Source organism: Cordyceps javanica, chromosome 3, assembly GCF_051103115.1.
Source record: "Cordyceps javanica chromosome 3, complete sequence".
NCBI classification, from domain to species: Eukaryota; Fungi; Ascomycota; class Sordariomycetes; order Hypocreales; family Cordycipitaceae; genus Cordyceps; species Cordyceps javanica.
In genome coordinates, this window is record NC_139297.1 from 1 (window position 1) to 115,151 (window position 115,151).

The 115,151-nt window shown below is 49.3% G+C and overlaps 28 protein-coding genes across 28 annotated transcripts; 13 read left to right on the plus strand and 15 right to left on the minus strand.

Annotated features, from left to right (window-relative positions):
- Nucleotides 1-10,204: 10,204 nt before the first annotated feature.
- On the plus strand, nucleotides 10,205-11,738 carry V2A60_004244 (2OG-Fe(II) oxygenase; the record flags this gene model as incomplete). Its single annotated transcript, XM_083255565.1, has 4 exons — nucleotides 10,205-10,750; nucleotides 10,802-11,192; nucleotides 11,244-11,608; nucleotides 11,664-11,738. The coding sequence occupies 4 exons, from the start codon at nucleotides 10,205-10,207 to the stop codon at nucleotides 11,736-11,738; spliced, it is 1,377 nt and encodes a 458-aa protein (XP_083111691.1).
- A 6,559-nt stretch (nucleotides 11,739-18,297) lies between these two features.
- On the plus strand, nucleotides 18,298-21,778 carry V2A60_004245 (uncharacterized protein; the record flags this gene model as incomplete). The annotated part of the gene is made up of 5 exons (XM_083255566.1): nucleotides 18,298-18,434; nucleotides 18,490-19,245; nucleotides 19,321-20,400; nucleotides 20,464-21,640; nucleotides 21,704-21,778. 5 exons carry the CDS (start codon nucleotides 18,298-18,300, stop codon nucleotides 21,776-21,778), a joined length of 3,225 nt encoding a protein of 1,074 aa, XP_083111692.1.
- Nucleotides 21,779-23,295: 1,517 nt separating this feature from the next.
- Nucleotides 23,296-26,507, minus strand: V2A60_004246 (uncharacterized protein; the record flags this gene model as incomplete). The annotated part of the gene is made up of 2 exons (XM_083255567.1): nucleotides 23,296-24,551; nucleotides 26,207-26,507. The coding sequence occupies 2 exons, from the start codon at nucleotides 26,505-26,507 to the stop codon at nucleotides 23,296-23,298; spliced, it is 1,557 nt and encodes a 518-aa protein (XP_083111693.1).
- A 4,052-nt stretch (nucleotides 26,508-30,559) lies between these two features.
- Nucleotides 30,560-38,616, minus strand: V2A60_004247 (type I polyketide synthase; the record flags this gene model as incomplete). Its single annotated transcript, XM_083255568.1, has 2 exons — nucleotides 30,560-38,523; nucleotides 38,577-38,616. The coding sequence occupies 2 exons, from the start codon at nucleotides 38,614-38,616 to the stop codon at nucleotides 30,560-30,562; spliced, it is 8,004 nt and encodes a 2,667-aa protein (XP_083111694.1).
- Nucleotides 38,617-39,393: 777 nt separating this feature from the next.
- V2A60_004248 (S-adenosyl-L-methionine-dependent methyltransferase) lies at nucleotides 39,394-40,856 on the plus strand (the record flags this gene model as incomplete). The annotated part of the gene is made up of 4 exons (XM_083255569.1): nucleotides 39,394-39,911; nucleotides 39,964-40,145; nucleotides 40,213-40,322; nucleotides 40,380-40,856. 4 exons carry the CDS (start codon nucleotides 39,394-39,396, stop codon nucleotides 40,854-40,856), a joined length of 1,287 nt encoding a protein of 428 aa, XP_083111695.1.
- Nucleotides 40,857-41,218: 362 nt separating this feature from the next.
- On the plus strand, nucleotides 41,219-43,004 carry V2A60_004249 (uncharacterized protein; the record flags this gene model as incomplete). Its single annotated transcript, XM_083255570.1, has 2 exons — nucleotides 41,219-41,482; nucleotides 42,366-43,004. 2 exons carry the CDS (start codon nucleotides 41,219-41,221, stop codon nucleotides 43,002-43,004), a joined length of 903 nt encoding a protein of 300 aa, XP_083111696.1.
- Nucleotides 43,005-43,361: 357 nt separating this feature from the next.
- On the minus strand, nucleotides 43,362-44,515 carry V2A60_004250 (uncharacterized protein; the record flags this gene model as incomplete). Its single annotated transcript, XM_083255571.1, has 3 exons — nucleotides 43,362-43,503; nucleotides 43,558-44,033; nucleotides 44,117-44,515. 3 exons carry the CDS (start codon nucleotides 44,513-44,515, stop codon nucleotides 43,362-43,364), a joined length of 1,017 nt encoding a protein of 338 aa, XP_083111697.1.
- A 2,001-nt stretch (nucleotides 44,516-46,516) lies between these two features.
- V2A60_004251 (fungal specific transcription factor domain-containing protein) lies at nucleotides 46,517-48,727 on the plus strand (the record flags this gene model as incomplete). Its single annotated transcript, XM_083255572.1, has 3 exons — nucleotides 46,517-46,801; nucleotides 46,867-47,504; nucleotides 47,566-48,727. 3 exons carry the CDS (start codon nucleotides 46,517-46,519, stop codon nucleotides 48,725-48,727), a joined length of 2,085 nt encoding a protein of 694 aa, XP_083111698.1.
- A 501-nt stretch (nucleotides 48,728-49,228) lies between these two features.
- On the minus strand, nucleotides 49,229-51,056 carry V2A60_004252 (FAD-binding oxidoreductase; the record flags this gene model as incomplete). Its single annotated transcript, XM_083255573.1, has 6 exons — nucleotides 49,229-49,497; nucleotides 49,572-49,780; nucleotides 49,839-50,163; nucleotides 50,215-50,367; nucleotides 50,426-50,757; nucleotides 50,803-51,056. The coding sequence occupies 6 exons, from the start codon at nucleotides 51,054-51,056 to the stop codon at nucleotides 49,229-49,231; spliced, it is 1,542 nt and encodes a 513-aa protein (XP_083111699.1).
- A 604-nt stretch (nucleotides 51,057-51,660) lies between these two features.
- Nucleotides 51,661-53,506, plus strand: V2A60_004253 (cytochrome P450; the record flags this gene model as incomplete). The annotated part of the gene is made up of 7 exons (XM_083255574.1): nucleotides 51,661-51,862; nucleotides 51,915-52,438; nucleotides 52,502-52,852; nucleotides 52,907-53,017; nucleotides 53,073-53,233; nucleotides 53,292-53,408; nucleotides 53,461-53,506. 7 exons carry the CDS (start codon nucleotides 51,661-51,663, stop codon nucleotides 53,504-53,506), a joined length of 1,512 nt encoding a protein of 503 aa, XP_083111700.1.
- A 306-nt stretch (nucleotides 53,507-53,812) lies between these two features.
- On the minus strand, nucleotides 53,813-55,600 carry V2A60_004254 (uncharacterized protein; the record flags this gene model as incomplete). The annotated part of the gene is made up of 2 exons (XM_083255575.1): nucleotides 53,813-54,505; nucleotides 54,566-55,600. The coding sequence occupies 2 exons, from the start codon at nucleotides 55,598-55,600 to the stop codon at nucleotides 53,813-53,815; spliced, it is 1,728 nt and encodes a 575-aa protein (XP_083111701.1).
- A 673-nt stretch (nucleotides 55,601-56,273) lies between these two features.
- V2A60_004255 (uncharacterized protein) lies at nucleotides 56,274-57,607 on the minus strand (the record flags this gene model as incomplete). The annotated part of the gene is made up of 3 exons (XM_083255576.1): nucleotides 56,274-56,974; nucleotides 57,034-57,374; nucleotides 57,429-57,607. 3 exons carry the CDS (start codon nucleotides 57,605-57,607, stop codon nucleotides 56,274-56,276), a joined length of 1,221 nt encoding a protein of 406 aa, XP_083111702.1.
- Nucleotides 57,608-59,999: 2,392 nt separating this feature from the next.
- V2A60_004256 (uncharacterized protein) lies at nucleotides 60,000-60,974 on the plus strand (the record flags this gene model as incomplete). The annotated part of the gene is made up of 2 exons (XM_083255577.1): nucleotides 60,000-60,326; nucleotides 60,375-60,974. 2 exons carry the CDS (start codon nucleotides 60,000-60,002, stop codon nucleotides 60,972-60,974), a joined length of 927 nt encoding a protein of 308 aa, XP_083111703.1.
- A 1,664-nt stretch (nucleotides 60,975-62,638) lies between these two features.
- V2A60_004257 (uncharacterized protein) lies at nucleotides 62,639-66,457 on the minus strand (the record flags this gene model as incomplete). Its single annotated transcript, XM_083255578.1, has 5 exons — nucleotides 62,639-63,199; nucleotides 63,250-63,550; nucleotides 65,128-65,437; nucleotides 65,498-66,111; nucleotides 66,159-66,457. 5 exons carry the CDS (start codon nucleotides 66,455-66,457, stop codon nucleotides 62,639-62,641), a joined length of 2,085 nt encoding a protein of 694 aa, XP_083111704.1.
- Nucleotides 66,458-67,367: 910 nt separating this feature from the next.
- V2A60_004258 (uncharacterized protein) lies at nucleotides 67,368-67,982 on the minus strand (the record flags this gene model as incomplete). The annotated part of the gene is made up of 3 exons (XM_083255579.1): nucleotides 67,368-67,601; nucleotides 67,649-67,762; nucleotides 67,824-67,982. 3 exons carry the CDS (start codon nucleotides 67,980-67,982, stop codon nucleotides 67,368-67,370), a joined length of 507 nt encoding a protein of 168 aa, XP_083111705.1.
- A 4,794-nt stretch (nucleotides 67,983-72,776) lies between these two features.
- Nucleotides 72,777-73,025, plus strand: V2A60_004259 (uncharacterized protein; the record flags this gene model as incomplete). Its single annotated transcript, XM_083255580.1, has 1 exon — nucleotides 72,777-73,025. The coding sequence occupies one exon, from the start codon at nucleotides 72,777-72,779 to the stop codon at nucleotides 73,023-73,025; it is 249 nt and encodes an 82-aa protein (XP_083111706.1).
- A 659-nt stretch (nucleotides 73,026-73,684) lies between these two features.
- V2A60_004260 (uncharacterized protein) lies at nucleotides 73,685-74,719 on the minus strand (the record flags this gene model as incomplete). The annotated part of the gene is made up of 4 exons (XM_083255581.1): nucleotides 73,685-73,748; nucleotides 73,853-74,549; nucleotides 74,605-74,629; nucleotides 74,690-74,719. 4 exons carry the CDS (start codon nucleotides 74,717-74,719, stop codon nucleotides 73,685-73,687), a joined length of 816 nt encoding a protein of 271 aa, XP_083111707.1.
- Nucleotides 74,720-75,589: 870 nt separating this feature from the next.
- Nucleotides 75,590-76,514, plus strand: V2A60_004261 (S-adenosyl-L-methionine-dependent methyltransferase; the record flags this gene model as incomplete). Its single annotated transcript, XM_083255582.1, has 2 exons — nucleotides 75,590-76,117; nucleotides 76,167-76,514. The coding sequence occupies 2 exons, from the start codon at nucleotides 75,590-75,592 to the stop codon at nucleotides 76,512-76,514; spliced, it is 876 nt and encodes a 291-aa protein (XP_083111708.1).
- Nucleotides 76,515-76,832: 318 nt separating this feature from the next.
- V2A60_004262 (deubiquitinase OTU2) lies at nucleotides 76,833-77,720 on the minus strand (the record flags this gene model as incomplete). Its single annotated transcript, XM_083255583.1, has 1 exon — nucleotides 76,833-77,720. One exon carries the CDS (start codon nucleotides 77,718-77,720, stop codon nucleotides 76,833-76,835), a length of 888 nt encoding a protein of 295 aa, XP_083111709.1.
- A 2,470-nt stretch (nucleotides 77,721-80,190) lies between these two features.
- On the plus strand, nucleotides 80,191-81,199 carry V2A60_004263 (uncharacterized protein; the record flags this gene model as incomplete). Its single annotated transcript, XM_083255584.1, has 3 exons — nucleotides 80,191-80,424; nucleotides 80,501-80,740; nucleotides 80,795-81,199. 3 exons carry the CDS (start codon nucleotides 80,191-80,193, stop codon nucleotides 81,197-81,199), a joined length of 879 nt encoding a protein of 292 aa, XP_083111710.1.
- Nucleotides 81,200-81,583: 384 nt separating this feature from the next.
- On the minus strand, nucleotides 81,584-83,836 carry V2A60_004264 (uncharacterized protein; the record flags this gene model as incomplete). The annotated part of the gene is made up of 6 exons (XM_083255585.1): nucleotides 81,584-81,735; nucleotides 81,784-82,257; nucleotides 82,303-82,549; nucleotides 82,596-82,723; nucleotides 82,781-83,004; nucleotides 83,055-83,836. 6 exons carry the CDS (start codon nucleotides 83,834-83,836, stop codon nucleotides 81,584-81,586), a joined length of 2,007 nt encoding a protein of 668 aa, XP_083111711.1.
- Nucleotides 83,837-85,832: 1,996 nt separating this feature from the next.
- V2A60_004265 (INO80 complex, subunit Ies4) lies at nucleotides 85,833-86,726 on the minus strand (the record flags this gene model as incomplete). The annotated part of the gene is made up of 2 exons (XM_083255586.1): nucleotides 85,833-86,274; nucleotides 86,335-86,726. The coding sequence occupies 2 exons, from the start codon at nucleotides 86,724-86,726 to the stop codon at nucleotides 85,833-85,835; spliced, it is 834 nt and encodes a 277-aa protein (XP_083111712.1).
- A 1,258-nt stretch (nucleotides 86,727-87,984) lies between these two features.
- V2A60_004266 (cation-translocating P-type ATPase) lies at nucleotides 87,985-91,580 on the minus strand (the record flags this gene model as incomplete). The annotated part of the gene is made up of 6 exons (XM_083255587.1): nucleotides 87,985-88,603; nucleotides 88,662-88,774; nucleotides 88,826-89,314; nucleotides 89,377-91,199; nucleotides 91,258-91,331; nucleotides 91,387-91,580. 6 exons carry the CDS (start codon nucleotides 91,578-91,580, stop codon nucleotides 87,985-87,987), a joined length of 3,312 nt encoding a protein of 1,103 aa, XP_083111713.1.
- A 1,924-nt stretch (nucleotides 91,581-93,504) lies between these two features.
- V2A60_004267 (fungal specific transcription factor domain-containing protein) lies at nucleotides 93,505-94,425 on the minus strand (the record flags this gene model as incomplete). Its single annotated transcript, XM_083255588.1, has 2 exons — nucleotides 93,505-94,162; nucleotides 94,223-94,425. The coding sequence occupies 2 exons, from the start codon at nucleotides 94,423-94,425 to the stop codon at nucleotides 93,505-93,507; spliced, it is 861 nt and encodes a 286-aa protein (XP_083111714.1).
- A 2,616-nt stretch (nucleotides 94,426-97,041) lies between these two features.
- Nucleotides 97,042-97,806, plus strand: V2A60_004268 (uncharacterized protein; the record flags this gene model as incomplete). Its single annotated transcript, XM_083255589.1, has 2 exons — nucleotides 97,042-97,255; nucleotides 97,340-97,806. 2 exons carry the CDS (start codon nucleotides 97,042-97,044, stop codon nucleotides 97,804-97,806), a joined length of 681 nt encoding a protein of 226 aa, XP_083111715.1.
- Nucleotides 97,807-99,168: 1,362 nt separating this feature from the next.
- On the plus strand, nucleotides 99,169-100,610 carry V2A60_004269 (uncharacterized protein; the record flags this gene model as incomplete). Its single annotated transcript, XM_083255590.1, has 3 exons — nucleotides 99,169-99,969; nucleotides 100,030-100,398; nucleotides 100,467-100,610. The coding sequence occupies 3 exons, from the start codon at nucleotides 99,169-99,171 to the stop codon at nucleotides 100,608-100,610; spliced, it is 1,314 nt and encodes a 437-aa protein (XP_083111716.1).
- Nucleotides 100,611-103,468: 2,858 nt separating this feature from the next.
- Nucleotides 103,469-104,993, plus strand: V2A60_004270 (glycoside hydrolase family 76 protein; the record flags this gene model as incomplete). Its single annotated transcript, XM_083255591.1, has 3 exons — nucleotides 103,469-103,544; nucleotides 103,601-103,702; nucleotides 103,777-104,993. 3 exons carry the CDS (start codon nucleotides 103,469-103,471, stop codon nucleotides 104,991-104,993), a joined length of 1,395 nt encoding a protein of 464 aa, XP_083111717.1.
- A 597-nt stretch (nucleotides 104,994-105,590) lies between these two features.
- On the minus strand, nucleotides 105,591-109,673 carry V2A60_004271 (PH domain-containing protein; the record flags this gene model as incomplete). Its single annotated transcript, XM_083255592.1, has 2 exons — nucleotides 105,591-106,618; nucleotides 106,709-109,673. 2 exons carry the CDS (start codon nucleotides 109,671-109,673, stop codon nucleotides 105,591-105,593), a joined length of 3,993 nt encoding a protein of 1,330 aa, XP_083111718.1.
- Between the last annotated feature and the right edge of the window lie 5,478 nt (nucleotides 109,674-115,151).

A 115,151-nucleotide genomic window follows, 5' to 3' on the forward strand; every position in this document is an offset into this window, starting at 1 on the left:
AACCCTAACCCTAACCCTAACCCTAACCCTAACCCTAACCCTAACCCTAACCCTAACCCTAACCCTAACCCTAACCCTAAGTAACCCTAACCCTAACCCTCAGGAACTACCCAGACCTATTACGGCAATTCCACCAGAAGGCAACAAAAATTCGGACGAAACCAGAAGACCTAAATCTATAAGGAACTCGGGTGACTAGTCGGCCATACAAGCTTCTAGCTCGGAACACTCCTACGCTTCCAGCTCGTCGAGGCTCTTAACACCACGAGCCACCATCTCCGCTGCCTTTTGACGAAGGAACTTCTCTTGACGACGAACCCTTTGGAGACGAGCCATCGCACGCTCTAGGTCCTCTTCGGCGGAAGCGCGCTCCTTGTCGAGACGGTCCTTCTCGCGAAGAACTCGAGCATAGGCATCAAAAGAAGTACCGCCCGGATTGCAGTTTGAATAACCCCGCAGTGCGTATTCGCTATAACGATCTTTTCCCTCAGCGACGATGCATTCGCGGTTATTTTAGCGATAAGAATTACAAGACGGCATAATAAAACCAAAAGCGGTAATAAATTCGGACAGACGTTTACGATTAACCTTTTAGTTCGGGCGAGACCGCTGTTTAGTAATGCGGTCAGAAGGCATGTTAAAAGGATAAGGATGCAAGAGGGAGGGGAACCTACGACGGAGCTACGAAGTCTTGAGGATAAGACCCAAGGAAGAGGGGAATAATGTAACAAACGAACAAAGGATAGTAAGGCGGCCTGTTATGCAGCCACGGGGGAGGACCAGTGGCGCAGGAAGAGGCTAAGAAAGCACCTAGGGTACGAAGGTATAAGCAGACATAGTCACGTGATGGATCAGGAAGGATCGAACTAATCCAAACAGACTCATCGGACGAGCTCAGTCTGATCTAGTGCGACAGGATCAGAAGGGATCAGTATAATCTAAGTCTATAATAGAGAGATAGACGAGTACTTAAGAAGGAAGTATTCCCATAGCCAAGTAGTCTAGATCTCTATTGATCAATCTAAGCAATAGTTCTACTATTGAGAGTTAATCTCTTAACGACCGTTTAACGATACTGCTCAACGTGCTACCCTGTAGCTTCAGCCTAACTCACTTCCTAAGAAACAGACTTACTATGACTTAGATTTAAGCCATCGTTACACTTATAACATAGTAGTAGTATAGTAAATAACTTTAATGAGGGATATTTAGGTATAATCATTAGTAAGATTATAGACTATACTTTACTTAGTGTTCCTAGTAAACTAAACATCGTCCTACTTATGGCCAACACTAACGACTATAATAAGCCCAAAGATCTAGCAGGTGCTCCTATAAGGCTCAGTAGTCTTATTAATAAGTATATAGCTTAGGGTTAGAAAGCTTACTCCGATTACTAGTATAACTTCGTAAGCCAATGTTAACAACTTTAATGCTGCTATTCCTAGTGTAGTTATGTCGCGGCTTAGCTAGGGAGCGCGTATCTTAACAGTTAATATAGGCGCTTTTATGACTATAGGCTAGCTTACTAATAGCTTATATCCTAATAATATAGGCTACGCTAAGATAGTAAGTACATAGTTTAGTAGATTAGAAAAGGCTGCTTTAAATAGGTAGATTAATACTCTAGAATTAACTAGGACTAGGAAGGGATAAGGTACTTACTTATCTAGCCTATACTAGGATCCTTCCTATAGATTAATTACTTCTAGTATTAGATCTAGTAATACTTCCTTTACTACTAACTAGACTAGATTATAAGTTATTAGTAGTATAGACCTTAATAGAACCTACTATAGATCTCTTTAAAGCTCTAGATTTAAACTAGCCTATATATTTCCTAATACTAGTAGCTCTATACTATAAGTAAATTCTACTAGGGCTATTAATTATATATCTTAGATAAGGTATACTTTTCCTCTTTCTCTTTATTAATGTCTCTAATAACATAGGTATCTATCACTAACAGGTAGAAGTACTAGGTTACTTCCTAGGGCTAAATTACGAGTAGAATAGGTGATAGCCCTGGTATGACTTTTGTAGATATTAATAAAGATAGTTTAGATAATTATATCTGGATTTCTAAGGATAGAATTATGATAGCTTATAGGAATAGTAGGTATAGTTCTAGTACCCTAGAATCTAGAACTTAGATATAGATTCTAATAGGAGTAATTACTAGTAATCTTAGTAAAGGTATTTAAGGCATTATTATCTTTAATAATATTAATAAAGATAGTTATGTAGACTATTATGTTATTAATAATATAACTAGCATATTAATATCTTTCCTTAATATAGGCCTTAGTATAAACCCTATATAATAACTAATAGGATAAATTACTAGTAGACTAGGTAGTAGTAGTTAAGTTATATTAGCTAACCTAAATAGAGATAGTTAAGTAGATTATATTTAGAGTACTCTATAGAGGGGAGGAATAGTGTTTATTTATATTAATACTTATAGCCTTACCTCTAGTCTAGCACTAGTTTAGATACCTATCTATATTAGTTAGAATCTTCTTACTACTAACTTTAACTAAATTACCTTTACTAATTTTAACAATAATAATACGGTAGACTACTTTACTAAGTAAGCTAATAGCTATAATATAAAAATATAACTAATAATTAATTAATATTTAGGGTTAGTATATATAACTAGTAATAGAATAAGATTTATAGATCTTAATAGGGATAGACTTAACGATTATATATAGATAAATATCTATAGTATAATATTACTCTACCTTAATAGTAGGTAGGATAGTAATAATAAGTAAATCTAGTATCCTTAGGGAGTTATTACTACTAGTATTAGCTCCCTAAGATTAGAGATTTATTTAGTAGATCTTAATAGTAATAGACTTATAGATTATTTAGTTATAGATCCTATATCTAGAGCTATGATATTCTAGAGGAATAGTAATAGTATAGTAAACTAAGTAAATAGGTAGCTATGGTTACCTTAGGGCTAGATTACTAGTAGGATTAGAGCTAGTATAGGTATCTAATTTACTAATATTAATAGGGATAGTAGAGATAACTATCTCTAGCTTAATAAGAATAGAGTAGTTATAGTATATATTAATAGAGGGCCTAATATTAGCATACTAGGAGGATAGGTATAGCTACCCTAGGGCGTTATTACCACTAATATAGGCACTACTTAGTAAGATATCTAATTCATAGATATTAATAGTAATAGGAAAGTAAACTATCTCTAGGTTAGTTAAATTAATAGAATTATAAACCTATAGTATAATAGCGGACTAGGTTCTAATAAATAGATATAATATCTAGCTAGTAAGGTAGCTATAGGTACTAGCTCTAATAATCAAAGTATTATATTTACTAACACTATTAGTAATAGCTACGATAATTATCTAGTTGTTATGCTAAGCTTAGGTATAGTTAGTCTCTAGCTTAACTATAAGAGGTTAACGAGCGATAGGCTTGGTAAATGGAAGTGGAAGGATCGGAAACACGGGTTATCGTTCGGTAAGAAGGATGGTCGAAGTAAAATCGATAAAATCGTTCTTCTATTCATGCGTGCGTCGTAAAGAAGCTTGCTTATTTCTATAGCAAAAGGTATAGGGAATTACTGGATCTATATAGACGAAAAATGTGGGTCTATTCCAGTCTATGACTCGAACGAATTCAAGTGGTTCGTCATGACCTTATATAAGGTTTAAAGTGGCTAGGGTGGCTGGTAAGGTACCTGGTATAGCTAGTGTAATTCTGTATAACTTTAATTCTGAACCTAGGTTAAAATAGGTAAGAGTATATGCGTTATAACGAGAAAAATTAGCTTATTTTTATTATAATTATTATATAATATAATATTCAGTTTATACCCCTATATTAACGGATATAGTGGGGGCTTTAGCGGAGGTAGTATACTATCTAACCTTGAATTAACTATATGGGATAACTTATACATATTATTATAAACGCAAAGTAGCCTAGCCTATAGAATAGTAACTAGTAGGGAATAACGTAACTTATAAGTAAACTAGATTAGGAAGGTAGAGTAGTATTATATAACTACTTACTTAGACTAATATACTTAGATAGCTCGCTAATAAGTATATAAAGTAAGGTAAGTAAGAGTAAGTAAGAGAGATTATATTAAGTATATTAAGATAAGAGAAAACTATAGCTAGTCTAGATAGTTTAGATCTCTATTAATTAATCTAAATAATAATTCTACTATTAAGAGTTCTACTCTTAATAACTATTTAAATAATATTACTTAAATATACTACCCTATAGCTTTAGCCTAACTTATTTCCTAAGAAATAGACTTACTATAACTTAGATTTAAGCTATTATTATACATATCTAGTGTTAGTAGTAGTGTATATATTAGCGGACACTAATATCTACGCTATAATAACACTTATCCTATATTTCTAAGAGATAACCTAAATCACCTTTGGTATAGATTAGGTGTTAAGACAAATAACGTCGCCTACTCTAGGGCGAAAGCTAATTAGGTAATAGACTGCTAGCTTCACTCGAGAGACTAACTATCTGGCTAACCTAACTGGTAATATTACCCGAGACTAAGTAGTGGTAAGCCTAATGTCGGAACACTGTTAGTTAGAGGAGATGATATCGATTTTCTAGGCATCCTGAATAATTATATCATGGAGGGATTTGTGTGAGTTAAATAGTCGATTTTCCTAATTATGTAAAACTAATGCGAGACTTAGATAGCCTCTGAGTAAAGGTTTCGTACCGTGTACTTGCGATGTGTAGAGGGCTTTAATATGGTCCCTAATATCTAAAAATGGAAACTATGATAAACTAAACCTTGAATTGGTTGCTAATATCGATTTGACGATTAAGAGTATTATTAACTATACTCGTTATAGGGGAAACTTCTACCGATACGTGACTAGTTATGGCCACTTTTTTAACGACTAAGATCCCGGGTATAATACAGTAACTTTTATAAGACTTTCGAATCCTAAGAATGATGGTAAGCTACACGTTCTAATGACCATAGAGCTGCGCTAAGACTTCAACTATATGACCTAGACACTGAACGCTGCTATCAAAAAGGCCGTCAGCCAGAATGATAGAAGCTATAACAATGTCGTTGTCAAATACATCGACATTGACGGCTTATTGGGAACAGTCTGCTCGTGCCACGCATGCCACCGTACACGCACCCACACCACCAGCCGGTGTGGGTTCGTGCGTACTCAGTAGCATGAGCAGCACTAGCGCACGCAGGCTGCTGCCAGCACTCTAAGGCCCTATGATGGAGGGCTCAAGTGCGGATGGCGACAGCGCTCCCATGTTTTGGCCAAGCTTCCAAAGAATAGCACATCCCGACCTCGCTTTTTCTTTTCTCGAGGGGTTGCCAACATGCACTAACATGATGCTGTACGCCCGCTTTGTGCAGTTGTCGCTCAACACATGCCAACTTTGCTCCTTCCTACTTTAGTTGCATGTAGCGCCGGATAAGTCACCAGCTCTGTAATGTGTTATATTAATTAGGTGTGGCTTTGGGTAACTGTGATATCTCTGATCAAGATTGGTCTGTTGCCACTCATACCCACTACATATATTCTTATTGGTGGCTGGATGAGTAAGGCTGGCGTGCCACGAAAGGGCCTTTATTAGTGGCTGCGGCGTTGATTGCAGTTAGGCGTGTCCAAAGACAGTCTCTACATGCGTGTCGAGGGAGGCGTGGCACACGCACATGCAGCAGGGGATTTGACAAGGTTTGAGACGGAGCGATTCTTGCAGCTGTCCCCGGGCACCAAGCTGCAGGGGCGGCTCACATCATGTATGCTGGAAAAGTAAACCCCTCATAGTAGCACCAACAGGTAAATTAGAGCGGGGGATCAAGGCGGCGGAATCCATCAGGCCAACAAGGGCAACAAGGGCACCGCTTGTCGTCCTTTACCAGTAGCACCTACTACCTAGGTTTAGTAGTTTAATTTTAAAAAGACTGGGCTGCCTGCATCTACAACGGCTTGCCCCGCTGTGGTGGCTGCGCATGGTGCCTATGTTCAGCCACTATCGATATTTGGCATCGGCGCTAGCTACATGTCAGGCTCCGGAGCGTTGCCTCGCACCCGACTGGGCGTGAAACGCGACCTCCAGTCATGAGCCCAGCATGCGTGGCGACGGCGGCTTACCCTACATTGATAGAAGCGCCGGCTGATGTCTGGAGCACAAGGTCCTTTCGAAGCACGCGGTTTCGGGCGGCTTATACGAGTCCCTCACGAACTACGTCGCTGTAACCTGGCTAGTGAAAAGGAAGCGGGGAGATAGAGTCATCGCTCTCTTTTAACCAACGGGTATAACCACGTGCCAACTAGATTCCGCCCCCTTATGCAGAGCAGCGTATTCGTTCATTGCAACATAGAAATGGCAAATGAATACAACTGTGCTCAAAACCATTGGGCTATTTTATTCCCTAACGTGGAAGATATATATGCCTAAATACACGGGTACATCGACCACCTCTAGTCGATGCTTGTTTCGCGGTCGGGCTCGTTTCCGCACCAAATCAAGACGGAGAATGAAAGGGTTTCAATAAGATTAAGGTATCTGGAGCAAGATACATCAACCGCACCTTCGCCAGTCGGCTTCCAAATACTAAGTACACGTAAGTTGGACAGCGACGATTTGTTTTTGCGCGTGCGCTATCGTTGACTAAGCCTAAGTAGAAAGCGTTGGTCGCCAGGATCCGTAGACTGCGGTAGTACGACTCTATCTCATAAACATGTGGTAGTTGGCTAACTGTTCTTTTCCGCTATTTTGACCTACACACCCATGCGCTCATATGCTAATTTAAGAATAGAGCTCGCCAATCGAATGTGAAACCGCGACAGAAAACAACAGTTTCGTTAGCACTGCTGGTAGAAAGTCGATACTCGTAGCCGGCCCTGGCCCTAGATCATGGCCCTGCCCCACAGATTCCGATAGTACTTCGAAGCCATCCCATAGCGGCTCTTCCATGCCAATGTTTTCAGACGACAAGACAGCTACGAGTAGTTCCAAAACGCAAGAGGCTCTATGCAAGATGACGACCGCACTAAAAAGACAAAAGTCCTCCATGCTTGCACAGAAAATAAGCCAAATTATAGACGAAGCATGTATCGTGTTCGCGATACACTATGCCAACGCAATCTACAACATGCACGACTCTACTCTCTCGGCAATAATTCCCGACTCTAAACTGTTTTCGTCTCTTCTAGGTGCCGACAGCGGTACATCGTTTCTGCAGTCTATCCCAAGACTATGTCAGGCGATAGAATACACTTCTCTCGGCGAGTAGCACTATCGCATCTAGAAGCGAATCGCCATAGCGCACTACTTCCACTCGTACAAGTATGCCCAGAAAAACTCGTATAGCTTTTTTGGCTAGTACAGAAATCACCAAAGCAACATGCTACCTCCTAAGGGAAGCGTATAGTCTATAATAGCCTAGTGTTTTGCGAATTTAATGCTACGTCCTGCCAACGCTGCGGCCATAGACAGTCAGAAATCCCGACTTAACAAGATTCAAACGTAGAGAAAATGTGGAAAGCCCTGGGCAAAACTAATTACCTCTTTTAGGTGCGGTATTTTGCTGTTAATCCCCATGTCATTAGCAGATGAAGAGTGAGTAGACTATGGCTTGGCGTCTCCCTATCCCCTCCCAAGCATGCTCACAGTATTATGTAGTCTCCGAGTTGTGCGAGAAGAAGAGATTAACATGGTTATAGACAGTCTAAACGGGCGTGGAAATGATTTCTTCAGATTATTATAAGCGCTCAATCAATCCTTCCAAGTCTGTTTTACGAGTAGGGGCCAAGAAATCACCTAAGAAGCTCCCCAAGTTAATCGAAAACCACAAAGTCTAAGCCTGGGTTAAAAAGCCTATACTTCATAAAATAGCTTCAAGCATACCAATTTTTAATATAGAATCAAGCGGTGGTGAAAATCTACATTGTTAATAGAGTCCCCAGGTGCTTTGTAGGCGGCTGATCCTCCAAGCTGTTGACACCTACCACGCGAGCAACTGTCGGCTTATTGACGCATTTCGTTAGTACAGGTAGTGGCATGCCAGCCTGCTGTACCCAAGTCCCCAGAGCTTTTGCGGTACAATGTGGCCAGAGAGGCTCAGAAGCTGGTCGCAATGTTGGTCGCAATGTTGGTCGCAATGTTGGTCGCAAGTTGACCGGACACACTGCCTCGCATGCGAGTAAACGGAATGACCCTGCATGTACAATCAGTAATTGTCTGCGCTTTTTCATGATCACATAAATCTTCTTCGAGCTGTTGTAGGCCTCTTCGAGTTGCTTTGTGACGTTCTTGACGCTCTCCAGTCCCTGCTGCATGGATTTCAATTCTTTCTTACGCGTCTCCGCCTCTTTTCGAAGATATTCTATCTCCTGGCCATGATTTTCATACCCGGCAGATGCGGAGGCACCGTCTTGACTCATGGAAGGCAGATAGGAGAGTGGCGGGCCTTCCCCCAGGCCTCTCTCTCGGATGCTCTCAATCATGCGTTTTAGTCTTGGAAGATCGCATTAGTATATGTTCTGGTGCATGCTCTGGTACGAGATCCCCGCCGTATCATATCGTGCTTACTGATTCATTGTATTCTACTCTTTAATAGAGAATAAGAGTTAGTCTAGCAAATCCTATAATAATAAACTATATCTAAACCTTCTAGTAACCTATGCTTAGTGAAAAGTATAGTATAATAAAAGTATATACCTATAGTAATAGCCTTTTTTAGTACTAGGCACTATATACGTTAGCTATAGGTTATGTTAATCCTAGGTCCAGAATTTACTATAAAAGACGCTTAGGTTAGCTTACCTTGAGACTATATATAATAGAGGTTACAAATGTTTTTATAGAATTTTAACTTCTGTACTTACTAATAAAAAATAGAAGCAAAATTTCTGCAAGTTATAGAGTGAAAACTAAGGTTTAAACGTGAGATCATATATCTATATTTGCAGTAACTAACTTATGACCTACAGTATGTAAGGGAAGTTTTACCTATTCCCCCCCCCCCCCCCCCCCTCTGTGTGCCTAGTAACATATTCCCGGACGGCCCCTATCTGTTCTCCACATATGAGTCATACTCTTGTTAGCCCTTGTGCAATTAGACGCAGCGCAATATTAGATTGTAGATCGTCTCTTCTCGGCAAGGTAAGGCATCTACTAGGTCAGGGCGAACAGACTAGTCTAATTGGGTCCGTTAATTTACAGCCATCTAGTATACTTCCATTCGCCGAAGTCGCGTGAATGCCAGCGCGGAGCTTTACCGCTCCATACTTTAAGGCATGTCGCATGTTTCAGGCATCCGTACGCCGACAAAGTAAAATTGCCAACGAGGATCCAATAAGCCATCCAAGAGCAGGGGCCCAAGCAGTAGAAAAAAAACATCGCCGCTAAAAACTTGCCTAAACTCTTCTTAGGATATATATAATCCTATAAAATAATATAAAATATAAAATAAAGTTTTCTAGATAGTTTAAACTCTTCTTAATTTAATAAAGATTTTATTTTATTTTTATTACTTTTATATAATTAACTAGAAATTATATATTAAAAAGATTATACTTTTATATATATATTTTTTAAAATCCTTAAAAATAGCTATAAACTTAAAAAAACGATAAAATAAAAGAAATAGTATATATAAAATAATAGCTTAACTTTTATAGTATTTAGATAGTTAAAATATAGATTATTAGAGGAATTAAAATTAATAATAATCTTAAGTGCTAAGTTCTTACCTAATTTTAGTATAAACGCTAGCAACTACCGGGCGGCGATGTTTTTTTTCCACCTGCGGGGGCCCTATAATGTTAACGCCCTGACCAGGCGGGTACGACAACGGATCGCCGCCTTTTCCAATATTGGAAAAGCGGCGATCCGTTGTCGTACCCGCCTGACGCCCACAAGGGCTCATGGTGCAAGGAGCCCCGCCACTGCCTAGCGCCTCCTACGACTGCCTGAAATTGATCCACTGGTAAAGCAGAGACTACCAGTATAGACTTTCTTGCCCATGCTTGTAAAAGCCAAGTATATAATAGCATTCATCCACTGGTAAAGCAGAGACTACTAGTATAGACTTTCTTGCCCATGCTTGTAAAAGCCAAGTATATAATAGCAACGATAGTGCGTCCTCTCATCGGGTTACCTGCGATTTCCCAGCCAACGTCTATTATCCATCATGTCATCCGATACAGGGCTAGCAATCACAGCTACCTCCAGTCCAAAAAGCGACGTAGGAGGCTCGGAAAATAACGATCTCCTCGACGGCCTCAGGCACATTTTAGCAGAACAGAGTCATCTCTTCGCATGCGGGGGCGATATCCCCATCCGTGAGCCCAAGGGACCGGTCAAAGCTAGTGATCAAACTGAGCTCCAGTCTCTACCCAGCGAGCTAAGAGAGTCTGATCCTATTACGATCCGTTGGGATTTGGATAAGACTTCGGGCGACGAAGCTTGTGCTAAACTCAGTCTCCCCACGGTCCAAGGAGAGGCCGGGCTGGATCGACTCCTCCAGCATGCTCGGCCAGCTACCTTCGGCCGTGGTGGCCAAGACGTCTACGACGAGAGCTATCGAAAGGCCCTCCAGATGGACCCTGCTACATTTTGCACTACATTCGAACCCTACTCAGTAGGGATTATTGATGCCGTTGCTCAGGTGCTGCTGCCGAGCGTGTCCGATTCCACCACCCATCGGGCTGTGCGGGCGGAGCTATACAAGCTCAATGTAAGTAAGAGCCTACATCCAATACTTCAGCGTTTAACAAATTACATAAAGATATATTCCGGGCCTTCTGGAAAGTTTAAGCCACACGTCGATACTCCGCGTTCCTCGTCGCAATTTGGGTCTCTCGTTATTTGCCTCCCCGTAAAGCATACGGGCGGTCACCTTAAAGTCCGCCACAAGGAGCAAGAGGTGGTATTCGACTGGAGTGCCGACCAAGACAAGCCTGACCACGATAGAATCCGCTGGGCGGCTTTCTATAGTGATTGCGAGCACGAGGTCCTCGAGGTTACCAGCGGCCATCGGCTTACCTTGACATATAACCTATATGCCGTCCGCGGGGCTGGGCGCCTCACTGGTGTGTCGCCAACGTTGAACCCAGTCCACCTACCCCTATTCCAGGCGCTGAAGGAGGTGCTATCTCAAGATCCTTTCGGTTGCCAAGGTGAGATGCAATTACTTACTTACCAAAGACGTTTTGCTTAAGCATCTACAGGTGGTACCCTTGGCTTCTGGTGTTCGCATAGTTACGCCTACAACCACACCGAGGAAACACCTCTACCAGCCACGCTGAAAGGGGTTGATGCGGTTCTTTGGGAAAGCTTTCAAGCTCTAAACCTCGACCCTAAAATCGCACCTGTCATTACGATGAGCGAGGACATCCGAGAGATGTTCCCGTCTACGATGCCATGTGAATGGATTATCGGACACAAGTTTGGCGTCCATGTCGATAGTCACCTCCAAGTAGAGTCGCTAGAAGAGTATCACGAAACCTATCAACGATGGGGCTCTTATAATCGCGAGTCAGTTCACTGGCTTACAACCCCGAAGGAGTCCGAACCACAATTGGTATTCACCGCGGTAAGCTATTTTCCCAAGGAACTCCGAGAGAATATTTAGCTGAGACATGTAACAGTACGGCAACGAAGCAACCACAGAAGCTATGTACTCAAATTGTGCCATTCTGGTGAAGATTCCTTCTCGCCAATAGGAGACAGGGCGACTTGCTATTGCCTGGAGCTTATCAACTCCATATTACAATGGACTAAGACGTGTGTGTGTGCGTAGCCAGCGTAGCAGCTAGCTACGTAAATCCTTGGCTTCACTTTGAGTTGCTCAGTGTCTTTCAAGACGTCGGGTTAGAAGCTATGGGCTTTCCGCTTAAATTTACGTCATTTCTGTCATCTTCAGCTTTTCACCATGCAAGTGCTTATATGTCCTCAGAGTAGGTGGAGTCAATATATATCGAATCAAAAGCTGGTGTGATAATAATTAGTAGATTTCTAAATACTTATAGTTTTGGATCCCACTAACTACAGAATATCAGCGATAACAGACACTGGTAACTTCAAATTATGCGAACGTGCCACATAATTTGCAAAATGTTTGATGTAATCGAGCATAGTTAAGCAGTCCTTGTAGGGTCAGCAAAACGGACAACACCTGATTCGAAGATACTGCGAGCGAAGATGTCTCGCTAGGCTATCAATACGCCATGACTTCTGCCGCTGACTCTGTCCTAGGTTCTCAACCGCCCACCTGCAGAAAGGACAGAATAGTTGTAATCGTCTGGATTGCGGTCCTGCTTTCACCCTCGAATTTGCTTGCTCCTCCCCCGCGGCGGGAACCGTCTGAGATGCTGAAGCCACTGCTTAACGGCTGCTTGTTCGGCGGCGGCAGGGACTCTCTCTACATTTGCAGAGCAGCGATATTGCTTTGACAAACTCCATACGCAATGGATGAAGTTCTTCTCTGTTATTAATTTCTGCAGCGTAGGAGAATAACTGCGCCACCCGCGCTCTTTCAGTAATGTCATATTGGATTGTGAGCGGGGCGATCACGTCGAGTGGCCTGATGCCGTTGAGCTGCTAAAGTTATATTCCCTATCTAGTGCTATGGGTCTCCTGCCCTTGTGTCTACTGCCGCTTGGGGCACGTGACAGTGGTTGTGGCAAACCCCTAGAACATGATCCTCAAGCATTGTTTGACAACTATTAAGACAGTCTGTAACTTCTGAGGTTAGAAAACATCAAGACGTTTGATTTGTCTATTGTACTTACTCCTACTCATCCCGAGCTGCATCCTTCGCCGGAGAATTTCGTCATTTGTCACCTCTCTTGTCATGGGCCGGGTGGTATGGCGGAGGGTCACCTCTCTTGTCATGGGCCGGATGGTACGGCGGAGGGTCACCTCGGATCAGGGGTGCGTGCATCTCGCCAGGCACGCGCGCAACATTTGCAGCTGATGCTACAGTGAGAAGCGTCTGCGCGACGAGAAGAATGGTAGTAGAAGCTTTCATCGTGTGATGGTGCTAATTCTGATGGTGAGCTTCCGGATTCTTTTGCAATTTGATCGGGGAACAATCACATTTATACTTCGAAAGGCTTGCCGGAACTTTCATCCGTCCAATTGCATCATATTGTCTGAAGGGACTTTTGCTACCGTGAAGCGGCAAGTCAGTCGCAGGGCAGCGCCCAGTCAATATTTGGTCGGGCTGCTGATTGATTCGCGTTCAAGTCGGCCGTCATTGCACCATAAACGATCAACCGTGGAGTCACAACAACCAGACGTATTGAGAAGTGCTAGTTGGCCGGGCGAACATGTTGCTACAATCGGCAACGCACTCTGGGGTCTCGAGTAAAGTCTCTTTGATAGTGTGACTCCACCTCCACGACCTCTACCTTCACGACCCCACCTGCAAGGCCTCCTCCTGCAAGACCACCTCCTGCAAGGCCTCCACCTTCAAGGTCGGTACCATATATCTGCGAACTAACTACAATTGCTGTCTATATGCCCTACTAACAGCATAGAGAAGATCAATCCTGCGAGAGAAGGCGGCGGAAGCCAAGCCTTAAATTTGATCTGTTACTGCTTTAATAGTATGGCCGTTCCTGTGTATTTTTTATCAGTCAGCCTTAGTGCATGCTCGCCCCCCAAGGTCTCCATGCGTTCACTTCTCTTCGCCATTCCCGTTTGGGCAAACTGCATTGATTCTTAAGTTCCTACCACGTTGCTGCAAAGCTGTATTAGCCGCTTCTCTCTGTCACAGATCATAACATTGACAAGGGCTGAAATACCCTTTTCCAACGACTTTCTCATTGCGTATGGCTTCTCACAAGAATGCGGATAGCCACCACTATTCTTCGCTCCCCTTGGGTCCTGAATGCTCAGAGGGTTGCGGGGAACATGTGGTACGGAGGGAAATATCGAAATGCAAGCACTGGTGCGGCTACTTAACCTTGCTTACGGTTGGGAATCTCGTCGTGTTTCTCATGACCTTGACATTATGCGTCTACATCTACGGTGCAAAAGAGACTCCCCATGATGGAGTTCTAAACCGCGAACTTCGAGCCACATCAAGTTATAGTAAGTAAATTTTAGCGGTATTGCATGCGCATAACATGGCATCTTATTCAGTTATTGATGATATTGGCAAAACCAAGCTCCAATTTTCGATTATCTTGATCTTGAACCATCTATTCGGCGCATAAATGGTACAGTGGTTGCCCCAGAATATCCGAGCATAGCTCGTCAATTTCCGAACGATGAAGCCGATGCGCAATGGGAAGACGACATCGACTTGATACGACCAATTGCCGTCACCCGTGAGCAAATAATCAGGATGGGCAAAAGTCCAGATACTGTCGCAAAGCTCGAAGATAAAGACTGGGGACTAGGCGACAACGCCTATGTTGCTGCTCTAGATTTGTTCCACAACCTGCACTGCTTGAATACGTGCGTACCTATCTTTCGCTTGCCACGTTAAAAGCAGTAGCTTATTCTGTAATTTAGGCTACGACGAGCTGCATACGGAAACTACTACAATATCTCAGGTATGGCCCTTCTTACGATTTCTTATCTTTTTCTGCTATTAACCTATGTATACTAGTTGATGCTAACAACCGGTCGGGCAGAGAGGAAGGTCATCTTAACCACTGTGTTGACATCCTCTTTCAGCATATATCCTGCGGGTACGTTGATTACAGCCCTCCTACGGCACCAAACCTCTGCTAACCAGTTTTAAGTAATAATTTGAATCTTGTGACGCGCCATTGGAGGCCAGAGCAGGATTATCCGTTTCCTGACTTGTGAGTAATCGACTCTACTCAGTGATTGTGATTGCCCTATATTGCGCTCAAAGCTAAAGGTGGTCGTGACGAAACAGTTCAATTAATAAGTACTGCATTAATTATGAGAAGTTAGTTAAGTGGCACAAAGACGCAGGACTTGACATGGACCATTACATTAAGACGATGAAAAGGCCGAAAGGCGCCAAGACAAGCACAGAGGCAACTTGATAATAGCACCATTAAACAGTATTAAGTTGGGCAGAATATAGTTGCTGGCGGCCATTTCTTAAATCGTGATGCGGGATTGCTGAGGGCACGTTTGCAGAGAGCACAGTTTTCCCATGCCAGTGAGTCATTCGTACGTATGAGCGCTGACGAGTTAATACTGTCAGCTGCGACTACTTATGGCTACATTGGAAGACACTACTGTGCGAAGCCCAAACTGGCTCAAGCCCTTCCGCTCGCTCTCTGGGCTCGGGTCTCCTGTCTGTCGTAGATTACTAAATTATAGCTTAAAACATTCTTGAGCAAGTACAACCTCTGTCGAGCTCGTCATGCTGTGACTGGAGCAGCTGATCAACGGCAGCTAGTTGCTAAATCCTTGGTGTCACCCACTCACTACTAGCGCAGGCGGCCTTGCATTAGGTAACGCTGGCGGACGTGCATTGATTACCGCTGGTGGCCATACATCAATTATCTCGTGTTGGTAGCACTGCATTAACTAATGGCGCCATCTCCGCGAAGAATACCGCATATGGGCGGCATTACGTCAGTGCATGTATTAATGCAGGTGTCGGGAAGGCCCATGCTAAAGGATTCGACTCCTTCTACTATTTTCTGATAGCATACTATGCCCAAATTTATGAAATGCAGCTTATGCAAGAAAATTCTCTCTTCTGATCTACTTTCAATCGGACTGCCTCATTCTTTGTCTTGAAGTTATAAAATGACGGTAGGAAGAGTCGACTCGTCTATAAATCAGGATGTTATAATGACTACTAATTGCTCTTAGCGTTTAAGATGGAAATACTGCACCGAAAACTACTCTCTTTCTCCCTTGGAGTGATTATTTTTGGCGTTTGGATCTTCCCCAATATTCACGCCATAGTTGGTCGCTTTCCTCAATGGCGATCGACCAACGCCGTAACGGCGGTTCTCGATTTATCTACGTACAATTGTCGACAAGATTATACTATCGAGATATTGTCCATTGACCCGCTCATCATTTATCTCGATAATTTTGTTAACGACATGGAGGTACGATACTTGTTAGAGCTAGGGTATGTTGCCAAACCCTTGATATAGACACTGGAACCTATATGTGTGTACTCATAAATGTGGGAGCAGAGAACCCCTCTTCCTCTCATCCAAAGTCGCTAGGGAAGGCAGTGACGTCGTTGATACTGCGACTCGGCGCTCTGAAACCTCGTTTCTCCCCGTTGGAGATCCTGTGTGCAACTGCCTTGCCTCACGCATGAGATCTTTGCTGGGAAATATTCAGCACGAGCACGTTGAGCCGCTTCAGTTAGTCAAGTATTCGAATCGCGGCGACCAGTATCAGCTGCACACCGACTGGAGTGAAACGCCGAGGAGCACCACCAGCAAGGATACTGGTAGTGTGAGACTAAGTCGCCGTTTGGGGAGTGTTTTCGTATACTTGGAAGACAACTGCCAAGGCGGCGAGACATACTTTCCGTACGTGACCGGCGTATCTACCACTGTTGATGATGGAAAATATGACGTAGCGGAAAACGGCAAAGGACTTTTGGTGAAGCCGAAGACAGGAAGTGGTATCTTCTGGAATAATTTACATGCTAATGGCTCTGGGGATATTCGAGTGACTCATGCTGGGCTGCCGGTTCTCTCTGGGAAGAAGGTTGGTCTGAATATCTGGAGCTCATATCTCTTCGATTTGCCGTTTGTAGGCGGCGCGTCCTCGGGTTAATGAGGGGCATGGGGTAACGGGGCAATAAATGCAGGTGCCATGCCCCAACCTTCTTTGGTAGGCGCTTAATAGCGCTAGAGGAATTATACATACATGCATAAAAACATTATAATTTTATCTAGAAAATTATTATAAACTACTTGCCAAAAATGATACAAGAACTTTTTAATATAACTATAATAATAAGTATTCTACTTTTTCTGAAATTTTGCAATGTGACGCAGGGTTAGAAGGATGGTATTAGTAATGATGGCTGTGTCAATCCCGGCCAATATCCACATGCAAGGCCACCCAATATGCACGTAGCTACCCAATGGAAATGTTTGTCAAACAATTCAGGCAGCCTGATTTATTTTAAACTGGCATGTCAGAGGTGAGCTGAAAACACGGGGTCACCTCTACTCGACACACTCTAACTAGTCAGGAAGGTACGCAGACCTTTCAACGCCCAAGCTGAATATTTTCGCATGTCAAGCCCTTCTACTACTTCCAAAAATTCAGTCAGTTTTGAACTGCCATGGTTAAAGCCAATGAATTGAGTGCTGGCTTAGACTGGCGACAATGGCGCTGGCGCTCGTGGCAGGCGCCGGGTGCATTTCCACCCTGGCCCAACCACGCAGAATCAGTTCTTCTTGCAACAATGGCGATTCATTGCGTCTTCGCCATGTTGATCCGACCGCTCTTGCGTCACCAACGGCCAAAGGATTTTCGAGATAGGCTGGCACTCACGGCCAGCGCTACCGTTGCGCTGTGGGCTGCTGTTCATGCTACCAGGAGCTCTGCGCTTTCACTCGGTCGGGGTGCGCCTTGGGTGAGAGAACTAATTTCCAAACATCATAAAACCCGGTAGCTGATATGAATTAGGCTATTGCGCTGGCGCATGCCTTACATGTATACCGTGAGGCTCAGGCTGCGAAACCCTCTCGATCGGTGCTTGACGCAGCTGCTTCGACTGCAATCCTCCTCGTCCTGGAATGTATACATCACGGCCAAGAAAAGGAACTTTCCAACAATACGCTCTTCTCTGTTTTCTCCGTCTGGCTATCCGCCCTGCTACTAGTCATATTCCTTTCGATCCCGAGAGGAAACAGCGAGTTCCATGATGGTTTACTCGTCGACCGCCAGCATACTGCATCTTACCTCGAAGTTCTCACGTTTCTATGGCCAAGAAAAGTATTCCGGCTCAATATTTTGAGTCAGGAAGATATTAATACCCTACCAACCCTCTCCGCCAACTGCCGAACAACAATATTGGTGGACCGTCATCGTCGGATCGCTCGCAAGTTGGCGTCGCATAAGCTCGTCTTCGTTCTGGCAAGGGAATACCTCAGACCGCTAATGTTTCAGTGCTGTCTGGCAATTATTCACGCATTATCTCTTCTTGGTCCAAACCTGGTCACGTATCAGTTGCTTCAGCATCTCAGCGGTGGATCGGTGGGTGGCAGCCGCGATAGTTTGTCCTTTGCATTTCTTCTCGGTTTCTCTAAAGCCTTACCAGCACTCCTTGGCGCTTGGATGGATTGGGTAGGCTCCAGTATGATCTATTTACCGATGCGAAGCACTCTATCAGCGTTGATATACCAAAAGATTCTGTCGCTGCCGATTGTTGCTGTCAGCGTGGATGGCAGGGGCCCGCAAAGCAACGAGACATGGCTGCAAGCAAGCGCTCTCAGGTAGGAAAACTTTATCCATGAAATCTTATGAGTAGCTGCTAACGTTGCTGCAAAGCATTCGCGCCTGCCATTGGATTTCCACTTGTGGGGTGGTCGTCGGCCTATTGGCGCAGTCCGGCTGCACTGCTGCTGTTCTCATCACCCTTGTTGGGTGGAAGTCGGTTGCGATTGCCATCGCAGCTGCACTTCTCACAGCTCCTCTTACCACAGCAATAATGAGCCGTTGGACTACCTTACTTATACGGAATTGGGGGCTCGGTCGCGACCGAAATGCGATTTTGCAGCGCGCCTTTCTCGCTGTTCGCCATATTAAGCTTTCCGCCACTGAGGACCTCTGGAAGCAGAAACTTTACCAAATTAGACAAAAAGAGCTTCAGGGATATACTAAAATTGCTTGGCTGCTGTTCTGGAAGGGCATTGTTGAAAATATCAGCCCGGCTATTCTCAGCGGTATCCCGATCTACATCTACGCTTGGCAGGGCCATAGTTTGACTCCATCCGTGGCATTTACGTTCGTCAACCTGTTCAAGGAACTCCAGTCCAAATTATGGGACATTCCTCAGAAATTCCCACCTCTAAAAGCTGGTTGGGCCAGTGCGAGAGAATTGGATATGTTTCTTAAGAAGGGTGAGATTTACGAACCACAATTTATCTCCTCTGACACACTGTCACTACATAACGCAACGATTACTCGGTACGGTACAGCAAGCGAAAACGAGAGATTCCAGCTGGAGAATGTCAACGCAGCGTTTCCTATTGGCGAGTTGAGCATCATATCTGGTAAAACGGGTTGCGGCAAGTCTCTACTTTTGTCTGCTCTAGCTGGTGAAGCGAAGATCTCGTCTGGGCACATAGGTCGACCTTTTCCATCTAACACTAAATGCAGCGAAAAGGAGCTTGACAAAAACTGGCTTCGGCCTGATACCTGCGCGATAGTATCTCAGAACCCTTGGATGGACAATTCAACAATACAAGACAATATTCTATTTGGCCTACCCCTAGACGAAGAGCGATATGCACGCGTCCTATACTGTTGTGCATTGGATGCGGATCTGCTAAGGTTCAAGAATGGGGACATGACTGTTGTATCTATTAAAGGAGCCTCTCTTAGTGGCGGACAGCGATCTCGTATTGCTCTCGCGCGCGCCCTTTATTCCCGAGCCAGCTTCCTGCTCATGGATGACGTGCTGAGCGCTGTGGATACTGAGGTCCGCGAATGGATTGTGCAAAAGGCACTGTGTGGGAATCTTGCGCGTGGCAGGACTCGTATTCTTGTGACTCACCACGAGAAGGAACTGGCTTCTAAGGTCTCATACCGCCTGCGTATTCACGATCAGACGGCGACTGGTGAGCGATTGTCCAGCAACGCTCCCTCCTCAACCAAAGAAGGTAGCGGAAAGTCTTCCTCTGCCGATGATGGTTTCGATTACGCACCCTATTGTCGAAAAAGCGACAACTCATCCGTTAAAAACACACCCCAAGCTGCCAAGCCGAGTACTACGGAGCTAAGCCTTCGCATGGCCCCTTACATCATGTACTTCAAGGCCAGTGGTGGGACGACAAGCTGGCTGTTCGCTTTTGTTTCTCTGATTCTGTGCGAATGGAACAGGCTATCGACGTCTTCGCGGTTCGAAAATTGGGTCTCTGGGAAAGAGGCTGGCGCTGCTAGTTCTTCCAGTCCGTCCCCTGCTCAAGCGTACATGGTCATGAGTGCTTTGACAACGCTGACCATAGCAATGAGGGGAGTCGTCATGTTCCGGATCTATAGAATCGCTTCACAGAAATTATTCTGTCAAATGACGGAAAGAATGTTCGGAGCACCCTTGCAGTGGCTTGAATCGACCAAACGAGGCGAAATTTTCCAGCGTTATGATCGGTCCATGAGAAATGTCGACGAGGATGTGACATATGCGATCAGTGGCTTTTTGGTCCTGGTCAGCCAACTCATCACCTTTCTTTGGAGAAGGTAAGCCGCTCTTGTTGCCAAGAGCCTCGCGCGATGTTTCAGAATATGCTAACATGACTGCAGTACCTCGTTTTCACTATACGAGACACCACTCGTGATCGTCTTGTTGTATATTATTTTTATTGTTGCAAGAGACCTCATTCCCGCGGCAGAACACTTGACCAATATTGACTCCGCGACTTGGTCAGTTATTTTGCAGCATCGCAGTTCGTTGTATTCTCCGGACGGCATCTCCACCGTACGCGCTTATGGAATGAAAGACCGCTTCTTCCAGCGCGCGAGTCTCATGTTTGATAAGAGCGCATCTGCCACGTGGCATAGCGTTCTGCACGGCGTCGCAACAAAGCTTCAGCTTGGGTTTCTCGGAGCAATTTATGTTTCGCTGTCTTGCTACACTATTGGTGTATCTGGTATGGGAGCTGGCGCTGCAGGCACAGCTTTGTCATTCGCAGTACAGCTTAGTGAAACGGTGACGAGGTGCGTCCAGCACATCTGCGCAATGGATTCAGGGCTCATGGCGGCCGGAAAAGTGAACGAATATGGCTCAATTCAACAGGAGCCAAGCGATGGTATAGACGTAAGGCATTCTTGGCCTGAAAAGGGACAGATCCAATTCTGTAACTACACGGCAGGCTATGGCCCTGGGTTGCCCGATACCCTGCGCAACCTCAACTTTATCATCAGGCCCGGTGAGCGGGTTGGAGTCGTTGGCAGAACAGGGGCTGGAAAGTCGACTCTGGCGCTGTCTCTGGCCCGGCTTGTTGAGAGGCGAGCCGGGGTCATCTACATCGACTCGTTCGATATTTCGCGCACCAAGCTCGAGGTACTTCGCAAACGAATACTGATCCTTCCGCAGGATCCGTATCTCTTCGGGGGCACTCTCCGATCGATTCTTGACCCAAGTGGCACACATTCTGACAGGGAATTACTAGCCTGTCTAACACAATTCCGGTTCTTGCCTGCGACAGCAGGCGCGGAAACGAAGAGTGTCGCGGGAGACTCTGATTTATTATTCATGGTCAGCGACGGCGGCGCAAATCTTTCTCAAGGCCAACGACAAATTGTGTGTCTCATAAAGGCGATACTTTCTCAGAAAAAGATTGTGGTCATGGACGAGGCGACAAGCGCTGTAGACTTGGAGACTGACTCCTCGATTCAGACTGCGATCCGCGAGGGGATGCAGGATACCACAGTGGTGGTAATTGCTCATAAACTGGCCAGTGTTATTAACCTGGACAAGGTGCTAGTTATGGATGATGGGTTAGTAGTAGAATTTGGCAAGCCAGCTGATCTATTTCAACAGAAGGGCTTGTTTTTCTCGCTTGTTAACCATAGTGTGGATAAAGAGGATCTGGTCAAAAGTCTAAATGCAGAGTAAAGCACTTGCTATTCATAGCATATTATAATAATCCTAAATATATTATTTTAAGGGGGTTTTCTTAGGATATACTTAATATTAGCTTATTATTAAAGTCTAAATAATATAAATAATTAAGAGAAAACTAAAAATAATTTACCTAATAAATTCTATAGAAATTTTACTTTTTCTTTTTTTAAGAATATTTTTTTATTTATGAGTAAGAAAAGTCTATTCTAAATATAAAAAGACTTTTTTCTAATTTTATAAATCTATATTCTTAATTATAAAACTCTAGAGGATATAGAATAATATTTATTAATTAGATAGAATTTCTTACTTATTAAAGGTTCTTTATTTTAAATTTTTTTAATATAAGTTATAAAGGATATAAGAAAAGACTTTAAACTTAAATTATAGAGATTTTAGTATATTAATAATTTACTATAAAAATTTAAAGTTATAAAAAAAACTACTTAAACCCTTATAATTATAAGGAAAATATTAAAGTTTGCTAGCATTTTATTAGTAAACCTTAATATTTTTAAAGTCTTTTACAAATATAATAAGAGTTTAGGGAAGTTTATAGAAATAAGAAGAATTATAATATAACTTCTTAACTATACTATAATAATTTAGTATATTATATTATATCTTAACTCTTACTAATACTCTATTATATACTATAAAAAATAGGTATTTTAGTATAAAAGAGTAGCCTAGATAGGAGGGTAGCCCGCAAGTAGGTAGCTGACGTTATGGAATGGAATCAAGCGCCAAGATATTGAGTTTATACTTAAACGATGTAAGAACTATGCTTTGAATCGGCCCGCTGCAACAAAAGCTCCTTTAATTGCTGTTATTACTGGGCGGGCCTGGGAGCGAGTTCGGAGTAATCCAATTAATATGCGACATGAGCCCTCTGGCCAATTAAATGGATTCTACACATCAAAGATCACTTTTCGAAATACACGCAACTATATTCATAAAGAGCAAGCATACACAGCCAATCGCAGATGTTTTCGCTCAATTCATTACAGCATTTTTACCGCCTAAGATTATGTAGGCAGATATATGAGCTCCTAAGTTAGGATAATAAGTTATAGATATAATTCTAATAATAAGAATATATGAATAAAGTATCAAGCTTTCTTTAAACTTTATTTTTAAAGAGTTTTTTTTTAGCTAAGCTAATCTTTATAAATAATTCTAGTAATTATTACTAGTAGCCTACCAAATAACCGTTAAGATATACTAGTTATTTCTTAATAGCATATCTCTATTACTATAGAAACTATTAGTACCTAGTACTAATAATTAAAATAAGTAATAGGATACTAAGTAAAACTTTTGTCTCCTTACTCTATATAATATAGTCTAGCTAGAATAATAGATAGTATTTATTTAAAGTACTATGGATATAGCTTACAACCCAGTAAACCATGTATAGCCTCGTGAGAGACTTATCGCCAGTGTGATAAGACGACTGGTTAGTAGAGAATAACTGCTAATAAATACTCGAGCCAGCCGTGAAACCATCACGCATTTCTCAGATTCCATATCCACTTAAAGTCAGCATCATCCCACCAACCCATATCCATCCGTCTTTTTGTCAATCTGAAAAAGTGTAGCAGGTTCTCATCTGGAAATCGCTTCTTCTTCTCGATTTTAAACGCCTTGACGACGTCATCCGCTTCGAAGTGCATAGAAAACACCCGCTCCCAACTAGTGTTTTGAAGCCAATCCCCACTTCTGTTATTTGTCCCGCCGACCAAGAGTGTAGACCTGTTCTCTTTTCCGTTGGTTTTAATGGTGCCTATGTTTCTAGCCATGGCATCGAGGTAGATGCGAATCGGCGCCAGGTTGAATCGGACTGAGTCCTCGCTGCAGCTAGCCCAAAGGTACTCGATCCAATTACTGGTGGCGCAGTATAACTGTGTATCAGACATTCTTCCTGTCTTAAGGAGTGTTTTCGCTTGATCAGTCGGTCTAAAGTCTGGCCCCCGTCCATGCTGCTCGTTGAAGATTTTACGCCCAAATGTGTAGTAGCCCTCTCTATAGTAGGAACTCGACTCTGGTTTGTCTTCCACAAAGCCACGTATGATCTTTCCATCAGCGAAGCGTTCAAAATGTTTGATGTCGACCAGCATCTCGTCAACAACATAGGGCGCCTTTGCAGACACGTACACATCAACCCCTTCAGGCTGGTCCTCTAGGTTCAGCTTATTCAAGCCAATTTCGGGTAACGAAGGTTTCCCGGCCTTGATCGTGTCTTTCGGTGAAGCTGTGAGTCTTCCCATGCTGTAGAATAATATTACCACCATTATGGTCCACTCGTCAATATTGATCCCTTGATTTCTCGGACAGTTTTCATACTGCGCGGCTGGAATCCAGTTCTCAGGGACAACGTCCTTGTCTGGCCTGAAGATGCGCAAGCTGATCTGGATCTTTCCGATACGCGCCGGTCCATTCGGGCAGCTAATCCATGTTGGCAGTACGCCGACGTCTTTGACCACCATGACGTCCAACACGAGCGGAATTTCCACCTTGCCCGCCTTGAGCGTGTCCTCGATCAAGTTCAGCGTATCCTGCCTTAGTAGTCGACTTGTCTGCATCAAAGCGTTCCCGTGGATGTAATCTTTGTGCTTGCGCACGTAAATATTGGTCTCTGTCGGATAATTGTCGTCGAAGCGATTCCGTACTCGCACACGGTCATCGACAACATCCTTGGACAGAATGGGTGCTTTGCGATGACCATGCTTCAGGACCTCTAGAATGATGTATCGACGCAGCTCTAGAGGCAACCCGATCAGATTAGCGGATTCCATAACCTCTTCCTGGCTGGAAAAGTCGATTTGTTGCTTGGGGAAGCACAACAGCTCAATTTTTTTAAAGTGATTTGTTCAGTGGGGTAGGCCGCTGCCTGGTGCTGAGTGCTAAGAAAACCAGCAGGATACAGGCACTTGCACTGTCACAGATGACAGCAGGATAGATGATCACAAGCCACGAAAGTAATGGCTTTCACCTTTATTTAAAAACTATTGCTCATCACGTGGTATGGTGCCACTATTTGATCGCTCAGCAATTACCAAATTACACTCGCTAACACACTGGTCATTCGTAATCTGTCTAGTGCGCCTGACCTTAGACTTTGCCATTGACAACGTCTTGTATAGCTGCCTTCATTATGGTTTCACGATCCCAGTTATCTACAAGAGCGAATTATTTACCACAGTCCCTGTGACGGCCTCGATCTGCTCGCCAATAATCGTAGACTGCAGTTCCTGCAGCCTGGGCATTGCTGCTGCAATAACATCCTTCGGGTTCGGAATGTGGAACTTCTTTTTACTCATTGGGAGATTGTGTCGGATGAAACCAGTCGGCCCACAGCGTTTCTGCAAATCTCTTTTGTTACCCCCAGTAGGTACAATAAATTTCTCGTGCAGGCCGCCTCCGATACCCCCTCCGGTGTTTGGACAGCAGGTATCCTTTTGTTTGTCCTCACCAAATTCTATCCAAGTGCTGTTGATGCCAAAATTTTCGGGCAAGTCCTTGTAAAATCCGTCTTCATCTTTAAGCGTATAGGTAATCTCATAATAGCCTTCACTTATGAGAGTCAGCCATGGTATTGGGCACTGAATGGTGGTGGGATTAGGATAATCGTTGAGGGACAATCGAATAATTTGTTACCGGGACCCCCGTTTCATTTTTGGGATCAGACATGATCATATGATCAGACATGGATCCCCCAGCCATGTCATGAAGATAGGGTTTTTAAAATCCCCAAAAATACCATCATAACCGTTATTCACTTCGTCATATGTGACCAGATTGGTGGTCAGAGATTTGGAGAGGATATCAAGCGTAAAGTAAGGCAGGTATGTTGATGAAACCGTACCCGCCCTTGACTGCAGCTCATCAAGGTCCGCGAATGTCTTCGTCAGGTCGCAAGGGTCACTCGGCAGGCAATCCATAGAAGTATCAGACTCGTCACAGAGCAGAACATCTGCATTAGATGATCCTTCATATACCGCAAGGGCACTCCTTCCGAGTTTTCAATAAGCTTATGCTAGTGTAATAAGAGAGAAGGATAGAGAGTAACTTATTATATAGCGTCCTTTCGTAGCGACTCAGCTAGAACTCTCCGCGCACGAATAATATGGGATACTGGATAGAAGTGTATAGCCACCTTCTGCCTAGTATCTAGAACTCGTCTTGATAAGTAAGCTGTTTGCCGTTGGCTTTTATCCACTCCCAGTCAGCAGGCATTAACGTGCGAGAAAAGACTTCCGCTAGTCGTTCCCCTTTCACACGCCGAACATCACCAATACCAGCTGACACCCTAACTCTGGCCTGTCTCCCGGAGCCAGAGCACCGTGCCATGAGAGTTACAGCTAGTGATACATTAGATTGGAGATTTCGGCAATTTGATTGATGAGTATAGCTCACCTCGAAGCCCCCAACCGTCTACATCGTTGTTGTCGCGATTGTCTCCCGTTACAGTCAATAGACTGACAGTGAGGAAGCTTCGAGCTGACAGAAGAGACTCGCCAAACGTCGAATTGAGATCGATAGCTATAGTCTCATCATGACCAGCATAGGGTTGCTTAGCAATGGTTATGCATGGGAATAAACCCAGGCAGACTTCGACATTGTCCCAAGTCCCGTCGGCCCACGCACTGGATACCTGGAACCGTACCTTCAGCGCGTCAAAATATGAGCAATCATCTCCAGGAAGAGGTGCTTCCATGGTTGCCAATTGAATCTCTTCATCAATATAATGCCAATCACCGACACCAATACGCTCTTCCATCTCTTTTGGATACACGGCATCATTACGATGAAACCATTTGTAAATGCTCTGGAATTTGTCCAAAATGATTCGCCTGGATGAGCCAGTGCATCTTGACTCGAATGATATACCTAATACGGGCTCCGTCAGTTCTCAACCCTAGATGCGCTAGTGGGAAATTAGGCGTACTTCCAACTTCCCAAAGCTCAGCCGGATTACGCTTGGAATATGAATATAAGGTGAAGGAGCTTATATCCGCCAATGGAAAAGTCGCGGATCCGAACACATCAGAAATGTGAATATCCAATGATTTTTTGTCACCTCGCGAAACAGAAGATCCGATCAATACTGCCTTGGAAGTTCCTTGCGGGGTTCCAAACTTGATGTAAAGGTCTTCTGCAGTACCACCATCTATTCCGTAGCCAATCTCCAAGTTGACGACAAGCTTGTCAAAATGACTACAAGATTGGGGCTGTGCACAGAGGATTGATCTAACCCCAGTATGAGTCTCTATGCCATTCTGGGGAGTCTGTCCGGGGAATGACCACGATCCTTTTCCAAGATATCCATGGCATTTAGAGCCGCTGATCCGGTTAGTATTATAGTCCTCTCTATATAGGAGCGAGGCCCAACAGGAGATCGAAATTGGAATATGGGGATATATCACGTACTTAAAAAGGCGGCACGTGCTAGATATCATGCTGCTGCTGGGAATTAACGGTCCAATGTCGTTCCAAGTGTCTGGGAGATCGACTTGATCCAGATATAGTCAGCATGCCGACCACTGATCAAAGCTTTCGAGAGACTTCCATAGAATATGACTTACTACACTCTTCCGCAGGAGTATCAATTCTCGTACAACTACCATCAGATCCGGCCCTACAGACCTTCACGCTGGGATGCTCCAAGTCTTTTTGAAGAGTGTCACAGGAATCCTCTAGAGACCTTTTTTCAGAGCGGTCACTGACACCGAGAAGTGACCTGAGTAGTGCCATACATAGTGCTGTGGTTACGAAGCCACTCCAGATCTCATTGATGAGGGTTAGAGCGTCGGAAGTCCCTTGGGGCGGGATCCCGGCCAAATTCAAAACCGCTGCCTCTTGCAGAGTTGCCGCTATTATGATGTTAGGGGGAGATTCGATGGCAAACAACGCAAGCCGGTCGGGTCGTGCACATCTTAATCTGATGTGGTTTCAACTACTCACGCAAGTATCTTCGAGTCAGGGGAAGTCGGCCTCGGGGCTGACGGGGGGTATCCAAATCGACCAGCTCTTGGTAAAGCGCCCGCTGTGACGGGTTGAGGCCACTCTGCTCACTTATGGGCTGTGCTATGAAAGTCATGGCTCTCTCGTGCATCAAGTTAGCATTAGTGAAAGAACCATTAGTTTCTCGACCTCCCAACAGTGGCTGAGCACCGCTAACGCCGATTGTTTCCCAAGTTGGGTTGTACTCTGCGTTCGGCGCCCAGTCGAAGTCAGCCGGCGAGACAATTCTTGGGTCTTGGAAACCACTCAGCAGCGAGGCATTTGGTAGTGAAAGGCTCCGCCGCGAGGCATGTGATACCAAACCTACAGCACGAATCTGACTCCATGCGATGCCCCCCAGTGCCATATACCTGACCGTAGTAGAGCCGGCTCTGTGATGGAAACCGAGGTCTGCGTAGTCGTGAAACTGAACGGGGAACATATTGAGTGAAGGCGTGATGCGATAAATAAAAACTTCACTCAAATCGCAGTCCCTTGAAATGTCTTCAACGCTAACCCTGAGTGGTATCCAATGAGAATGAAGACTCTCGTAGAAAAAGCTGACTGATGTGCCCCAGCCTCGAGTGACGCTTTGGTTTGAAGGAATGTTAGGCCTGATTCCACCACGTCGTCTTGCCAACCTTGGTGGTATATGTGCGGTCCTACTCAAAACCAAGTAAAGTTCTCGAGGTTGCTCTGAGGATTCAGGGGTAGTGGGGAGGTCTATCGCGCTAACGATGACGGAGCAAATAAGTAGCCATATCGAAAGACATTTAACAAGAGTCTTCCAGCAGTGAGATTGCATAATTATTGATCTTGCTAAGAGCAGAGGTAAAAAAGAAAAAAAAGAGAGAGAGAGACTAGAGAATGATGAGTTATAATGTCACGAATAGACTTGGAACTAGGCCGCTTTTGATAGTTATGTGTATATCGTCTAGCTAGTAGCACACACGCTTTATTAGCTTATATTATCATAGGTAGCTCGTATTTCTAAAATAGATTGATAATATTATGAGCTATTAAACAAATACGAGCAAATCTATCAAGGTTATGAGAAGCTACTTAGGACTCAGTACGGATACGGATACAGAGGTCACCTTGAAAATCAATGCATTAGCAGGGATTAGGAAGATGCAAGGGACCATAATTAATTATGGACTTTCCCAACTAGACTTAGCAGATATCATCCGCTTCTCTTCTTATATTCGTTACCTCCTACTTTGGCCTTATACCCAGATGCTGAGTTTTTAGTTCTACTCTGTGAGCGAGTCACATGGTACATCTTATTAGCCCACATGGTGGAGAAATTACCGATATACTAACCCACTTTGTATCCGCTTGAAGCCTAACCCTTGATAGTCTGAGTTTTGCTACTTTCATCGAGGAAATCTCTCGATAGCTTCTTTTTCTACCTATTAGCTGGCTGCCAACAGCCTGGCTGGCTGTGAGCGAGTCACACGATTAGTTTCTGGGACTCACTCACAGCTAGATAGCTCGAAAAGCTAGTAGAAAAAGGGTAACTTTACCTATTCTAGCATATCCGAATACCCCTACCTAGCGTACACTGGGGTGACAGAATAACTAGCCTACTTTAAACAAAACCACCTTCTCGATATAATTACCTCTAAGAACTTTAATTTATTAGTAAATAAAAGGGAAAAAGAGATATTCTATAATAACTTAGAAGGTAGTTTATTTACTATTAGTTTAATATAGTATTATAGCTATATAGGTATAGAACTAACTTACTAGTTAATAGTCTCTTATGATAGCTTTTCCTAACCTTCTTCTATTACTTCTTATAGAGTATTAATATCCTAATAAGGCTATTTATTAATAGCCTTTATAAGAGGTATCTAGTAATTCTATATTAGCGAGAGATCTAGGCTTTAGGGGTAGTTAAAGAAGCGCTAGAGGCTATGAGATTCCTTCTAGGTCCTAACTAGGTTATTCTTACTTACTTAGGCTATGACTACTATTAGAATTTGTTACCTATTCCTCTAGGAGACCTTAAAGAATTTATATGGCTTAGTATAAGTACCTTTATCGCTTAAGAACTAATATATGCCTCCTAAAGCTGATTTTTTGGGCGTATCTAGATGCTGGTTGACCATACCGGCGACCTCGAAGGTATGTGGTGGTGGTGGTGGTGGTGGTGGTGGGCTATGGGCCAGTTTTTTGTCACCCTCTTGGCGTAGTATATTGCCTACAGGGGTGTCAAAAAGCTATGAAAATGTTACCAGGATTTATATGGCGATCTCTGCCAAATTCGGTAAAGCGCATGAATTATGCAGACATACTGTGAGCGAGTCCCCTGTGAGCGAGTCACAGAAAACTCAACATCAGGGTATTACTGGTAGTATGGTGGTCTTTACGTAGTAGATAAGTTCGCTCACTTTACGTATAGCTAAAAACTGGATCCCTCTTTTAAATGATAGGATAAACCAAGCTAATATGGCTGGCGCACCCACCTCGATAGGTACAAAGGTGCTATCTACATTAGCGCGGAGCTTCTCGCTCTGCACAAGGAGAGTATAGACTGCGGTACATCATTCACTATGAAATCCAGATAATAAATCTAATCAAGCATCATTACCCTTCACCATCTTGTTTTTTGGGTATCGGCGAGTTATTGTTTGCCTGTGCTTGCCACTCAGGGAGTGCGTGGCGCGCATGGTATGTCCTTGAATAGAAACAGGGATTTCAGACCACGCTTTCGCCCCTCGTCAACTATCAACTGGGAGTGCATTCCTGGTAGTGCAGTGTTCATTCAATTTCCCTCGCCAGCGTTCCATCCACAACAATGGTTGCCAGCTGCCTCATGCTAGTGTGGGCATCCAGAAGGTCCAGTAGGCTAATATTCGCCCGGAATGCCTGGTTAAACCAATTGCGCAGTTCAGCTGCAATCAAGCTATCGACGCCATAGTCAGCCACGCCTTTGGATAGACTGATCGATGTAGGGCTGATGGAGAGCATGCCTGCCATGGCAGCGATGATTGCGTCACAAACAAGGGTCAGCGACTTGTCGCGGGCCTCTGCACTACCGCCCGCACGAATGGCCTTGTCAAACTCGTCACGGAGCTTGGCTATGGCTGAAGAGCGAGACTCACTGCCATTTTCTTTGTCCTTTCGGGCGTTCGCTCCATGTCGGCACGCGTCGTCCATGGCTCTCATCAACAGCGATACTCGGCCGTCACTGTACCATCGTGGCACCATAGTATCTTCAGGCTCACGCAACTTGCGCTCCGCCATCGCCGCGGCATCGAGGCATGTCGTGAAGCTGACTGCGGCAAGAGGATCGTGCCCCATGCTATCGTCCATGAAACTGTCCACAAATGCAGGTTCGATGAGGCGCAGGAACTCATGCTCAGTGATGCCCTCGGCCTTGTTTCGGGACATCATGTTGACGGCAGTAGCCTCGCGACTCAGATGGCCAGCATTTGTGATAAGACCGAAGGCAGCCGTTGATGCAGGGAGACCTTGGCGGCGTCGCTGGCGGGCAAACGCATCTTGGAAATTATTGGCGGCTGTATACGCCGATTGCGTCGCGAGGGCCACAATCGACTCCAGGGATGTTGTCATGACAAAAAAGTCGAGAGGCATGCCAAGGGTGGCGTTGTGTAAGTTTTTTGTTCCGAACACTTTGGCCGCAATACCATTGTTCCACTGCTCAGCTGTGAGCAATGTAAACGAAACGTCCTGTAGGAACATAGCCGTGTGAATGACACCGCGGATGGTTCTGACTTGGGCGAGGCCGTTGATAGTCTCAACGACCTTGGCTGCATCTGCCATGTCACAAACAATGGACCGCACATCGACACCCCGCGCAGTCATGTCTTGGATGAGAGCCCTTGCCTCAGGCGTGCTGGCGCCGCTTCGAGAAAGCACAGCGACGTGGCAAGCACCACGGCTCGCCATCCAGCGAATGATAGATCGACCTAGAGCACCCAAACCACCAGCTATGAGGTACTGAGCCTTGCAGTTAAATTTGGCGGTTTTGTCTGAAGATGGGACCATGCGCACCAACGCCTCTGGATCTTGGAAAGAGATAACGTGTTTGCCAACATGAGTACCTTTAGAGAATTTGAGCAGTGTTTGAGGCAGCTGGTCGACAGTTGAGACAGCATATGGATGGATAGGAGCAATTACGCCAGTGCGATAGTAGGTATGAACCGACTCCATCAATTTGCTGGCGACCTCCGGACTATTTTCGAGAATCAGCCCCAAGTCGAAGGAGGTAAAGGTGATGCTTTTCTGGAATAGCTCTAGGCCTAGGCGGCTGCCATTCATGACATCAATGCGGCCCACGTCAATCAGGCGACCCAACGGTGCCAGAATCTTAAACGTCTCATAAAGCATGTTTTTGCCCCTGACGGCGCTGAGCACGACGTCAAAGCCACGGCCGTCGGTGGCCACATGCATGGCGCGCTGTAAGTCTGTTACATCGCGCGAAGAGAATATATGAGTCGCCGACAAGCCAACATTTTCAATCAAGAACTGTTTCTTATCCTCGCTTCCAACGGTAGCGTACACATCTGCACCCTTGGCCTGGGCGAGTTGAATAGCAGCCAAGCCGAGACCACCCGTTGCGGACTGGATGAGAAGCTTTTCGCCGGCCTTAAGGGTGGTGACATGATCGAAAGCGTAGACAGCCGTCATGAAGACGAGGGGCATAGTTGCCACTGCGATGAGATCGTCAGTCGGCCGAAGCTTAGCAGCAAAGCACGCCGGCACTTGCGTGTAGTTACCAAGATGTCCGTGTCCCATGCCGTAAACTGCGTCGCCAACCGCAAAGCTTTTGACAGAACCGCCGACATTGGTAATGATGCCAGAGTACTCAGCAGACAGATTGTTGGCATCAAAGGTGCCGGCAGCGATACCCAGGTCCTTCCAGTTCAGGCCCACCGCGGCAACCTTGACTTCGATGTAGTCGTGGGGAAGCGCACGCAGAAGCTCTGTATAAGGGCGGAAATACAGCGATGTGAGAATTCCAGGTGTTTCAAAGGCAGCTCGAACCGCACCCTGGCTGTCAATTGGAAGCATCTCAGCAGTCCTGGCCGGGAACGCACCTAGGCGCTGCTGTTCGGCGAGTTTTGCATCTGGACGAAGACGGCTAACCCACCCACAGCCATTATGCCAGCTGAATTCACGATCCTCGAAAGTGCCCAGTTCCGAAAGAGACCCCTGAAGACGAGCCTCCTTCGTACTCAGCCAGGACACAATGTCATCCCACTCCTCGGTGGCAATGTCTTGCACCGCAATGTCCATGAAGAGGAACTTGGCGGTTGGATTCTCAGTGCCCACTGTGCGAAGAAGACCAGCGAGAACACCACCATCGGCATTTGCACCGGTCATGATGCCGCTGGACGTCACCCAAACCATAGTAGACGCTGACGAAACAAGATGCTGGAACAATGCCAGGCGTTCAGCATCGAATGTCAACAGCATGTTTTTCTTGTCCAGGAACGCGACGATCCTGGAGTTTGATGTAAGATCCATGGCAGCGTCAATGTGCAGCAGTTCGCAAAAGACCCCGTTGCGTGTCATTTCGTCTGCCGTGCGAGACACTAAGGGACTGTCCTTGCCAATACCATCGCTGTAGAGTAGGTAAGCAACGCTGCCGTGAGAGGCTCCTTCTGTAGACCTGGGTGGAAGCAATGTGGCAACCATGGTGCTGGCAGTGCTGTATGGGTGGGGGTAATCGTCGAGGATAAAGTCAACTCCGGAGAAGCCTGCTCCCTTAAGAGCTTTTTCCCACGACTGCAAGTCTAAAAATGGGCTTTCAACACGCCCATCCGGAATACCGTCCCAATAACCCTTCAAAGTACCCAGAATGAGACCATGGACGAAAGAGTCACCAGTGTTCTCGACCAGTATAAGCTTGCCACCAGGCTTGAGAAGCTTGCTGCAGTGTTTAAGAGTGGCGTTGATGTGCGCAGTAGCGTGCAAGCACTGCGAGGCCAGGACGACATCGTATTCAGCTTTCTGGCCTTGTGGCTCGGGGTCTTGAGCAATGTCGAGTACGGCATATTCGATGTCCCGATACGGAGACATGAACTCATTCGCAGCCGTCAAGAAACCGGGAGAGACGTCAGTGAAAGTGTAAGTGCTGTAGCGCTTGATCTGCGTCACGTCCTCGTGTAGAGTGGCCATGACGATGCGGGTGGCTCCACCAGTCCCAGCACCAATCTCAATAATCTTTTGATGGGGATTGGCGTGGGCAAGGCCATCAGTAACACGCTGAAGCTGGGGATAGGCACCTGTCATGGCAATACCAGTTTCGTATAGAGTTGTAAGATATCCATCTTGAAGGAGGACCTCAACACCTGTAGTGCGACCATACAAGATGTTGTCCATGTTTTCCGATACTCTGCGCGCAATCTTGATCTCGATGACATCTTTAGTCTTTTCATAGAGAGACTCGAGAAGGTTTTGGCGGCCCTTGACATCTAGGTCTCTGGCTTGTTTCATGACGTCTGTATCATCAAGCTCTACCCGCCGACGGATCCAAGCTAAGAAGAGTTGGGCCTGCTCCGAGGCATCAACGAGATCAGCACGACCACAGTACTTTTCGTAGATACCGACAACGATAAGAGCTATAATGTCATAGACAGTCTTGGTCAGAGGCTCGCGATCGATGTTCTCCTTGGGCGGCGGAAATAACTGTCTTGCGGCTCTGGAGTTCAGAGTCCGGAAGTCCGGTTGCCAAGTCAAGCGAGTTGACTGAGTTTCAAAGAGACGAATCGTCATTCCATCCTGGGAACAAGCTTCACCATACGTGGTGCAGCGCAGGCTAGGAATGTCAACGAGGATGCCCCCGGCCTGACCAAGAACCTGAAGCTTAGCATAGGCGCCACGGAGACCGCGGAGCTCACCCCTGGCAAAAGCTATTACTGACGTTTCACTATTACCATTCTTGATGTATATTTGTGAAATGCTAACCGGAACAAATGCATTCTTTGTTCGCTCCAGTTGGCCGCCATGACAAGATACCAGACCAAGTTGGAATAGCGCATCCAAAGACGATGGATGAATAGGGTAACGAGAAGCTGCGATAACAGATTTTTCTGCAGACCGGATTGTCGAAAGGTTCAGGCTTGCAGATGCAAAGTTTTGCGCAGGGTCGGCCTCAATGTTTGACAGTCCCTGAAAAGCATCACCGTATCCGAGACCCAGCTTCTCAAATTTGCGGTATAAGGCTTTGGAGTCGACTATGCGGGCATCCATGTTGGAGTCCATCTTCTTCAGATTTAAACATGTCGGTGATACCTGTACTCTCACATCACCAAGGCAATGCTCAGTCCAAGTATCGGTGGTCGAGGAAACGGAGCTGATGGAGAAGGGAACCCAACAAGCAACATTTCCCTTCGCCACATCTTCGAGCTCAAGGCTGATGATAACTTCAACACCGTAGTCATCTTCGGGGATACGCAGCGCAGACTTGATTTCCAGATTGCGCAAATTGAAGCCAGTTATTGGCAAGGCCCCTTCACACTCGTTGTGCGCTCTGGTAGCCACCTCGACCGCCATGGCAATGTAGCCCGCCGCAGGAAACACCGCATCGGGAATTAAACGATGTTCGGCAAGCCAAGGCAAATCTTTAACACGAAGGATGTTGCGCCACTGTGGTCGGAACTTGGAGTTCCCAGGAAGCTTCGAGCCAACGAGCTCATGGCGAATGATGCTGCGGCCACGGTACTCCTTGCTTAGACGGCTTTCGTGGTAGAGGATCGGCCCGTATGCATACTGGTACGGAGGGAGATCGATAGCCATACACCCCTGAACAGTTCCATAACCCTCCAAATCATCGGTGGCATTGACTGCCGGGAGGTCAACTGGAAAGTTCATTCCGAAAAGGGTACCCGCCAATTTAAGCAGGCAAGCCTGGCTATCTTTGTTGCGCTCTAGAGAAGCCAACACTTCTGCACTAAAGCCAATGTCTTTCAAAGATTGGTCAACAGGTCCACGCAAAGCACCATGAGGACCGATCTCAATCATTGCATCAATAGGAACCGTTTTGACTAGTTGTTGGATGGCTTCCGAGAAACGGACGGGAGACTCCAGATTGGCACGCCAGTACGTCCCGTCAACTGGTATTGTAGTTGTGTCTTTCAAAGGGTAAACCGAGGAAATCCACGTAACGGGGCTGTTTCTGTGAGCAGGCTCGTTTAATCCGCCAGCAATAGCTTCGGCCATGCCACGATCCAGCCATTCCTGGTATTTCTTACCTATTGCAGCCATGTGATGCGAGTGATAAGCATTACCACCAGTGCGAAGAATACGATTGAATACTCTCTTGTTGGTCAACATGACCGCGAGACTGTCGATGGCCTCGACATCGCCGGAGAGGGTCAGGCTTGCAGGTGAATTAATTGCTGCAACCGTGATGGATTCTTCCAAGCCGTGAAGATAGTCAAATTCTTCCATTTCGCGTAGGCTCAACCCTACAGCCAGCATGGCTCCGGATCGGGTGTTTGTCTTGACAGCCTGGCCTCGGAAAAACGCAGCAACAATTGCCTCAGTCGCCGTAAGTCGACCAGCGGCGTATGCAGCAGCCATCTCACCCGAAGAGTGACCGGCGATCGCAGAAGGACGGATAGACCACGAGGCGAGTAGGTCAACAATACCGATCTGTAACGCTGTGCAAACTGTTTGCGAGACTTCGGGAACATTGACCAATTGCTCGTCTAGCACACCGCTGAGCACATCCTTGATCGTCCATGTAATGGGGGTATGAACAGAGATCTTCTCGACGACTCTATCCAAATAATCGATAGTATCGCTGAAAACGCCATATTCAAACAAGTTTTTGCCCATGCCATTCCACTGCGCACCTTGGCCAGTAAAGACAAAGGCGGCTGTGGTAGTAGCAGCTGGACTGGAAGAGACAGGTTGCTCAACGGTCATGCCACTCGTGGGATTGCTGCGCTCGATGATGCGGAATGAACGCCGCATCAGTTTGGTGCGTCGCGCAGAGAGAGTGTAAGCAACGTCAGCAAGCGAGTGTTTGTGTGTAGCGAGAGCATTGGCTAGTACCGCAACATTGATCCTGAGTGATTCTTCAGTATGGGCCGAGAAGGCCAAGAGGACGAGGCGTCTGGTGCCAGCGTCGGCTCTATGAGATGTATTCAAATTCCACACAGCGGGAGCGTGTCGGTCGATTGAGCGTGAGTCATGAGGCTCCTTCCCATTAGAATAGCCATTGCTCTGACCATTGACGTGACCATTGGTGTGGCCGTGAGTATGCTCGTTATTACGACCATTGGTATGCTCGTTATTATGACCATTGGTATGACCATTAGCATGGCCGCTAGCATGGCCATTGGCATAAGCATTGACGTAGCCGTTTGTATGGCCGTCTATGCCACCATTGATGTCGCCGTTTGCGTGTCTGTTGCCCAAGTTGAAGGGGCTGTAGGTGATGGGAGTTTCGAGCCCAGGCTTGACATAGCTGTGAAGAACGTTCCGAACATGGTCAATAATACAATGTCCATTCGCTCCACCATAGCCGAAAGAGTTGATACTCGCGCGACGGAGCTTGCCCTCTGGCCAAGCCGTCATATCAGTCAGCACTTTCACGTTGGCCTTCTCGAAGTCGACTCTTGGGTTCAGCACTTCTATGCCAATACTCGGTGGAATAAACCCTGATTCCAGTGCCAGTACCACCTTCATGATGCCAGCAAGAGCACTGGCCGATTCTGTGTGACCCAGGTTTGTCTTGATAGAACCCACATACAGAGGCTCCCTTGATGACTTCAGGGAGGAAAACACGTTGCCGATGGCCTCAATCTCAATGGGATCTCCTACAGGAGTTCCGGTTCCATGGCACTCAAAATAAGTTGTATCTGCGAGAGGGAGATTGCCCGCGTTACGGTAGGCTTGCCGGATGACACTTTCCTGGCCCGACTTGCTGGGATGCGTGATGCCACCCGTGCGGCCGTTGGCATTTATCGCTGTGCCGCGAACGACTGCTCGAATGGGATTGCCATGGTCCAAGGCTGTAGAGATTTTGGACAGGTAGATCGCTGCGAAGCCTTCACCGCGCGCGTAGCCATCGGCGGAGTGATCGAAGGTGTGACATCGCGAGGTTGATGACAATGCACCGAGCTTGTTCATCATAATTTGCATGGTGGGATCTATGATCCAGTTCGAAGCAGCAACGATGGCGGAGTCGCAGTCTCCATTGCGGATAGCGCTAACAGCCATGTGAAGTGCGTACATTGAGAATGAGCATGCCGTGTCCAGGGTGACACTTGGCCCTCGGAGATTGAATATGTAGCTGATTCGATTGCTGAGCAGGCTCAGGCTTGTACCCGTGGTCACATACGGGCGGGGATATTCGGGGTCGCGGGAGTGAATAACCGTGTGATCGATGGTGAAATTGCCGACAAAAACACCTGTCCTTGTGCCAGACACGCTTTCGAGCGTCTCTCCCGCGTTTTCGTTTTCCAAGGCTTCATATGTTACTTCTAGTAGCTTTCTTTGGGAGGGGTCCATAGTTTCAACTTCCGTCTGCTGCATGCCGAAAAAAGTGTGATCAAAGAGCCGGGCATCCTCGGCAAGGAGGAAACCGCCTTGAGTAGAGGTCGCGCCCAAGTAATGTGAATCAGGGTGAATGAAGCCGTCCTGAGAAAATCGATGGTCGCCAAAGTCGCGGTAGCCCGAACGCTTGTTCTTGAGTAGCTCCCAAAGCCCTGCGCTGTCACGAACACCTCCTGGCCATCTGCAGCCTGTAGTCCAATTTTAGCCTCTGCGGGTATGATTTTTGAAGGAGTATGCTTACCCATGCCAACAATGGCGATTGGTTCGGTTTGGGAATTCATCAGTGGCGGAAAAGCGTTTGGTGATTTCGTTCAAAAGACAGATTGAAGAGATTCGGTGAAGCTGTGAAAGGCCGCTTGAGTATAGTAGCAACTTATGTTGAACTGATTTAAAATGCTAATCTGATTTTATTTTTCAATACTGGGGAGCCAGCTGTTTAAGATATTTTGAGGCCAACTTAATATAATATGAACGCTGGGCACATCCACGCAGAGGGCCGCCAATGACCGAGTCCACCAATAACCACCAGAAAGGTCTTACTCGTCCTAGTTGAGAGGCCTTGCATATTGCCATACGTTCTATGACTGCCGTTGACTGACTTTCTACTATCGGGCTTCAGCTCGGCGCAGCCCTATGCTTGTATGCCATTTCGGGTGGCGCAAGCCGAACCCGCAATATTTCGGTCGAACAGAGCTATTTGCCAAGCGCAAGCGGAATCTAGCAACCGAAAAGAAGCAAACGAAAAACGCGCAAGGCTTCCTAAATGCGACTTCACCCCTTCAAGTCTGATCTAGGGCTTGCTCGGGTCCTGCCCGCATGATTATGTCATGTCTTTGTTTCGGCCGAAGTCTGATCCAGCTAACTAACAGGTTCACATTGCGCAACATGTGGTTCCCGACAACTCGAGTGTTAAAATTGACGAATTTTATATAGAAGTATTCTGGATTTCTCACTCATGATAATGTTTATACAAGGCGAGCTTCTAACACTAACGCTCGCATCAATCCACCTCTACGCTCCTCGCCTCACGTTACGCTACCGAATCGAGAATCATAACCATGCCATCGCAAATTGATGCCACTGGCGCTATTTTAGCTGCCCCCAACCTCCTAGCTTTAGCAAAAAATATTGTTCAGAAAACTGCCGCTATAGTTGAATACTTCGAAGCGAATGGTCTCTCTCAGCCCAGCTTTGACGCTTCCTCGCCCGACACGCCGAACACGACTGAGTATGTCGCCATCTACGACAGCCTGCAGCAATCTCTAGATGACCTTTCCATGCTGGTCGCGGGACCAAAGAAGTTTCTGCGCACATTTGTCTGTCAGGCAAATGATCTAGCAGCATTGCAAGTGGCTTTTGAGTTCAAACTCTTCCATCTCGTGCCCGCGCAAGGCGATGTCTCATTCCACAGCCTTGCCTTCGCCGCGGGGCTAGACGTTGATCGCACGGCGCGCATTATGCGCATGCTTATGACGCAGAAGATTTTTGCAGAGAAGCGTCCTGGCTACGTCTCCCACTCCTCCATGTCCTGGAAGATTGCCGAAGACCCGGAAATCCACTGCGCAGGCCACTACACGTAGGTTTATCGCTCCTCGCACCCCGACGTATATCTGACGAACACTCTGCAGAACCGATGAGATGTTCAAGGCCTCTGTCGCTACAGCTGACAGTCTTAGGTCTTCACCCATGCTGTCCGATAGCGTACACTCTCCTTTCTACACTTATCATGATGTGCCAATGTTTGGATACTACAAAAATAATCCAGTTCATGCCGTCCGATTCGCTAAAGCCATGACGGGTGTTGCCAAGTGTGGGTTTCCGGCTCTTTGGTGTACCACGTAAAGTATTTCTTGCTAATTAGCTCTACAACAATACAGTGGATCGCCATATCAATGAGCTGCGCGACTGCTTTGACTGGGGCAGCCTGAAATCCACAGTTGTTGACGTTGGAGGCGGCAACGGATCTACTTCTATCGCACTTGCCCAGGTTAGTGCCGTACAAAACGATAATACTTCACCGAACTTTTGAGAATAACAAATTCAGGAATTCCCTCACCTTAATTTTGTTGTCCAGGAGGGTTCTCTCGACTCCATCGGCCAGGGTCTGAAGCTCTGCCCTGATTCCCTGCGGGGCCGAATCTCCTACCAGCAGTACGACTTCTTCACACCGCAAACCCAGCGAGACGTCGGCGCCTTTTTCATCCGCCAGTGCACACACAACTGGAATGATGCAGACGTTGTTAGGATCTTCCGCGCATTTGTCCCTGGTCTCGAGGGCAGCGCGCCTGGCACCCCTCTTCTCATCAATGATACCGTCATGCCTGAGCCTGGAAGTATTCCTCGCCACGTTGAGCGCCAGCTACGCCAGGTGGATATCCTGATGATGATCGGTCTTGGAGCCAAACAGCGGTCGCGCTTCGAATTCGAGGCCCTTCTTCGCGAGGCTGACCCTCGCTACAAAGTCAAGAGCATATATTCAGAGGGTCCTATGGGCCTAGTTGAAGCCTACCTCGATAGATAGACCTCTATGCAGATGACTGAGTAATTAGCACTCCAAGTTAGTTTTATGTATTTTGAAAACAATTCTGCGGCTTGAGCTTGCTTTTTTGTGCGAGGTGCTTGTAATTGCCTTTATGATGTTGCAGTGCGAATGGACTAAAGTCGGGTTCGAAGGCTGTGGCGCCACTGAGCGCGAACTTTCGGCCGAAGTTCTTTCTCTTTCAAACAGTAAATTTTGCCTAGATTATATTTCTATCCCAGATGAATCCTGAAAGCCCCTGCCTTGTGGTATTGTCGTGTTTTTCTCGTCACCAACCCCTTTTAAACTCCCATTGTTGTATCACTGCCTCGCTACTCTTCCACTACCACAGGACCAGAGCCAGCATGGATTTGCTGAGGGTAGCTGCCGCATCGACTTGGTCCTATTTTTCCGACAATGCAACTCTCTCATATTGCAACCTCGTTTCTGCCCAGGTGCCGACATACACCAATGTTTCTGCCTTGGGTGAGAAGCTCTCTGCAGATGCCGAAATTCTGCTGCCGGATAGCGATCGTTATCAGCACGCCACTAGGCGATGGTCCGTCCTAGAGGCGCCGACGATTTCATTCGTGGTGGTTGTGGCCACAGAAGAGGACATTGCCCAAACGGTAAGTAACGCCGGATCATGAGTGCAAAAGAATTTTCGTCATCCAGCTTACTGCCCTGCTTTTTTTTTTTTTTGGCTAAATCTCTGGCGTGTAATCAGGTCAAGTTCGCGAACAGCGAGAGGCTCCCTTTTCTCGCCGTCAATGGAGGACATGGTGCGATACTGACTCAGGGCAATATGAAGTATGGCATTGAAATCTGGTTGAACAAGCTAAATACCATCAAACTAGCCAATGACGGCAAAACTGCCACCATTGGTGGGGGTGCCTTGTCCAAAATGGTCACTGACACTCTGTGGCAAGCTGGAAAGCAAACTGGTAGGGCACTATGCAGCTATGATGGCTGATTACATTTCTTCTCTTGATGATAGAAACTAAACTCCATATTACATTCTAGTTACGGGCTGTTGCGAATGCACGAGCATTCTTGGCCCTGGTCTCGGCGGTGGCCATGGCTTCTTACAAGGCCGCTACGGACTCGTCTCCGACCAATTTGTGTCAATGCGGTTGGTAGATGCAAACGGTGACATTCTTGATATCTCAAAGAAAACACATCCCGATCTTTGGTGGGCGATGCAAGGCGCTGGTCATAACTTCGGCATTGTCACGTCCGTCGAATCCAAAGTATATGATGTTGTCCACAACACTTGGGCGTACCAAAGTTTTATTTATACGGGCGACAAGGTTGAAGGCTTGTACCATACCATCAACGAGAACCTACTTCAAAACGGAAATCAGTCAGTGGAAATTCTGAACTATTCCTTTTTCTTTAATCACCCGGGAATAGACCCTGACAAGGCAAGTTCTACCTCACCTTCACATGCTTGCCGAACGGAAGCATGTACAACCTTGCTCAGTGGTACAATCTTGATTAACAAGTTTCTAGCCAGTGATTATGTTCTACATTGCGCAAGAAGGTGCAAAGGTCGTCGATTCCAAGTACACTAAGCTGTTTGAAGATCTTGGAGCTGTGGTGACAGATAAAGGCTCCGGGGACTACACTCAACTCTCGGCTTGGACTGGCAATGACAACCAGTCGCCCCCGTGTCAGAAGGCTGGCCTCGCCAACGTTCGGTTTCCCATCGACCTTGAGACATATTGCATCGAAACACAGCGCATTGTCTACAATCTTTTTGCTGAAGGCACCAAAGACACCCCAGCTTTTGCCAACTCGCTCTTACTCTTCGAAGGTTACTCGACTCAAGGCGTCAAAGCAATTAGCAGTGAATCTACAGCCTTTGCATTTCGAGCAAATAATCTTCTCGTTTCCCCGCTGATTACATATCAGAGGGACGGCTCTGTTGCGCTAGACAAAAAAGCTGCCGATTTTGGTAAGTCATTGAGGCAGGCGCTACACCATGGCAGCGGGCGCAGCGAAATGCACACCTATGTGAATTATGCGTATGGGGATGAGTCGCTGAATAATGTTTATGGATACGAGGAATGGAGACAGGAGAAGCTAAAGAAACTGAAGAGGATGTATGATCCGCATGGGAGATTCAACTTCTACGCACCTATTGCGTGATCGAGGCGGTGGTGAAACAGCGGCACCAACGTCGGCATCTACAAGATCGTAACACGATGGCTAGAGTATTCTGGTGACGGGCACAATAAGAACAATAGCAAAACATCTCGATGGTAAAATAGCTTCTTGTGGAGGTAGCTTCACAGAGAAATAAAATTTGTCCGATCCCCAAATATCATGCCTGAATAGTAACTAATGTCGCCACTGACAGCTGCGGTCGTGAAAGTAACCGGACTGCTGTGGCACGTGAGGGGAATACCTTGCGTTCACAAATGATATCGCCATACTAAGGAGAACTCCAAACAGAAATGAACATCAATTAAAGGTAATTGGGCAACAAGTTAGAATGTCTCGAAATCAATTGGCCTCAATCTCCTGCCTGTCGAGCGCCTCCAACATCTCAGCGGGGGGCGCTTCTTTTCTCAGCAGCGCAACAGTCTCATTCCAGAGCTTCCGCTGCAATTCCCCACCCTTCTGCGACAGCACAAAGGGAGAGGCTCTGTGAGAATGTTAGAATAATGGTTTGCCTGGCAAGGCCATTGCTTCTGCTTACTTCTTGACCTGCTGGTCGCTGAGGTATGCTCCGTGGTGAGCATCATGTCTGGTTGCGGCATCGGTAATTACCGACGCGCCCTGGGCAGAGGTCCATGCGATCAGCTTGACAGCGCTGCGGGCCGACTCATCTGAGCGATGAAGGCTGCTGTCGCAGAAACCGGGGTTCACGGTGTTGATCACGATATCGAGCTTTAGCTTGGTAGCACGCGCGTTGAGCTCACGCATCCAGAATACGTTGAGCAGCTTGCTGGTGCTGTAGCGCTCAATGTTGCTCTTGTCCTTTCCCTTGAAGCACTCCTCGTTGGCGTCGAGTGCTTCAAGGATGTTTGGCGCGCCCTGCTCACGGAACTTGGCCCAAAAGTGGTTTTCGGAGGAAACAATGGTGAGGCGGGTAGGCTTGGCAATGCTTTTGGCGGTGCGGTCCAGTGGCTCGAGAACATAAGTGGAAACGAGGGCGGTGCCTAGGTGGTTCACCTACAAGTAGGAAAAGAAAAGTATTTCAGCAGCTGCGGCCAGTAAATGAAGCTTCCATATCAAATATACAATCAATGGCTCACCTGAATATGAGCCTCATGACCTGTCTTGGACATGACCCGATCGACAAACTTGACACCAGCGTTTAGAATGGCGATATCGAGTCGACTCACGTCAGCGATTCGCTTGCCGAAGTCGGAAATGCTTTGGAACGAGTCGTAGTCTAGAGGCCAGACTTCAACCTCAACACTAGGTGCAGCTTTGAGGATTTCACTTTTAGCCGCTTCGCCTTTGGCAGCATTTCGTGCGGTGATGATGAGGTGTTTTAATCCATGTGCAGCGAGCTCCTTGCTGGCGTCGAGACCGAGACCGGCGTTAGCACCAGTGATGAGCGCCGTTTGGCCGTCAAGGCGCACTGACGCCGCCAGCGGCTTGGGCTTGCTGGTAAGCTGTCTGTACAGAAAGCCTGTGAAAGAACCCATTGCGTTTGCTGTTGTTGAATGGAACTACGGTGGAAAACTGTGTTGGGGCGATTTCTATTCTGATGGCGTACATCGAGAGAAAGAAAAAAAGGAAAAGCAAGGGAAGACGCAACAATTTTACTGAGCTGGTGTTGTCTGCCTCAAACAACCTGTTGTCACGTCCTATTGTCGGATCGCTAGCCTGTTTCGGCCGACGAAATTCGGCTGAAGGGTACTGTAGTCTCGGTGCTGAAGTGCTGGCACACAATTGTCACATCGGCCTTGCCTTGTTGCGGGCGTCCTAGCAGGCGGCCTGGTCCGCGCCGCGTTGCTGCCTAGCTGCCTATCTAATGCCTAGCTTCACGAAGCTGTGTCTGGTTATGCAAAGTTGCCCAGCTAGCCACTGCAGTCACATCCGTGATCACAGATTGGGGGATCACACATTGGGTAGTTAGGGGAATCTTCGTTCTTTGGCATTCCAAGTTACACCCTTCCTTAGCATTAGCCCAAGGTTGAGTCCATCGGCAACAGTCATTTCTTAATACTTTGCTCTACTCTATCTTGATCTGAACACTGCCTCTCTTCGTATCCTGGTTTACGCGAGAGAATTATTGGAAGTTTCCCACAAAGGCGCTTAGTATTACCTGATTTGCCGATAATACATCGCAAGACGAAGCTTTGTACTCGTAACCAATCATTCCTATACGTGCCTTTAACCCTTGCTTCATCAATCAAGAATCCTGCGGGGATAACCCCCACTCTTTTAGCTTGACGCTGATCGCTACCAGTACGCTGGTTTTGCTGATGAGCATCTATTTTTGGAGGTTATTGTACGGATACCACTAACGTTGTTGCAACAAGCTGGAAAAATGGGGGCGGGCTCGGTTAGTTGTTGGGGGATTCTGGGGGCGAGGCGTTAAGCGCTATGGGGTTTGGGGCCCCTTCCTTAGCGTTCTTGAAATCCCTACGGATACTCCTATGGTCCTACCCATCAGCAGGATCCTATTCCTCGTGGACTTGATTTGTTCGCAATGCTGCACGGTGTCAGTCCAGGCCAATCCATGGCCCCCAGCTCAAAAACAAAAACTACATCAGGCAACCACTTTGCAGTTCTCGGACTCCGTATCGCACAGCTATGAGTAGGCTAGTGCCAGATTGCTCCTGAACACTGCAGCTTCGGTTGTATTTGCCGTTACAGCCTCTGAGCGCGAAGGAAATCACGCTAGCAATAACTGTTTACCGAGCAACCCTACTGGCTGCAGGGGGGGGTCCGTAGTGGATTACTTACTAATACATAACGAAAACAACGGTATGCTAAGTAGAGGTATCTTTACAGCATAATTTGCTAGTAGAGGTACCTCTTCTAACCCATCTTACTTGAGATCCCTGTAGTTAGTTATTCACCAGCTCGTTACTTATATTTATCTAGCTTGCTAGCCCGCTGGGTGGGTGTAGAAAAAAAAACTGGCTGCCTGGGCCACAAGACTCCACTGACAGCCTTATCTCACACAAGCTGGAGAGCAGCGGACCTCGCTGTCCATCCAGAATCTCGCAGGGCTACTCGTGCCACGCCCCACTTAATTGGACCTCGCGAGACTCAAACCACCTAACAGGCCAACACCTGGATTCACCTTGGCTTGACAGCTTGGTCTTTGCAACTTGCTTACATTACAAAGAAACCCTTTGACGGGGCGTGATTCTCTTTTGCTTTACCCCCTTTTCTATCCACCATGGGGAAGAAGCCGACTCGTACAAGCACTCGCAAGGTGACGTCCTGTCTTGCCTGCTACAGGCGGAAGCAAAAGGTGAGATGGAGCGAAGAAACCGCCATGAACAGATCTCTTCGCTTCCCTTCCCGACGTCGGATGCTAAGACCACGGTGCCCCCATCGATTAGTGTAATCGTAGATCTCCCTGCAACCATTGCACCCAGAGGAGACGACCGGAACAATGCGTATATCTTGATGGTGCCACTGCCAATGAATGCGCAAGCGAGAAGCAAACTGGGGCTCTGAAGTCGGCCATGGACAATGACGCGCCGTCAGCTGCGTTCACCAACACCGTACCAACTGGGAACCCGAATCAGCCACCAGATGCTCCTGTTGACGGAGCAGGGACAACCACGGATGGCGATGTCATGACTGACAGCCGCGGCTCCGAGCAAAATACTGGGTCAGATCATGATATCGACGCATCCGTGCGCCCCCAAAGACAAGAGCCTGTTGTTAGTCGTCGCCTGGGGCTTTCCGAGGTTTTTGGCTACTCGGAAGACAGCGACACAAATCTACTAGGCCTCATATACCATGTGGTGCGTGCTTCAGCCTAACACTCTGAACATCAATGACGTCCATAGTACTAACATCTATACTTCAGGGAGGATCAGTGCATTACCCGCACCATAGTGGCCGTACGGTAACTCTCCCGCAGGACCGCCTCGGCTTCGTCAGGCGGGAGATGGCGAAGATGCCACCGCGCCCGATCCTGGACTTCCTCCTGCAATTTTTCCTCACTGAGGTAAACTGGATGACCCAACTCATTCATCCACCCAGTTTTATGCTCTATTACGATTCATGGTGGGCTAAGCAATCCCCTAAGCTACTAGACGAGGATATCCATGTTACCCATATTGACTTTACGGTTCTTATCCTTCGGACGTGCGCATTTGCCGCTCAGTTTCTCCCATCACCTACCTATACCGTCGATTCAATTCGCGGTATGCCACTAAGCCAAGTCCGCGAGGTTTGCAATCCTATTGGAACCAGTCTTCACGGGGTGGCCGAGACGGTCAATGAGCGAGGTTCCCTATTCCGCGTTCAGCACCTTTGCTTTTACGCGTTCAATCAGGCTTGCGAAGGTCGTCTAGGAAGCTCATGGGCGCTCCTATCCAGCTCGATACGCGTTGCTCACGGGCTCGGGTACCATAGGCTCGCAGGTAGTGACTCGCTTTTAGGTGATCCGCTGGAGCGAGAAATGCAGCGCCGGGTATTCTGTAACTTATATGTTTGGGACGGGTAAGATTCTTTTTCAAAAACAAGGATTGATGGGAGAATGTTTTATTAATTATCATGATAGTCTCCTATCTCGGCAGCTTGATCGAGTATCTTCATTTGGAGATAGTTTCAACATGGGTAACTTGCCCCGTATGCATCTCACACCCGAGGTCGAGTCGGAGAGTGACGCCCCGGAAGCCTTTACGGAGAGGATTCTGCAGGCTCGTCTGATGGCCATGTGGTCATGCATCAAGAAAGCACAGGGAGAAGATGGCACCTTGTACGATCCTACCCAGGCGCAAGAGCTGCATGATTGGTTGCAGAAAGACTTTGTTGAGACTCTTCCACCAGCCTTCTCACTGACGAATCCTGATTGCAAATGGGATGAGCGGCTTCGACATTTGCCTAAGCAGCGGCAGCTGATCCGTGCCACTGTTGGCGAGTCTATCTGTCACCTATTCCGGCCGCTCCTCCGCCTCGGCATTACAGATGTTCGCGCCATGCCGATTTATAAGCAAGTGCTGCTTCAATCGCAAGCTACAGCACTGACCCTTGCTGCATTCAGCATTCTCGATGCCTCAAACAAGCTACATAGTCTAATGGGTGCAATGCACACACGCTTGCCTGCTGTCGTCATATATCCTTTTGAAGCAGCCGTGACCCTCGCTCTTCTTTGCATCAAAGATCTCGTGCCACGAGAAGCAGACGTCGGGGTGCCGAGTGCACAGCAAAACTTAAAAATCCGAACAAATAGTGTGAGCACTGTCACTGCCTCTTCGACGGAAGACTTGACGGCTACCGTGCAAGGAAGGTTGCTACAAGGCCAGCCTGTGTGCTACGAAACTTGCGTTGCCGCTGTCGAAGAGACACTCAATTGCCTCCAAAAACTCTCTGAGATCAGCGTCCTAGCAGACGGCGCTACGGACAGCTTATCTCGGCTTCTCTCTACGATCAAGAACATGTCCAAAAACGGCGTTGTTGATAGTATTAACATTGCCAGTACGGATATAGCCCCCTCATCTAAGGCGTCATTGGAACAGTCACAGCATGTGTTTGCGAGTGATTCGGATATGAGTCTTTTAACCTGGGTATCAGCAAGTCCTGGCTTGCATACGATCAGCACAGCCGACACCACAGTTGATACACTGGCCAGTGAATGGCCGCCTTTTGCGCTGTCTCCGCTCAATGACATGTGGGATCCGGCGGTTCAAGATGGATTACTGAGTGATTGGAACAGAAAGTAGAGCATCTTAGTTGGTTTTTAATTGAAAATGTCGTTTGGCGTTTGCCTTCATGTAGTACTTGGGTCTCTGTTCAATCCACTGCTGAGCACACCCCCACAGCAGTTAAGTATTGTTGTCGAGAGTGTTTGGGCTAGCATAGTTACTCAACAAAGCTTTTTTTAAAATAGTTTCGCAGACCTTTTCTATCGCATCCCATGGTGACGGATTTGAAGCTCAGAATAAATGCCAGAGCCCCAACGCCGAACCGTTTATCCTTTGGTATGCAGCAGCGGGCTGAGTCGTCGCTCGAAATCCCTCTTTAGTAGGCTTCAAAACATAAAAGCCACATGAAGTCTTGCATACTTCCACCAACGGTCTCTAATCAGAAATCCATTACGTTTATATGAGGTTTCATAAGACACCAAACTTGGCAAACCAACATAGATAATGTGTACGGACGGCGTATGAATACCATGGTCTATTACCATGAAAAATGTAATAATACGGCAAAATACTCAAAGCCTAATTCAGCTTAAAGCCACCAGGCACGAGCTTCTGGAAGACGCCATCAGGATCGTACTTGGTGCTAACAGCTTGGAGCTTCGCAAGGGTGTCTGAACCAAAACTCTGCAGCGGCTTTTGAGTTGGAGAAGCGTCGTTAACAAAGATGAACGGGTCGTAAAATCCCTTCATTTTGGTGTAGGCTTCAATAGCATCGGTGCAATCCTGCACAATTTGGAACACAGCGCCGTCGTCCTCGCCATTGGCCCAACCAGCAGTAATACCCATCCCTGGTACCGAGTCAGCAACAGATCGTTACGACAGGATTCAAGGACCAGCAGCTGTGTGATTTTTGGGTACTTACAGAGCTGTGCCTCTGTTCTCACGCCGAGCGGGTCGCCGCCTACCTGTCGGTTGCTGGCTAAGACCATGCTCTTGGAGATGGGTTGCGCCATCAGTGCAAGAGTGCCGCTTGTAAGCTTCTGCATGCGCTCATTAAAACTAGAGACGATATCAACGACACCTATGTAAGTGTCCTTATCCAGCAGTGCAGTTGTCGCTGCGTATGTCCATCTAGTCCACTGTTAGTTAGCGCGGCAACGCCACGCATCAGACGCTATCAGTTTCATACCTTGGCAGAAAAGGCAAACCCGCACCAGCAAGATCATAAAAGCTATCATGGACCTTTGTATAATCGGCCACACTGGGAATTTTGAAGAATGCTTCAAACGCAGCGGGCTTGGCAGTAGGTTCCAAGTAGGCAAATGTCGCGAGGATAGTATCATTGGTCAACGCCAGGTACGGGAGGATCGCCGCCTTCCCATCCAACTGCCCCTCGGCTTGGAAGTCAGCAAGAGCGCCCATAAAAGCCTTCGCCTGATCTCCCGAGTAGATGACTAACCCACCCCAGACCTTGCCCATGGGATAGGTTCGCTGATTGAGGTGAGTGACGATACCTAAGACATCGGTAAGCCAGCGTTTGATTGTATGAGCTGTAGCTGTCTTACCGAAATTATTGTTACCAATGCGTAGGCCGTAGTACAGATCGGAATTCTCGTCGTAGCTGGCTTTGACGTGGCTGCCGTTGGCAAGCATGACCTCGTAAGAGATGACGTTCTGGCAGGCCCAACCGTACAAGCTGGAAAGATGAGATAGGCCACCTATAATTTATTAGCTACTGCGGGTCATTCAATCTCAGATTGGAGCAATTTTAAGTACCGCCACTGGCGAGCGCAAGGCCAACGTCGTTGAGACGTCCACCAACGACAAGGCGACCGACATCCATAAGGGAGTTATACACATCACCCCAGCGATTTCCCATGCCGGAGCGCTGCACTTGGGTGTCTGGGTTGTACGCCAGTTCGTTGAATCCGGACATGGAGATTAACAAGCCTTCGTCAATTCCGGCAAAGCCGTGAAAAGGGGAGTGGCCGCCACTTCGGATCGCAAATTTACACTGAGTCTTCTGCGCAGCTAAAACGGCCGCTTCAAGTTCATCCACAGACGTAGGCGTGTAGATGCACTTGGGAGCAGTCCATGCGCTCCCAGACCTATGATCATCAGCTTCCGATAGTAGAAACGGCGGCGTAACTTACCAGTGTGCATGGGCTTGCTGCGTATAAATTGACGCATTCGCGTCCAGAGTGGCAATGCGCTCTGGGAACCCGGCACCCAAAATGTCACATGCAGAGGGACAACCTGAATCGGCCCTCCCATCCAGTGACGGGAGGAGCGTAGCACGATTCGCGTTGATGGAATCCAGGAATGCGGACATGTCCCCCGTTCGGCCGCTCAAGGCAAGACCAACAAAGGCGGACAAAGCCGAAACAGTGTGCAAGGTCGATTTCATTGTGGTTAGTTTAGTATCGCAAGCTCAATATCGCGTGTTGCTTGCTAAAATAATTTTTCAGAAATGTGACACTGCTTGTGGCGGTTATTATTTATCTACTCTTCATTAAATCCGCAAGCTGCCTGAAATAGACCACTAGGCAGACCGAGAACGGGTTCTCGGCACCGTCATGGGCAGGACCGAACCGGATAATGCAGCCAAGCCTCATCGTATCTGCAGGGGAGTGCAACAATAAGCAGTCGAGTCCTACTATCAGACTTCTGCCATGCTGACGGACTTCGTGCCGAGTAACCAGTCTCTGTGTTTCATTTGCTCAACTGAGGCTCTCAGGAGGCAAGGCTACGTGCGGGTGGGCCGACGGCGCAGGCACCGCTCAGCCTAGTTGTCGGCCGTAATTCCTCGGCCGATTTGCAGGCGGAAAGCAGTCGGTTGATGCGAAGATTGCTTTCAGCGACTGTGCAATTATCATCGGATTCAGATGCTATCCTACTTTCTGTATTCCCAAGTAGATGACTTAGGGGTTCGACACAAGTAAACAGTGTACCCAGCGGGGATCATAGTACAACCTCATCGACTGAGCATTTGGGCCAACAGCTTTCGAACTATGTATTCGCTTTTCTGTATCGTTGCTACTTTTCTGGCAGTATGGACGGTCCAAGCCTTCTACCGAGCCTACTTCCACCCGTTGTCAAGATACCCTGGACCCAAGATTGCCGCAATATCGACGGCCTGTTGGGAGTGGTACTGGAACTATGTGAAAAACGGCCGCATGCTTTTTGAAATTGAAAGGCTTCATGAAAAACATGGTATGTTTTTCTATTTCCCATATGGTTACCATATTGACGTTGTGGCAAACAGGCCCAGTCATCCGCATTGGCGTCAACGATTTGCATGTCAGTGACCCAGCCATCTACCAAGACATGACGCGCATCAACTCTGGCTTCACGAAAGACCCATTCTTCTATCAATTCATCTCCCTTCCCGGCACTTCCATCGGTGAAACCGATCCGGTCAAGCATCGCGTCCGCCGCAAGGTCTTGACCCCCGCCTTTTCAACTACCCGCGTACGTGAGCTGGCGCCGGTAGTTCAGGACAAGACGGAGCAGCTTTTGGCCAGGCTAGCGTCGGCAAACGGACCAGTGTGCTTCACCAACGCGGCGAAAGCGTATACACTCGACATCATTGGCAAGATTGTGCTAGGCCGGGAGATTGGTTCACTCGCAAAGCCAGACTTTGTCAGCGAGTTGAGCGAGCACCTGCAGGCAGCCTTTGCAATTGGCTGGATCGGACCATCCTTCCCATTCATATCGTCAGTTGCCCTTTGGGTGATTCAAAGGTTGCCTTTGTTTATCTTTCCAATGCCGCAGGTCCAATTTCAGAAGGTGGCGACTACTTAGTTTCCTGGATGCTTGAGAGGGTGCATGGCTAATTGTTATTTTCCCTAGGCCTGCGCAAAAATGACAGACACGTATCTCAAAAAATTCCACAGCAATAGTAGCGATGGGTCATCTTCATTCTCTACCGCGCATGGGGAGAGGTCGGCCGTCATCGACATGTTGGTAGATCCCGCGGCAACCAAAGACTACAAGGTGCCGGCGAAGGCGGAGGTCAGCGACGAGCTTACAATGTTGTTAACTGCAGGGAGCGACACGAGCTCTACTGCCATCATTTCGGCAATCTACTACATTCAGCGGCATAAAAATGTTTTGAGTGAGCTCCGTAGTGAGCTCAGGGAGGCGTTTCCCTCGCTCCAGGACGAAATTAGTTACGAAACGGTCAAAGAGTTGCCCTATCTCGTGAGTTTATTAGATTTCTTATTAAAAACATGCCCTGTTAATATGAAGGCTTAGACCGCTGTTATTAAGGAAGTCTTGCGACTAAGCCACCCTCTGCCCGGTCGGCTGCCGAGGATAATTCCATCAAGCGGATATTCGCTCTACGGTAACGAGTTGCCTCGGGGAGTAAGGGAGTCATCACATTAGCTGTTATCAGCAGGCGGCTGACGTATTTGCGCAGACAAGCATACACATGTCTGCATACCTATTGAATCGCTATGCCAGTACCTGGCGCGATCCGCACGAATTTGATCCAGCCCGCTGGATGCAGGGTGACTCGGCAGTTCTGGAGAAGTATGTCGCCACATTTGGCCGCGGAGCCAGGCAATGCCTCGGAAAAGAGTAAGTGAATGCTACGGCCCTGCAATGCAGTGCAGCCAGTGCTAATTGTAGCTGCCAGTCTGGCTTGGTGTGAGCTGTGGGTTCTGTTGGCCAACTTGTTCCGCCGGTATGAGGTGCGATTGACACCAGAGTGCGACACACCCAAGCGAGAGTGGGTTGATATTGTCATAGCTCAGTAGGTTTGGCATGAGGATAACACTTATATCTGTTGCTGACACACTTTTCAGATATCCGACCAAACTTTATCTCACTGTGGTGCCAAATGAAAAGTGAGCCCGAGCCAGCGAAAGCGATCACCAGCGTTCGTCATTAGGTTATCAAATCCGGACATTGAGTTGACGCATTAGGAAAATAACTCTATGATAGTTTAGTTTGCTCAAATAATACAGACCGCTGCAGAAATCGCGCGTAAATTGCCGAGTTCACCATGAGCTCCAGCGAAATTAGTATAGGGTAGCTTGTTAGCCATCACTGAGAAGAAAACCACGCTTGTACATGGCATGTGATCTTTTTGCAATGTAATAGCATCATTTCTAAATCAGTAAATTCTGATGCTCTATTAATAATGCGACTGGATTCTCAACGGCGTATGCTCCTAATTTTAACAAAGCACTGCGTCGCCCTATGCGCAATTCCGTCTGTCGCTCCATAGCCTGACAATTCTTTGTCCACAGGTAGCAGCTCGAAATTCCACACAATCATGGTGACAATGATTTTTGCCTCCAGATACGCCAGCTTCTTTCCGAAGCAGCCCCGCGAGCCCAGACCAAACGCGAGCTGCGGCCCAGCCATGGGGTTGAACACCACGTTGCCGTGCTCATCGTTCTGCAGCCAGCGCTCGGGGTAAAAGGCGCGCAGGTCGACTGACTCGTCCCATACGTTGGGCGAGGCGTTTCGCGAGGAGGCGCTCCGCTGCTTCTCGGAGATGGGAAAGGCGGGGTCAAGGAAGGATGCGCCGTTGGAGAGGAGGAAAACAACTGTGCCCTTGGGAATGTGGTGACCGAGGAGCTCGGTGTCGTGGAGCGCCTCGCGCGTAACGCTGATGGGGCTGAGCCGAAGAGCTTCTTCAACTACGGCGTCGAGATAGGGCGCTTTGGTGTGCATAACCTCGCCGGCGGTAGGCTGCCGGCCCTCGCTCGCCGCCTCGTGATGGGCACAGTGTAGAGCCGCGCGGAGCTTCTCTTGCACATGGGGTATGTCGGTGAGATATTTCAGGATCCAGATGAGATTAGAACTAGTGGTATCGTGAGCAGCAACTACATTTCCGAAGATCTGAGCAAGCCATGTAAGTAACAAGCGGAGACCCAGGACAGCGTAGCTGTACCAACTTACCTCGTCGATTAGCTGCTGGCTGTCAAAGTCGGGCAGCCTGCCCTGCTTTTCCGCAATCTTTCGCTCTCGCCTCACGATGTGGTCCACCGCTGAGTGAACCTGCGCGGCCTCGCACGGATCGGGGGAGTACATACGCGCCACCGACTCCCTGACCTGCTCTCGCACGTAGACGTCTTTGGTGGACATGGTGTCCTTGTACGCCTGGGTCTTCTTCATCCACCAAAACGTCCACTCCGGCAAGGGCGAATTGATGATTTGCTCAATGACGGTGGTGCCCTGCGAGGCAGCCTGCAGAAACCCGTGGAGGCACCCGCGGGGAAATCTGGTGTGTCGCTCGCCAAAGGCGCGGCCGACGTCGAGACGCGGCTCGCAGAGCTGCAGGGTCTCAGTCTGCGCCCGCGTCGCTGAGATACTGAGCTTCTCGCCAAAGATGAAGGCCAGGATGCCGTCGAGCGCGATGTGGTCGATATCCTCCTTGGCGCTGAATGTGTCGCTCGCGGAGAGCGTCTCCTTGAGTTGCCAAAGCTGGACAAGGTCCTGCGTGCGGGCGTAGATGGCCGGGCCCGCGACACCGTGGAGGAAGCCGGGCGACATGAGGTCCGTCAGCCACTTGCGCGCTGCACGCCACTCGTCGCCCGTCTTGAGGCGGATGTGGAAGGCGCCCGCGGGCGCCAGCAGGTCACTCGAGAAGGCGGACCGGTCAAAGTCCTTGCCGCGGCGGAGCAGCACGTCCTGCGCCTCGCGCCAGTCGGCCAGGAGCAGCCACGGCCGGGAAAGCGGCCGGACAAAGACCTGGCAGAGCGGCGCGTCGAGCTTCCTGGACTGCTCGGCCATCCACGCCATAATCTCTCGGGTCGCGAGGACGGAGCGGAACATGTCTGGTGCGTCGCCGAGGAGGCACCTGGCGGCGGCGGCATTGTAGGGAATGCCGGGAATAGGCTTGGGGAGGAGATAGCAGTACAGAGAGTATAGAGCGATCGCGGTCACGGCCAGGCTCAGTACGACCTGACCGTTGGGTGCGTGATCAAGGAGCATTGCAAGTTGATACGGGCTGTTGTTCCAGCTTACAACCTGATCTGAGAATGCAAGACAGAGAGTGTGGTACTGCAAGAGAAAGGAATAACAAATACAGGCCCTGCGACCGGTTTATGAATATCCCCTGAATGTCGACATGTGCTCGGCCAATACCCATTACTGCAGTACCGTCCATTTCACTACATGCGCCTCAGCTCAGCCCGAGTGACAGTTTTCGGCCGAAATTTCGCGGGGCCGCCGTTGTGAATCCCAACCATGTCGAATATTCCGGTCGTGGATTTCTGCCATCTTGCTTTCTTTGGCAGGTGATCAAGGCGTACACGGTGCAGGAACCCCATCGCGTTTTCCAACACTCAGCTCTTTGGTAGTAGAGCAGGTGTCGTGCGTCTGCGCGCCGATCCGCCCGAGATGCTGCTGACACGGAGCCGGAACCCGCAGCGCAGTAACTAGTTAATGAAACCCAGAGTATAGATCTCCATTTCCACTAGTGTTATTTATTTCCTATCTTGCAATCTACAACTCATTTGACTCTATATTTTGCCTCCTTTGACTGGCTTATTGCCTTGCACAATAACATAGCCGCGTCTCGGGTAGGTTTAGGGATACACATAAACCGATTGTCTCCATGCCCTTCTGGCGGAGAACAGAAAGATACTTCTATAACAGGCCGTTTTCAATCTTTAATCGCGTCCAGCCAGGGGTGTCTCAAAACTTGCTCGGCATTTGGCCTCTGGCCGGGGTCCAATTTCATTACAAATCGTAAAAATGACGCAAATTCCTCGCGGTCTTCCTTGTTCAACCCCTCCATTACCTCCGGTGAGTCCAAGTCCACACGCTGAAGTTTTGACGGGAAGCCAGATACTGTGCCGTCATCATCGAAGGCTTCTTCAACGAATTCCGGGTCTCCTTTATCGAGAAGCGTCTTAGGAAACGGTCCAAAAAAGTCAACCATCTCCGCAAGATGCATCCGAACATCATAGTGATCCAACTCATCTCCAGGCTTTCTGACCATCCCAGAAAACATGCGAATAGCGCGATAGACTTCTAAAACAACGGCACCCAGATTCCACCAGTCGGTTGTCTCGTCCCAGGGAGCTTTGATTAGCACCTCCGGTGCTCGAAGTGCCACTGGCTGAATGTTCTGACACAAATGCTTGTGTTTCCAGCTCGCCACGCCCCAATCTCCTAGCACTACACTAAAGCCGTCGAGACTACCAATGTTATGCCTCTCGAAATAGTATTGTCTTATCGAGCATGAAGGTATAGGCGTGTAAGGGACTTCTCGGTCTTGGTGTGGTGGTTTTTGCTCTTGGAAGTAGCGGTCCATTAGGCTGCGGTCGCGAATCTGGACAAATATGTTATTCGGTTGAATATCTATTCAATTCAGTCTTGTGTTAGTAGTATAAAGTAAACCGGCTTTCAGAGGCGCTTACCTGTATGTATGACGCCTTGGTCATGTGCATAATCAAGCGCAAGGGCAAGCTCAATTGTAAACCGTCGCATTGTAGGATATGGCACGAGAGATCGCTGAAACAATGCTCCGAAGCTGCGTAGTGTCTCTCCCATAAGGGGAAAGACAAGACAGACGTGCTTTCCGTTAGGTCCCTCGATTTCAAAGTCATCTAGAAGATGGCAGATGAAAGGATAGCCCAGTGAGGTGCGCTTGCCGTCGCGAAGGTGTCGCAAGATTTCTCGCTCAAATATATCGTTTTCCGTATAATAGCACTCGCCACTTAACACTTTGACGGCGACATGCTGGTGTTCGTGGCCGCATCTATTGCTAGTTAAACATGCAGCATATCTTACATTGCCTTGAAATTTTACTCACTCACGGTTGGTGTCCCGCGCCAACCAAACTGTAGAATAGGCACCATACCCGAGCTTGTTACGGACAATATAGCGGCTACCTAAAATGTCATCGACATAAACGGGGTGGAACCCTCCCGCATGGTAGGCATCACGGCCTTCCTCGATGTCGGAGTTCTGAACAATTCTCTGATTATCCATGCCTGATGTTTGCAACAGGCCGTGATTTCCAGGTAGCGACCACAAGGTAACCCTTGAGGAGGGGCCTGATCTGATAACGTAATCACATTGTGTATGTACTGTCCTAGATCCCCCGGTAAAACCTGTCCAAACGAGGTTATACCATAACATAGCCTTTTTATCTCATAATAATATAACTAGGAGAAGACTAAATTATTGTTGGCTGGGTAAATTATGTGGCACGTGTACTAGAGGGCTTACAGAATTTCTCCCTTACTATACCGTTATGGTATCGGGCTACTGGAGGGTCATCCTAAAATCCTACATCGCCTCTACCACTTAGTTACTGAATGTTGGACTATAGCCGCAATGTTAGAGTCAAGAACATCTCATTTGAGAACTTCAAGCGAGTCAATCGAAAATCTTCCACTAAAAAGAATAAAAATTTAGACCAAGTTTTTATACCTGGACGTTCAGATTTTGGTAAGCTTTCTACTTCAGCTAGGGTCAGATATTAGCTGCATTGCTGTGTAGTCTCTCAATGACTTTAGACGAAGCGCACACGCTACTGAAAGCTCAATTCTGCAGAATCGTGGAAAATTAAGTCCTGTAGGCCGTTGGCACTGTTTGGGATTCACCATTGGACAGGGACCTCGCTACTACTACTAATTAATACTAGCCTTCTGTTCTTAGCGAGCATTAACTGTCATTCTGGGCGACCTCTCCTCTGAATGTTTGCTCAGCAGATTCATGCTGTATTTTACCTACATGTGCAACGCCCCCACCACCTCTTCTGATAGGTGCTTAACACGTCCGCGCACGGTTAGTGTACTATAAATATCTTCTTTTTATATTATATTATTAGAAAATAAATAAAGTAATCTTTAAAGATTTATTTTAATGTATTATTTATTACTTATATTCTAATTAATTATTGAAAATATATCTATAGAACTATAGAAGCAGATATATTAATGTCAAATTCTCTTTCCTTAGCATGTGTGTGGACGTGTCGAACACCCAGCACAAGAGGTGGTGGGGGTGTGGCAGATGTACCCTATTGCTGGTTGGTGAGTGCGTGCACAGAACTACAGATATTGGTAAGACGCCACAGTCTCAGCATGAACCACTCCCCGCAGACTTGAGAGAGCGGAGCTTCAAAGAATTGGAAAAGCGACACTTGCCCTCTGTGCGTCAATGAAATGGAACGACGAAAGACACAGCTAGGGCTGCCAAGCTATGCCTCACCAGCGGGGTCTCAGCTGGTTAAGTGTAGGGAGCTAATCCAAGATTCTATGGTGATTTTATAGGTAGTTTCCAAGGGTAGCAGATGAGCGTACATATACTACAACCATATTCGTATCAAGTTAGCGACAAGTCTATTTTTGAAACTTTTGTTACGGTTGGGGGGCAACTCATGCATCGATATACTTTCAGCAAAAAAAGCAGCTTATAGTCCTACGTACTATCTAGCGAAAACTCGAGAGACTTTCAATTGGGATAAGAATTTGCTGGAGGAATGAGTACATGTGCCGGTGGTTGTCTAGTAAGCACGCATGCTTCAAATCAGCACTCAGACTCGGAACGCTGTCATATTACAGGCTCGTGTTGACCTTGTCATCTTGATAGAAGATAGTTCAAAATGCCGCCTGTCAGTAACGCATTGAACTTGGCTGGCCTTTCGTCTCTCGGCAATACAGGCACGTATTGATCCAGCCTCCCTATCTTTGGTGATGACCAGACTACAGAGGCGGAGGGGTCGTACGAGGTATCTGGTAGTAATTGCAAAGCTCAGCTGAATGTTACGAGACGCCCCACGCCCAGTGGAATGATCTCGCAGACACGGGGCAAGCCACAAAAACAAGCTTTTCGCTCTCATCATGTAGTTTGCGAGGGGTCTTATCACAATACAGGTTCCCGAAGAACTGTCGATCAATAGAAAGTGTCTCTTGCCCGGTCTATGGCATAGCGCTGGCCGTAAAACGATTTCGCAGTGCTGATGCCTCCTTTTCGGATGGGACGGAGTCTTGATAGTTCGTGAAGAAATAATGTAGGGGGGCCTAGACCAGGCTGCTCTCGAGGACCCGGTTTTATAGCTCGGAACTGGCCGTTAGAACTAACCGTTGGAGCTGAACGATGAACCTTGATGTGGCAGTGCGTGAACGCAAGGTTTCGGGTGCACTATTAGCGAGGGAAAATATCTGCAATCTCCACACCAACTGCCGCAAGCGGCATACCTATACCTCCGTTGCGACCTTATATAAGTGCTCACAATCTCACAGCAGCGTAGAAAAGTTCTTTTTAAACTGATAATCTTTTCAATTTGATGTATGTTTCGAGTTCAGGACTCTCGTTTATTTCGCAAGCAATCATCGCATAGAAAATCTGCGCAGTTGTTACTTCACCCGCAGCGATGGCAACCAATAATACCCAGGTTCCTATTCAATCAGCACTCGATATTGGTGGCAACCATTTCAACAAGGACGGCCGAGACCGTCCAGTTCCAAGCCAGTACAAAGGCCTAATCACTGTGCTCGTCGGGGAATTTTGTGGAACATTTATGTTCCTCCTTCTCTCCTTCATTGGAACGCAAGCGGCATTAGACAACAACAGCCCAGGCCAAAAGGATGCCGTGCTTTCGCCGTCAAGCCTCCTGTTCATCGCATGCTCTTTTGGCGCGGCACTTACTGTTAACGTCTGGATCTTTTACCGTGTTACAGGTGGAATGTTCAACCCAGCGGTAGGTATGGTACCTTCCTCAACGTTAGCAGTTCTGACAGATTCGTAGGTCACACTAGGACTGGTCCTAGTCGGCGCTGTCACCCCAGTTCGAGGCGCGCTAGTAGTCCCCACGCAAATCGTTGCGGGGATTGCAGCCGCTGCTGTGACAGATGGCCTTCTGCCTGGCCCTCTTGGCGTAGCGAATGCTTTGGGCAGTGGAACCAGCATTGTGCAAGGTCTCTTTATTGAGATGTTTCTCACGGCACAACTAATTCTCACGGTATACCTCCTCGCAGTCGAGAAACATCGCGCTACTTTCTTAGCACCCATTGGTATTGGCATGTCCGTCTTCATCGCGCACATCTGCGGTGTCAACTTCACTGGCACGGGAATCAATCCCGCCCGATCCTTTGGCCCTGCAGTTGTGACCAGGTTCGTCGGATATCATTGGATCTACTGGCTTGGTCCCGTGATGGGAGCTTTTGTGGCTTTTGGCCTGTACAGCTTGCTGAAGTGGCTGGATTATACTACCGCCAACCCAGGACAAGACTCGGATGACATTGAAAAGGGTCGCCGGGCGTCTTTCAACTCGCACTCGACTGCTAATACGAAGAGACCTACTTTGGGGAGCGCTGACAGCAGGGTTGGCCCCGGTTTTGCTGCTTGAGAAGGCTTTATCCAATGTTGGGAAAAACCCTCACTAGCTACAAATTCTTCAGGCAGCTCTGATCACAGGCCCAATGTTCGACCTAAAAGTGCCCATTTTCAAGATACTAATACTATCAGACTTAATACCTAGAATGAATAATATGATAGTTTAATAAATCAACTTTACGTTTAAATTATATTTTTTTCTCCCATTTTGTAAGATCTGTTTACTTATGAAAACGCTGATGTGCTTCACAGGCCGCCTACAACTAAGTATCTGTCATGTCGCCGAGGGTGAGGCCAGTAGTCGTGGACTGATCAGAAAAGTATGTCGCAGGACAGCTTGGCCAAAAAAGCCACTGTCTTGTCAGTCGCAAGAGTTACATAACTAGTATATTAACCACTATATAATCTATAGGATAGAAACTTACTCGATTCGATTCTCTTGTCCTATGTGGTCCCTAATTCTGGTCCCAATAACTCTTTACGTTTTGTCATTGATGACCATCACCAGGCCGCATCATGTCCAAGGGGAGCAAATGAAAATCATATTGCGCCGCAGCACTGAGAGGCCAAATCTTAGAGCTGGCACTATCTCACCCAGCTGTGCATGAAGCATTGAGATTGGCCCTCACCTCACCCTCTCAGAGCATCATAACCACAGCTTCAGGGCAGATCCCTATACTCCAGCATTATTGCACCCGTTCTGATACTGTCGGATATGTTTTCTGCGAAGGAGGTGGAATCATAGGCGTAAAAGAAAAGCATACCAGGCTTCAGCAATCATGCTTTGGTTGGCTGATAAAAAACGGTGACATTAGCAACAAGGATCGCCAGCTAATGCCTGGACATGACGATGCGGTTGACTAGATACATCAGGTCCTCAAATGCGCTAATGAGCTGTTGACTGTCGAAAGTTTGCCATAGTTTCCATACTTTGAAGACTGCCGGTTTTTAGTTGCACGTGCATGCATGCATTATACGTGACCTCGCAAGCATCGAGGATTATCGCTTCGTACCTAGACGCTTCTGGGTGGTCGGTGCTGGTGTTGCTATCTAGCTGCCTCGCAGAAATGGATTGAAAGACTATATCTTCCGTGACTTATGGCTTTCCATGACCATTCACGCAACTTCTACGGTCCCCGAGCACTACTCTGGTGCCGTTTGCGCCATGCGTCTTAGGGGTATCGGGTGAGTTCGGTGTGGCTATCAATGCTACTAGGCTTGATGAGTAACTCCTCTCAAAATGGGATGCGTGGGGAGTTCTATTAAGGTTTCATCACACGGCTTGAATCGAAAAGGATCTAGGCAATGGGGCGGCACGACATGGCAGAAACCCCGCATGAAAGTGTCACCCTGTTCATGGGCGGGGCTGCTACCATTCTTTCAATGAGAAACCCAGATTGGAAGGGTGTGGATAAAGCTCTTTACCTTCAAACATGAAGTTTCAAGAATTATCCAGATCGTTACTTAGGGTTAAAAAAAACACCCCCTCATCAACAACAGCAACAACTCATCAGCCATACGCACAGCTGTCACGTTACTAGAGACGGCGGCACCTTACAGTTGCAATCGCTTTTAGTTTTGCGGTTCAGTTTCTTTATAGATGCAGAATTGCATTTACACACGACATAGTGGCTCTTGAACTGAGATGTTTGCTGTATCTGTTGATGCCTCTTGCTTCTATGGCTCGATATCAGCACTCTTTTCGAGAGACCAGCATGGCTGTTCCTCGGGATCATCAGAAAGACGTCTCAGTGACTCCAAGTTTTCACTGTCAAATCCATTCTCCAGCATGCCAATCTCGATTGCCAGATTCGCATATTTGACTGTATTCCACACATCACCTTCTGCACAAAAAGCCGTGGCGGCAAACCTGTAGGCCTCAGCCAATGGTCCGTAGAGTCTCTCTTGCTCATAGAGGCTTATCAGCGTCATGGCCATAGTTGATGACATTATCTCCTCGTCCTCATCAAAGTCCTCAAGAATCTCTTCGATTTCGTCAAGTCGCGCATCTGATGCGCGACTGAGTTGTGCCGCTAAGCTGCACGTGCTGCACGAGCAGTTGAATCCCCAAGTATCGAAGAGTGTTCTCATTCTATCTTCACGTTGCATATGTGGATCGATATATGTGATAGTAAGTTCTGTGCCGGCATGTATGTCCGTAATGGCATGGACGTAGTGGGTCAGCGTTGCTTCATCAAAGAAGTATGCCGCATTAGGCCGACAGTCATGATTGAGACGCTATATTTCATCAGCATTGGGTCATCACTTCAATTCCAATTGCAACTTACTGCAATCTCGGGGAATACGGCGTAGTGCTCAGTGTCTTCGATATCGATTGAGAATGCGTTTGTGTTGATTCGACCTCCCGCAGGGCTATGACTTGGCTGACCGAACAAGTTCCAGAACATAGCCTTCGCGGGAGTGGGAAGTCCCCCAACAGCGTCATTCTCCAGCCCAGCCCAAACATCATCCTTCAGGTTTTGGGAGGCATCTTCATGAAAAATCAAAATTGGCGTGTGCGCGAAGATGCGATCTCCTCTGTGCAGCGTTCGATTCGCAATAAGGCCTTTACCTCGGCCTGGTAACTCCCTTTCCTCAAAAGATGGGTTAGAATTCTGCTGATTGGCCTTCGATAATCGATGGATGGCAGAATTCGAGATTGCGGGAAGCCGTTCGATATACTGCAAGCTCTCTATGGTCGTGACAATGGAGATTCCGCGGCCAGACGCGAAAGAGCGAGAGGTATACACACAAACAGGATCCGTATTATTACCCTCTACATCGCAGCTCAGAGCCGGTGTATGCAGAGCGCTCAATGCCCTGTCCAATGCCTTAGCGGGGCCAAACACCGCCGGCGTAAAGACATCCCATTGACCTAAATGATCAGGCCCAGCAGAGGACAATGAACAGAGCAATGTGATGGGAATTACGGCTCGCATGATTTGAGAATGAATTTAAAATAAATAGGAATAGAAATCATCGATATCCAGCGTATAGCCTGCTTTTTTATTATCTACGACTGATGAAACGAGGGAGCCAGTCCCTGTTTTACTGGTGTTTTAGTGTTTTAGTGGCAGCATAATAATGTCTGAGCCCCAGAGGACTTGCCCCGTAAGATCAACCCGTCTCCGTATGCTAAAACAATAGGCAAAGCAGAAAATCTCCATTTTACTTCTCATATGATCGAACTCAGTAAGCGACTACAGCCAGCAGTTATCTGCAAGATGCAAGGAGAAAGTCGATGTGTTATAATTTGAGAAGATAAGATATTAGTGAGTAAGAATTTTGTCTATTTTTATAATATTTAAAACCTACATTCTTTATAGCTAAGAGAAGACTATTGTTTCATACAAGCTTAGAATTAATAAAACCACCCTGCCAAGCAAGTTTCAGCTTCTTCATCTTATACTAGTACTTTTTTTTAGAGAGGCACCATACTAGTTAGAAAATAACCTTAGAGGCAGAGCTACCTAAATGTACTGTAGTTATACCCTGGATGACTGATTGCGCGTACGTGAGCATGAAACATTCTAAAAGCCCAAAGCAGCTAACTACGCTCATCAACTGAGCTTTGGGCCGGCAACCATAGGACCACCTCAGAGCAGGACTGCGATATGCACCTACAGCCACGAAAGGCGGGCGGACACTTATAATGCTATACTAAATCACTCTTACGCAAAGCGCCTTGATCAGTCGTCAGGCACATCAGCTAGGCCGACATGTGGAGGAGGTCACCCAAAAGAGAAAGGCGAAAGGAGATGATAGCACAAGTAGAGGCTTAGAAGAAGAAAATGCAAAACATGAAGGACAGGATACCCAGAGAGACGGAGACACAGCTCTTATCATCGTCAGCTGCAATGAAGGCTAGACGACGGAACGTCGCATCAAGTACTCTCAAGTTTCAAGACGAGATCGACGCTCTTCAAGAGACCATAGAGAGATTGGAAAATACAGTATCCAAGTTGGATGCGGAGATCGAGGGCCTGACGAAGTTCCCTGACGAAGTGTAACCAAGTCATAGCCGCCTCCAAATTGATGCGACAACGACACAGACTGCCACACTCCAGCCAAGAATGTTAGTAGCTAGTAAAGTATGCTTCCACACTTCTGTCTCGTTTATTTTCGTCGGATCAATGCTGTTTAACTGATCAAGCGCCTGTCTGTACCTATGATAATCATGCTCTTTGATATGCGCAAGGAGCGCAAGCGATGGATTCTCCTTCTTCAAGACGGTTTGCTCGTCGTCACTGAGATCTCGCTTGCCATTCAGATATCGATGCACGAACCACTCTACATCAGTCCAATTCATAAGGGCGTTTGCAACTAATGGCTCTGCCATATCCACTGACTGGGACCATTCGCTGTGCAGCCGGAGGTTTCCGAACATGTCCATTTCTCGGGTTTTAACAATCGCAAGAAATTCTTGAAAAGCCGTCCTGAGAAAAAGCCTCCAAGAAGGAGGGTAGGCAAGCCCAACTGTATCTCGTCCAGTTAGCCACAGCGGTGGCGTGAAATACTGAACAGGAACAACCTCACTCCACTCCCAGTCAAGAACGCCGGCGATGCGCCCATCATCATCAAACACGAGGTTCGATAAGTGTAGGTCCCCATGAACTAGCACGAAAGGGCCTTCATCTCGTTTCGTATCCATCCACTGCTCAGCATGATGGATGAAAAGCTGATGATTGTGGCTGGCCTGTAGTCCCAAGTTCTCCGTCACTGCATTTGGGCTCTTTAGGAAGGCATTATAGCCAATGCATAAGAGCATTCTCGTATAAGATGTAGCAGACTTAAGGATGCCTTCCTTATCATGGAAGGTATCCCGGATGCTAAACGCTTCCAACCCCTCTAATTGCAACATGTTCATGATAATAGTGGCCGTCTTTTGTCCGACATGGGGTTTGCTCGCGCTGCCATCGAGTTTCCCGATTGTTGAGAATTCTTGGCGCCTCAGTTGCACATAGATATCTGCCAAGGAGGTAAAGAGATTTTGTCGGGTTTGTGGCGGCAAGTCCTCTAATTGGTGGGGCGAGAGTCGTGTACCGTCGATGAATTCCAGAATAACGAATGTGGATAATGGATCAGTGTTATCTTCGGTACGATAGGCGAGGATTTTGGGGATAGGGATCGTCGTCTCTTCTGATAAATGCCTTATACTGGTAAGCTTGTGAACGGATTCAGAGCAGTGTATACATACTGCATTGTTACGATCTCGCTCCGCAGCTTGTCTCGTGCGTTGTACGCCAAACATGGCCGTAATGGAATGCGAAAGACGCATTTTTCGCCGTCGGAGAACCGGATAAAGAAGGACAGATTATAGCTGCCGTGAACAAAGTAATTGTTCAGGGTTTCGGATGTGAAGAAGGTGCACGGTCCTTTGCCGCACACAGAGGACGCTAGTCGTAGAATTTCTTTCTCTCGATCTTTTAGCTGACTGATGAACCGGTCGCGTTTGTCGTAGACAGCGGACTGAATCAATTCGTTGTTAAAGGTCATGGTTCCCGACCGCTTTTGCGGCTTTGAAAACGCCTTTGGCGATTTCAAGGACTAGGAATCTAAGGAGGCTGTCCATTCGACTACCAGTAGTGCGGAAAGCGACCTGTACGGTGCCGGCAATAAGTGGTCCCGAATGGACCACTTCACCAAGCTCTCTACTTAAGTAACTGGCCAATTAAGTTCCTATACGTTCCTGTGGAACCGTTCCTCCCGAATCGGCGAGAGCAGCCTAGATGCATTAAAAGCTGATAGAGACATCGCAACAATAAAAAACAGGTTTAAAGGACTAGTCTTCAACTTTTATGCGATTTGTCAGTTGGTGCAGAATTCCCAAGTCAGTACGTTGCTGTCGGATATAGTTTTTTTTTTTTTGGCGCTCAGCTCCACGTGTTTCTTGTGCTCTCTGGAAGCGGGGATCGACACTATTGTTTAGCGGCGGAATAAGGTCCACCGGAATCAACGCTTGAGACAGCAGCTTCCTATTGTACGCACAGGTTCCTTGCCTCTTCTGGGGGTAAACACTTGCCCATGACTCTCTAACGAGGTGCCAAACTGCGCTGCGGCGAACATACGGGTATGGCGTTCAACGTTGAGATTCATCGTGATATAGCCGCACCTCTACGAAAAATAGACCGGCCTCCGGCGAGTGTAGCAGTGTTAGCCACTTATAGGTGAACAAGCTGCCTACGGTATCATACCTAAAAGGTGCTTGGGCGGCTTGCATAAAATCGTGCAAAAGCGAAAACGGTCTGCAAAGTATAAAAAAGGTCCTGAGGGCTAATACATATTATATCAATTATCTAATAGAAATAGATAAAAGTAGACAAGGAGATATGTTAATTTATCAACTATCTGTGGTAGCGTGCTAGTCGTGGCTTCTACCCCTTAGTTATCCCCTAATATTCTCCTACTAGATTGCTGTTTTGATGTGGTTGAAGACTTCGGTAAGAATAGCCTTGTCCTTCTTCAGGGCGTCACCGCACACCGGGGCAATCTTCACAGCAAAGCCAAAAACTCCGTCCACAGCTTGCTTGAGGGACGATACAGCCACATTAATCAATCCTCCAGCAGGAAGCGGGAGAGTAGCGACCTTGACCACATCATCGAGGATGGTTGTCAAGAGTTTCTCCTCCGTAGTTGCAAACTTTGCTATGTTAGCCTCCCAATCGCATCACCACACGATTCACATACCTTTTTAAGAGTAGTGCAAGTCTTGAGCTGGTCGTCGTTGCTCAGGGGGTTCTTCCAGCCTGTGACGTCCGAGATGATGGTTGCAGCCAAGTCGGCTCCATCATAAGCCAGATGCTACAATTACTATAAGCATATCATGTGTTTAATAGTGTAGGGCCGAGATACTTGCCGGTACCGCTTCGATAATTTTCAGAGGGTTGGATTGCCCAAGAACTTGATTCAAGTCTTGCGAGATGGACGTAACCCGGTCGACGATGCCAATGATAGGGTTCTCAGCCGCTTGGACAGCAGCCATCATCGGAACAACGGCAGTAAGAGGGGTGATGAAGCGCATCGTAGGGAAAATTGATGAGTTGGAATATGTAGTCTCTGTGGTGTTTTGATTGCAAGTATCGAGAATGGCATTTGGACAGTCGAGTCGATTGTATTTATAGTCTTTTTCAGGTCTCTTAAGCCTTAGCATTGTTGGAGTAGAGTATAGCAAGATATCTCAAGCCCGCATCCATTACATGTTACATACTTTCATAAAATGACACCTTCTAGATTTGCTTCCAACAGAAAATCCCGTATTCCAATAATGTCTTACATTTCATCGAAAGTGGGCAACTAGCAACAAAATCTGCCGCTTGGGTCGCATTCGGCCAAGTTCCAGACGGAGCAACGTGGACATGTGTTGGTTGTTAATGATGGATCACGGCGAGTTATTAGCAACCCGACTGCCGAATAAACATTAAATGCGGATCCCTAATGGTGGGTCTACGGAATTCGGCATGTCGTGCCATACTAATGAAAGGTCCTTGTCTACAGGTATTAGTGATAATTCTCTCTCGGATATAATTCTCCCTCGGGTTTCTGCAAAAGTAATAGTGACGTACAGCTTTTCGACGGTTCCTCTTTTTTAGCTCAATACTACTTGCATCGAGTGCTATCCCACACAATTACACGAAGTAACTAGAGTTTGCTTCAGGGCAATTGAAAGATGGTCCCTCAACAGGCTCCACATGAGTGACACATGGCTTTCCTGCTCACATGCAACGATAAGCACTGAGCAGCCGCTGCATTCCACTTCGCCATCCTCATCCACAATTTCTACACCTGGGTAAAGTGGTACTCATCTTGAGAACGTAGCCTGCGTACCTGGATAGACTGACTAATTGTCAAGGCCGTCGGTATCCGACGCTGATGGGCGGATGGATATAATCCCGTGGTCTTGTATAAGGTTTTGATCAGAGAAAAGGGATAGAAATGCAGAAATTGGGCTAGTACTCGTCATCCCTTCAGAGTAGCCTTGTTACTCATAGGGTAGCAGTCAGTTATGAACAGAACCCAATTAGTTGCCGACGATAAGAGTAGCTATGTATAGGTCTTAGAAGAACTGCGCGCATACTGAGAGGACCTTTGGAAGGGGTTCGTCACAGCTCTGCAAAAGGAGAGAAAGTAACAAGGGTCGATAACAGATTTTTGTTTACTACGTGCGGCATTTCTTATGATCTGCAAAAGCCGTTTTGCAGATCGGGTATGCATAGGATAATTTAGAAGCCTGGGACCTGTTATTGTCAGCTACGGGTTCTCTTGAGGTGGTACGAGCTTCTCGAACACCATTGGCATGTAGCATTGTAGAATTGGAACGAAGTAACGTCTCTATGCATCAGGTGTAAGGTGATTCTACAGTGACAGATATGACGCACAGGATACGATATGCCTTCGAGGTGCGGTTGGCCTCTGTGGCTAGGGAATAGTGTTGTTTATTTATCCTCTGTACTGCCAGTCATCGATCTAAACGACTTTACGAAGCTTTACTATGCTTCATGCATCCCCCCATCATTTCTAGAGGTTCTAAAGGTCTTGAAAAGTGATGGCACGGCATGTTACGAAAATTTCAGCGTTGTCATATACAGAAAGTGGTAGCACGTATGTCAAGGTACGCAGCTAACTCAAAGAAGGAGAAGGAAAGATAAGGCAGACAAATTCAAGTCAACGTCACACGATGCTAGAGGAATTGTTCGCAGTTTAATCGAAAGGACCGCTCGACAAGAGATCAACTCTCCTCACTCGATGATGGGCTGAAGCGGTGGTGACGAAATGAAGCACAGTAGTTCGTACATTACCTTAGAGATATTGCGGGATGCATACAGCTAATAAAGAAAAAGAAGAAAAGATAATAGTAATTATTATAACTATATTAAGTTATTATCAGTATCTTACTAGAAATGTATAATAATAGCTTCCTCTCCACGTGGCCAGTCACACTTGTGACAACGTATCACTTTGCGAGCCCTCTGTGTCTTGAAACTCATTTGCCTCACCACTTGAGCCTAATTTGATCTTTTTTTTCCGGGTTTCTCACCACTCTGTGGCCAGAAATAATGTGGCAGGCTGTGACTCGGCTCAAACATTCTCGCTGGACTGTTGCGACTGCAATGACCCAAACTCCTCTCTTGTCCACCGGGTCTCGCACGACACGGAGAGCCGCATCTCTGAAAAGCGGAGGCTAATAAAGGTAGCTCCTGGTCGTGAGCAATGAGTTTTGTCTACGCAAGTCACGGACCAACGCTGACTTCACCATACGGAAGACGGTCGGTCATGGCAACGATCAGTGCCGATTCGGCCGTCTGTGCGGGTCTCCAAGCCAGATGGACTATCCGCAAGTTTTGCTGGTTGCTTGTACCTCGGAGACGGTCAGTAGAAAATCCAACAATGCTCATTTATCCCGCTGCATTCACCATAACAGACACTTTGTTTCGTCTTGCGAGTCTTGAGATCGCCGCCAAGGTGATTAGCCATCGCTGCCAGTAAAAGACAATCCTTAAGCCTGATTCGTTTCAGTTTTTCTGGTCAAGTAAGCTAAGAGTTTGACAAAAAAATACACTTGAAGAATCATGGACAAAAACTTTGGATAACTGAGCCTTTTTTTGTTTATTTGTATCGCAGAAAGCGAACCTTGTCTGCACAAGACTTCATGTCCCTTGTGCTTGTATTGGTCCGCGCGTAGTCACCCAAGCATTTGATATGCAATTACGACTGATTTGCCATCTGATCACAAGCTTGGCCCTCAGACATCGGCTCACTCCAGGTTCTTGTGTAATAGTTACTTGTTGATCAATGGGTTCGGTGTACTGGTGTTTTACCTGCGTATTGATGCTTTGGAGAGTGCATCACAATACATTGCAGGGTAGTTAGAACTGACTGTTGCTATTTTTTCGTGATTGTCTGAGTTCCCGTTGGGCGCTCGATTGTGTGCATTATTCCATTGCCGAGGTTATGTTGCTGCCGTCTTGGTACAAGGGCTCAGAATGGCATGGGTAGGAGAAACACTAGTTGCTCTGTTTGTCGTCGATCTGGCTATATTAAGCTCAACGTAACCTTGAGGACACCTTTCACAGGAGTCGTAATGACGACTGCAAGCCATTTTGTAGCTAAGCCAAGTCCTCGCATAACGCGACTAGCTGTTTTTCCAACGCCTAGCAGTGAGTGCGTGACTATTTCACCAATGTCGCCACGTACGACACACCTATGTATATACATCTCGAGCTTTTTCTTGGTCGCGAGATAAATAGGTTGCAGGGTGAGCGTGCAGCCGCCGGTACCAAAGAGTTTTGGATTTCTTTAAGCTACTCCAGTACGTTTCGATACCAAGGTCACTACCTTCTTACAATGATTGCTCTTTGTGGGGTCTATGACAACCTCCCTGCGTCGTTCATTACTCACTAGGTCCTAACTTGAGATCAGACGTACGAGCAAGACGTGGCGGACGTTTAATAGACCGAAGTCAGGTACGATGATGGAGACGTTGGCATAGAGATATAATACTCGTAGATTCGTTGAGGATGAATTGAGCTGAGGAAGTGCATATCTTCCCCGGCGTCGCATTGATCAAATTGATAATGCCTTGCATTTTACAGCGGCTTTATTGGTAGTCGGGTTAGTAGTGGTGGCCGCGCGACATTGATGGCAGAGGGGATGATGGGTCGGATGGATTCCGAAACTCTGTCACCGCAGGCATGGACAACACCACCATATCAAATTGTACATAGCATCGTTCTTTTGGGAGAAAATCAGTTTAGGCTCTAGATCAAGACCGGTAGCTTATTATGGGGGCTTGGACCTTTCTTTCTTGCCGGAAAAAAAAGAAGCCCGCTTGATTCGTACTGCGGACATAGATCATAGGGGTGTTTTGGTGGCCATGAAACAGTGCCGAAACTATACTGAGGGGTTGAGCAGCTTCAGCGGGTTCGCACCGAGTACGGACCTAGCCAAGCCAAGGCAAGAGTCAGCTTGTTGGGAGTACCTTGGTATTCGCGGCAAACGACCGAACGAGATGAATGTCGGGCCAAGCATCGATGACACTCTCGCCCGCGCCAGACTGGCAGCATCCAACTCTGAGACCTATCTAGGCACGGATACTTGACGGGTCATTAACTTGGAGTCTTCTGCCCACCAGATTCCCCGGTCCATCCTAGACAGACAAATGACGTCCATCTCGTCATTGGACCTGAGTACCTAACCCCCCTCGCCACTGCTCTCCGTCCTGTCACCATCTGTCGAAGTCGCTAGTGATGCGCTTCACTGCATTTTGGCTTTGTCCAATTTTTCTTCACCTTTGATACTGTATCTGAGGCAACACTGCGCCAACACCAACTAGGTACCAAGTAGGTAGGTACCTAAACTGGCAGCACAGGGTACGAGACCAGAGGCAGCGGCCCCCTTCCCCGCCTTATTACGTAGCTCAGTACCTAGAGCCTAGGTATAACTAGGTAGGTAGGTAGCCGATCAACCACCTCTCTTTCGTCGCTGGCTTTTTCTTATACCAACTAATAATCCCACACGACTCGTGATAGACTTTTTTTTCTCTCTTGTCGCCTTTCCCCTCACTTTCAACCTTGGACTTTCAACCCCCGTCTTCCCATTTACACTCTCTCTCACCTGGGCTCCCTCACGCGAGTCGGATTTTTTTTCCGCCCACTCCACACTTTCAGCGGGCCACAGCAATACAACAACCTTTTTTCTTCTTTCCCGTCGCAAACGCCGACCCCAGACCGAATTTATCTCTCTTTTTTTACCTTCATTCCCAAGTGTTTTTTTTTTTTTTCGCCCGCCGCAATATTCGTGCCAAGTCATCATCGACGCCATGAATGCTCCCATCGCTTCAGTCTCGCAGGCCGCCGCCTCTTCCGCCGCATCTTCCGCCGCCGCCTCTGCTTCCTCCTCACTTCAAACCTCGCCCAACCAGATGGCCTCGGTGCCCGCCCCACCGCCTCCAGACATGAAGAAGCCCTCGACCGACGCTTTTCTCAAAGACTTCACCCTCGTCGCCGAGGCGGCCAAGCGCGCCCAGGTTGCCGTCATGGTCCGTGAATTCGAAAATTGCGGCCTATGATTATTTTGTCTAGTCGAATTTTCGCCGGTTGTTGTGCCTCGCTGGCTCTCCGGCCATGCCAACAATGGCGCATTGTCGCACGACTCCATCACATGTCTACACCTCGACGCCGTCTGTTCCACCAATCCCTTGCAACACTACAAACCCCTTCGCGACAATGCTTGTTTGAGCGCTCATCGAAATATTTTCATATTCATCTTTTCAAACGCCCAGTCGCATCTGTGCCTGCATGTACACAGTTGGGACGACTTTTCGTTTGAAAAGGGTGGCCGTCTAGCCATCTTTCCTCGGAATTGGTTCACGCCCTTCCCTAGACTGGTTTAGGTCACTGCGTCACTTCCGGCGCAGACTGCAGGCGTTCTCTGCTTCTTTGCTTTACATCTAGACTGCTCAATGAACAGTAGATATGTTTGGGACTTTTGTTTCTTCTTTTTTTTCTTCTCTTTATTTTCTTCTTGTTTTGTTCTATTTAGATAGCATAGCCGGTATACCCCCCGAAGTAGATGAACGGATCACTGATTTGGCTGATACACGCCCATAACAACACACACAAGCACAAACAAAGAGTTTTACGCGTGCCTGTCTTTAATTGATCCATTTCCAAACCCTACGAGTCCATCTCAAGGTACTCTTGATTGCAACAGGTGGCAAGTCGCTCTTCAAAGCTTGGCCACCTGTGATGCACCACCATCGACACGAATCGTCGCGCCAGTGCAGAAGGCGCTGCCAAGATATTAGCAAAGACCGCCAGAACAACGATTGCAAGCAAGGAAAGAAGAAGAGAAAAGATTCAGGAGGAAAACAAAACCTGCAAAGAAAAAACTCACCCTGCTTTGCTCGACAAGTAGATGCACGCGCCGGCTGCATCCTCGGGTCTACCCACCCGCCGCAGGGGCACCTCGCTCTTGATGTAGTCGCCGGCCGCCTCGAGCGTCGCCTTCATCATGTGGCTCGGGAACGGCCCGCAGGCGAGCACGTTGCTGGTGATGAACCGGGGGCCCAGCTCCCTCGCCAGGTGCCGCGAGAGCTGGTGCAGCCCGGCCTTGGCCGCCGAGTAGGCAAAGTTGGCCGTGGCGGGGGCGCGGATGCCGTCAATGGAGCCGACGTGTATCACGCGCGCCGGGTCGTCCGCCGTGGCGGCCTGCTCAAGCAGCGGCAGCGCCTTTTGCGTGAGGGTGAAGACGCGCTGCAGGTCGAGCGTCAGCACCTTGTTCCACGCGTGGTCCGGGTAGCTGTCAATCTCGGCGCCCCAGACGGCGCCGGCATTGTTGACGAGCACGTGCAGCCCCTTGGCGCGGCCGGCCTGGTCGATGGCTGTCGTCAGCTCGGCGATGACGCGCTCGCACTCCTCGTAAGACTGCAGGTTGGCCGGGATGGCAAAGATGGAGCCGCCAGCCTTGGCGACGACGGGCTGGAGCTCCGCGACGACGGAGTCGCAGGCTTTCCCGTCGCGGCCGTTGATGAAGACATTGGCACCGGACTCGGCGTAGCCTTGGGTAATCATACGACCAATACCTTTGGCACCTACGTTTGCTTAGCAATACATCAGAGCTCACACTTGGCGAATGATTTCAGCTACCTCCGGTGATGAGAACATTCTTGCCCTGATGGAGACGTGGTGAGCTTCATACTATGTTTGAGAGGCGGGCCGGGGGGGGTTGTACCTTGACGTTGAACAGACTGCAGGAATCCATTTTTGAGACTGTCAGAAAGCAACTCAAGCAAAAAGATGAATTGCAGAATCGCAAAAAAAAAAGTTGCCTGGAACTCCGACCCCTTTTTCTTCTACATGCAGTGTTCACTGTTAGGAGATGCAGGCAGTGGCGGGATGGATGAGGTGAGCTTCCCCAGAGCGGGCCAAAAAGCCGAGGCTCCCGGTTGGGTCGGCTACGTTCTGATAGGCCAGCGGCGGCCACTCCCAATCTGGTAATTGCGCGTTTGCAGCTCTTCGGGATTTGCATAAGTAGTCTATTACTCTTGTTTTCATCGAGTATTGCCCACCATTCAATTTTTTCTTATTTTCTTCTTTTCTTCTTTTTTTCTTTTTTTTTCTAGGTTTCTTCAATTACACCGCGGCCTTGGATTGCACATCTTTCAATCATCTAATCGATGGCTGCTTCTTGCTTGCTTTCGCCCTCGTGCGGCAATGGCATTACGTTGCGTCATGTCCACTGCACGTGCCCCAGGACCTATTAGTACCAGTATAGCCAGGAACAGACACGCGCGCAGCCGCCAAAGTCAGACCTGCATGTAGGGGCCTGTCTACTATTTATCCAATTTCCTGGGCTCGTTTGATCTATCGTAACCAGGATCCTGTCAATGCAGTCGTGCAGTTTCTCAGGCCTCCCAACACTAGACGTCATGCCGGTCCACTCCGGTCATTGGCAGCACGCCACTACACCCCGCCCCCACCAGAGCCGGCTTGACGCCATTCAATTGTCGTCTCCATCGCTCTCAGCTGCCCGTCCAATTCTCTTTGGTTACTGCTTGGAAAGTCCAATCTCTCCATCTTCATATCACACGCGCAGCTTCAAGCTGTCTTGTCCCGAGCTGCACCCATAGCCATGGCCGCCCCAGACACCTCCAACCCCAACATCCTCCGCGACACCTTTGCCCTCGCTGGCACTGGTTCCGAGGGTCAGAAAACCGCCTGGGACAATCTCTACAGACATGACTTCCACCCCTGGGACCGCGGCGGCCCTTCCCTCGCCCTTGCCGACCTTCTCACGCAGCGCTCCGATCTGGTCCTCCCCGCACAGGATGTCGATCGTCGCGGCAACCCCCTCCGCGACGACACCGGCGCCGTCGTTCGCCGCACGGCCCTCGTGCCCGGCTGCGGCCGGGGCCACGACGTGCTTCTCCTCAAGACGTTCGGGTATGATGTAGTCGGCCTAGACTGCAGCGAGGACGGCATCCGCCGCGCAAAGGAGAATGTCGCAGCGCTCGAGGCGACGCCGGGGGGCGTCAAACAGCAGGGCGAGGTGCAGCTTGGCCGAGAATCATGGGTCGTGGCGGATTTCTTTTCGCAGGATTGGGCCAACGGATTAGGTACCGATGGCTCTGGTAAATTCGACCTCATATACGACTATACGGTATGTCTCCATGTCGTCCTCGTCTCATTTCTACTAACACAGCTGCCAGTTCCTTTGCGCCCTGCCGCCCAATCTCCGCCCGCAATGGGCCAAGCGCATGTCCGAGCTGCTCTCCCACGACGGTCGTCTCGTGTGTCTTGAATTTCCGTCGGGAAAACCGCTCTCCGAGCAAGGGCCGCCCTGGGGCCTCAACCCGGAGGTCTACGAGGCACTGCTGTCGCACCCCGGACACGAGCCGAGCTACAACGACGACGGAACCGTCGTTGAGACGCACGATGTGAAACCTACCGATGGTGCGCTGCATAGGATCAGCCTCATAAAGCCAGAGCGTACGCATAAGGCGGGCACCAACGCGGATGGCTCAGTGCGGGATTTCATCTCAGTCTGGACCCGGTAGCCGATACACTAAGCAGATGGCAAGGCTAATGAAAGCAGAAACACAGCGACGGTTGAAATATGGATAGATGAGTTGGTTTGCCTGATGAATACTGTATATAATGAACATTTCTTTCGGAAAAGTCATCCTCAGCAAACGCCCATAATAAAATTGGAGAATTGGCCGCATCATATCCCTCCTACGCACAACTGTGAATACCGGTTTATTCGTTATAGTTCGTCAAACAAAAATGGCAGCCTACTTGACCCATTGATCGTTACTCCATCTTCTTCTCCCGAAACTACTCTTGATGCTGCTTCCCAATCCTGTGGAAGGGGTTCACGCCCGTCGCAGCGAGTTGTAATGTTCTCCCAGGCCGTAGCCGTGCCGGTAATACGCCAGCCACACCAGTCTATCTCCGGTGCCAATCTCCTCGGTTCGCCCATCCTGCACTACGCGTATTTTAACGTCGTATGCCCGCGCCAGTGCTATCAGTTCCGGCTCGCCTCCCCATTCCGCCGTGTCCCGCATCCGTGTCAGGTATGTATCGAATTCACCCTCGATGAAGGGGGAAAAGTCGTCACCGTGTGACTCCATAAATTCCGTTGCCGTCCGTCTCACTGTCTTGTACGCAGGTTCCTTTGTTTCGCTCGCGAACCTGCTTAGTGGGATGGAGAGCTGCGTCTGCAGCTGGTCGGCCACGGCGGAGAATAGGCAGTGCCCGTCAGGCGCAATGTCTTGCTCCACGAGTCCTTCGGCCTCCATCTTCTTCTTCATGTATGCGTTTTCAATAGCGCGATGGTTTGTCATCTTGGACGCCTCTTCTTCGGCTTTGGTCATTGCTGCTTCTTGTTCGGCCGCTCGACGGGCTAACCGCTCTTTCTGCCTGTTACGTTTCTGGTTGGGCTGGTGTGTGTTGTTTGGTACTGGTGGTTCCTTTATCGTAGAAACCTCTAGCTTTTCGTCTACCTCTTTGGCGAGCGCCTCATCATTGTTGGACTCATGACCAGTTTCCGTTGCATTGTCAACAGGTGTCTCTCCATTCAGCATGGCAATCTCGAGCGCCTGCTTCTCGAGCAAAGCACGGTCCAGCTCCGTGCATTGGTCGTTCACAGCTTTCCGCGTCTTCTTTGTAGCGTTTCTCTTCTTATTTGCGATTCGGCTCCGTAGGTCTTTCAGCTCTTCCTGATGACGCGCCTGTGCCTGCTCGACCGTTTCGGCCTCCATACGTGGGGCTGTTATGACGTTCGTATTGCAAGATGATTGTCGTACAATTGATTCACCTAGATATACCGAGACTATTCAAGGTGGTGTTGGAGGTTTCCAGCTACTTTTGACAGCGGTTTATACGACGGAAATGGTGTTTGGTGGTGAATGGACATAGATGCAGCTCTAGGAAGTTTTCGTGCCCGATTTTGCATGGTGGGGTCGATGCCATTAGTAGGTAGTTACGGGAATAGAGGCACTGCAACTTACGGACTAGAAGCCTAACTTCAGCTTCAAAGGCTCGAATAAATTTATAGACACTAACTGTCTCAAGATAGGAGTTCACGGATTTTATTTGATTGTTTGAGTCTCTTTTCTAATGCAGAAATTTGCAGAAAAGGACCGCTGATATTTCATCCATTGGAAATGTGTACTCAGTATTGTGCAGTCCTCGATGTGACACAAAGCTCCACTATTATTCCACGCTTCACGACATAACAGCGACGAGAGAGGAATTTACATCGTCAATACTGGGCAAATTGAAGCCAAGAAAGAGGTCAAGAGGTCTTCTAATTATTTCTGCCCTTTTTTTTTTTAGCAAGCCAATCCTTCCATGACTGCGGCTCACAACCCAGTGCCTTACTAAGCCTCACCATAAAGTCCAAAGCCAAGCGCTCCTGGAGGACAGTATTATACACGATGACGAGGTGGAAGAAACGGTGCTCTGTATGAGAAATTAATTATAAAATGTACACGTCCACTTGTTTTTATATATTATATGGAATTTATTATTAATGACTTAAGATAATTTAAAATTAAAGCTATTTTAATTTTTTTATAATTAAGTAAGGGAATTTATATAAGAAAAAAGTTTTGAAGAAAGGTTTTTTTAAACTGTATTAACTTCTAAAATTTATTTTATATTTTAAGGCCTCTAGTTAATAAATTGGTTAGTATATTAAAAAAGGAAATTTATGAGTACTATTAAATACATGCGTGGCCCTGAACCCTTGCTTGCCTCCAAGGTATACAGCACCCATCTGCGCGATCAGTGGGTGCGTGGCACGAGTGTACTTGGTACAGCATGGCCTCATCCCATTATATTCTGACATGATTTATATCTTTTCATCATATGGATAACTCCATTTGACTCGTATCACGTAGTTAAATTCGGCCGTACATGATACATCCAAGCAAAGGCTCGTATCAAACATTGTCGCATAAGAAAGGGCTATCCCATTCAAAAGCCTTGTCGGCAGTTGAGTAAACATGAATACCGGTAGTGCTTCTACCAGTATAAGAAAGCGCATATAAAGAAAGGTACGTATCACAGCATTTCAGTTTTCTATTCTTCTACTACTATCTCTGAACCCAAAGACTCCCTCAATCTTTTCAACGCTCCACTGAACACATCATCATGAAGTGCACTACTTCTATCATTGCCGCTTTAGTCGGTCTAGTCACGGCAGGGCCGACTTTACAGTCCCGACAAGTAACAGGCTCAGAACTCCAGCAAAACAAATTACGAGAAGAATGTGTGCGGCAAGAGCAAAAGACCCTCAAACATTGCAAGAAACAAGTTCCGCAAAATGATCGACCGGCATATGCTAAAGCGGTCAGTGCCTGCTTCAAGGACTCAAAGGCTGGGGTTTTAAAGTGCATGGGGGATAGGGCTGCGGATTCAGACAAAGTAGAACGTTCCTGCAGGAAGGGAGCGGCTGATGGCCACGAAGCTTGTCTGAATCGGCCCAACTCCAATGAGGGTAAATGTTTACACGAGGTCGAGCAGGCTGTTGGAGTCTGCATGTCAGCGCACATCCAAATTGTAGTCAGAGATCACTGTGCGCTCTCTCAGTCATATGATGCAGAGCAGGCTTGCCTTGATGCCGGGTTCCGTTGCTCGGGGCAGTTCAGGGCTGGAGAGGACATCGCAGGATATCTGATCTGCGTCGACGCTATGCAAATATGTGCTGACACCAGGGATCAGCTCGACAAGTGTTACCAGAGAGCATTAGATTGCGATCAGCAGCTACCCGAGAAAAAGCTTGGTAAGGGTGGGGATCTACGCAACCTCAAGAAGTGTGTTAAGAAACCCAGCATCATCTAGTTAGCCTCTGCTAGACAAGGGAGCCTTATGTACCTTAGTAGAGGGATGGGTTACTATATGACAAGTTTATCTGGGGCTACTTGATATTAGAAGAGACTCTCAACCAATGTAGAAATTAATTGATTTGATTGATTATGATCACTGAACAAAGTATAGCCTATGAGCCCATATCATCTTTGAATATGTCAGTTTGCAAAGGGAGAAACTGAGTCGCAGTGACATCGATTTGGCGGCGGTCCACTTCTCACCGCCCGCTCACACGCTCACCCTCTGCCCGCAAAAGCGTCGCAAAATAGACGAATTCTGCCGCGACCCTTTCTCCAGTCGCAAAACAGCCGCGTCGGCTCATCATCGAACGCCAACAGCGCCTGTTTCCGGATCAGGATGGCAGTCCCCGCGTCGTCGTCGTCGTCGGGGGGTCTCTTCTCTGCTCCCACGTCCATACGCACCCTCTTCAAGTCGTTTCCGCTCGCCGTGCACCCCGCCGAGGCGCTCCCCGCGCGTGCTTCCGACGACGCCGCCGATGCCGCCGTGCTCCCGCGGTTGTACGTCTTTGCGCGCGAGCACGATGCCGAACTGGGCTTGCCAAGCTACAATCCCTCGTGTCTAAAGTGGCAGGTATATCGGAAGCTCCCGCAGCATTTGGTGCCCGTGTCGGATCGGGTCTGCAAGATGTGCTAATCAAAGGACGCAGACAATCTTGAGAATAGCAAGCATCGACGTCCGTCTCGTGCCCTCTTCCAACCACGCTTCGCCTTCCGGCGCCCTCCCATTTCTCATACCACCGTCGACCGCCTCGACCTCGGTACCCCTTACGGGCGAGAAGATTGCGCGCTTTGCCAAACAACGAGCTCCCGGTGCCAACCTGGATGAGCCGTCGCCGCGAATCGACGCCTACCAGGCGCTCATTGCCCACGGCGTACGTCCCGCATGGGTAAGCCTCCTCCGCCTCCGTCCTTTCCATGAGACATGCTGATTTGCGGTGCAGCTCCATTCGCTATACGTGAACCCTACCAACGATGCACTTCTGAGCACATTATATCTCCCTTCCTCTGCGCTCCTGCGGCCTGCGCAGCGGCATGCCCTCCGCACAGCCGCCACGACCGAGATCCTGAAAGTAACACGCCGGGTGGCTGGTGGTGTCGATGCCGAGCAGCTTTTATTCGCTGCAGAAGAGGCGTTTGCGGCTCTGGCGGCGCTCCTTGGCGAGGCAGAGTGGTTTTTGGGCGGCGAGGCGCCGGGGGTGCTGGATGCCGAAATCTTTTCGTACACGCATTTGCTGGTGGGTGGGCAGTTGGCGTGGGAGGACAATGAGCTGGAGCAACGGTTGAGAAAATTCGACAACTTGGTACTTCATGCGAAAAGGCTGTATCAACGCTATTGGAATAATTGATGTCAGTGGCAGCCTTGTATTATTATTTTTGTATTTCGCGACAGCATTAGGGCCCCTAGATCATTGAACATCATCACAACTGTCAATCACAATCAACGACACTTGGTTCATCACGCCACATGAAACAAATTCCATGCAATGTGTAGATAGTTAAACTAGCTGAGTAGTAGAATATAGCACCGACTGGCCGATAATTTCATAATGATAGCCCCAAACACTGCGCAAGAGGTAGCCTCCGATAGTAATACGCTGTCTGGAAACGCCAATTCGCAAGCCATTGCCAAGATACCTAACGCCAAACTCCATATCATGTCATCCGTATACCACCGGTAACGCCGGCCCTGCTGTCGGTGAGGGGTCCAGGAATTCTTGCCCACCTGCCATCTAAGCGTCATGCTCAAGCTGAATCTCACTTATTACATCCCCTACAGAGGTAAAGGCGCCGTCGCCACCGTCTTGGCGCAAATCTTCCAATAGCACACTCGTCTGCGCGTAAAGTTTTTCCAATGCCGCCCGTGACGATTTGCCGAGGGAAGCTGCAGTTCATTAGTACGCCCTTCCACGAGCATTCCAGAGATACTTACACAAAATGGCAGAGTTGAGTTCCTCTGCCACAACGACCCGGCCCTTGCGCGCCAGCAGATGACTGACTTGGGGCTCCTTCAGAGGGTTGCGATACGCGATCAAGGACCATATTTCGTCCAAAGCCTTGCCCACTTCTTTCCGCGAATCTTCGGCGTACTCCGCTTGCAGGGCTTGGCCATACTCGAGCATGTCTCTCTCCAGGTCAAGCACCTCGGTCTCGTTTTGCACCGCTGGCGCATCATCCCACTCGTAGCCATCTCCGTTCGCGTCAATGTCCATATCTTGGGTGTTGCCGTTCTCTCCGGCCTCTGCTGCCATGTTGAGCTGGGCCGCCTTACGGACCATTTCGATAAATTTGCGGCAGCGTAGCTTGAAGTAAACGGGTTCGTACTCTTGCAGGACATGTGGATAGTATGCGTTTGTGAATTTCAACGCTCGATCGATATCGCCTTCTAGGATTGCTCGTCGGATTCCTGCATTTGTTAGTTTAATCAGATAGGCCAGGGCGTAGCACATACGTTGTCGATTGTTAGCGTCTTCGTCATCACGTATGTTGATGCTGCTGGACGTCGGTCCTGCGTTTGAACTCAAGGCCTCATTTTGAAGCTTAACGTCCTCGGCAAATGCGCGTGCCGTTTCGACGTAACCGTCATGTTGAAGGAATTGCATGACCAGTGCTTGGATAAATTCCGTCTCGCCGAGACCGGGCTCGAGTTTTGACGTGTCAGTTGTCTGGATGTCTCGTTGAATATTTTCCCGTTGTTCCTGTGTCGTCAGCGATGCCTCGTGTACTACGTAGAGTAGAACGTACCTTCATCATGTCGTCGATGTTGTACACAAATGGCGTCTGGCCAAAGTTAACCAGCACATGCTCACCAGCTTTCTTCATGCTGACAGAGGGATAAAGTCTACCCTTGGCGACATCTTGGAAAGCCACGCCTACTCTCGTCAGCTATATGCACCACAGTGGCCAACTGTAATGGTAGTGAAACATACCTAGCTTGACACCGTTCTTCGTATAAAATGCAGATCTGTCGCGGAAGTTGACTCCACACCCAACTACATCACCGACAGTAAATGTAGGCCCAAAAGGTCGCCCAATATTTTGCCCGGAAAAGCATCGGCCATCGTCGGCATGATAGCCCCACGACTCAGGCTCCCAGCCGACAGGTCTGGCTGTGGACGCTGCCTTGCTCGAAAAGCCGACAGCGATCAACGTTCTTAGCAGATTAGTATTCGTATTGTTTAAACCAGCCGGTTTGTCACTCACTCATCGCGTCGGCCAGACAGAATCTGGACTTCGAAATAATATATACCACACTGCAAGGGCATGTGATGATCGGCTCGGATGCCGCAGGCTTCGTGCTCGCGATCGAGATGACCCTTAATTTCCACATATTTGACGCCGAGACCATCGGAATGGAGATCAAGGCCGCCGCTCATGTCGCTTTTGTTCCATCGCGTGGGAAGCGGGGAAAGGCCGTCCCTATCCTCAGACATTGCACCACGCTCAACGACGGTGTGAGAGAGGCCCCGGTGAGAGCCGGCGGGCAGAAGATCGGAGGAGAATCCATTGCTTGAGGGCATGATGCCATTTCGTTTTTGCTCACGCCTCGAGGTCGTACGTGATCTGTGTGCCTCTTGGAGCTTGTGGATATACGTCGACGACTGCAAGTAGGAAGGGATGAAGAAGCGATCCTCGCCATCATCGGAGACATCATCAGGGTCGCCATTGGTAAAGAGGTCAAATGCTCTGGAAAAAGAGGGCAGATCGGTGCTGGAGCGCCACATGGCGGAGCTGTTGGCGGCAGCTAGGTCGTCCATGGTTGGGGTCGGCTGCCCGGATAAGCAGAGGAGAAAGACGGTCGGGTCGATAGTCAGGTCGCCGTTTCTGTCGAGGATCGAGACGCGAGATGGATGGGTGTAGAAATTGTAGCCCTGGTTCCCGAGGGTAGCGGTGGCGGTAGCGGCTTCGTCTTGCGAGGATGGACGAGTCGATGGAGTAAGGCCTGGATGTACACCAAGTGAACGGTAGCGACCAGAGCCAGACATGGAAGGGGTCAGAGGCTATTCAGGATGGGCAGCGGTGGGAAAGAGCACCGCGCCGGCGTGGCTATGCGTCGTGATTTCGATGGCGTTGCAACAGCGAGGAAGGCAGTTTGGAGGGGGGGAGGGTGGTGCCACAGGCCAGTGCTATGCGAGCGGCCTGGATGGGGTTTCGGGTCTCGGCGAATCGGCGGCGTGAGCGGCGGCTGATGGAGCAGAAGCTCGCGGGGGAGGTATGCGGAGGACGGAGGATACTTTTGTGTCGTGCAAGTGCGTGTGAAGTAATAGGCGAGCGGGAGGCCGCGATAATGCGTAGCCGTCAATGATGGACGGCCTGTGGCGGAGAGGGACCCGGGACAGTCGAGGTTGGAGCTTGTCTGCAGTCAGTCGATGGTGGATGAGCAGCAGCTGGCTGGGGCCAGCACGCCGGGCGGTGCTTGGTTGTTGGGCCTGGGCTAGCCTGGTACCTAGGCATGGAGACGCTTTTGGTGGCGGGCAAGGCAGGGAAAGGACCGATCGCAAGTACCTACCTACCTACCTAGGTACCTACCGGCCTACCCATCCCAAGTACTTACCTTATCTGCCCATCCAATTGCCGTGGTAAGTATGCCAACGATTTAAAAGCAAACCAAATGAGAACAAACAGCTACTTTGGCAACCCCCCGGGGGCTTTATCATAAGCACGATCGTTCTTCTCTACTCCGTACATGTCCTTTGCTTTGATCAGTTTCTAGAAGTGTCCGTATCGCAATTACTGCCCTCGGTGCATGACCGTCATTTATTGGGTACCTGCCCTCCAAGCACGTAAGTACCTACTTGAGCCGGCAGGGTTGCCGGCATCAGTCACAAGGACCACCTGCAGGCTGCACCTGGCAAAAGGAAAGGTCCGGCACAGATCTAACGGGAACGTCCTGGGTCCCTTCGACTTATCACCTAGTTACTGATAGCTAGTAGAAGAGAAGCCACCAGCCACCATATGACCTTGTGGCAGGCATGGACCTCTGTTTCTTGCTTACAAGTACGGAGTAGGTGCCTATCTACTTACCTACTGGCTTAGGTACTTACTACCTTACATTATTACTTGGTACCTTAGTAGGCAAGGCAGTTTCGGTTCCAGTCTGCCTGGTCGTTCGGATTTTGTGAAGGCAGGAAATTCTGAATCCCGCGCCGCATCGTCTCAGGTAAAAGTCTTCCGTGCGTCGTCACGGTATAATCCATCTTTGCAGATGGCGACGCGTACTTTTATCCACCTGCTGCCCTTGTCTCTCTTTCTGTATTTTTTGCTCTTCCTGTTCCTGTCACATCCCTTGAATGTAACAGTCATTGGAGCCCCAGCCACCCAGAGTACTGAGTCGTCATGTTAGTAAGCAATGGGGCCTTGCCAAGCAAGCGACGTCTCAGTCTGCATTATTATTAGGCGTAACAAGCTCAATGAAATCATGATTCGAGGTTACGAGAATTCATTACAGATTTTACTCAATTGCTGCTCAGAATACCTTACTTGGCCCACTTTGACGGCAGCAAATCGCCCTTTCGGAAGCAACTGTGCAGGTTTTAGGTGTCTTGTATGCTCTGTAGTATCGACAGACTTGCGAGTCCACATATCGTAACCCGACCAGGACGCTTCCGTCCAGTCTCATGAAGAACGGCACAGCAGCACGGGCGCACATGAATACTTCAAAAGATATGCCAATAGATTTTTGCCCATCCAACACTATCTAATATGAACCCATGAGTCGCTGTCCTATATTTACACTTCCTACACGTACAGATTCGGTTACCAAAAACGCCATTGCAGCAAAGTTGCAGCGTGCACTCCCATCCTGACCGTTGAATCAGTAGACGCCACCAAAATTGAAATCACCTCCAGTATTATCGCAAGACAACCCAATGCGGCCTGTACTCGGCAAACTTGCGTTCCAATGATTAAATCAGTTTTGAAGAAAAAGAGATAAAAAAAAGTCACCCATGACTAGTAACAGCCCGGTAGGTCGCAATGCGTCTACGAAGCAGCCGCAACAGGTGCAGGTGCAGGTGCAGGCGCAGGTACGGGTGCGGCTGCGGGTGCGGGTGACGAGGCATGAACGCTGGGGAGGCTTTGCATATCCACGTCGCCGCCGCCATTGCTGGGCGCAGTGCTGTTATTCTCCTGGCCATTTTCCTTGTTCTCCTTGTTGCTGCTGTCGGCGGAGTCGGCTGGCGTGGCCTCGGAGTCGCCTTCGGCCATGTTGGGCTTGGGCGGCGCGGTCCAGCGATTGATCTCCCAGACGACGCCCGTGAAGCTCTTGAGTGTAAAGTTGCCCTTGGCCCATTTCCGGCACGGCTTTCCCGACCTGTCGAGTGCGCGTAGACCGGCGTTGATGGCGCCCTGGTTGGCCTTGGGGCCGAGTTTGTGGGCGGCAGCGTTGGCGCGAACCGCGGCGTGGTCAATGGTACCATCTTCCCTGGTCCGAGTTAGCGATTGGCGAAACAGACACGGCGAGAACAAGGATCAATATGCTTACAGGCGCGGTTTCTTCTTGGGACCCGGCTTGCCGCGAATCTTGGGTAGGCCGTCAGCCGTCACCGCGGCGCTTCGCTTGACGCCCTTTTTTCTGCCATCGGTGGGAGGTCCCATGATGGATGGTGCAGGCGTGCCTTCGCCAGCAGGTGTAGGAGCATTCGAGTCGGACGCAGTCTCGCCGTTGCCATTGGCAGCAGGGACCGGTGTAGACGGCGATTCCTTGATTTCGCTCGAGTCTTTTTGGTCGCTGCTGGCGGCGGGAGACTCTGGTCTGGCCGCGTCGTGGCCGATGGCTTCGCGCAGGATGGAGGATGGAACAGACAGGGTAACGACCAATGTTGGCTTGCCTCCAGACTTGCGTCGGCCGTCGGGTGTCTTGGTTAGTGGAGCCATAGAGAAGAAATTGGCGGAAAGTCGCGCTTTTTGGAGACGAGGTACGGGTAAATATGCAAGAGCCCAGTATGATGGCGCGCCAAGGGAAGGGAACGTGCCCGTCGACGACGCGATGCAAGATGGCAGATGACTGATGAATGAAGCCAGATGCAAAACGGTGGTGGATCAAATTTTGGCAGAAGATGTTTGCTATGGCAGCCCGGTGGTGGTATCTGCTACCTGGGCAGGCAGGCGTGGTGTGGTGCTGGCCTAGGCCAGGGGCGTATTACGTGGAGCAGAGGATTTAGCTGGCGGGCGGATGGCGATGGTGGTGATGCGGTGCGGACGTCGACTTGCGGCGGCTGCTCGGCAGAGGGAATGATGGTGGCGATGCGATGATGGAAGGGGGAGAGGGTTTGGGGCGACGAGGGTTTTTCATTCTGGGGCTTGTCTGCTTGGTAGCATTTTTTTGGTGCCGTGGTCTGGTCTCATGCTGGCGGTTTGGGCCAGAGGCGGCGCACAATAAAATGGGCAAAAGGTTCTTGTTGCCTCCGCCTGGGTCTGGGGACGGGACTCTGGTGCCAGGCGGAGGCAAGACGTGACGCTCGCTCACCAAAGAAAGATTTTGGTGGAGCCTGACCCTTTTTAGAAGGGCGGCCAGAAAGGGACTAGCGTCTGTTTGGCATGCACGGAAAAAGGAAAAAGGAGGAACGGGCTTGGTGCTAAGTACTGAGTACATGCTCATGCCAGATTGGGTACTAGACATTGTGCGTATTCAGTCGATGAGACCAAGTACCGCAGCGGCTGTACTTGGTATACACAACCTCTGTGGGCCTCCAAGACCAATCGGTGACCTTGTCCTCGTCGACATTGCAAGCCAGCTTCCTTCCTACGGACTGATCACTCGATGCCAATTCATCCCAACAATACCCTTGGAACGCGTTTTCCATCTAGCTGTGTCATGTCAGCCTCCTGCCCGAAAACTCCTCATATCGGACATAGCTATACCACTACCCTTGTCACGCCACAGAACTGCGTGGCTCGTCGCTAACCCACATCACTCAGAGGCATCGCTCACCTCACCTACCCTACACTTAGCTTACAGTACGACTCACAACATTCCCACGGCCCTCATACATGACGATCTAGAAGAGGAGAATTGATTCATGTGCTTCTAAGAGATTGCTTTGGGTCTTGAAAACGTGGATGTGAAATGCCAAATCGCTGACGCTTTCATTGATAAATACCGGATACTACGGCTTCCAACTCGCTCCGTCAGCTACCACGCAGCCTTCGCAACGAGGCTATTTGGATGCTTGCGCACGAAAAACCGCCTGGCCTCGTCAATGAAAACAATGTAAATGCCAAACGCAAACGGCAGGAACCAATATTCTACCGGTACCGGCGCCGTAACGATGACGCGCTGAATTGCTGGTGGGTAGCACCACAGAAACGCCATGCTCAAAGCAAACAAGATCGCGGGAAACAGATACAGATTCTGCGTCGCCTTGTTGAAAGCTGGCGGATGTTGAAAGATGCTGAGCCGGCGACACCGCACTGCCATGAGGTTGAACCACTGCATTACAACCAGGTTGACAAAGTAGATGGATGACGCCTCTGTCAGCCTCGCGTTGTAATAGTCCTCCGTCACATACGATGGGATCTTGCCAAACGAGAACCAAAGATCCTTGAATGCGATGCCATTGCGCTCCAGATACCAATAGGACATTGCAAAGGATGCCAGCGTCTCTGTCATTCCGATGATGCCGTACGCTTGGAAGATGAGCTGCCAATTGACGAGACGATCCTTCTTCACGTTGCGGGGTCGGCGGTGCAACACGTCGGCCTCGGGCTTTTCGTAGGACAAGACGGTGGCGGCCACACAATCGGTGAAACAGCTTTTTTTTGTAAGTAAAAAGTTGAGGATGAGAAACAAATCAGGTACGCGGGACTGACCAAATGATAATCATGAGGAAGGAGGACAGAATCTGGGGAAGACCAAACGCCACGTTTGTGATGACAGGCCAGAACTCAGAGAACGACCCGGCGGGAAGAAGGTACGCGATTACCTACACTTGTTAGCCGACTGACATCTACAACATGGTCCAAGAGTAGCATACCTTTTTCAAGTTATCGAATACGACACGACCGTATTGCACAGCAATTACAATTGACGAAAACGAGTCAAGCAGCACCATATCAGCCGCCTCCATCGCAATGTCCGAACCACTGCCCAGCGCAATGCCAACATCAGCCGCTTTGAGAGAAGGAGCATCGTTCACGCCGTCACCCGTCATGGCGACGACGTTGTCTTTTTGAAATTCGCGAACGATGCGCAGCTTCTGCTCCGGTGTCGTGCGCGCGAAGACAATCTCTTCGTACTCGGTGAGCGTCTTCCACTGGCTGTCGTTGAGCAGCGTGAGTTCACTGCCGCTGATGACAAGCGCGCCGCGCGAACCACCACTGCTGCTCTTCTCCTCGTAGTCGGTCGAGTCGGATGCCGGATCCGGGTTGCGCTCTAGATGGCTGGCCCCATCGACATGCACGCAGGTGATGATGCCAGCGTCACGGGCGATAGCCAGCGCCGTAAGGCTAAAGTCACCGGTTACCTTGAGAGAAGCAATCCGATTAGTGCTTGTAGCGTACAGAGATGTTGAATTGGCAAGCTTACCATGGCAATTCTGATACCAGCACCGCGAAGCGTAGAAACCACATCTCGGATTTCGGGTCGAAGAGGGTCGACAATGGCAACAAGACCGACGAGGGTCAGACCAGACTTGGCGAGCTCCGACATTTCCGTCTCATAGGCGCCATCCTCAGTTGCACTTTTTATGGAACTACCGTCAACAATCTTGCGGGCGAGAAGCAGACAGCGTTTGCCCTGCGATGAGTACACCTGCTTAAGGTGCTCAAAGGTAGCGAGGGCATTTTGGTCCATGGGAGTGACTTCGCCATCAGGGGTAAGGTACTCGGAGCAGCGGCCAATGAGTACATCTGGAGCACCCTTGATAGTAAGAAGAATGTCATTGTCGCCAAACTTGGAAGCGCCAGAGGGATGCAGTGTGTATCCTAGAGCCTCCTTGCGTTTGCATGTAAAAGTGCGGATCATAAACTTGTTTTTGCTATTGAAAGCAAGATCGAAAACTTTTTGCCAGCATCCCCGGAAATAGCCCACGTTGCCATCGGCAATGGACTCGGAAAACCGCAGAATAGCAGTGTCTGTAGCATCGCCAAAAACTTTGCGCTGTGCCAATGGGATGTCTGCTTGGGACGCGTCAAGTTCGGCGGCGTTGCAGAGAGCAGCGAGGGCTCCAAGCTGGCTAAAAGTCGAGCGTAGCGGCGAAGCACTTCCCTTCTCGTCTTTTCCCAGCCTCTCCAGGAGTACGTCAACACCGAGGTTGGTGCTGCCAATGGCGCAGTCCGTCAGAGACATCTTGCCCTGCGTCAGGGTGCCGGTTTTGTCAGAGCAAACAACAGACACGGCACCTAGAGTCTCCACCGTCTTGAGAGACTTGCAAAGCACGTCATTCTTCTTCATCAGATTCGCAGTGATGGTGAGACCAGCAGTAATGGCAATCGGGAGACCCTCGGGGATGAAGGCAACGGCGACACTGACGCAGCTGACAATGAGAGCACTGACAGAGATGAAATCAGGGTGATCTTTGCGAAGCCAGGCACCCCAGAGGATAAGAACGAGAGTGATCATGGTAAGCATAATACCACAGATGAAGAGCACAAAGTACAAGACCTCTCTCTCTAAGGTTGTCATTTTGGTCTTGGGTTCATTGGTCAGGGTTGCGATGCGACCAAAGACGGTCTTATCGCCAATCGCCACCACAATACCGGTACTAGTGCCGATGATACAGTGCGTTCCTTGGAGCCCGATGTTATGTGTCTCCAGGTAGTTCTCATCCGTGGAGTGAATTGTACCCGGCACGGGACGCGATTCACCCGTCAAGACGGAGCGATCAAACTTGACATCAGAGGATGTTTGGATGAGGCGTACGTCGGCTGGAAGCTTGTTGCCTGCTTTGATGAAGACAACATCGCCAGGCACTAGCTCCTCTGCCGGCACGTGGGCTAGGTTCCCGTCGCGCATCACTTGCGACTGCTCGGGCAACATGTCCTTGATGGAAGCCATAACGCGAGAAGTAGACCAGTCCTGGAACATATTGAAGCTAGCTTGGAGGAAAAAGACAGCCAGCAAAACGATCGCGAGGGCAAGGTTGGCAAGCGCAGGATTCGGCTCACCGAGCGGCTTCCATGAGATGAAGACGAGGATGCTACCCACTAGTAGGATACCGCCAAAGCCTTTGAAGAAGTATCCGAAAATTGTTAAAGTTCGGTTTGTCTTGGGGGGGGAGGGAGCGTTGCGGCCGTATTCAAGATGGCGTCGCTTGACCTGCTCATCCGACAGCCCATGATGGGCTGACGTTGTGAGACGAGAAGAGACCTCCTCAGCAGAAATCATGTGCCATTCCAAGTCACCGAGGTCTGCAATCTGTGAGCTGCGGAACGAGACATGCTGTGCGACAATGGCGCGGGTGTTTACCTTTGGCGGCTACATCCGCAGCTCGAATAGCTTCGGCGCGTTCCTTGCCTTTGGACTCTTCAATTCCGAACGAGCTACAATGGGTTAGAAACCGTGATTAAATTTGACAACAAGACAAACTCTGCTCACACAGTGCGGTAATGGATGGGAAGGGTAATAGCTGGATCAACCTGCGCTCGCGAAATGCTGCGAATGGCCATTGAATCGGTCGAATTGGAGCGACTCAGGCGAGGCCGAGAACGCGCCCGCTGGCGACCTTGCTCCTCATCATGCCAGCGGATGCGCTCACTGCTGGGAGCGTCTGTAGGCTTACTGGAAGCCATAAAACGCCAAAGTATAACAAAGGTGAGGGTGAAAACGATGCAGCAAGATAGCAAAGACGCGGAAGAAGGGGCGATGCACAAGGGTAAACCGATAAAAAAGCGTCCCAATAGTACGAACGGATCCCAATGAAACTCTAGAATAGCATGCGAGACGATGCACCTTTTATATTCTAGAGCGAGGACCGGTAAAGGAAGGGCAATCCGGGCTTGGCCTGTACGGGGCTTATGAGCCCCTCGAAGCTTCAAGGACGCAGGAGAGAGCTAACTCGGATGGGCCAAAGCGCGGCCACAATCACATATTTCGTGAATAGAAAGGCAACATGTTAGTCATATGAGGCTGAAAGAAATAGCAAAACTCTACGAGGCGGTCACTGGCCCATAGGTATGTGTGGCTATGAGCGGGATTCGTTCACGGTACAGTGTGCTTAACAGTATAGCGGACTACATATACAGGGCTAGTATACTACTGGACGATACAAACAAAATGACTAATTTCACACCCAGAGTAAACTGAAAGGAATGGACGGGTAGCGAAGGAGAAGAGAAAACAACAAAAAGCTAGAGAACCCTCGAAGGAAATTGCCTCACCTCACAGCCTCGTGAAACCGTTTGGAGCGAGACGGGGGACTGTTCGCCGATGGGATGGGTGGCACAGCCAAGAAAAAAGCCACGAGAGGAAACAGGGCGGAGTCTTTCGATCGGCAAGTGGAGGGGGGGGTGTAAGACTCCTTGTCGCGGCATAACAAAGTTCAAGTATCGCGGACGAAGCTGGTATACGGCCAGTGTATGAGCGATATACTACCACGAGACAGGGCTGATGTCGGTCCAGGACAAGCTTTTTAGCGCATCATTCTAGCGTGGTCATCCCAGTCTGGATTAGGCAGCCCGAAGACAATGGCAGTGCAAACAGTGCAAGTATTAGTTTATGTCCAGGTGTTGTCAAATTGCATCCCTCGATAGTCTGCCACTGCTCTCCGGGTCAGCTGGCGAAGGGATCAATGGTTGGCCACTTGGCGACGTCAGCGGCAGCGGAGCTAGTACCCTAGCCCCGGTGTCTTGCTACCTTTGCAGGCTCGGCCTGTCTTCCGACGGATGAGCAAGGGAGGAGATCCAATTTTTTTTCGCATTTGTGTCAATCTGTGGTGAGAAACACAGAGGTTGTCGTTGGCTGGCTGAACCAAACAGTGAGGATGTTGGAGGGTGCGCCTTCGGGGGTGGGGGGCTTCAACATAAAAACTTGAAGGATGTCCTCTTCCAAAGCTATTACAGGAATGATTTTATATTAGCATGGCGAGCAGAGGAAAACAAACCAATGCCAAAGCCAAACTACCACCTCAACGTCAGACCCTACCCATCTCGAAATTCTACCTTGAACCATCTTCTGGCTTGCTACCTGGCCAGACACTGGCTGGACTGGGTCAATTGGGGCGGGCGCCACGCAGCAGAAGCTCGTGATGCCGACGCCTCCTCCCCCTTTCCAATAGAGCGATGAAAGCAGATAAGTAGGAACCCGACTATTGCCCCCCTCCTCCAGGCCGGTGCGCGGTGCCCGCGGGTCGGACAATAGTATAGAAAGTAACCATTTTCCTCCCAGTAGGCAGAATGCAGCTTACGGCTTCCCGCCCACTAGAGGCCTCCTTCGCAAATTGGAGACAAAGCTAACGAGCTGGGGCCGGTTTGGAGCCGCTGGAGAGCGCCACAGCGCTCTTATAATTCCCCGACTAGAATCTAGGAAGCGCCTCCCAACCCTGTCGAGCAGAATTTTCTTTGTGCAAAAGACACGCGACATGTGGTGCTTGTGGCTTTGAAGGAAGCGTTTGCCTTGGAAGCTCTCCCAGAGACTACACACTATTCATGGTCGGTTTGGATACAGCATGTCAGTCAGGGTAGCGTGCCGTCAATGGAGTGAGCTCGTGGGATCATTTCATCTGTCGCTTGGTACCACCTCTGGCAACATCCAGTCAAAGGTCCCCAGCAAGTCGTACCCGAAGCCGCTCATGTTAATTTCCATTTCTGCTCCCCAGTCCATGGTGTCCACGACAGGCTCCAGCGAGTTGGCCGAGAAGTTGAGCGTCTCGTCCAGCACGCGTTGAATGACCCTCCGCACGCAGCAGCTCAGCTCCCTATTCGGCGTCAGAGGCTTGATCCAGTCCAGAAACCCGTTGAAGATGCAGAGCATCTGAATCACCTCCGATCGGGAGATGCACGAGACAAGCCCTGAATTCTTTGTGCGGGGATGCAGCAAGTCCAAGCACAGAATGCCTGCGGCCGGCGCGCCATATCCCATGACAATCCACTCAAAATCATAGAGACCAATCACCTTGTCCTTGTTTGTCCAGAAGATGAGTGTTGTCGAGACCATCTTGACACTGACGCGGAGAAGCTCTTGGCTCAACGTGGTGTTGTCTACTCGGCAGAGCAGACGCTCTATCAGGAAAATGTTTTGCAAAAATTCGAGCTCAATGAGCAGCTTCGCGTAGAGTGTTGGCCCCGATATACTTCGGTCGCTCACATCTTCGGGTCGAAATGCTATGAACGGCGGGAATTTCGCCACAACTTCTTCTTGCTCGGTACGAAGATCGCTGCAAGGCCAATGGTCAGCTTCCTGCCTCGTGAGGCGTCGTCCTTGGGCCGGCACTTACAGAAGCTCCTGTCGGTTGATGTTCCCCTCGGCCTGCAGATTAAAGACCAATATGGAGTCCCGGATGAAGCCCATGTGAGCTCTGGCACGTATCAGCGTGCTGGAATAAATCTTGCCGAGCGTATTCCAGCCCTGCTCGTCAACCAGGTCATCGCGCCAAGGCACCACCCCCAACAGCACCTCGTCAGATATGTCAAGCGGCATGAGCGTAGATACGAAACGTTTCGATAGCATAGGTGGTCGGCCTGCGTACGTGGAGACTACTTTGTCGCCGTGAAATACTTTGCCAAACATCCGCCGCTTGATTTGGGTGCAGATTCCTCTGTCGTGCATGCTCCCTTTTGTTGCGTGAAACCCGAGGTAAGTCAGCATGCTAACGGTTTCTCCGTGAAGTCTAGAGTGTTGGAGACCTAAAATGAGCTGTTAGATGCATCTTGCGATTCCCCACGCTATGCCACTCACTTTCATCCCCTGAAATGATGGATTCGAGACACTCTTGTGTGTATAGCAAGTGAAGCAATAGCGTATTCGCGCTCGCGGTGCTCCTCGTGATCTCCACTGCATCCCAAGCACAATCCCTATACCTCACAACATAGTCCACGTAATTCTTACTCGAGGCCTGGGGGAATCCCGGATTCTGGCCAAATTCAGTAATGCCAAAAGACCAATGAGTGAATAGTATCCCAAGACCCTCCCACCTCATTTTTGGCCCGGAAAAGCTTTCTAGCCAATCCTTCGGTTCTATATAGTCTTCCCGCAGCGGTTGAGAGCTGTTCTCTGATATTTTGGTCGCGAGCTGGACGAGTGATTCTGTTGAGCGATCCCCTTCTAGAAATTTACCGAATGTATCCCACAGAGAATCATGTAATTTTAGCGTTGCGAGTCTGCACCATCCATCATTTGGGTTCACGTGTGCATCGGAGAAGCTGTACGCCAAGTCTTTTCGAGGTATAGCACGTAGGATTCTGATGGCCGCCTCGTATGTCCTCGCATTGCACATAATGGGGGACTGCGACATTTTCGACTTTGGTGTGTCGGCTTCGTTGGATAGTTCCTCTACGGAAAGTCCAAGCGGTATGTTCGACTGCGCTTCGTGCATCGCATGCTTGTAACTGGTAGCGCCGAGATAGCCCTCATGTGTTGGCGCCGTCAGCGGTGTCGTTTCAGGCGCAGCTTCAGGCGCGGCGTCATTCCCAGGCGCTGTTCGTAGAGATCGCTCTTTACGTCGACGGTAATTCAGAGCATTGGAGTAAATACATGCATCTGGGTTATTTGCAGCTTTGCAGCGCGAGCAGACCGGCATGCGGTGATCGCATGCTACTTTGCGGCCACGGCAAGGTTCACAGGCTTGCTGCCGGCCATTGCGGCGGCGAGGTGCAGTGCCCGCGCCAGCGAATGCCGACTGTGTCGACATGGATCAAGAGAGTATTGACGCCTGAGGAGAATTGTATTCCTTTATATCGAAATGAAAAATCATATGAATAGCGGAAGTATCCAACTCGGCTATGCTAAGATTGGCGTGCAATGGCTTTGGTACGTCGCCGGCGCTCGGCGCTCGGCGCTCGGGTTCTCATTCGGCGTTGGGTGCAAGGTAACTTGGTAACACGCTCCTACAGAACCATATTACGTGCATTATTTGCGTATAGTCTCATTTTGCTGGAATATCTTAAATCATGGATATATCGGCTTCCTCTATGGGTGGTAGATTGTCAAGACAACTGTAGAACTTTCTGCGCGGTAGGAACACACCGTAGTTCGGAACTGGCAGGCTGGCGACGAGGCTTCAAACAATGTTGCTGTTCTTTGCATGACCAGTGTAGGTATAAGCGGTTGGAGCGATTTATCAGCTAAAATACAAAGTCTCTCGGATGAATGAAGGGAAACCAAAAACTATTTCGATGAACAAGGCTCCGTGTTCCTTCAGCATCTGACTCTCCGGTTTCTCCGGCCACCAACTAAGTAACTACATAGTTACTAGATTTACTAGTGGTGATGAACTTTACAGTCACAGATGCGCTGCATTAGTACCAAGGTCCCTTACAGCCCTCTCGTCTCGAAAAAAAGCTGCGCGGGATACCTCGGGAGATGTTTGCCTCTGAATGCCATGAGCCGAAGTCGTAGGACTTTCGCAGGGAAGATACCTGGCGCCACTCTAGTGGCAAAGCTGAGGCAATCGCCGCGCGACTGGTCATGCAGGCAACATTACTTTACTGTACGGCGGCTCACTGCTGGTCTCAAAGAGGTCATAGTGTTGCTCTCAGCCCTACTAGGCAACACTCACTTCTAGAGGATGCTACATTTACGGTCTTCGTGCAGGCCATCCGGAGATAGCAGAAAACTGCAAACTTCTCAATCACTCAGGTGCAGGACCAAGCACCCGTCGATTTGCAAGCTCAATAAGGTTAAAAAGGGGCTACCATACACCAAGTCACCCCGATAGTTCGGCGATTTCCTAATTCGTTTATCGCGCGCCATAAAACAACATCACTTACGGGGTACAATGAAACGGGAAGTGGGCGCGCGCCGAGTATCAGTAGGTAATTGGTTCAGGGCTTGATCGACAGTCTCGAGGCTGGCTGGATCCCACACGCCTATTGCTTACGCTCTATCCGTACTCGACTAGCCCTTCAATGTAGGACGAAGGCCTCTCCCAGCGGCCCGTACTCCCCTGCTGGTAAACTTGTGGCCTCAATCGCATTCTCTGCATGCACTTTTTGTCTACAGCACCATCTCCGAGACATATCCGTGATGCTGCGTTCTCCACGGCAGATGTTGCTGCCTCTGGTGCTTGCGTTGGCGGCCACGGCCCGGGCCGCAGACATGGCCAAATGCTACAAACCTGACGGCACAGAGGACAGTGAGATGAAGCCCTGCGACCCAACCGCCAAAATTAGCACCTGCTGCCGGCCAACTGATTTTTGCCTTTCGAATGGATTGTGCCTCGGCGGAGGAGGCAATAATGGGTTTTCACAACAAGGGTGCACCGCCCAGAAGTGGGATTTTCCTTGCCAGTCGTACTGCTCCGATAGCATGGGTATGTGACAGTCGACTCGCACGAGTTTCTGCGGCGGAAAACCGCTGCGCGCGCTTGGGATTGCCTGCTCACATTCTCATTTAGCTCGCTTCAGCGACGGTTTCCACTATCTCCAGCAATGCAGCGGCTTCGATAGGACTGCCAGTAACCTGTTCTGCTGCGGCGGCGACTACTCTTGCTGCAACAATACTGACAACTTTGTGAGCGGCATCAAGAAGTTCACTACCATGTCCCGGGCCGGTGGCGCAACTGCTTCAGCGACAAGCGGCACGGTAACGGTGACAGTAACTCCCACCTCGATAGCGGACGATAAGAATAGCAGCAGCAGCAGCAGCAAGAATGCGGACAATTCCAAGGTCGTGGCTGTTGGCGCCGGCGTAGGGGCATCGCTCGGCGTGGCTTTGCTTGCAGCCGTTGGCGCACTGGTGTGGCAGATACGAAAACAAAAGAGATATACCGCGGTACACAGCCCAGCGCCACAGCATGTATACTCGGGGCAACCCAAATATGAGCCGCAGCAGCAGCACCCGGCAGAACTAGCGACCGAATGACGCGAAGAGTGTTTTGAGAAGAGGGGGAAGGGCATTGGAGGACATCAACATTGCTCCCATCACTTGGAAGGCGCTCATTTGTTGAGAACTATTGTACTCGAGGCGAGCACAATTTGGTTGTCTACTAAGTAATGTGATTTATGGGTCAGAGGTTGACGGAGGCGCATGCCAGTAACCTTCGGACCTACAATTGACTGCGCTCGGTTGCAGGCTCTTCAGCTTGACAGGTCGTCTTATTACTTTCGATCGACTGTCTGAACAGGCGAATATCCGTGGCACCAACACCCACTGTCAACTTTGCGCGTCTGCTACTTGTCGGTAGCAGGATATTTCAGTAATGATAGGAGACTGCTCAAATACCATACTCAAAACTTCGCGCATTGCCATGCGATAGATCTGTGGAAGAGCACGCTTTACATCCGCTCCCTGGGAGGTGTCTCTCTGGGCGTCCTCGCCGAATCATTCGTGAAATTTATAGTGGTGATGGCCTGCCAGAGCTACGCCCAGATAGCTTGATAGAATGACTGGTAGCTTGTCAACGGGTTTGCAAAAAAAATAATATTGGGAATGGAATAAGTGAAAAGGGGCAAGTGACGAGCAATTGCGACAGGCGACGTACGAGAAGAGCTTTTTCCTATGCGGAAAAGCAATAGTAGATGCGCAAGCCAGGACGCATTCTTCGACGTCACTCGGCATGGTAAGCGTTCCATCTAGCCCGAAGAAAATAAGCAGAATAAGAAGCAGATATGCCGAGACCAACTCTGAGGTTCTTGTGCAGCCCGCAAAGCCCAGTCGACAGTCGTAACAAAGCGTGCAACGAGCGGGCGTGGTTTACTGTAACTGGTCCAGCCACTGGAAGTCGACTTATACGGTGTCTTACAGCAATCCAGGGCGGAATCTGACATGCGTCCGATGGTTTGGTTCATCAAGTTTCATCGGGAAAGGATAATCAGGCCTCCATTGTAGGCGATATTTGCTCGCCGCAAAGAGCCTCGTCTACACGCAATAGTCGCTCCGACGCTCGTATCCATTGAATAGACTTGATCTAGGAGGGGAAAGCGACCCCGACTTGTCCACAAATCAGGCTCTGATGATGTTCAACCCCGGCAACCCGGCAAGCTAAGTAGTGTGCCGCCTGCCGGTTAATAAGCCTTTTTCGTTCGCTTGATTTCAAAGCAGGTTTTAGGATGCCAATACAATAACACATTTGATGAGAACCTCGAAGAGTCCTCACGCAGCCTGATCCTTTCCGAACTTGTCATTCACTTCCCTTGCCCGCTCTCAGAGCTGCAAGTTTCATCGAAAACTCGGGGCCTGGCAAAATTGTTGTCCGACGCCATATCAAATACCACCCGCAAAACTATGGACGAAAGGGTAGACGAAAAGATGAATGGCCGAGAGGGGCATGTCCCGACCCTGCTGCCCGACGCCAGCTCCTCGGAAGAAAAAGGCGCGTCTAGCAAAGATGGCGTCTTCGTCCCACCTGATGGCGGCTGGACCGCCTGGCTACAAGTGCTCGCGATGCTGTTGATCAGCATGGTCTCGTGGGGCTCTCCCTCGGCATTTGGCGTATACCAGCTTTACTACAAGGACACTCTGAAGATATCGCAGTCGCAAGTCTCATGGATCGGCTCCATTCAGTTCCTACTCACCTACGGCATGTGCACCGTGTCGGGCCGGCTTGCAGACGCCGGCTACATCCACTCCACCGTTGCTGTTGGGGCGTTCCTTGTGGTGTTGGGAACCTTGATGACGAGTCTCGGGAGCCAGTACTGGCACTTTCTGCTGTCCCAGGGCTTGTGCGTTGGCCTTGGCCTTGGTATCATGTTCATGCCGCCTCTGGCTGTGACAACTTCCTACTTTGACGAGCGGCGCACCATGGCCGTTACTTGTGCAGCCACGGGTACTGGCATTGGCGGTGTCGTATTTCCCGCCATCATTCAGTACTTGATCCCCAAGATTGGATTCCCATGGGCGGTGCGCGTTTCTGCTTTTGTTGCACTGGTTGCCACTGGAATAGCCTTGTTGTTGCTTCGACCTCGCCTGAAGCCTCGCAGATCTGGCCCTCTTGTTGAATGGTCTGCTTTTACCGAGAAGCCGTACCTCTTCTTCGCCATCGGAGCATTTGTGCTTTATTGGGCCCTTTTCTTTGCTTCTTTCTATGTATGACTGACGCGTCCCTCTCTTGAGTATAACATTGCTGACCTATGAGGGGCACTCAAGATCAACAGCTTTGCTCGAAACATCCTTGGCTTTTCCACAGAGGATTCGATTCAGCTGCTGCTCATTTCCAATGGTATGAGTGTGCCTGCTCGTCCACTGATTGGTCTCGTTGCCAATAAGCATTTTGGTGCCATGAATACGTATATTGTCGTGACCGTGATTTTTGCCAGCCTTATGCTGACTTGGATCGCTGTGCACGATCGGGTGGGCATGTATATCTTCACAGTATTTTTTGGCCTCGCGAATGGACTATGTCAAGGCATGTTCCTTGGTGCTCTCGCAAGCCTCACGCAGGATGCCACAAAGATGGGCACTCGGTCAGGGACTGTCCATACCATCGTGGCATTTGCTACACTAGCTGGGCCACCTGTAAGTTGTTCCTCCTCCGAGCTCCCTTTGCTGGGTCCCAGACTAATCATGAACTGTACGTACACAAGACGGCTGGTGCCATTATTGATAGCTCCGGTGGCAAATATACAAATGCTCAGATATGGGGGGGGTTGATGATTTTCGTTGCGGCAGCGTTCTTTACCGCGTCGCGCCTCTCTAAGACGGGGACAGTCCTTCGCGTGAAAATTTGAATCATTACAGGTTTGCCGCTTTCAGGACACTTACGCTCAATACCGTGCACTCGAACTTCAGAGTATAATCAAAAATACTTTGGCTTAAAAATGATGTTTGGATAAGCTGTTCCTGAGAATTACTCGACAAGAGCGAAAATTGTGCTCACTCGTATAAGTGAGACTAATAAGCGACCGACTCCGGATTGGTAGACAACCTGGCTTCAATGCAGAGACAAGCGTGCGCCGTCATTTGACCCAGGGCTGCGGCTGCCATCCCTACTGCGATGCCAAGCTCCACGCGACCATCGTCCAGAAACGAGATCCGTTCAACCCGCGAGCCAAGGCGGATATTGCCGTAGAGCTGTGCCAAGTCGAACAAGCAAGCTCACAACGGGTGCCAGTCATCCCTCGGTAGTATTTAATACATATTTACGGACGCGGCGAGCTTACTACCCGAGTAGGAAACGAATCATATCAAAGGTTGGCGCTGTGACCATCAATCGTGTCAGGTCCAGTAATGTCATCTACACGGCAAGCATTCTGCCGAAATGTAACATTAACGATACATCTCGTCCAGCTTTTGTATGGCCTCTCTACGAAAGTCTTGCAATTCCTGCCAGTCAGCCCTTCCACAATCTTTGTCCGGCGAAACCACTTGTCGCACTTTCGGGAGCATTCAAGGTTTTACTAAATGATGACTAGATGAGTGCAGAGATACTTATGCTGCCGGTGGTTCAGATCGCACTCAATGGTGCAACTGCTGCCGCGCAGTGTGGCCGACAGTCTCACGGGTCGCAACTGCTTGGGGAGTGCGGACGTAAAGGTGAAAGCACTCTGGCAAACAGGGGGGGGCGACCGCTACAAAGCCAAGAAACATGCTAATCCGTACACATTACAGACATAGACGTCCGCGGCGCTCCAGATGCGGAAGTGACTTGGAAAGTTGTGCACTATACCACAGTACTCGGCCACTCATCTGAAGGCACAAGTCCTATACAAGTGTGGGCTTGGCATCACGCCAGCGTAAAGGTACAAGACCGTGGAACCAGCACCTCAGAAAATACATCGGTCGTGCTCGTAGGCTTCTCGTAGGCTTCTCGTAGGCTTCACGGAGCGCGTCCCCCCGGTCATGTTTGCTGGATTGGGAGGAGGGTGGCGCTCCGCTGTGTGGGCCTATGTTGCATGGCCAAGTCGTTCGCTCAGAGGAGCGCATAGCCGCTGGCTAGGTTCTAGCATCGGAGTATTAAAAGATGATTGAATCGGCACAGCCCTCTGACAAGCGTCCACTAACTCTGCGGCTGCATTTGTTCCCTGTCCGATTGTAAAGCGAGCATGGCTCGTCCGGTTACGAGTATATCAGCAAGATAGGCGCAGACTGATCACAATAAAAGGGTGACTCTAGGTCATCGCTCGATTTGTACGCAAGATGGCCGCCAGTTGGCTGACTTGACTATAACAGTCTTGTTCATGTCTCGGTAGGCTCCAGATAGAAGCCCTCGGGCTTGCTCGTCTTCCGAGGTGATCGGCCTCTACGCAACCCCAAATTCCGCCAACACTTCAAACCTGGTTTCTTGAACAGTCGACAATTTCGCAAGTCTGTAGAAATGCACTGGTGTGGGTGTTTGGTGAAGAATTTGACCATTTGGCATCAGGACGGTACAATCATCGCGGTGTGGCGCGATGAGGTCCCCAACATGGCTGGTGCAGAGGCAATCTGGAACCGTGCGGCTGAAGAATGCTACTATCAAGTTCCTAGGCGCAAGACCTTGGGGCCAAACAGAAGAACGCCCTCGATATACTGCCCCAAAGAGTTATTGCCGTGGAGCGTGACATGCGATTAAACTAAAGCCGAGGGCCTACCACCTTTGTTTTCTTGTGTTCTTTTGTCAGGATTCGGGGTCAACTGGTTGGCAGTGAGACGGATTTCAATTTCAGATATTCGTCTACGCCTCCTGCGTACAAGTACTCTCTTCCAAGTTTTTCCGGTGCCTGATTCGACGTTGGTCCCAAGTTTGCGCTCCCTCACTGGCTATAAGGTTGCAGTGCTATTAATAGTACTCGGTACGGATAATGTTGTTAGCTTTATCCTTCGCTTGCGGGGTGCCCAAGTGGAAGCCAAGAAGCTAACTAGTACCACAACGAGTGGAATGGAATCCTCGAGCCCATTAGGAGTTGTCATCGAAGTGGGGGGTCAGTAGGTTCTTTCTGAGGGATAAAGGAGTTTACTGGGGGAAGCCACTGGGCTAATTAGGAATGTTGTTCCCCGATATTCCAAGGCTGCGACAATTGTCCTGTAGATTTGAGCCCTTTGCTGAAACGCAACCACTATTCTTTTTTCCTCCTCTTCGGGTCGAGCGTGCTCGTGTGCTCTGCGCATACGCGTCATGTGGCGCAGCGAGATCCATGCCAATACAGCCAGTCTCCTTTGAGGTGTCACCGGTCCGGTGATTTCCCGCAGTACCCAGTCAGTCTTGGCATTATACCTGGATTCCTGTCTACGGAGTATTATTATTTGTTCATTTTTCTCCAGGGGCAAGCACCCCATGCTGGAAGTCTTGTCCCGGTCGGCTAGGGCTGTGCTGGCCTCATTGTAGGCCTGCTGCCCGTCCGTCCCCTGTCGTGCAGCTTTGCTTGGCCTGACGCCCATATTCCACAAAGCCTATGCATATTCCCCAGTAAACCATACTGTTGACAACCTTCCTTTCTACTTTCTATGCTGTTTGCTGTTGTTTCGTCGCGGCAGCTGTCGGCCTTCTCTTTTTCCTTCCTTTTACCCTCTTGGTGAATCCCGATCCGAGGTTTTTCATCGGCCACCCTGCTCCGAAAACACCTCTTTGCCAGGCCGATGAGCACGGCTGTGCCGGACTCTAGTTAGAATGAGGGCTTTCGCGGCCAGTGTCGTATCTCTGCTGCTGGCGGTGCCTGCCAAGGCTCTAGAGCTCGACCTGTCTAGTAAATGTACATGTCTGCGCTTTGCAACTTGGATCTCAGCTGTTAACTTGATACAGCTTCTATCAAAGAGGCCGCAAGCACGATTGCGTACGGTCTCGTCAAATACTACAATGGAAACACTACCGGTATCCCCGGTCTATTACCAGGGCCTTACTACTGTACGTACCGCAAACCATATTTGAAGGCTTCCAGTTGTCATTGCTTCTAACGTCTCTCCTCTTCATTGACAAAGGGTGGGAGGCTGGCGGCATGTTTGGCCATTTGATCGACTACTGGTACTACACCGGCGACTCGACATACAACGACATCGTCATGCAGGGCATGATGCATCAAATCAATGCGCCCGCGGGCGATTTCCTTCCGCGCAACCAGTCTAATGCCATGGGCAACGACGATCAGGGCTTTTGGGCCCTCACCACCATGATGGCCACCGAGGCCGCGTTTCCGAACCCGCCGTCCGACACCCCACAATGGCTCGCTGGTGGGCAGGCAGTCTTCAACGAGTACGTCGTTCGATGGAATGACGAGAATGGGCTCTGTGGTGGTGGCCTGCGCTGGCAGGTCTATTCCTTCCTGCAAGGCTACGACTACAAGAACAGCATCGCCAACGGCTGCTTCTTCAACGTCGCCGCTCGGCTCGCACGCTATACTCGCAACGACACCTACGCTGAGTGGGCTGCAAAGATTTACGAGTGGGAGTCGGGTATCGGACTAATCGGCAAGGACTATGAAGTCTACGACGGCTATAACGTGCTCGAGGCTACACAGACTTGCGGCAATCTGCACGATGTCCAGTTCAGTTACAACGCTGGCATTTGGCTCGCAGGCGCCGCCGCCATGTATGACTATACCAAAAACGACACTTGGAAAACCCACGTCAACGGCCTTCTCAACTTCACCACGCGAATGTTTGTGTCGACCGAGGGCAGCCATCTCTGGGAGCCACCCTGCGAAAAAACGCCCCGCGGCTGCGACCAGAACCAGGTCAGCTTCAAGGGCTACCTGATCCGGTTCCTCTCTTACACCTCCAAGCTGGCGCCATGGACGTCTGACGGCATCACCAAGCTCATCCAGCAAGCCGCCCGGGACGCGGCGGCCGCCTGCACCGGACCGCAGGCCGCCAATTATCAGGGCGCCGACGGCACCGCCTGCGGCTTCTCGTGGCTCGACGGCGCCAAGTTTGACGGAAAGCCCGGCGTGGGGCCGCAAATGAACGCCCTCGCCGCCGTCTTCTACAATCTGCTCGCAGATGCCAAACCTCCGGCGACAAGCGAGGATCGTGGTACCTCCAAAGGCAATCCGAATGCGGGAAGCAACGTGGCGCAGCCGCTACCACAGCCGAGGGCCATTGTCACGGCAGACAGGGCCGGCGCCGGCATTCTGACCATGCTATTTGTCGTGGGCATTGTAGGGGGTAGCTTTTTTCTGATGAGCGATCTTTTTGACTGATATCCCCTTGTTATTTAACTTTCACTGTGTATACCTGCCTGACTAGGCTTCTATGATCGCTCTTTCTTCCTCATTTTTTTTTTCATCTTGGCACTTTCTTAGCTAGACCTGCTCGTCAATGAAGCAGCTAAATTCATACAAATATCACACTTATTTCAGAGACATTTTCGCTGGCCACTAGCCGCCACTGGGGACATCTGGTAATTTACGATTATCTGGTTGCTTAGCAGCGTCGCAATTCGAACCCCCTCCCCGGGCTGACCAGTTCGACGGCCATGGACAAAATCGCATTTCACGCAAGGCTATTGTGTTGAAGTAGAATTGTAAAAAAGAAGAAAAGACCTGGAATGGATAAGCATGGATAAATACAATGTAAATGGCAAGATGCCAACAGAACGCCAGTTGTTTGAATAGAAAATGCTGTTGTAGCTGACCACCAAATTGTCCATTGGCATATATCGTCGATGTCCCGTCCCATAATAAATAAATACATTGCGAGAATGAAAAGAAGGAGAATTCAGAGTGTTGCCCTGTACATGCCTATTGCAATACTATAGTCGTAGCCTCCGGCTTCCATGTGCATATCTAGAAAGACGATTAGAAGCCTTTGAAAGGGTCGTCCCGAAAGAATTCCTCTTCGCCGGCTGTCCGGCTGCCTCCGTAGTAGTCGTCGTAACCATGGCGCGCGCTCCCACCACGAGAATAGTAACTATAGCTGTCACGGTTGCGACTGCGACTGCGGCTATGACGTCTGCGGTGCTCCTTGCTACGTCGGCGGGCGAGATGTCGGAGCTCTTCCTGCTCGGAGTGGTGCACTGAGTGTGATGATGCAAGTGGGCTGATGAAGGCTTCCATCCGAACGGTACCAATGGCGTCAAAAAAGTTTCCTGGTCTATTCGAGGCTTCCGAGGTGCGCTGAGATCCGCCCCACGTGGTGTTACTGGATGCTTGCGACTGAAACATGTCGGAAGATGCGGGCGTGTTTGTCGTGGTACTGTGAGCATTGTCATGCTGGCCTCCTAGCGGCCCGGAAAAGCCTCGAAACGACAACGGAGGTGGGATGTGCTGTTGCCCACCCGTGTTGCTTCGCTTGCGGCCATGAGAAGATGTCTGCGAGCGGTCATTGTAGCGCTGGATCATAGGAGGCTCTGCGGTATCATGTGACGCCTCTCGGTTATGATTCACCGATGCCGCTCCCGTGGATGGTGGAGGGCGGGAGCTCGATACTTCGCCCATGCGAGAGTCGGGGTTGCTCGGGATACTGGGTACACTGGAAGGACCGGCACGACTGCCATAAGTTGTCTTGTTCTTGGCCAGACGAATCGAGTCTCTGATCCCATGGCGGCGTATTTTGGTCTGTTGTGGTTCGAACTCGGGGGCTTGCTGTTGATGCGGCTGCTTGACTACTTGGGGCTGAGGCGCCGACAGATTCTCCGGCACGGCCTGCGATGAGTGGGCGAGGAATGACAGTGCTGTGAGCCAAAGGTAATGGCGCTCAGATGAGCTGGCGGTAAATTTCAGGGCGCGCTGGGGAGTGAGAATAAGGATTGATCGATTGAAAATAGATTGAGCGCCCTTGGGGACGGGATTGTCGTCTTTGACGTCAAGGACAGATTGGATTGTCACTACCGTAGGAAAAGGTTAGCCTATGATGCCAAACAACCAAACAAGCAAGCACTGGGTAATTTCAAGAATGAGGAGCAGGAAGAGCTTACGCTTGCGCCCCGTCTTTCCCATCAACGCACTGCCAGAAGAAGGCTGCTTGCTGCTCCATAGGATAGACCTCTCGTACGGAGCGAGCCAGACCCATCGCTTGTGACGGTCATTGCCCGTGTCGTCTTTGCCACTAGAGTCTGGCACGCTGAAGGACTTGCGACGGCGAACGTACTTGAACATCCACTCGCCGACCATGGTCTGGGCAATGGCGTCGACAACACCAGTTGCATGAGAGCTGCTGTGGGATGACAGAGGATCGGTGTTGACTGTGTTGTCGGTATTGGTGGAGAGCTCATGGCGATGGCGTCTGTAAGAAGAGCTGCTAAGCTCCTTGCCTCGAGGAGTAGTGATATCATTGCGCGGCAAGGGCGGCAGGCTTGGGCTCTCCGGGGCCTCTGTCGATACGGACAGAGGGGGCGGGGACCGGCTGCCGTGTCTGCGGTATCGGTGGTGGCGTGGCATAGCGGTTGCTGATCGAACTCTGCGGACACTACCACCATAATAGCTTCCACGGCTGCTGCCTCTCCGGTAAGAGCTCTCGGCTCTGGTCGGGCTGTAGTCCTCGCTCGGCGAGCCCATGAATGACGATGACAGTCGCTTGGAGCTATCACGGAGCGGTATCGGGAACGGAGGGTTGCGCCCGTCAGGCAGGCTGGGGCTTCGAGATCTAGTCTGCTGACTGGCGATGGAGCCTTGGATCATAGCATGCTTGCGAATGTCGCTCGAGCGACTCGAGCCAGTTGCAGAGGCAGCCGACTTTTCGAGTGGTTTGCTAAGCTTCCGTCTATGACTGCGGCTGCCGACCTCCCCATCCGCTCGGCCGGAAGTGCCGTATATATCGGTACCAAACAGTTTGGCCGATCCACACGCAGCATGTTTGGAGGCAGCTCCCTCTAGAGAGGCTGTCATGGCGCCAAACGAGTTTCTCTTGCCGGGGCGGCTCGCGCCCGAGTGATGCCGTGGCGCTGAGAGGGCCGTGCGATACTCGGAGTCGCTGACGTCGGCTTCCCCAAATTCCTCAGCCTCGTCGGAGCTCTGTGATTCAAAGCCTGAGAAAAGTCCACCATGTCGCCGACTGGCTCGTAATCCGATACTGTCAACATCATCATTGCGAAGATAAGAGTCCAAAATATCGTCATCATCTCCAACCATGGAAACCGGCGAAGATTGCCAATCCGCCGCAGTCTTGCTGGCCAGGCGGCGGGGGTTGCGTGGTGGGAGATTGCCAGGAACAGGAGTAAAGTTCTTTTCGCGGTCAACGCCATCTTTGCTAGGAGATGTCGGTCGAGAAGAGATTGTAGAGGGCTGGAGGTGGAGTGGCAAAGTCGCCAGTCTCTTGTCGACTTGGATGCCCTCGGTCTGGACGGCAGCTTCCACCATTGGCGCCTTGAATGAAATATTAACCTGACAGCCAAAGTTCTTCATGTAGGGCGGTAGCATCGGCGATCTAGGTGTGGTCGGTCTGCTAGTAGGAGGCTGCACGCTGATGCTAGGGATAGGCATGGCAGGCAAAGGCGGTGTCAAGGGAGGTACCAGATTCAGAAGAGGCAGTTGTGGCTGCTTGTCTGTCTGTGTCGCCGACGACACCATGCTCGACTCGACCGTCTCTGGTGGTGGTGTTACGGGTTCGAACACCATCGTCGGTGTCCTCGGCGGGCTCAGCGGCGTCTCAACAGTTTGTGCGGCGACAGAAATCATAGGCCGCTGCTGAGCATCCTCAACGCCGGGAGGCTTGCCCGACCAGGAACCGAGCTGGACGCGCTTGCGACGCTGGTTGGCCTCGATCTCGTTGACAATTCGGGCGACGTTTTCCGCCTCTGGTTTGCGTGTGGGCATAATCTTGGGCGAGGGCGGAGGAGAGAATTGGACACCCGTATCCTTGTAACTTGTCGGTTGCGCAGGAGTAGGCGGCTGATCCTCATCATCGCCTTGCAGGATGCCCAGGACATTGGGATTGAAGAAGAGCCGTGATCGAGCGGCACTGCCGGGCCGACTGAGACTTTCGAGGCTGAGGTCTCTGCGATGCAGCTTACCCAAAGGTGCAGTGTCACGGCTAATCGTCCGCTTGTGACGTGGACTTGAGAAGACGCTTTCGGTAGCTGCAACGTCACTGTCATCGTCGTCGAGATTGAGTTCGTCCGCTAGAGACGCTCCGTTGATGTTAGCCGGCCCAGGGCTATGAACGAGTGAATAACGGAGACTGCCAGTCATGCTCAAGGTGCGAATGCTAGCGCCGTCATTATCCTTCTGTGCATCCTCGAGCTCGTCTTCAAGCTCGTCGCCGTTTGCCTGAGATGTTTGATAAGCCGCCACTTCGTCGAGAATTGTCTTGAGTCGGGTTTCGGAGACGTGAATCTTGCGCTCGTATCTGCGCTTCTCGTCCTCCCAGTCGTCCTTGTCCTTGGCCCACTGCTCGTGTACACGTTGAGAGTCGTCTTCGAGGCTGCGGATCTTCTTTTGAGCAGCATCCAGTCGCTTCTTGGTCTCTGTGATGGATTCCACCGCATCGTCTCGTTCACGAGCCAGTTCGCCGAGTGCGGAAGATGTTCCGCCTTCAAGAAGAGAAAGCTGACGCTGGAGAGAACGGCTTTCCTTTCCGAGAGAGGTAAAATTCGCCTGCAGTGATTCATTCTCCTCCTTTGTAGAGAAAAGAGACGTCTCGAGACTCTCGATGAGCTTAGTCTTATCTTCTTGGTCTCTCCGTAGAGTGAGAATTTCGGAAACGAGATTCGCATGGAGAGTCGGTGTGAATCGACGAGGATCTAAAATACTTATCGACTCATCCATGGTGGTGTCACGCGAGGTGCGCTTGGCGGTCTTGTCTGCGAGGGCGGGGGAAATGGCCCTGTTGGGTGGCGTCTTGGATCTTCTTCGCGACTTGCTGGACCTAGATGATGACCTGCGAGTCGCCTCCCGGGTCTTGAGATTGGCCCCGTGCTCGTTTTCCGTCTCCCATTCAGCCATTTTGACGATACAGCGTAGATATGAATGTGAACGTGAGTGGGCGCACAACAGAAAAAATTCACCAGGATTCGACCTCGCCGTACTTTTCCTCCTTGTTAATCTGCCCAGCACCGCTCAAGCCCCGTTTCAATGCAGGACAATCGGCAGGGGCGGGCTGGGGTTTGAGCTAGCCAAAGAGCTTGCAGGTGAGTACTGACCACTGCGACAAGGTCCGCTCGGCAATAGCACATCTGCCGGTAACTGAATCCTGTTAGTGCACGGCGCATGCGAAGACAAGAGAATAAGAAGGAAAATAAGAAGCAACGTCTTGTCTGAGGTCGGTCCAGGACCAGTTAGGCTGACTTACATGTGTAGTGGGATGAGCTAGCGCGGCACGCTGCTTATTTGGACACTGAAAAAAAAAAAAGAAAAAGAAAAGCGACTGCTTCAACGCTTCTGTAGCGGTCAAGAACTCTGGACACTAGAAATGTTGAATCATTAGCAAAATGAACCGCAATTCACTACAGCAGGGCGTTACACGGTTCATGCAGGATCGTAAGTAGGGGCCACAACTTACGCCTCCCAGGTTGGAAAAAAAGAAAGAATATGGAGAAAGTCTCAGAGGCTCCAACCTGTGTTCAGGTAAAAAGGGGGCCGTATCGTTCGAATGATGCGCAGCGAAAATGAAGAAGATAATACAGCAAAGAAAAGCGATGCAAAGCTCGAAGGAGGGTATATAATTGCGCGATTCAAACTCAGGGTAAGGGCGCAACGAGAACGTCAGGCCCAAGGCAGATAGGTCCCCTTTGTATCGCGGCCAGCGCTGGTGTCCAGGTATCATGTGCCAGGGAGACGCGAGCTGAGGCTGGGAATATCGGTGCCGCGGTTAAGCGATTGAACGATTGGGATAGCCAAGTCCCAATCAAGAAGGCATCATCATGTAGCACTGCAAGTGAATATTAGTCGGGACGGGCAGCAAGTCGAGGACATGAAAGAGTAGTGGCTGCGATGGCTGTGGTGATGGTGGGATGTTCGGGAACTCACAGAAGGGCAGTTAAAGGAGCAGAGGAGAAGCCTCCCGCGGCAGAGAAACTCTGGTTTCAATGCCCGTATCTGCTCCAACAGCGCGACGGGCCGCAGCACAAGGTAAAAGGGGAAGAAGAGAGAAAGGAGGAGAGGCAAGAAAGAGTTCTGTCGAAATTTGGGCCGAACTAGGCGTCCGGCCCTGGTCCGTACAAGCTACCTAGGCTGGCCGCGGGCAGGTCTTCTCTCGCGCGGGCAGCTCGCAGCTAGCAGCTGGACAGGGGGATGACCAGTCAAGGACGTACTGGTAATGACTACTTAGATAAGGCTCGCGGTAGGCAAGTGACGATGGGCAATTGTTTCTCGACCTTACCAAGCTGCAATCCCCATGATGGCTGGAGTCTCCTAGGTAAGCACGAGTCGTATACGAATTACATCTCCCTCTCCCTATTCTTCGTCGTTCAGTAGCAGCCATCCTCGCTGCAGCTACGGCCGGCTCGGTACAGAGTACAATCGCATTGTAATGAGCAGGCGTGTTATTTTAATTTTTGCAGGGATTGACTACAACAGGCTTCTCCTCTCTTCACGCGACCCCCACCCCCAGTCCTTCCAAGCCTTTCTTCACCTGGTCGGGAGGGCTCCTTTGCTTGGCTCCTACTTAGCCAACTCGCCACTAACGAAAACCCGAACAGATGGAACCCGTCTCCCTCATTGGACGTGGGCTCCCGTTCGGTTCTTCTCCAAATGGACCTCCGGCTCAGTGCCTCGTTACGTGACGCGCCACGGCCCAACCAAGGCCAACCATCTGCAACACAACCCAACTGTGTGATACCAAGGGATCCAAACAGCGCAGTGCTAATAACAACATTGTCGGTTTGACCATGGTTCATTGCAGTACTGAGTATCCGTACTCCGTACTGCGCGAAGATCGGTCCCGCCGTGCAGTGAAGGTACTCAGTAGACCAGGGCCAAGTCCACTAAGTTAAGTAGCTGCTGGCCCAATGGGGCGACCTTGACAAGGATCTTGTGATGAGCTCTATCCCGTCTCCTACCTACCAGTACTGGTACTAGTTACTACTGGGTACTGTAATAGCCTGTCGGAAGCCATCCGCTCTCTGCGGCCACTCCGGTGTGAAAGGGGAACGAATGGCGCGCATCTTTTTTTTTTTTCTTTGGCTCCCCAGAATTGCAATTTGCGGCCGAGGATGTACAATCACTTCTGTCAACTACCAGTACCTTTGCCAAGTACCAGCCCGCAGTCTTCACACCGAGACTGAGTAGCCAGTCTAGTCAACCAGTCAAGTCAACCAGTGGCACTCGCACACCAACTAGAGACCCCCGCGTACAATTAATATTCATATATATTACATGTGTGATTGTCGTTCGTGCCATAGCGCCACCGGTGGACCAGAGACTATCCAGGAACGTCGCCAGCATGTGCTATCAACCCCGATCTCACCAGGCGGCAGACAAACAGACCAGCATAATAAGAGAAAACGGGTGTTGTTGCTCAATAAGGGCACCCGCTAGACGGCGAATCAGGTTCGTACTGATAGGGTTGTTCTGTTATGGCTGACTCCACAATCTTTGCCCAGTCTGCCAGTTCTTCAAATTACACATGCAGGGTCAATCACATTGCCCCCTCTGCCACTGCCCTGTCCCGGGGCTTTCCTGGCCAACTTGCGTGCTTGCCTCCCCTTCCCAGCCCGCCCAGCTTATCACTTCGTACTGGTACGTAGCGGGTACAGTGGATCGTAAAAAAAGCTGCCATCGTCGGGTCTCAGCTCATTAGACACGCCTGGGCCACTCGATGATGCGGAGGTCCAAGAGAGCAAGACACTGGCCGCCAACAGGGAACTTGGAGAGGAGACATGGGCCCGCCATGTCTGCTACCAATGCAGCCTGAATCGAGCAGGCTAGATTTCGACGGGGGGTTGAAGCGCTCCCAAGACTTATCAGCAGGCGAAGCAACCAACGACATGCGATCGCAACCAAAGAAAGTTGTCAAGACACTGGCCGAATGAGCGATGGGAAGCAACCGTGCCAAAGCCCTGGTGGATTTTATTCAAGCCTCGGAGACTTTGTAGCGTGGCAATGAGCGTAACCGAACTGCCAAGTTCAGTCAGTCCACCGCACCACTTCCTCTCCTACCTTGTACAAGGGGCCGGCCCGGTGCTCAGGCAAAAGCAAATCTTTCTTGCCACCAACATCAGCCGCCATGGTCAGCAATGTACTGGAATGTAGCAACGAACAAATCTTGTGGCGTTCTGCCAGCTTGTTTCAAGTGTTAAAAATAACAGAAAATAACATTGTCCGAGGTCGTCCCGACGTAGAAGAAATCAGCGTGGCTCAATTTGGGGGGGGGCCGTGGGATCCCATCCTCTTCCCATCCTCTTCCCATCCTCTTCCCATCCCCTTCCCCCCTTCTGCGTTGCAAAGGAGAGAACCAACTTTACTTGCTGGGCGAAAAAGAAGAGTACTGGTACCTTCAACCTTGCCGAGCGGCCGCGGCCCGTTTGGGGCCTTGCGTCGAGATTGTCTCCCGCAGATCCACAGCCATGAGGCGCTCGAAAGGTCCTAGCGCAAGCCACGCAGGTGGATGTCAAGGGATGGCTTCGTTCTTTTTTTTTTTTTTTCACCAAAAAACTGCCATCGACAACAGAGAATTGTAGACTTTGTCTTCAAGGGCAACAAAGTCGGCGTTGCAACCGGCTCTAGCTCGGTCCCGCAAACCTGGCCGGACCCCTGATGCCTCGTCAACGACCGTCAACGGGATAACTAATTTGCTGTCCAAGCACCCCAAGCTAGGCAAAAGTATGCATGACAGACTACTGGAAGTTGGCTGCCACTTGAACCTCTTCTTGGTTAATTGAAAAGCCACTTGTCTGCGTACGACGCACGGAATGCCTTCCGGCTTGCCATCCGGCTTGTGAAGCTACTGCAACACAATGCAGGCGACCGGGCGGTCGAGCGGGACCAAATAAAAGTGGCCGCCTTTTTGGTAAGAACTCTTTGAGAGAGAATCGGCCATTGTTGTTGGTGCCCGCTCCATAGCCCAGCTCAAAAAGGCCTCAAGACTAGTCGACTTTTCCTCCATGCTACCCAGTAACTTTTGTTTTTGGCATACTCTGGACCTCCGATTGGCCCTCTGCGGTCGTGACTCGCATTGACTTCACGGCATTGAAGACGTACACACTGTAGCACTGCATTGATTTATCGTATCTAGGATGTAACTGCGTGCGTCAGTGCTCGTACCACGCTTGCATACACTTGCATGCCAGTAGCTGTCGCGGATTGAATAGATCATCGAAAACGCCTTGGCTTCTCTCACCAAGGCAATCACATCAATCTCGCTTCCCTAGCTCTTCTCGCTTCCCCGGATACTAGTGGTGCTGCACGATGTAGCTGGGGGGGGCGTCATGTGTCAGGGTCAAAGGTCCTGGCCAATTTCAGTCTATTTCCGTTGGTTAGAATGTGGCGGTTTGAAGAATGCGGCTTTCTTTTTTTTTGTTCTTCACCCAGTTTCATTTTGTTTCTCGAGATGAATGATGGTGCTTTTTCTCCGTTTTAATATATGCGCGACCGCTCAGGCTGGTGCAATGATCCCTAATATGTACTCCTTCTTCCTCGACGACAGCACAACTGCCGAGCAATGGGATCTGGCCCTGCAGGGTACACATGTACAACCGTCGCGAACTAGGCGCTGCGTGGATACCCAACCCCTATTCCATTGTTTATGTCTCTACAGATTAGAGGGCGATCATGCGCCAGGTACCGCGAATTCCGGCCCAGTACGGAGTACATGCATCACCTACTATTATGTAGTTCTGTCTACCTGTCTGCCGACCTCGGGAGGGTTACCGGAAGCTGAGATGGTGAGAGCCAGGGCCAGGGCGGACAGAGCTCAGATTCTAATGCGCATGAGATGGGACAGCCACTGTCACAGTGCGCCCTGCGCTGCTGTGAGCGTCGCATTCACAGGCTCACATGCTCGATGAAGTCTTCAATCGGGAGCTGAAAACTCAGGGACGCTGTTTTTGACTTTCTTGGATCGTTTGCCGGCGCGGTAGTATCATGCATCCCGCAACCTTGGGTCTGTTGATTATTCTGTGTACCAAGCATCACAGCTGCGCGTTTTAGCGTAACCGGCGTGCGTCGGAGCCAAAAACAAGGTTGCCTATAGCATGAGGGAGGGGCTCGGTGTGTAGCATGGGGCACAATTATGCAGCGTAATCACTAACCTCTCCCTAGCCCTGTATCAAGGATACCTGAGCCAGGCAGGCCGAGAAGTATTCGTACTATCCTCAATCTCATTACTTATAGAGTGTACTAGTAGAAATCGAGCTTCATTGCCGCGAGTTCCGGAGCCAGCAGTCTTGTCCCACGTCTCGGAAAAAGTTGTATTCTGGTTCTTGTCAAGATCTGGATTGATTGCATCTCAACCGTTTCATATCCTACCCCAATATGCCTTACATA